Source organism: Biomphalaria glabrata, chromosome 13, assembly GCF_947242115.1.
Source record: "Biomphalaria glabrata chromosome 13, xgBioGlab47.1, whole genome shotgun sequence".
NCBI classification, from domain to species: Eukaryota; Metazoa; Mollusca; class Gastropoda; family Planorbidae; genus Biomphalaria; species Biomphalaria glabrata.
The window spans coordinates 30,429,866-30,536,229 of NC_074723.1; the positions used below are offsets into that span (position 1 = coordinate 30,429,866).

Genomic DNA, 106,364 nt, shown 5'->3' on the forward strand with positions numbered 1-106,364 from the left:
CATGACGTAGTCAAGGAATGTAGTATTTTAACATGTTAACTCACTACTCAAAGGTCAAGACAAATTGAAAAAAATGCCAGCCATTGCTGCTCTGTATGTAAAGCGCATTTATGATGTAAAGTTTCATCTCTATTTATATTAAGTTATTAACATGCCTTGTCTGTATAATAAATGATGTTTGGTGCATATTCATAATGGCTCTATTTTTAAGCACATTATTTTGTTTTCATATAAGCATTAATACATTCTATAACAGACAGTAATGGAAGGAGGTCCACTTTATGCATATTAAATAGGTGTATTTTTTACTATCCGGTAGTGATATCCGACCGGAGCCGAATAGCACCGGATAGTAAAAAATGCCGGATATTCGGCAGAAGCCGGAGGGACAATCCGGTGCACCCCTAATAAAAATTCAAACTCCCAGGATTTGAACCTAAGACCCCTCAGTTCATAAGCCAAATACCAACACACCTGCCTTTTACTTTGCATACATATTTATACGTTTGAAATTCAAATTTATGTAATGAATGTTCATTAAAAGCTAGTCTGTTTATTTGTTTCCTCTGAAAGTGTTTAAATAATTAGTAAGTGAAAAGAAAGGGGTCTAGGAAGTGTTGTAATCTCTGCCAGTAAGATTCTGGAATCAACCAAAATTTTCCTATGTTTTGAACTTCAGAAATTCCCTCTCCTGGCATCTACAATGCCCTTTTTCACAAATAAAGAAAAGCAAATATACATCAGCATATGTATCATGCTAACATTAATTTATGAGTTTATTCAACAAAGTTTGTAGATAGTTTACAAGCAGAGGTAATAAGAAAATAATTACAATATAATTTCTATAAAACTGAAAATAATTTATTTTATAATTATACATAAACACATTCTGTAACAGTCTTGGTCAATAGCTAGTTGAATTCCCACATGGATGTGGATATCGTGGGCTGGACTTCAAAACATTGAGCATCCTCTTGACACCTGTGGTTAGAAATATTTTATCCTATTGAATATACTTGTTCAACAAGAAAAACATTAAAAAATACTTTAAAAAAAAAAAAAAAAATCTTATAGGAAGTGAAATTGTATCAATTAGATTTGATCAGTCCTCTAATTAACTTTGTAATAGATCTAGACCAACAACAATAAATCTGTGTGATTAATAATTGGGGGGGGGGGGTAGAAAGGGATATCTAAGTGGATTTTATCAAAATTGGTTTTTAAAAGTTTTTTTAAAAAAAAAAAAAGGGAAAGGGGGAAAAACCTGAATTAGAAATTGTGGCTCATGCCTCCTCAAGCTGACTTGCTAACCCCTCTGCTAGTTACGTACTTATGACTAAAGATTGTATAGTTATATACTGTTTGTTTCAATTTAAAGCGGCAACACTTCAGTCAAGTAATATTTCTTTCCCTTGTTCAAGATAACAAACAAAATAATAAATTACCAATAGTTAATTAACTAATTGATTAATTAATTTTTTTATTGATTCTTGTGTTGTCATGTAAAAGAAATAATTTTGCAACATTTCAGCTTGACCCGATGAGATGGGTGTCGGAGAAATAACGCTTACAAACTTTTTACCAGACGGATAGAGTAAGTTATTATAAGCTTTGTAAAAAAAATAAAGATGCCTTACTATAAAAGACACAATTAAATCACTGCATGATAAGATACTAATAGTAGCAGTGCACAGATAGTTCATTTTAATCTCATTCTCATTTCAGATTTATTAAGCAACTCATATGAAAGTATTCTGACATATAGCCAAAAGAAAAGATTCTCAAAAACAAACTATAAAAAACTTCTTATTACTGGGTGCACTGAAAAACAAATAGAAATTGCAAACATAAGTCGTGTCAGAAGTTTTATTTTGGAATAAAGAATGGATTACAAAAAATATGAAATATATAAAAGCAGCACCAGAGTACCATTGTTGAGAAAGGAAGGTAATGAAAATACGGTGAGCCATATAAGCTCCTAGGTGGACTCAAACCACAGCAATGTATGCATTCGTCATCTCATAAATGTAACAAGTCTCTCTACTCTCCTCCACACAAAAATTAGGATTTTTTAAAAATTGAAATTTTCATTAATTAATAAGTCTTTTTACGGTGTGACTATACAAAATCTGCTAACATACGGAATAACTTGTTGGCAAGGCAACGCCTCATCTAAACTGTTGCGAAGTCTAGAAAACATCATAAAAAAAGCATCAAAAATTACACTCACAACATTACCACATTTAAAGGAACATTTTGAACAAAAGTGCCAAAGAAAATCGAAAAAATCTTGGAAGACAACGGCCACCCGCTCCATCAGAACTACACCAGGTTGTCGCGAAGTGGGCGACTACTGTCAATCAAAACAAGAACCTAGCGGTACAAAAACTCGTTCGTACCTTACTCGGTCAGACTCTATCACCACCACTCTTTGATCAGGGAACATGAAATGCACCAAGATACCTGTGTGTAGTCGCTGAATGAACCCCTAATGTTGTGTCTGTTGTATTTATGTGTATTTTTCTGTTGTGTTGTCTTTATATGAGAAAAGAGTCCTTGTAATCACAACAAATTTCCGTAAGGATCAATAAAGCAGTCTTAGTCTTATAACAAAATGAAAAATTTAAGAAAGTGTATCTTATAATATTTTTTAAATTGAAAAATGCACAAGGGAAAAGAAGTGAAACAAGTCTATGAGGTATATACATGATATACTACAAAACTAACACATCAGAATAGCATAATTAAAGCACTTGATCTAAGAAAAGTCAGACATATAATGAATGGTAAAAAAAAAAGTTAGGGCACGGTTCTTACTATAATCATTCTTTCAAACAATTAATTTATTTAATGTGCTAAACTAGATCTTCTAGGCCTAAATATAACTATCAGACAGGATATTAGTGAGATCAACAAAAAAAAATTTTTACTAAAAGGGGAGCTGTATTTTTTTAGTGCCAAAGTATATGTATCTGTTTCCATTAGATTCATAATCATTCTCTGTCAGATTGTGTCAAAATTTATCTTATCTTATATACTATAGACCTTACTTCAAAAAAAGAAGATAATTATGTCCAACGCATTTCATGTGTCAATCTAGTCATGCATGTTAATCAATGACTTAAACACTGCTAAGTTGTTGGTTTTCCTGGCTGATTCGATTCTCTAAGGGCATTAGGAATGAAGGAGCACTTGTACGAATTTTTTCTAGCATACTGAATAAGAAATGTGTCTCTATCCTTGTGATTTTCTTTAAAATTCTTTCTTAGGACAAACAAGACTGGCTTTACAACTCTTTTACACTAAGTACTGAAATTACAAAAAGTGGTAAGTTTAAGGCAATAGGCCTACATCCTAGCACATCTTAGCATTTATATTTTTTAATGAATTTGAATAAAAGGACCTTTTAGAAAATCAAGTCTGGATAGAGATAAGCATTTCAGGGTTTCTTCTGTTTTTTTTTTTTCAATTAGGTTTTTAGAGCACTCTTACCTTCCTCATTGATGTCCTCATCTAGTGTAAACACCATTCTAAACATACCAGGTGTTTTGTTGCACACCTGATAGCCAGGCTGTATAAATACTTTCTCAGCCAAGAACTTCAAAAACAAAGCATCTTCTGCTTCAAATGTTTGCTCTGGTAAAAGCTAAAATAAATTGTAAAAAAGATCATTGAATTTATTATTTTAAAAAAATAATTTTAAGTACGGTATAAAATGAAAATAAAAAAATAAATATAAATAAAAATAAACAAAATTCTTAACTAGGTATTGTTTTAAATTTCAACCAATTGAACCTTTAAACAGCTTATTACCAAAAAGTTAGTTTATTTCAGAATCACATCCTAATAAAATATAAAGATGCTGTTTCTTTAAAAACTTATGATAAAAGTAAATCAAATTATAAAGTTATTGATAAATCAAAAGCATTGACTCTATTGCTAAGTGTTAAACAATAAAATGTATAAATGGTCAACAATATTAACAAAAGTTATGTCATACACTTTTTCTCTGAATGTTTGAAAAAATTGAAGTAGGGCTAAAAATATTTTGTCAAAAAACCCTATGACACTAAAAAAACATCTTTTAACTTCACCAAAGTATTTTCAGGACATCTCTGAACACTATATTTAGATTGCAGAGTATATAAAAAAGGCTAAGAGAAGATTAATTTCAATATTTTCATTTATATGCTTCATACATAAAAAAAAACAACACTGAACAGCTTTTGTTAACCTCAATAACAACAGTAAGGAAACTGTTCTTCAATGGATTCCAGCACATATTGAAATAGAAGGCAATGAAAAAGCAGAGTTTCTGGCCAAAGGTGGGAGAATGAACAAACAAATGAAATTCCTCTTAACCAGAAAGGAAGAAAATTATAGAATACCAGGAAAATGATAAGCTCTCATCTCAATTTCTAGAAAAGTGATGCCTCTTACAAGTTGTCTCAATATGACCAACATATAATTTTGTGTCAAAGAACTGGACACAACAGAATGAGAATGCTGATCATGACCTACAAAGCTGCATACTTCGCCAAGAGGCCCAAACAAAACACTGGCCCTGAAACCCTCCTATAGAAAAAAACATATACAGAGAACTGCCTGATCTGGAAACCACTGCATGGTTCAGCTCAGATATAGAAGTACTGATTTGAACACGTCATCATGGAAAATGAGAACAAATAAGAAGAAAAGAGTTTTCCATTCTCTAAAAGTTGTTTACTATTTCACAGATCCCTGGGTTATGCATTGATGTTATGCTACTAGATTTACTTTTAGTGTTATTAATGGATAAGGAGGCATGGTGGTTGAGTGGTAAAGTGCTTAACTTCTGAACCAAGGATTTTTACTTTCAGGTTCTTAAGGGTGCCTCAGAGTCCACCCAGCTCTTTTGGGTACCTGACATTAATTGGGGAAAAGTAAAGGCTGTTGGTCATTGTGCTGGCCACATGACACCCTCATTAACTGTGGACCACTGAAATAGATGACCTTTACATCATCTGTCCCACAGATCACTAGGTGTGATAGGTCTGAAAGGGGAACTTTAATTTTTTTTTTTATTATTAATGGACGCTTGGTCATTTGGTATACGCTCAGGACTATCACTGTTAGAACTTTTTCTTTTACCTGTTTTGGTGAGTGAATGAATAAATACAGTTTAACTTAACTATTTCTAAACTTACACTCAAATGTTTTTACAGCATGCAACTAATATAAACAGATGCAAAATATTCATTTTTATACCAGCCATCAGCAGATGATGGCTAAGCGGATAACTGTTTATATTTCCTTGTCTTTACTTTGGACTGGTCTAAACATATTTTTAAGAGCAGTGTTTCCTAACTGTTCTACAGAACACTAGTGTTCCCTGAGGCCTAAATAAGGTGTTCCATGAACTACTGGAATAATTAACTAGTAGGCCACCACATGAATCAATCTCTCTATTAAATAAGAAAAATGTTCTGCTAAATACTCAGATTGTGTGAAGTGTTCCATATAGGGAAAAGTTTGAGAAACATTGGCTTGGAGAATTGAAGTTTTAAAACTCAACACTGTCCAAGTTATCCATAATGATTTTTCTTGGTTTGAATTGAAAGTTTCAAACGTTCCTATAGAAATGAAGACTATTTTGTTCTAGTTTGAGCCTTCTACAAGATGACAGGGGATGGAGTCCATGATTATCATGATGACAGTTCAGAGTGCATTTCTCAAAACTAAGCAGAGTTTTCCAGTTCAGATCCCAATTCACATCAATAGGCAGTTTCCCACTCTGATATAAAATTTTATATTACATTATAATCAAAAGATTCACCTCCGTAAGATCTATCCATATAAACATGGTGGCGGCAGAATTATGAACTTTGACCCCATGATCTTTCAAAAGTGTGCATATTTTATTGTAGCGCTCTAGCATGCGACAATGTTTTGTTGGCAGGAATACATTATTTAACCAGTCTGTGGTGTAGAGAGATGAAAACATAAATGAATTAAATTTGTATAGTCCTTCTGGGTAGAGAGGAAAAAAAAAAAGAAAACATTAATTTTGTCAGAACATTAAGGAACAATGTAAAATATACATATAGGTTATTGTTACATTTTATATTTTGTATATGTATTTACAGTGCTTTTTTGGTAAATAAATTAGGTGCCGGTACTCAGTGATGGATTGCCTAATTTTTTACTACTAATAAATTAATAATAAACGTTAATATACAAGAAAAGTAATCATTTTTCCCCCACATTGAAAAAGGTGCAGGTATGCTGTATCGGTGCATACCATCACAAAAAAAGCACTGTAATACCATCACAAAAAAAGCACTGTATATATATATATAAATAAAAAGCTGAAGGGAAAGAAATACACATTTACAACTATATATTTCAACAATAAAATGTAGAAGTTATTTCCCTTTTCCAATATCAAACAAAAAATTAATTTTCGATCCATGTTTTGTTAGGAACAATAAATAATTGTTTCAAGTTTCAACTAGATCCGAGAATGGATGAGAATGAATGCGGAAGAAATAAGGTGTACAATTATCAAAGGGGACTAACCCCCAAATATTTAGCCAAATCTCTGAATACTGAAGAATTAATTTCCCAGTATCAAACAAAAAATTAATTACCAGTAATTAATGACTAGTTGGTAATTTTTTTTTTTATTGATTCATGTATGATCTTTGCCAAGGAATAAGTGTGCAAAGTTTCAAGTTGATTAAAGAGTGGTTGTGCGAGAAATAACTTTTTACCAGAGACAGAGTGAGTTGATTTAAGCTTTGTAAATATAGTAAAATACTTTCAACAAATACTCATTGTAAATATACTCAATTATCCCAACACAAATAATTACCTGTATCATTAAGAATTTCTTTCAGTCTAAAACCAACAATTGAGGACACAGTGGTGAACACAGCTGATGACAGACAGTAGGCCAGCACTTTGGGGTTTCTAGTATACTGGATAGCAAACTTGTAACCAGCTAAACCTAGATCCTAAACATTAGCAAAGATAACTTTTGTATAACTGAAACAGTAGGAAGGATAGCTTTTGTATAACTGAAACATTAGGAAAGATAACTTTTGTATAACTGAAACATTAGGAAAGATAACTTTTGTATAACTGAAACATTAGAAAAGATAACTTTTGTATAACTGAAGCATTAGGAAAGATAACTTTTGTATAACTGAAACATTAGCAAAGATAACTTTTGTATAACTGAAACAGTAGGAAGGATAGCTTTTGTATAACTGAAACATTAGGAAAGATAACTTTTGTATAACTGAAACATTAGGAAAGATAACTTTTGTATAACTGAAACAGTAGGAAAGATAGCTTTTGTATAACTGAAACAGTAGGAAAGATAACTTAAGTGTAACTAAAACATTAGGAAAGATAGCTTTTGTGAGTAACTGACACATCAGGAAAGATAATTTTTGTTTTATACCTATGGATAAAATATTCAATAAAAAGTCAAATATAGTTTCAGTACAAAACATTATTTATATATGTTTACTTCAACAACTTTATAATTGAAGATTATAATTTATAAATATATTAATATACCACAGAATTTCTCAAATGATAGCCACAACGCAAAGCAATGTTAGTCCATAAATGTGGATCTATAAGCTCCCATTTGTACAGTTCCAGAAAAATCATTGCTAATTTTGTTTGCCTACCCCTGGCTTATACAATATATATTTTTACCTCCCAGCATGTTATATAGGCAGCACTTTAAGTGTAGACAACACTTACTTTACTGCAGCCCCAAGTCACATGCACCATGTTGGGGTCTGGATGTGGTACTGACAGAATACTGGTAAACTTCACTTCATGGTTGAAGACTGATAAAGCATAGATCTCATTGGAAATCACATGAAGTTTGTTTCTGTGTAGTGATATGAAATTCATTGAGATTATTTAAAGTGTTGATTTAAGCCAATGTTAATGAAATCCTAAGATTTGATTTCTATCTTTAGAGATTTGTAAATTACCAAGTAGTTTTCAGTTATCATAGAAATATTATGACTCTTAAAAAGAGTTAAAAAACAAATTACAACTCCATAACTTTTTAAAATTGCTGAGTAATTTTTTCTTAAAGCCATTATTATGAACTATCTTAAATTTATTCGATTGCCCTTTAAAAGTTTGTGTCTTAATAAAATGATATTTTTGATATTTTGGGTTTTTGGCACATCTGCACAATTTAGGTCATGTTTTGCCCATAAACCCTCAAGGGTTACTTCCCCTTTATGGCTCAAGAGCCAAATGTTATATAGCTAAGTTATTAAAAATAAGGTCTATTCGTAGTTCAAACAGTAAAAATAGTACAAATATGTACAATTTATTAAAAATCTGTTGTAAATATGTATATAATTACAATTACTTTATGCCAAATCTCAAACCAAATTTTCGTACTCAACCCCACCTTCCAAATAAAGCCAGTTATTTTCCCAGGGTAGACATAGCCAAACAGTGTTTTTAAGTTGTTTGCGCCAAAATATTTCCCTCTAATATCCTGTTATCTGGGGCAATCAAGTTCCACAGTGAGATAAGAGTCACAGTACTCACACAGTGGGAGCTCTTCTCTCTTTAGCACAAAGGAGTGTGTGATGTAGGTGTGGCCAATCCTAAGTCTGGACATGGTCATGCTTCCAAGCCTTGTCAATCCTTTAGATGTGGACTACCACCTGACATCCAACACAACTCGTCTAAGCTTGTTGTGGGTCTCAACTTCCCACCAATCCTGCTACTCTCAGAGGCTACAAGCTGTCTCAGATCCGAGCAGGGAATTTGGGTTCATAACACAGCTTGACACAATTTTCATTAATTTTAATATCTAAAGCACTGTGATGATCATATTTTTTTTTTCTCTTTATAGGCTAACATTTTCTTTTGGCTTTATAAAAAAATTTTGAAATATATATCATCAAACCAACAAAGCCGTACTTTAATAAAGTACCTCTATAGCTGTTGAGAAAATTATTTTTAAATTTTTTGTTTTTTTGGTAGCCATTCCACTTTTTTAGGCTTTTACTTTATTCTTGTGCTTTTACTGGAGACTTTTTATATTGATATCATTTTGTATTTCTTTAGCAATAGATACATGGTTGCATGAACTCACCTATATGCAAACTGTAATATATCCAGGAGCTGTTCTCTGCTAAAAACATCTCCGCTGGGATTGTTTGGGCTACTGAGAAGTATTGCTTTGACTATTTTGCCCTAAAAAGTATAAATGTCATCAATATAAATCGACAGTAATGTAGTAATAAATCTCTAAACTGAAACATATTACACATCTTAAAATCTAACTATATCAGCGGTTCTCAACCTTTTATGCTCGGCGACCCTTTTTACAATCCCCCACTCTGCAGCGACCAACCCACCCCACACACATACAGCAATAGAAGAGTAGACAACAACAGTCCATATTTTCGATGGTCTTAGGCGACCCCTGGCAAATCGTCAATTGACCTCCAAGGGGGTCACGACCCACAGGTTGAGAACCCCTGAACTATATTAATATCTAGTTTCAGTTCATTACAAAATATAATAAAAACAGGCATTTTAGTTGATTGTATTTATTTATTTGTTGTTTTTTTTGGTTCAGCTAATTAATTTATGCTTTTTTTTATATGTACTGTATCATTGAAATTCATCAGAAAGGCCTAACATACTGGCATTTTCCTGCTTATGTAAATTCAATAGTTTATTAAAACATTAAAACTAATAGAGAAAAATTATGCACAAAGGTGATCTCTCAGCTAATGGTATACTTTTCTTCTCACAAGCAAATTTATTCTTTGATAGCTTTTTACACATGCATGACTGTCAGTTAAGAGACAGGTCAAGGGTTTGTAACATTGTAACACAGGGAGGAGGAGGGGGATAAAGAAGACAGAGGTGATGACTTATACAACAAATATAAAGGGAGGACATCTAAAAGGAGGGAAGGGGGAAAGAATGGGAAGAGCAAAAGTAAAAATGTTAAGTCCCCCCTCAGACCATGCATTCTTTAGGGCAGTTAATGTAAAGGCCATCTGTTTCTGTGGCCCATGATTAACGAGTGTCATGTGGCCAGCATAAAGACCAAATTTACTTTTCCACATGCACCATCCATTATCCATTATATCCATTATATCTGGGTGGAATCCTAAAGATCTCAAAATTAAAAATCCCAGTCTTCACCAAGATTTGAACTTGGAAACCTCTGATTCCGCAGCCAATGACTTTACCACTAAGCAACTTCGCCTCCAAGTAATAAGAATGCTGAAAAATACTCATGTCATTCCTTAGTTCTCTGTGTAATCAAATCAGAGACGCAACTATGAAATTTCTATGTATTTATGTTGTTTATGTTTCTTTATGTATTTTTTCTTTATATTTTTAGTGTACTGATATAGTGCAGTCCTTTGATTAAGATATTGAATGAAAAATAAAAATAATCCAAACCTCCTTTTTGGCATTCTGAAAAGCTTCTTCCAACATTTCTGAACTAAATATACACTCTGATGGCAGACCATCATCCTGCAAAAATATCAAGCTTTCTAAGATTGTACCCACAAATCAAAACATTTCAAATTGAAGTTCTACTTTAATGAGATTAAAGTTGTTTTATTTTTTTTCATCCATTATTTTTCTTTTAAAGTAAAGAAATAACAATATGGCAGGGGATCACTTGTATGAATTCATTGCTGTTGATTTTGAAGACCGATATGATTCATGACAAGAAAGACATTAAAAAAAATACTTTGCAAAAAAAAAAAGCTTATATGAAGTGTAGTTGTGTCAATTAGTTTGGATCGGTCATTTAATTAAGTTAGTAACAGATCTAGACCAATAGCAATAAATTTGTATGATTAGATGTCCATTGGTCCTAAGAGATAGGGACAAAGTTTTGACTCAAAGAGTTTATTATATTAATAAATAAATAATATGGTGCACCCCATATTACATCTACACAGAGGTACATTTTGATTTAGTCTCATGTCAGAGTTTGATTGAGATCCAAGTTAAATACACAAAACAACAAGTGAGAACTGAACACTGACCTTGTATTGAAGAGGTACGCTCAACACATTCACCTCAGCCCTTTCTTTCACATCTTTCTCTATTCGAAAGTAGAAAGGGGAAGGCACTATGATGTACTCTGAAAGGGAGAGAAATAAAGTAAATGAAACAAACTATAAAATATCAAGCCTGCTATAGTAAAAACAATCCAGATAACATGGAGCTCATCAGTAGATTAAACACACAGATATAAAACTAGTCACAGTGAAATACCTGGACATTATTTTGTTTGCTCTACTTGTTTCGACTGTTTCTACACAATAAAAATTTATTACATCCTAGCTGGTGGAACACTGCAGTGCCTCAATGGTCCAACAAAAAATTTAAATAATTTTACAATAAGAATAACTAAAAACTAGAAAAATAAATCAAAGACTTTATGCAAGTGAAGTGAGACTAATGTGCTTTTGTGGTTAACAGTTTATTGTGCAATTATTATTATTTGATGTGTATAAAAAAAACAATGATAATAACAATGTGACATTGGGTAACACATCATGGCAGTGAGGATGCAAACCAGAATGTAATACTGTATGATATATATATATATATATATATATATATATATATATATATATATATATATATATATATAAATAAAATTTTAACCCTAAGAATTTTTATGCATTAGTTACTTGATGCCTTTCACAAGAGAGGAAGAAAGCCTTGAGATTGAAAAATCTACATACAGTGTTCCTCTTCAGAATTGATATGTTAAGTCAAAAAAAAAATTCTGTCTTATATTCCAGTGGACTATAAAGCATACACTATATCTTAATACAGTAGGAGTCAGTGGAGTCATCTATGAACCAACCCATTCCTTCCAACAATTTTCTTCTTTGAAACCAGTATAAGGGAAGCAACTCACACTACCATGTAGAGCATAAATCTAAATATTACCTCCCCTGTCAGCTACAGCATATGCAAGTGTCTCCAGTGATGCAGTGACTCCACTTACGATGACAACCTTGAACATTTAAAATACAATAGGTCTTTGTACAAAATTTAAACAACCCATAAAAAAGTTATATTAAGTATAAGTCTGTATAGAGATAAGCAATAACTACTTAAGATGAATTTGAGTAATGGGCCATAACAGTTACAAAATCTATGATATTAGTGTCTCTTTAGTATTATTATTTTAGGTTCATATTATTTCAGTGATTCTAACATTAAAGAGTATTTAAACCTACTGAAACATTAATCTAAATTTGATAATTATAAAAATAAGTCAAGTACTGGTATTCCTTTTTTTTTCTTGAAAAATTGGGAACAAGAAAAAAGAGGGAAAGAAGAAAGAGTGACAGCTTTCTTAAAGTAACAATGAAAGAGGAAGGTCATATGTCTTACAACATATTTCCTAAGACACACGTTTACAAACAGGTTGTCTGTCACTTTACAATGACACCTGGTAGAATGACGTTTTTCCTGGTCTTAGCAGGTATAATGGTCCATGGTGTGGGACTTGGACAGTATAACAAGGAAGACAAAGGTGGCCCCCCAGTGGGGTAAATCATGGCTCTGAAAGAGAAACATCTCTGATGTTTTGGTGTTGGGTTACAAGAAAGAAAGAAAGAGAAATAGAGAAGATAGTCTAAATGTATATCATGCCATTACTATGAGAACCTGTCAGAAAAGGAGCTCTTTGTACATGGCAGTACTCCCATAGAATTAGGAGGTCATATAATTAGAATATGAAAGAATTCTGCAGTGTGCACAGCTTTTGGCTGATTAAAACCAAAACCAAAGGTGACTGAGGGATGACACCTTCATAATGTTCTCAAACTAAAGCTGGAGAGAAGAGAGAGAGAGAAGAGTCTCTGCTTTTTTTCTGACCATCTGGAAAAAAAATCCTTCCATGGCTTATGTTAGACACCTTATTTATAGTTTAGTTATTTAGCGACGCACCATAGAAGACGCATATTGAACGGGACTAGTGACGTTTGGGATATGTTGGGTTAGAGACCGGAAAATCAGTTAGCGATATAATCCTTTAGGGTAAGGACGTGTTTAGTGACAGAGACTTTTACTGTGGCCTTTTCTCGGAATAAATACATGTTACATTGTTCTTCAGCGTTGACTACATCTCTTTACTTGTTAAAACCGATGTCTTGTTTTGTCTGGATTGTTGATCAACTACACGGAATACACCCGAACAATAATACCCAAACGCTTGCAGAGTAATTGGTTGAAATTCAACAGTCATCCATAGTTGACCTCAAGACAGCCTGAACAAGCAACATCACACTTAATAGCATAGGATGCAATCATCTTTTTTGAAGTAACGTCTGTATTTTATAAGACTTTAAACATCTGATGATCAAAATTTTCAAGTATATTTGTTCCTACAATGCTGTTAACAGCTTACATTTCCGGCATCAATGTCCTCAAGGGGGTCGAAGTAATTTTCCAAAAATTTCTTTCCTGTTTCCTTCAATCTTAAAAAAACAAAGAGAAACAAACATGTATTTAGATAACATGTTTTTAAAGTAAAGAAATAATTACAGATCAAAACTAGATGAACATACATAAAATATTTTTTAAATGTCATAATTTAATTTAAAGGAAATCGTTGAAAATCTAATAAGACTAAAAGAAAAGTAAGTTCTATTTCTTAACATTTAGTCAAGGAGATCTTAACATTTTTTAAGTTATAATTCAATAATAATTAATTCCATTTTCTTATGGATATTTTATTGAACATAGTATTAAACTAAAACCCAATGTAAAATGAATTTTCTCCTCAGGGCAGATAAAAGTATCATATCTTCTTATCCTAAATTTGTTTCATGATTAAAAAAAAATGTTTACAAACAAAATTTACTCTGCATTGCCACTATTCACATCATAGTAGAGCAGCTTTGAACTTTCATCTTTACCTTGTAAAGTTTTGATCTGTGGTGAATACAGTAGTCATCCAGCTAGTTAACATTAGGCTATTTACAGTAATATTAGGTTAATACAAAGACATAGTATATATACTTTATATACATTAGAGGAGCCATCTCATAAATGATTACACAATACATTGCCACTATTAAAATCATAGTAGAGCAGCTTTGAGCTTTCGTTTGATCTGTGGTGAATACAGTAAAAAAAAAAAAAAGTAAAAAGTAAAGTTCCCCTTTCAGACCTTGCAATCTATGGGGCAGATGATGTCAAATCATCTGTTTCTGTGGCCCACAGTTAACAAGGGTATTATCTGGCCAGCACAATGACCAGCTGCCTATACTTTTCCTAAACTAATGTCAGGTACCAATTAGAGCTGGGTGGACTCAGAGGCGCCCCGAAATAAAAAATCCCAGTCTTCACCAGGATTCAAGCCTACAACCAGTATTGGAAACCTCACGCTGTACCCCTCAGTCACCTTGTCTCCTGATTAATACAGAAGTCTGCTAGATAAAATTAGGTAATTCACAGTAATATTAGGTAAATGCAAAGACATAGTATAAATATACTTCATTTACATTAAATGAGCCATCTCATAAATGATTACACAATAAGAGTTTTGAAAGAGGTAGACATAGATAAACACAGTCAACATCCAAGTGCTATAGAGTAAAACATCTTGGATTGTATTGGAGATACATTATTTTAGTAGTATTTTGATATCAATGATTCATGTTTTGTGTACATCAATAAATAAATGTGTAAAGTTTCCACTTGATCCAAAAACAGGTGTAGGAGAAATAACATGTACAAACTTTTTACCAGACAGACAGAGAGAGATGATAGATATAAACTTTGTAAAAAGGAAAGGGTAGGGTGAAATGCTTGGGGTAACAAGAAATAGAGCAGTGGAGGGAGTTAGTTGGAAGATCTCTTGTGGTGCTCCAGTGGTTATCAGTTTTACCAATACTTAAGTAAAAAAAAATTAGAAGTCTAACCTTTGACATGATCAAATCTTCACAAATCTTATTTTCCGCAATCCCAAAATTGACAATGCCCTGAAAATGTAAATATTAGAAATCGCATGCAAAAATGTGTTAATTCCATGAATAAGTTATTAGAGAATAAGAGAAATGAGGTTGCTACATTATTAAAATGTAGAATTTGAATAGCCGATGGGATGTGTGGCTGAATTTCACTTGCCTAACTTGGGGATAGAGGGGAGTTAGTTTTAGTCATAATATCCCCACTTTTCAGATCTATAGGGCAGATTATGTAAAGGTCATCTAGTAGCTATTTCTGTGACTCATGGGTTTTGAGGGTGTCATGTGACCAGCACAATGACCAATCGCCTTTACGTTTCCTCAAATAATATAGACTAGGAATATTATTGTATATATCTAATTCAAATTGTATATCTAATCCAAATTGTATATCTAATCCAAACAAAAAATTTGACCAGATCTTAGCAATCATGAAACCAATTATAAGACGAATACTCCAACAGCTATAACGGAATGTAAACTTTATGATGTACCTACATTGGTATTATCAACTGGATCATAGGAGTCTCCTAAAACTTGTTGAACGTATTTGAAAAATGGTGTCGTTGACGAAAGAGTACATTGTGCTCGTTGAGAAATATTAAATTGTTCTTCACTTTGGGCATTTGCCATGATCTTGTAGCTTCAGTTAATTGTTTCTTTGTTTTTGTTAACCTGACTAGATTAACAACACAAATATTTGCAATTTATTTGAATAAATAGAAAAAGAGCCAATATGCCTATTAGTATAGAAAGCAAACATTATATAGTCAAATAAATCTACAACCAAATCAAGCCTCTATTATTCTTCCTATATAATACTAATAGTAACTTATAGTAATATAGACCTAGATACCTACTATAGCTAAAGGGCCTATTATAGAATTATTATATTATATATATAAAAAATAATACACTATATAGATCTATATAATATAATTATAATTATATACTTATAATTAAAGTCTATATATATTATATTTATAGATAGATCTAGATTCTAGATCTCTATCACTTATCAAAATCATAATTTTTTGTTGAGTAAGTATCACAGGAAACGCCTACGAGTTTGCGAGTAATATATATGGTAACTCCCTAGATCTAGAAATTTAGGCACACAAAGATCTAGATGTAGATTAGACCCAGGTGTGAGTGCTATGGTCAAGGCCAAAGCAGTGTTTTGGTCAAGTGAGTTTATCTTATACATTGTAAATACTAGCATACGTTCCTTCAAAACAGAAGATTTAATTAATTTTAAGGTGATATATGGCTATGCGGCTATGCGTGAATCTAGATCAGAGAATTTTGTAGTTTTATTTTTCTATATATCTTATCTTATATAATACAGATGTTACTTCAAAAAAGAAGATGATTACGTCCTACGCGTCGTGCATATTGACGTAGAATCTAGGTCTAGGATACGTCACAGCTTAAAAATAGTGGATTCCTTTCTTGGAACTTTCCCACCACTCAGAACTAAAAATTGTGTGGATGTAAATCCTGGTGACCCAACAAAAACAGCGCGGACAAAATAGCGCGAAATATCCCGACAAAATAGCGCAAGACAAAATAGCGCGGACTTAGATCTATATAGATGTGTATAAAAGCACCGGATTATTAGTTGGCCTACTTTTGTGTCCTGGACAGCATTTTTGTTGATGTCTCGGGTCTATCTTTTTCAATATTAATAGATCTAAAAGTATGCCATATTTGCAGAGAACGAGAGTACTTAAAATTGTATATCATTCCCCTTTTTCAACAATAATAAAAAGGCTAACTTGCTAAAAATAGGATTTTGAAATATGGGTTAGAGGTTAATCTCTCACTTCCTCGGAGAACACTGAGAACAAGATTCTGAGGTACAATGATGGAGAACGAAGTAAAGCTGCAAGCAAGACAAAGTAGGCATATACCTCCAACTTGACAGATGCCTTGCTGCTATATTGCAGATATACGAAAACAAGCCAGTGTTGGAATTTCTACATGCCATTTCCTACAATTTAACGTTGTGAAAGTTAGTGTGTATGTGTATACATCTGATAAGTATTTTTGCCTGATTTATAAGTACACTTTTGGAATGTCAATAAATGATATATTTTGAAATTATTCATTTTAGCTTATCATAACGTTTGCTTACTGTTTGCATGATATATTTATCGTTTATGATATCTAAAGTCTAAAGTGTTTCCTGCAAAATGACTGAAAAATAATGATAACATTAAAACAAAAAAAATATTGGCTCTATTCATATTTTACGATATAAAGTATTTCTTTCAAAATGATTAAAATAGGCCTATATGTCGGCGCTATTTTGTTCGCGCTATTTTGTCGGGGTATCGTAAATCCCCGGTACTCAAACTGGGTTGTATACAATTAAAATAACTTCTTCGCTAAAAGCCAGTTTATCCGAACTGATGACAAAAGCATCGAAGCCTTACTATGCGCGCTGGACTGTCGTTCGGATTTATCGATGGTCGAGGGTTCAAATCCTGCCCGCTCCCATCCCCCGTCGTCCTGCGGGAGGTTTGGACTAGGAAGTAAACTATCTTCAACTCTGAAGGAACATACGAAACATGTAAAACAAACATTTTTATCCTCTTCGATCATTATCATACGTTTGAAGGTTCAGACAAGTAGTCGCCTGCGACGATATGGTATGTGGTTTTCAGATTTAGCAGCTCATCATATATCATATATATATATGTTTTGTTTTGTTGGTTCTTAGACGAAATATTATATGTTGTTCATGTCGGGACAGCTTGTAATAGGCATTTTTTCTTGAACTTTGTGTGAAAGCTGGTTCATTTATCGTTTATTCAACTACTTTGTTTTTCATTTCTCCCGGGTAGAGAGGGACTTTGATTGAATTTAGTCATTCTTCCATCTTTGGCCAATATTTTTGTCTTCTCATTGTTTTCTAATTCAATGTGGCCTGTGATCCGTTGGAGGAATGTTACTTTGCTGTTGTAAAGATTTACAAGAACTATCTATCTATATATATAATTCTCTTCATGGCTCAAGAGTTTGGACGAGAAGAAGAAGAGGTAAAGGAAAGATCACTATTTTATTTCTGCGGATAGAGTTATCCCACGAAAAAAAAACAAGAGGGGGGAGAACAAGTAGTATTCACCCGTCACTATGGATGGCTGCCTGGTCGTGCTGTTTGCGCGCTGGATTGTCGTTTGGACTTATGAAACCCTGCCCGCTCCCATCCCCCCTTCGTCCTGCGGGAGGTTTGGACTAGGAAGTTAACTATCTTCAACTCTGAAGGAACATACACACACACAAACACATGTATGTGTGTGTGTGTGTGTGCGTATGCTCGCGCGCATATGAAGCTTTTTCACAAACGGGTCCGTAGTCTGTGGAAAGTTTTGACTATATAAAGGGGCCATGGGTCAAAAAAGTTTGCCGTAGCCCATGGTAAATCCTGTAGTATTCCTAAATGAGTAATATTTCAGTTCACCTCAGTGAATATATCGCGTTTTATCGCAACATTTCATTATAATTTAATTCACTGTTAGTTCATTCATTGTCAAGTTTAGCCTAGACAAGATTGTGTGATACTTATTATTTTATGTTGGCAACTTATACCGAATCTACCGTATCTTTCTATAATCTCCTAATTCAATACAGAAAAAAAAATGCTAATTTATGAACACCTCTATTTACACACAAAATTAAATTTTAAAGCATAGAAATTATTTATGTACCGGTAGATGCGGACCAGAATCGGGTCGACTACATATTTATTACAAATCTCTCTCTCCCTGTCTCTCTCTCTCTCTCTCTCTCTCTGTCTGTATGGTAAAAAGATTGTTTATTGAATAGAGAAATCGTAACATTGTTTTAACATTCACAGGTACATCACTATAGTTGTCAGAGAATAGAGGAATTCTTTATAACACAACACAACTAGATCTAATTTAAGCCTTCTAAATAAAATCTATGATTTCTCCATAAAAGTAGGACCGCCCCCCCCCACTCAAAGTGTTTAGGTGGGAAGGGCAGTAGAGGTATTCGCCCCCCTTAATCGACAAACAGGGAACGACATAATATAAAGATCAGTGAAAATATCAATAACAAGTTTTAATCATATAGATATTTAATGATTCTGTTAGCAAGCTGTGATTTCTAGAAATAAATTGGACCGCCCCCCCACTCGAAAGTGTATGGGGGGGGCGGGATTGATACCATCGCCTCTCCCGACCCCACCAAATCGGCCAACATACTAGAGGGGGGGGGCGAAATAATCTAAAAACAGGTTGAAATAAAAATAATTAGTATATATTATTAACATAAGTAATAAATTCGTATACAAATTGTGTGAATTCTATACTAAAATCCCCCCCCTTTTTGGGGGGTGGGGGTCGGCCGAGGGGGGGGCGATCGCCCCTACCGCCCCCCCCCCTGGATCCGCCAGTGCCTACATCGCTTACAGTCTTAACTTTAGAAATTTTGCGTCCATTAAATGTCATTATATATTGGCCTATCTAGAGTTTTGAACGCTTGATTTTATGAGGTTTCTCATACTGAAAAATAAATAGAATTAATTTGATACATGCATTTCCATAACCACATGGCCGGACTAGGTGTCAAAATCGCCCCGGGCATTTCTATACCATCCTGCCCATAAATGGTATATTATATGATGGACATCCAATTCTACGTGTACTTAACTGTCCTCAAAATGATTATGTTAAGTTTGATAATGAATCATCGACATTGACATTGACAATCGACACTGAACACTATATCTTTATAAGGAATACATGTCTTATGCTGCTGTTTAATCGCAAAGTGTGTAGACCCTAAAAGAATGAAGCCTATTGTAACACTGTCAACGGATGTAGGCTATTACATTAAATTGGGAAATTGTGTTAGATTAGATTAGTGGGCTCTAGAAGAGTCTGTAAAAGTTATTTGTTTTGTTTTTTTAAACACGTCGTTTAGAGAGCCCTTCTTATAAGAGAATACTATAAAACCTTAAACAATTTAATGCTGGCATCCATTCGGCCCTTATCTTTTAAATTACAGACATGACTTCTAATAAAAAAGAAGATGATTAGGCCTACTGTGGCATTAGCCCGAATGTCTATATAGCCAGTCCGCCCCTACATAGCCACACTGGCATATGGGTGGAATCTCATTATCTATGAATGGTATTAGTCACATTAATTCTTACTACACTTTCAATATCAAACGATTTACCGTCAACTAGTTTAACATCTCTTCTTTGGAATAAATATTACCAACACATTGAAGTGGATATAAATATAGTCTATACTTACTTCCTATCAAGCGAGACTAACCTGCAAAAGTTCAGTGAGAATGACTATGAACGGCTGTGGCATAATGTGACATAGGTCACGATTAATTCCAGAGTTCTTTGACCTTTTTAAATACTTCAAAACTAAGTTGAAGTTAATGTGTGGTCATCCTATGACATTCTACAGTATGTGCTACACTAAAATGACCTACATATGTTGCATGAATCATTATATATCATTATATATTTAAGGGCCGTCCCCCAAAAACGTTACACATAGCCTAATAAGCTAATATCCTAATATCCTAATATTTACCTAATCAACATCCACATTATAGAGGTAGGCTATTTGAATAATTGTTTTTACAAAGCTTATTTCAAATCACTCTGTCTGGTAACAATTTTGAATACGTTATTTCTCCCACTTCCCATTCTCGAATCAAGTTGAAACTTTACACAATTGTATATTGAATTCTATTGTACAAAACATGAAGAAATTAAAAAATAGTTAATTAATAACTGATAATTAATTATTTTGTTTGGTACCAACAAGGGAAATCAATCCTTCAGTATTAATAGCAGGGCCAGCCAGCCTTAGGCATAGGCAGACTCCGATTGATTGACGCCTCGTACATGACTCTAAAGGATTTTTTTTTTTGGAGCGATCTTGAGACTTTTGCCCGATGTTATTATTGAGGTATAATAGGTTTTAAATAAATGGACATCATTCACCAATCGTAAACAAACAACATTTTGCAAAGTGGTTCTCTATATCTTCTATACAAATTACGCAATCCATAAAGGCTGTCACGTGATACGTAATTTTCATTGTTTTATCAATATTATCACGTGACTAAATGTTGTTTGTTTACGATTGGTGAATGAGGTCCATTGCGTAATGTATTTTTTTTTGTGCTGTTTAATGTAGTTTCTCTTTTTCATTTTAGGCCACGAATTTCACATCGCCTAGGGCCTCCAATTATCTAAGGCCGGCCCTGTTATTGGACAGGAAGTGGACGAGTGGTAAAGCATTATAGCAAAAGGGGTAAATCCTGATGGATTTTTAATTTCGGGATTTTCGGACGACTCTGTCTCCACCCAGCTCTAATAGGTACCTGACATTATATGAGAAATATTAAAGGTCATTATGATGGCCACATGACTCCCTCGTTAACAAACAGTGTGCCACAGAAACAGATGACCGAAACATCATCTGCCTGATAACCGTCTGGTCAGGGCCAGTAGGCCTACTGCTTTTGGACGCCTCCAGGCGAGAGTTGGGCGGAATAAATCGCTCAGACTGCCTACAAAAAATCAATGTCTACCGAGCAGTGGTTCTCTCAACCCTTCTATATGGATCTGATATATGGGTATCATACTGAATTATACAGAAAGCAACTAAGACTACTTGAACGCTTTCACCAAAGGCAGTTACGCTGGATGAACGTATGCCAAAAGCAGTCTTTTTTGGTGAGCTGAAAGGTGGTCGACGTAACAGAGGTGCCCCACGGAAATGCTTTAAAGACCAGCTTAGCCAGGTGCCAACTGGCTTTTTAACTGACCTGGTTACAAGCGGCTTCAGAACGAGACAGCTAGAGGTCACAAATGTAGGCCGCTGGAAATACAAAAGAAAATCCGCTGCCGAGGACAGACGTAGACGGCGAAAAGAAAATAAAAATCGACCACCGGCCTATGCCTGTGCCCGGGGGTGGTAAAATATGTAGGCTAGGTCACAGCTGGGTCTGCGCATAGCCACGGGAAATACTGTATTTCTCATTTATCCTCGGACTCGAAGACAAGCGCGCTATTATTATTATGTTAGGATAAAAGCATGGACGAGCCTTATTATTATTAAGTTAGGATAAAAGCATGGACGGGCCTGCCACTGAAAGAGGTTTCTAAGGCAAAAGAGGAATGGAGAAAGACGGTCAAAAAATCTTGCGTGGTGCCCCAACGGTCCAACAGACGGGATAGGTAAAGGGTCGTTTCGTATTATTATTTTGTCCTTGTATTAAAGGGAAAGCACTATAATTGTTTTTTTTTTTTTTTATCGTGAAATAAATGTAGAGTAGAGTCCCATGTAGAAGTAATCCATGTCTTTATCAACTTATGATATATCACTGATCAGGATCTAGAATCTAGATAGAAGTTGATATAGACATTATAGATCTAGAATAGATTCTATATTATATATCTTCTAAACATAGGCTCTAGTTTAGATCTACTAGATTTATAATTTCAAACTTAAATGAGACAATTTTTTTCTTTCGCATTTATCTCGGCCTAGAATAGCCTAGAAATACATCTAAAAATAAAAATGTATAAATTTAATAATTTACATTAAGTCTCATAAATGATTTATAAGTCAATAACTAATTGAATAAGTGTAGTGTAGACGTAGTCATGTGATTATCTAAAATTAGTAGACTAGGTCTAGATCTAAATATAAATAATCTATTCTAATGAAATGATCTTTGGCAATTTGTGAAATTATGATCATATGATGTCAATTGTCATATAATGATATATGTAATCATTAAATGATTAAATCTAGTGACGTTATTTTTATTAATTATTAATAATAATTAATTAATTTTGATCATCTATGATCTATAATTTAAATTAATCAAATCATATTTTTTCAATCTAAGTTATCTAGATCAAGTCACATAGATTCTAGAATCTTGGAACTTGGAGTCTACAGAGACAGAGTCAAAGTTGATCTATTATTTTAATTTAGAATCTAGTATTTACATCTAGATTATAAATTATTCAGAATGAACAGTTCCGTGAATTTAAATCTATTGAATTCCATGCCTTTGTGCTTTTACTTTTCTGTCCTTGTGATTTCTGCCCTAATGTCAAAGTCATTAGCAACGTCCACAACAGATGATACAACAATTGGAAAATGTGGTTTCAAATCTTATTTAGACATTAAAAAGTTAAAAGAAGAACGAGAGCGTATCCTGCCTCTTGTTGATAAAAGGTAATAATAAAACACTTGGTAGACTGCTGCTCAAGCCATCAAGCAGAAGTTTTAACTTAAAATTAAACCTAGAGTGCTTAGACCTAGTCTACATTCTAGATTAATGAATTTTACTTTTGGAGTCAACTTTATCTGGATCTATTATCTATAGAGCAGGGGTTCTCAACCTGTGGGTCGTGACCCCCTTGGGTGTCTATCTACGATTTGCCAGGGGTCGCCAAAGACCATTGAAAAAATGGATTGTTATTGTCTATTCTTCAATTGCTGTGTGTGTGTGCGGGGGGAGGGAAGGTCGTGGCTAAGTGGGGCATTGTAAAAAGGGGTTGAGAACCGCTGCTCTTGAGTATGTACTCTCACAGGTGGCCATTTTGGATCTAAAAACACATTTGACATCAGAACAATTTCCTGTTCAGGTTCAGGTTTTACAAAACTGAAGTTAAGCATGTCCTAAGAAAAGACATTGCTTTATAACTGAGTGTTTTTATGACATTTTCTTGAGTTTATTCTAAAGATAAGAGGTTCCGCTAGCAGCATGTGGAAAAAAAATAATTTTTTCTCTTACTATGTCCAAAATATTTTAATAAAAAAAAATAGAAATTTTCAAATAACAAGGAAAAAAATATAGCTCACCGATACATTTTTTAACTGTACACTTAGAAAATTCATTCAGCTTTCCAGTGATACCAAATTTATTATTATTAAACGAGTCAACGACCCTTTAAAACTTAGCACACTTTTTTCAGGTACTAAAATTTCACTAAGGTCGGGATGACCTTTTACCAATGATACTCGTTTTTTACATTAGTAAAATAAAATTTGTGGTAACTAAAACATATAAAATTGAATGAATCACTTCTATATATACCAATATCATTGATAATTAACATAAAATATAATAAAGATCTATATGCTTGGGAGTTCTTTTGGACATCAATGTCGAGACACAAGAAGCTAAAATCTGTAAATTTAGGTATCTAAAATATTCTTTGAAAGAAATATACTTAAATGAATCTAAATCTTAAATCTAAAGATTCTTTTTCTAATCTACACTATTGTTCTATAACTAGATAGATCTAGATCAATTTAAAAGCTTATATTATAGTGTTAAAAACTTGACAACAGGGAGCATTTTTCTTTTTATTCAAAGAAAATTAGAAAAATTTTAGTTTTTCCTAATTTACTAATGATATTTTAAAATTTTAATTACATTTTGATTCGCCACTTATAAATTAATAGTCCTCCTTTGAAACTGTACAATTTGATATATATACTTTTATATATATGTATTCACAATAGTTTCCGAAATATTCACATTAAAAAGAAATTTGCTTAACTTTCTGTCCCTTTTAGATCTCGTAAACTAGAAAAAATAGTGAAAATCCGACATCATAATATTTTAGACCATTCAAAGTTCTGAGGCAATGGCCACTATTTTCTTTTCTGAAAGCAAAAAATCTAATTTTTTAAATCACTTATGCAAGCAGTTTTTTCATAAAAATGCACCACTTTTACAACTATTCACTATTAATAGTAATAAACATGGGAGGCTCTTTAGTAGGGAGAAGGCTGTGTACCGTATTTTCAACACATTTATGCAAATGGTTTTAGATTTTTTGTCTAAAAGATATTTTTTGTACATTTGTATTTCTAAGTTTCGTAAGTTCTGTCATACTAACTACTACATTTACACAAAAAAATGGTAACTTTTTTTTAAAGAGAAAAAATCTATTTAGTATGCATATAACTTGGAAATAATTTAAAACAAAAATCAATAAGTATTTTTTCATCATATTATCGCATGAACTGCAGTATTGCACTACAGCTATAGAATGCTTAACTAAAGGAATTTTTTTTTCTGAAGATTTGAATAAGAGATTGACCCTTTACAAAACAATTAGATCAATTAGATATTCATTATAAGACATCAGTTAGGCCAGGTTCACATCTAATTTCACATTCACTTTCACCTATCCTTTGGTCTGCTGGACCGCTGGGGTACCACACAAGATCAGTCAACTTCTTTCTCCATTCCTCTCTGTCATTTGTCTTTGATAGAATTTCATTCTGATGTTCTTTCTGAAAATATTGAAACCTGCCTGGGTGGACCACTTCAGGGGCTGATTTTGAGTTTTGTGTTTCACACAGTCTTTGTAACCTTGTCTAGTATAAAACTACAATAAATTTCAGACATAAACATATGAAAAATAAAGTTTTTAAAATGAATTTGATGGTATTCTATCCTTTTAGAGTATAAATTCTTGATAGAAGTCACTTTATTGGTAAGCTGAATTCAAATATCTGGTGTGGCATCAACCCTGTTTCTAGATTTTGACTTCATTTCAACGTAATAAGAAAATCCTGCAAAAATAGATTGTAGAGAATTTAAGTAAAGCAATGATATTTGTTTTGAAATACTGTGGTACTACTTAGACAAATTTGACCAGAAATCATTTAATGGTTGATCCTTGTTTCAGATTATTAGTCAGAATCTAGATAGTTCATAGTAATGTTTTTATAGTTGTTATTTTTTTTTTGTTTGTTAATAAAATCCATCTTTCTTGTATACATTTACTTATTAATAAAGTCACATGTTGGTCTACTAGTTAATTATTCTGTAAGTTTGTGAGGCACATATTCAGGCCTAGTGTCTGCAGAACATAGTTTGGGATACACTGATTTACATTACAGTATCATCCATTGGACCAGATGAGGTGATACTGGCTTTTTCTTTCTTTTTATGCTGTCTAAAAATATATTTGGCACAAAATCCTGTTTGATAGCTAAGTCATTTACGAGCTGCCGATTTCACTATGTTAAAAGATTTCAATGCTGAAATTTATCTGACTTTCTTTTTCCTTTGGAACCCCCTAGGTTTACAGCTAGAACCACTGGGAAAAATGAATCCTATGAATACACTGTTGGAATTTGTCGTTCTGCTAGTGATGAGAATACAGATGCTGCAGTGATTCAAAGGACATTAAATGAAAACAATATTCCTAATTCTGAGTTTCGTGTGACTGGGAAGTTATCTGAAACACACATGATGCTAGGAAGTGAGATTTTTAAAAAATATTTATTTCTATATATACAGATTATTATTATATTTATATATTTTCTCTTCAATTTTTATTTCTAATATATTATATATATATTATAACAAAGATTTTCACTTAAGAAATGTATTATGTTAGTAAGGCCTTGCCATTTAAAAAAAATACAAGCACTATCTTGGAACTTAATTATAATTTATTATAATTATTAAATAATATATTTATAATTTATGGAGAAAAAAATTTGTTGAATTTCTAAAAAGTTTCATTAAGTCCCTTTAAGTAAAACCCATTGGTGTTCAGCTTACTTTTTGAGCTGGGTCATATACATATTTGAAACTGTCACAGGCTGGGTCATGTAAAAAAATGTATAGTCAAGTGCAAAGTAACTCAGCTTCTGCTTCACTGTGCATATAAGCCAGAAATTTAAATGTACAGGAAAGCATTGCACCATGAGCCAGATATGTCTTGCAGTCCGTTGGTTGAGCATTAATTTTTAGTTATTTTTTTAGTTTTCAATTAGTTTTTAAATTAATTTTTAGTTCAAAACGCAAAAAAAAAAATAATTTCTAATTTGACTTAGTCTATTTTTTGGGTTGAAATAGAAATACTGGTACCATGACATATATTCTCTCTATATTTTTGTTTCAATTTGAAATCAGTTTTTTTTTGCAGAACCAAGTCCATTTTTTTTTCAAAATTGACATTATATGCACTTGCAATGTTTAGATTTACATCATAATCACACTTTTCACATCATCATAACTGATCTTTATGTCAAGTCCCTGCTGGAATGTCATTTATATTTGTAAAAATATAAATAATTTTTTTTTATAGATAAACGTTGTAGAAACATTAATGTAATCTTATTTGCACTCTGCAATAGTCAAATAATCTTATTTTAGCGTTAGAAAAAAAACAAATGTTTTTGAAAAAGCTTTTGATCAAAAAAGTTTTGAAACAAATTTTTTTTTTCATAAATTGCTTTTTATAAAGATTACTCATGAACTTTTATGAAACTTAGTCATTTTGCAAGGAAGCCTAGTGGCTAATCACTTGGCTTCCAGAGGGGTCCCTGGTTCAAACCTCAGTGAAGACTGGGATTTTTAATCTCTGGAAGTTTAGGATGCCCCTGAGCCCACTCAACTCACATGGGTACCTGATATTAGTTTATGAAAGTCAAGAGGGTTGGTCGTTGTGCTGGCCACATGACACCCTCATTTACAATCAGCCATAGAAACAGATGATCTTTAACATCATTTGCCCTAAAGATTACAAGGTCTGAAAGGGGAACTAAAATAAATAATAAATAATAATGATAATTTTAAAAAAAGGTAAAAAAAGTTCCCCTTTCAGACCTTGTGGTCTATAGGGCAGATGATGTAAAGGTCATCTGTTTATGTGGCCTACTGTTAACAAGGGTGTATGTGGCCAGCACAATGACCAACCACCTTTACTTTTCCCCAACTAATGTCAGGTAGCCATTAGAGCTGGATGGACTCAGAGGCGCCCGAAGATCTCGAAATTAAATATCCCAGGATTAGGACCCCGGTTTGGAAGCCAAGTGCTTTGCCGCTTAGCCACTGCGCCTCCTAATAAAGATAATAAATAAATTAAAATTTTAGAAACATAAATGTATACTTATTTGCCTTCTACAATAGTCAAATTAACAAAATTTTGTTTTACAAATGCATAAAAAGATACAATAATATTAGTAATTAGTAAATCTCTCTAGAGTTATCTATTGAATATGGATGGAATATTAACTAAAGTATAAATGTAGATCTAAGCATGGTATGTTTTATAACACTCACTTGACATTTCTTGCACTTTTAAACTAATGCTTTTGTGAAAGCTCAAATTTTTTAAAACAAAACAATTTGTTTCACAACCTGTTCTTTATATAGACTACTTGCTATATTTAATTTTTTATGAAACTTTACTTATTAGCTATGATATCTAAAACTTGTTACAATAATCAGGCTTTTTAAAAAATAGCTTCTTGTATGCATGCAAAAAAAAAAAGTGTTTAATAATTTGGTGACAAAGTAAATTTTTAGAATAACATTCTTCAATTGTTTTAATTTTTATAAAGTGTCTATCAAAATTACTGGTTTACATATTTTGAGCCATTATCCGATTTCTAAAATAACATTCTTCGATAGTTTTAATTTTTAAAAAGTGTCTTATCAAAATTACTGGTTCACATATTTTGAGCCATAATGTGATTTCTAAAAAAAACAATACTTTAAAGTAATCTGCAACCCCTTTACTTTATAGCAAAAAAAAACCAGAAACAATGCTTACCTAAACCTAAACAAAGTTTTTAATACTTTATGATGAGGCCATTCCTTCTGAATGCAATGCAAGCCAAATATAATGAACATTTAAAAAAAAAAAACAAAAAAAAAAACTATTATTCACTGGTAAATTGCTTTATAATTATAAAAATAATGTGGATATCTTCTTGATTAATAGTGATTAGTTAATGGAATAAAATGTGATTTTTAATTGGGTTATTTTTCTGAAATACATTTTTCTAGCTGACTGGATCTTGTTAGAGTATCAAGGTGGAGAAGGCTATGGCTCTCACTGTGGGAAAGAGGCAAGGCGCTCACTGATAATGATAACTTGTGATGAGGAAGCTGATGATGCAAGTATTTTAATCAAGCTTCTTATGCGCTTTCTTTGCCCCCCTGGATTAGCCAAAACGTCTTTATTCTTGTTACTAAGAGTGTTCTTGAAAATTTTTGCAGTTAAGTGTTTTTTCTGGTGGTTGCTCCATCTTAAAAGCTGGTCTACAAGCAGAATGAAAAGAACACACCTATAGCAGACTAATATTTCAAAAATTGAAGAAATTAAGCTTTGGGAAACATTATCAGGTTTAAAAATCTGTTGTTTGATTTGCCACAATGCTTGACTTAACTCAGTCCTTTTGACTCCCAGTGGAGCACATGGTGCAACATCATTTCACCATCGGGCTCTGTTCTGCTTTATTCCCCTTAGCTAGGTCCTTATCAATCCTTCAGTCTTTGCCTCTTGGTCTACTTATCTTCTCCATGTTTGCTTTGGTCTTCTGGCCTTTCTCTTCCCCTGTTGGTTCCAGTCTAAGGCCTGTTTTACAATACTTTCTGTTGTTTTTTGCAATGTATGCCCAATTCAACCTCATTTACATTTTTTATTTCTAGCTCTATCACTATTTGCTGTTATTCTGTTCCCACAGACTATGCAATGTTAACTTTCTGTCTTGTTAGATTTGTAATTGTTCTTATATCCATTTTACATTGTTTATTGTTTTTAAAAACGCCAGATGTTAATTTAGGGAAAAAATATTGGCCTTAATTATTAACAAATATTATATATATGTTTCAGCAATGTGTAAATGAATAACTCCTTGTGTTAGAACTAATGAACGTTTCTTAAAGATATGTATATGATACGTGACTACCTCATTTCTTGTAAACACTTATGGTGCAAAACTTGAAAATCCTTTTCAGATTACTTATGTGTGAACACATCCTTGTATGTATGATTTCCTTACGATAAGGTTGCATGGTGGCTGAGTGTTAAAGTGCTTGGGCTTCTGAACCAAAGGGTCGCGGGTTTAAAGCTCTGTGAAGACTGGGGTTTTAAAAATCTGGGTCTCTCTTATGCCCCTGAGTCTACCCAACTCTGATGCATTATAAATCACTAACTATGAAAGTTTTGGCTGTAATGCTTTCAGACTTCATGTTTCTTACATAAAAAAATGATTAAGCAATGGTGAAAGTACGATCCGGTAACAGTATATAATGTTGTTTTTATTTCAGAAATGTTTAGTGGTCTTATGATATTCAATTTTTTGTTTGTTTGTCTTTGTTAAATCTTCAAGAGCTCCCCTATGATGTTCTTAGAGGAAGAAAACTCAAAGAGCGACGACTGTTTCTACTTGTTTGAAATCAAGCACAAGACAGTGTGCCCTGTGCCAGCTGGGGGTTCAGGATTAAGTGTTGGATCAATACTGGTCATTGTGTAAGTTGTGTACTATAGCTCTTAATCTGGCAGTACCATTAAGACACTCTTGTTACTCTTGTTGGGCCTTGAAATTGCATACACAGAGCCTTTTGCTCTTGGCTCTAGCTTTATCATGTTACTTTTAATGTTTTATGCCCTCAGGTGACGCTACTCCATTGTCATGTATTTTCAATGTTTTTTTTAAAACCAATTTCAGGTTCTTCTCTGTCTTGTTTGTGTACATTGTAGTTGGCTTCCTGTACCAGAGATTTGTCCTCAGATCAAAGGGGATTGAACAGTTTCCTAATTATGAATTCTGGAAAGACTTTGGTAACCTACAAGCTGTGAGTGGGCTTATTAATTATGTACCTTCTCATCATCTTTCTTTTGTGTTCCTCATGGAACACAGGGCCCTCTCCTCAATCACTCTTGATTGTTTATAGGTCCTGTAAAATAGAAAAAGAAAAGACATACCTCCAAACTTATCAGATATGTATAAGTGCTCCTTCTTCCCTAGTGCCATTAGACCAGGTTACCTAATTCAGCCAGGAAAACCTTCTTCCCTAGTGTCATTAGAACAGGTAACCTGATTCAGCCAGGAAAACCTTCTTCCCTAGTGTCATTAGAACAGGTAACCTGATTCAGCCAGGAAAACCTTCTTCCCTAGTGTCATTAGAACAGGTAACCTGATTCAGCCAGGAAAACCTTCTTCCCTAGTGTCATTAGAACAGGTAACCTGATTCAGCAAGGAAAACCTTCTTCCCTAGTGTCATTAGAACAGGTAACCTGATTCAGCCAGGAAAACCTTCTTCCCTAGAGTCATTAGAACAGGTAACCTGATTCAGCCAGGAAAACCTTCTTCCCTAGTGTCATTAGAACAGGTTACCTGATTCAGCCAGGAAAACCTTCTTCCCTAGTGTCATTAGAACAGGTAACCTGATTCAGCCAGGAAAACCTTCTTCCCTAGTGCCATTAGAACAGGTTACCTGATTCAGCCAGGAAAACCTTCTTCCCTAGTGTCATTAGAACAGGTTACCTAATTCAGCCAGGAAAACCTTCTTCCCTAGTGTCATTAGAACAGGTTACCTAATTCAGCCAGGAAAACCTTCTTCCCTAGTGTCATTAGAACAGGTAACCTGATTCAGCCAGGAAAACCTTCTTCCCTAGTGTCATTAGAACAGGTTACCTGATTCAGCCAGGAAAACCTTCTTCCCTAGTGTCATTAGAACAGGTAACCTGATTCAGCCAGGAAAACCTTCTTCCCTAGTGCCATTAGAACAGGTTACCTGATTCAGCCAGGAAAACCTTCTTCCCTAGTGCCATTAGAACAGGTTACCTAATTCAGCCAGGAAAACCTTATTCCCTAGTGTCATTAGAACAGGTTACCTAATTCAGCCAGGAAAACCTTCTTCCCTAGTGTCATTAGAACAGGTAACCTTATTCAGCCAGGAAAACCTTCTTCCCTAGTGTCATTAGAACAGGTAACCTTATTCAGCCAGGAAAACCTTCTTCCCTATTGTTGTTAAAATTTTATTTAACTTTAACAACATAAACATATTTTTTAAAGGCATCATGTAAATACAGCCTAAGCATGAAAGTCATTCCAAGTTCCAAGATCAAGTACTGTTTTGTAAGATTTTTCCAGTTTGACTTTTTCAATTTTCAAAGTGCTAACCTTTAAATTTAATTCAAATTTTTTTGCAGGACGGTTGTGACCTGGTTTGCAGGACTAAGGACAGGCGCAGGCTAGAAGGATTTGGTGGCCTTGGAGATGACCAGCTTGACCCTACAGAAGAGATCCGAGATGAGAATTTGTTACCAATGTAGTATGACATGAATGGAGTTTTGTTGGTGGCAGTGATAGAGCGCTTTGTGCTGGTTTGAGTGTCGAATGTTTGCCATTTGATACAGTTTGGATTGTTTTCTTCTACTTTTTTCTTTCTAGAGGTATACAAATTGTAATTTGAATTTTTTATATGCTAAAATGTGTAAATATTTTTATATATTCTAAATTTGCCTTTGCTGTTTATCCTATTACACTGGCATATTACATCAGTTTTTTTGTTGTTTTTTTTTCTTTCTTTTTGGGTGATAAAATTTAAGTGATGCACTGGAAGTTGGCAAAGTATGTCATGGTAGGTTGTTAGTGTTTTCTGTATAAGATGCAACTTAAATAACTGAAAGCAAGTCTCAGATCTGGTCAAGACTTGTGTAGTTTTAGTTAGATTAGGTTACGTCATAGCCTCTGTTTTTTTAAATTTTAACAAAAAGCTTAAGCGTATACAAATACTTTTAAGTCCAATGAAACTCTTGCAACTTAAAATAGATATGTGGACATAACATATTTTTCATTAACCAACAAAAAAAATATAATTAAAACCGTATGTTTCTTTTTTCTCAATATCTGGCTTTAAAATTAGCTATGCCTACAATCACACTGTTATGTGGCCATTAAATCATTATTTTTTTGTTTTATAACCACTAATTAGACAGTTAAATGAAAACATTGCTGGAAAGATAAAAGGACATTTCAGTATGGAAGTATGGAAATCATTACTCCTGGCTTCTAAAGTCAGGTATGATTTAAGAGCTCAAGGTTTTTATTTTGAACCTTCGAGTATTCAAAAAAACAAATCTGATAAAAAGTTTGACTGCCTAATTTTTTGTATGTATTATAAGATTCCTTCCAAGCCTTTGTTTACTACAAATCCATTGTAGACTATAGATTACTATTAGGTGTTTACTAATTGAATACTATTCTGCTCTTTGTTATATTTTATTTATATATAATAGCAAAATTTAGTGTCAAATAGCAATGAAGTTTTGCTCATGAAGAACTGCATGATGTGGAAGCCACTCTGCAGTTGATCTCATACATAGATCTAGAGGTATGACCTTCTCAAGATGAGAGAAAAGAGGAACTGTATTTGTATAAGGTTATAAGCTCAGTATTGGGCTCACCTTTCTTTTCATCATTGGTTAACTTAATCCAAATTGTTTGTAAAACAATCACAAATGTCTGAAATTTATTTTGGTTTGGTGGTCTGTAAAATGAATGCCTTGTTAACATCAAGAAACCTAGTTAACATTATGGAAGCGTATCGTCTTGAATTAAATACATCAAGTTACTCATATAAATTTATTGATTAACCATTGAAGCTCTCTTACTGTTTGAATTAATGTTTTAAATGTTTTGCAATTTTATCATTCCAATGTAAAGTTGGTTTCAAGTCGAGGATATTACAACTTTTTTTTTTTTCATTTTTATTTTTACTTGCACTTGATGTAAAAGAAAATACTTGTGTGTGATGATAGCTTCTTGAAGCAGCATAGAAGTCAACAGAACAGACTTCAAGTTATAATCAAGATAAATTGATAATAAAAATTTTCCTCTAATGTTTTTGAGCTTTTTGACTTAAAGGCATCAAATTTTTTAATATAGAATTTAATTTATTTTAATGTAGATTTTTTTGTAAAGAAAAGCATAACTAGACAGTTTTTAGTTAGCATTTTTCAAAACTACCACTTAAGAATGTACTAGTGAACATCCTTTTACTTTATTTCTAAATTAAATCTAGTTTCAGGTAAATAGCATTGTTTAAAAAATATCACATTTTCCAAACTTACCATCTTTGTGTGGTCCACTATCACAAATAATTTAAGTAGATTTTTTTATTATTATTTTCTAATTACAATGAATAATGAGTTTAATTTGTATTGATTGAAAAATATTGAGCATAATTTCAAGATTGGTTATTGATGTGCGTGAGTTAAAGATTGGTTATTAATGTGCGTGAGTTACATCTGTGTTACATATCATTGTCTCTCTTACTCTTCCAGAAATTAGCAACCCTGCTATGTGCTTCTTAGTAGTTTGGGCTTTGAGTTAGAAGCAGAGTAGTGAAAGTATAAATATTACAAAACATTTCTAATGGTATCTCAACCTGGATTGACCATTATTTTAGAGGGGGAATATAATACATAGGACATTGTCCTAGGTTCTGAAGAATAAGGATAAGTGTGGTATTTGAAATGACCTTGCCAATCCAGTTGCGACTTTCAGATTTTGCTACACCTAATGCTGGGGGTCTATTTAAGTTTTCTTTTCATCTTCATGTAGGAGGCATTGTGGCTGAGCGGTAAAGCACTTGGTTTCCTAACCGAGGGGCCCGGGTTCAAATCCTGGTGAAAACTGATTTTTAATTTCGGTGTCTTTAGGGCACCTTTGAGTCCACACAGCTCTAATTTGTGCTTGACATTAGTTATGGAAAAGTAAAGGTGGTTGGTCATTGTGCTGGCCATATTGTGAACTGTGAATCACTGAAACATGTCCTTTACATCATCTGCCCTATAGATTGCAAGGTCTGAAAGGGGAACAACTTTTCATCTTCATCTGTTTTCTGCCATTTGTCAATTTAAGCTGGGTTTTTTTCATCTTTACCTGTCTTCAGCAAGGGTCCTTCTTTTGGTCTCAAATGTGTGTCCTTCAATGAATACCAACAAACCAAATAAAAAGTAGTTCGCAATTGCAATTTACATTTTTTTTTTTCTTTGGGTAGGTAGAGATGGTCCTATACTTGTGTGGTATGTTCTTTGGACAGTCAACACAATGTTTTGGTGTATAGAGTCCATGTCTCAAACATCTTTGAGCATATTTTCATTTCTAGACATGATGTACATCTTCAAGCACCTTTTTGTTGTCAGCAGTGAGAGCACTGTATCTCCTACCAAGTTTGTGTTTCTCTTTTTTGTCTGTTCAATCTTAGTCCTTTATAACTCTCCATCTCTCTCTCTCTCTCTCTCTCTCTCTTTCTGTCTCCCACTTCTTATTCTCTCTATATACTTATCTACTCCCTCCTCATGTCTCTCTTAGCCTCTTTCTTTCTTCTTAACTCTCTGTAGCATTACTTATACCATTGAATTGTTTTGTTAACAGTATTCATTTTGCATCTCTTCCTCTCAAAGGTTCTGAAGGCTTCTTTACTACGGTAACACTGAGGGGCTTTGCCTATGTTTCTTATTTAGATAGTAATTTTATGTATTTAAAAAGTCTTTTAAACTACTATAAAGTCATTTTTTCATTATCAATGGATGCCTTAACTTTATTAAAAATCTTTCAAGTAAAAATATTATGATGAATTATTTTTTTTGAACTTTTAAATTACATTATTTCATTTGTTTTTCTTGTGTCTGTCTTCATCTATTGCCATTATTTACTTATGTATGGATTCTGTGTACATACGAAACAGTTGTTTTTTTTTATATCTATAATTTTAGGGCTTATGTGCAGATTGCAACCTTCATTTTAGCGGCCCCCGAAAGGGGAAAAGACGCTATTAGTTATGTGTGGCCTGTCTGTCCGTCTGTCCTGTTTAGATTTTAGAAACTAGAAGAGAAAATGAAAATCGGACATCATGATATTTTAGACCATTCAAAGTTCTGATGCAACAGCTATTTTTTCTTTTCTGAAAGCGAAAAATCTAATTTTTTAAATCAATTATGCAAGCAGTTTTTTTTTCATAAAAATACACCATTTGTACAACTATTCTCTATTAATAGTAACAAATATTAGAGGCTTTTTAGTAAGGGAGATCACAAACACATTTATGCAAATGGTTTTTAATTTTTGGTCCAAAAATATTTTAATTTACAATTGTATTGCTAAGTTATGTAAGTTCTGTCATACTAAATACTACATTTACACAAAAAATGTTAACTTTTTTTAAAGAGAAAAAAATCTATTTACTCTAAGTTGGACATAATTTTAAACAACAATTAATAAGTAAATTAATAAAATATTTTCGCGTGAACTGCAGAGTACACATGTAATATCGGAACACAAAACTAAAGGAATATTTTCTTTATTTTTATTTACGGAAATGTTTTTTTTTAGGCTTTTAATAAGAGATTGACCCTTTACAAAACAATTAGATCAATTAGATACGCATTATAAGACATCAGTTAGGCCTGGTTCACATCTAACTTCACTTTCACCTATCCCTACGGTCTGCTTGACCTTTGGGGCACCACACAGGATCTGTCAACCTTCTTTCTCCATTCTTCTCTGTCATTTGCCTATGATAGAATATCATTGATTTTCTTTCTGAAAATATTGAAACCTGCCTGGGTGAACCACTTCTGATAGAATTTAATACCGATATTCTTCTGAAAATATTGAAACCTGCCTTTTCTTCCTGCCTGGGTGGACCACCTCGGGGGCCGATTTTTAGTTTGTGTTTCCACACAAACTGTCTTTGTAACCTTGTTTTTCAAGCTTTTATTTTTATTTTTTGTTTGTTCTTTCTAAGTTTACAGAAGATTTCTATGTTGATACACAATATCTTTAATGCTTGGAATAAATTGTTATAAATGACATCATCTTTGAACTATTGTATTTACATTTTGTTTCTCCGGTGTAATTCGTGTCAATGCATGCATGGGAAAGACAATGGATGGGGGGAGGGGGTGAGAAAAGAATTAGCCTTATTTTTCATTGATAAAGTGATACAGGGCTAGGCTAATGAACTGAGAGGTCTTGGGTTTAAATCTCGTTGAACATTGTAAAAAGTTTTTTAGGATACCCCTGAGTTCGCCCAACTCTAATGAGTATTTTACATTAATTAGGAAAACAGTCATTGGTCGTTATGCTGGCCCAAATGACACCCTCGTTACAAGTCGGATATAGAAAAATGAGCTTTACATTATCTGAAAGGTGGAATTTTAAATTAACTTTTTCCTACATAAATGCTCCATGAGAGCCTTCAACATGGACCCTGCCACTGGTAGACGAACGCCAATGTTAGATCATCATGGCGTCGTTGAAAACTGGCGTAAATATCGGTGAGGAAAACAGCCTTGGGTTAAGAAAAGCGCCAGAGAAGAAAGTCAAGGCCAACCGCACAGGCTTCAGCTGAAACAGCTTGCCGCAGTGTGCAAACCGATAATTTCGGGCCAAATAGGCCTCACAAGCAACACGAGAACGTTAAAAAATGCAATGCTAAATCCATGGGCCTAACCAGGATATTTTTTTGGGGGGGGTAAGGGGGGGGGATTTTTCTCACACACACACCCCACGCCAATATATATATATATATATATATATATATATATATATATATATATATATATATATATATATATATATATATATATATATGTGATTTGTACATACTTAATCTTTATAACATTGTGACCTTTCATTCTTTCGGAAAACGTTTATTGTACCATAGAATAGGTAATTCCTGGAGTTAGTGGGAAAATTGTAGACTCCCCGCCCTTGCCAGCAAGCCCCGCCGCCAAGCACTATTTCCGGTATTGAAAACCAACAAAATGCATATTCTGAGTTATCTACAGTGCATTATCCTGCTATTAAAAAGTGTTATTTCAAAAAAAAAATAATAATAATAATGCAAACGACAATCCCCAAATTCCAAGAGCATAGCTAAGGAAGATTTTGATTTTAAAACCCCCTCCGAAATCTACGATAAAAAAACTATCTTCAATATAAGACTATCCATACATCAGTCACCAGATTCTAGTCAAGAGGAATTTTGTGTTTAACCCCCTCCTCCAGCGGGGTTTGCAACTAAAAACTACCTCTTCGATATAAAAAAAAAATTATAAAAAAAGCAATTTACACCCTCAAAATTCTATGAGCGTAGCCAAATGGATTCTTTGGTTTAAATCCTCTTCAGCGGAGTTTGAAGCTAAAAAATATCTCATCAATATTAAAAAAATTGAAAATTACTCAAAATGCTATGATCGTAGCCGAAGGGGGTTTTGAGTTTAAACCCCCATCCAGCGGCGTTTGAAGCTTAAAATACCTCTTCAATATAAAAAAAAAGCAAATAACACCCTAAAAATTCTATGAGCGTAGCCAAAGCGATTCTTTAGTTTAAATACCCCTCTCTCTTCAATTTTTCTAAAGCAAACTACATGTGCAGTCACCAAATTCTATGAACGTAGCTAAGGGGGTTATGAATTTGTTTTAAATAAAGTGCAGTGAATAGTCATCTGCCGAAAAGAAAAAAAGACTAACTGTGGCTCAACAAAGATGGCTAAGACGGATTTTAGAAGTCAGTTATAGAGATCAGGTGTCAATCAAGGAAATCCTATGCCGAACTGGGAGTCGACCTCTTAGTAAGGTTGTGACAGTGTCGCATGATAGGTTTGCGGGACATGTTCTCCGACAAAATGAATTAGGCATAATAAGAGTTGCAATGACATGGAGGCCATTGCGAGAAAAGCGCAAACAGGGACATCCTAGTACAACTTGGCGCCACACTTTCATGTAGGTCCTCAGAGCAGGTGGGAAGAGGCTTCAAACATTGACAGTGACCGATTTGTATGGAAGCAGCTTACCGCTAAGGCAGTAAGCATAGCACATAAGGTTTTTTTTAAATAAAACTTTTAATAGCAGGATGATGCAGTGTAGATACCAAAAAATTTGCATTTTGTTGGCTTTAAATACCGGAAATAGTGTTTAGCTCCGCCCTGCGCTAGGGGAGCTCACAGCGCTCCCCCAACCCCTAATTGTTGACGATGACTGGGATTTTTCACTCCAGGAAAAACCTATTGTAAGGTGCAATAAACGTCTTCCGAAAAATGAAGGGTCAGAATGTAATAAAGATTAATTATATGTACACACCCACATACACACTTAAGCTTACACACACACACACATACACACACATACATACATACATACATATATACATACACATACACACACACACACACACACATAGGCCTATATATATATATATATATATATATATATATATATTTGCGGGGAGGGGGAGAAAAAATCCTGGCTACGCCCATGATATATATATATAGGCTATATATAGGCCTATATATCTATATATATCTATATATATTCTAGTCTAGACTGAGTCGGAAGATTACTGAGGAGTGCAGTATTTCACATGGATACGCAGTCCCAACTGCTACCTTCATATTTTGCCACCACCAGCAGACATAGCCGTTGTCAGTCGGTTCGATCCCTTTTCGCTGTCTGTTCTCGGCAGTGGAGTTTCCTTTTGTCTCGAATGTGTCTCCCGCGACCTTTATCAGAAACTATCAGCTATCTCGTTCGGAAGCCGCTTGCAACAAGATGTTCTCTTCTATCATGTTCTATGTCAGTTAAAACAAGTTGGCGCCTAAGATTCCGGAAGGGGGGCGGGACACTTCTGTTATGCCGACCCCCTTTCAGCTCAAGCAAAAAGGTTGCCGTTGGCATAGTCGTATACGGTCGTTCCGGGAGTACCTGCATGCCCAGCGTAGCAATCGAACTATAAGTAGGGATCTATATAACCAAGCAAACAATAATTTTCTATAGGCCTATATGCTACTCTGAGTGGATTTATAGGCTTACTTATCGCGTACATGGGGGCAACCAGGATTTTTTGTTTGAAAGGCGAAAAAAGGAAGGGGGGGGTGTGGAATCGAAGGCGTTTTTTTTTTTTCTTGTTGTTTTAACTATTTTCATTTATTAGTTATTAAGGACGAAATAATCACTCGAATCTTACAAAATGTATCAGCTTCATAAAAGAAATATTGATATGTTACTTCTTTAGCATCATGGATATCGCTGACCAAAGAGAGGCCTATAGGCCTATATATATAACAAAAACTCCAGGGGCAGATTCTGATTGAAGAAAACATTAGGCCTATATTATATTATCACGATTAATACGATATTGACACCCTCTCCTCATTTTTTCTCTATGTCAAGGATTTTGATCTGGAATCTAGACTATCTAAATCCAAATCTTGTCAAGACTATTTCATCTCGTGTTGCGAAAATCTATTTTTCTAAGAAATACCAAGATAGTCCGCCCACTGTCGGTCATGTATGCACCTTTTCACCCCTTATTAACAGCGCCATCTATTTGTTGTTATTTTGATCAGCTGCTATAACTCGTGATGATAAACAGAAATATACATTGACATCATGATGGATTAATCATTTGGCGATTTGTGTGTAGTTTAGATTTCAAACAAACAATGATAGTTGAATATATTGAAATAACATGAACACGTTTTGTAAGATTTGTAGAGCAGGATATTTATTTATACATGTACAGTCCATGATATGGCCAGACCTGCAGCTGACCGAATGAGGCTAAAAGATAAAATTATCGATAATATTTCGAAAGCGATCAAATCGGTAGGTCACAGACACACACAGTACTCACTGTACTGAGTAGGTATAGTTAAATAAACGACCAGTTCACCCAGGACCAGGCCTTTGGCCAATGCCAATATGGTGAATTCTCAGTTAAGTCAGTTATTGACAATTGAGTTTGTCAGTTATCACTAGGGCAGGGGTCTAGAACCTATACTATATTATACTAGATCTAGATTCTAGATCAAATGAGACTGAGTCTGAGACTATGAAGTGTAATTGTTCTATTACTTCTAGATAGATCTATTGAAGTCTATTCTATTTCTATTAGTAATTATTATACTATTATTAGTATTATTATTATTAAATAATTATAATCTAGATAGATCTATAGATCTAGTATTATAATCTAGAATCTACTTAACTTAGACTTTTTAAATTTTAGACTTAGTCGTCACTTAGAGTTAGAGTTAGAGTACTTAGACTTAGAGACTTAGACTAGTTAGACTGTCTGATAAAGTTGACTTAGACTTGAAATTTATGTCTGTTACTCTGTACCCTATAAAACTAAAAGTAGATCTAGAGTATCTAGAGACATAGAGTCTATATTTATAATTTGATCTTTAGAATATTAATAATGACTTTCTTCTTCTTCATTCTCATTTTACATAATTTCTCTATTTTACATAAATTCCTATAATATTTGAGATGAACTGTGCAGTGGTTTCCAAATCAAGCAGTTTTCCGTATTGTATAGTTTTTGTTCTTGTTCTTCTATAGGAATGTTTTGGGGCCATATATATAGTAATATAGACTATAGATATAGTATGCAGCTTTGAAGGACATGTTCAGCATTCTCTGGTGATGCTCCACATGGGCAGGTTTTCCTTGTCCCGACTTTAAGCTTCCGGAACATCTATAAATATATATGTTGTCTCATTCTCTTGTGTCCGGTTCTGAGTTAAAAAATTATGCATTGGTCATGTCGAGATAGCTTAATAATATTAGGCATCCTTTTTCTTGTAGTTGGGATGTGAGCTGGTCCAATTCTTATTTTAAATTCTACTCTCTATTGTTTTCATCATTTCTTCTGGTCAGAGAGGGTGTCAGTCTTGTGGATTTTGGATTTGAGTGCGTGCCTGTCTAAGGATTCTATTTTGGTGAATTGGGACAGGGTTATTTTTTCTCTTCATCCAGAGAGACCAGGGCAGCAATTTCCTCCATAGCTGTAATGTTTTTGTAATCCAAAGGCCTATATTTATAATGTCTAATGTAATACTATTTCTAGATCTAATCAATAGACTAGATCTATAGATAGATGTACAGTATGTAATGTACTAGATATTATATATAAATAATATAATTATAATATTATATATATATGTATATATATATATAATACCCATTAATATCTAGACCTATTATTAATTATAATATAGATCTAGTCTAGTACTAGAACTAGATATAATATCTAGTACTAATCATAATAAATAATCATACTTATCATAATATTATATAGAATCATTTAGAATCTAATATGAACCCTAGGCTTATGATGCAGGAAAATGCTTGGCGTTTTATTGCTCACCCAGACCACTTGCTGGCAGGAGGGGGAGCCTGCTAACTCTCTTTATTGAATAGTATGTTTAGATATAGTTTTTTCCTATATACAAAATGCAAAACACTTTTTCCAATTAAAAAAAGAAAGACTAACAGACTAGCTTTAATGAAATTTGGATTCCAAACATACATATATTTTATATTGTAATAAAAAATAAATCTTTAAGTTTCTTTTCTTTTGACCCCACTGTGAATACTGACTGCACTACCCCAGACCCCAGCTGGCCAGGAGGGGGGTGGCACCACTGGTAAAAGTTTGAAAAACACTGTTTTAGTTTCTTTAGTTTTACATCCTATTGCTCCTAACGGTACACGTCAGAGGGATATCATATAACAATTAGAATTTGTGAAGGTATATATCAACTATGTTTTCTCTTGTCTATAGCTCTATCCACTCTCACTGTGGTCATAGGTGCGCACTTCAAGCTGTCATCATTATGGTCCCAAGTTCTACCCTGCCGGCTGTCTGACACTATATTTATATATATATATATATCAACATTATAAATATATCCGAGGGGGCATGATTGTTGAGTGGTTAATCGCTCAGCTTCCGAACCTGGGGTCCTGGATTTGAATCTCAGTGAAGACTGGCATTTTGAATTTTAGGATTTTTAGGGTGTTCCTGAGTCCACTCAACACTAATGGGTGCCTAAATTTAGTTAGGAAAAATAAAGGTGGGTGGTTGTTGTGTTGGCCACATGACACCTTGCTCGTTAACTGTTGGCCACAGAAACAGATGACCTTAACATCATCTGCCCCATAGATCACAAGGTCTGAAAGGGAAACTATAAATATATCCAGATGTCCTTAGATAGCATGTAACTTTTTTCTTAGTCTGACGTTGTATACTTTAAAAATTCTTTACTCCTAGATCCAAGAGCTTCTTTACTACCAGTCTACCAACCCTGTTCTAAATGGCGGCTGTGTCACTGAAATAAGACTCACTCTCACAAATAGTGATCGTCAGTGTCATAAGCTGTGTGAGAACTTGGACCATGCACTGCTTCATGGGTAAGTCACTCATCAAATGAGTTTCCTAAACTAGCAATAACTCAATATTTTAGAATTTTCAATCTAATATTACCATGTCAATAATTCAATATCAGTTCTTAATAGCTAGTTGGCTAGGGCTTATTATCCTTTTTATTGGGTAGTATTAGCTAGCTAATATGCCTAACTATAAAAAAAAATAGAGAAAACTTTAACTGTCTCAATATTTATAATCAAAATTACTTTATAAATGCAAAATACAGGCACGACATGGCCTAAATTGTGCCGATGTGCCTAAAATCAAAATCAAATCAAACATAAATGCAAAATAAAACTCCATTTCATTTTTTTTTTAGAAGTGGCATAATCCGAGACCTTACTATTTCTTTTTTGTTTCCTTTTTGACATTTGTTGAATCAGATTAAAACATGTAACGCATGGCTACTGGCCGGTTGTAAAACAGCTGTCTCACAAAGGTCTTGTCAGGGACATTGAGATTCTGGTCAATGTAACAACTGACCTAGGACGAGGTAAGGAGATGCTCATTGTTTCACATCTGATCTTATTATTCAAGTTGGAATAACTAGAAAGTCCTGTTAGTTCTTTACGATTTATTTTCTGTTATATTTTCCATGATTTGAATATGACTTGTCTGCAATGGGAAGTTAGGATGCATCTTTCTATACACATTGACTTAGACTTAGATCCTCCTGCGTTGTTTGGCTATTTGGGCAGCTAGCTGTCTTTCTATACACTTTGACTTGGACTTAGATCCTCCTGCATTGTTTGGCTCATTGAGCAGCTAGCTGTCTTTCTATACACATTGACTTAGACTTAGATCCTCCTGTGTTGTTTGGCTCATTGGGCAGCTAGCTTTCTATATACTTTGACTTAGACTTAGATCCTCCTGCCTTGTTTGGCTCATTGGGCAGCTAGCTGTCTTTCTATACACATATATATATTTTTTTATATGAAATTTTTTTATTAATATTTTTATTTTTCCCTATTATAAATACTGAACTTTTAATCATCAAAAAAATTGTGACATTTGATTATAAATTTATCTTAATCTTAGATTCAATAACCTCGCATTTAGTCCTTGCTGGTTGTGGAAAGTGAACTTACTAAACTTGTTGTACAGTGTTTGATGTATTTTAAAAGAATACCCTTTGACTTTTATAATTATGAAAAGTGCCACAGTAATCAAATGCTCATTTATTAACTATGTCTAATTATCTTTGTCTGTTGCTATTACCTCAGGAAGAGCCTGGCTTTTTGCTATGCTCAATGAAGGACTGTTGGAGTGTTATATCAACCTTCTTGTACAAAATGAGAAACTTCTCAGGAAGTTCTATGCAAAAGATGCCTTACTGCTTGATGGAGATGTGAGTGATTGTCTTTCTCATTTCTTATGAAATATTGTGCAGAGGTTTAGTTTAACACACTTGTATGTCACTTAAGAATCTCATGTATGAAGAGTTTAATTTGGCTACATTCATCCTCAGTTAACACAGCTTTAGAGCTTGGGAAGTCATAGAATAAGGAACTTTATTTCTAAAATGCTATATTCTAAGTTCAAGCTCCCCTGATGGAGACTTTTAACCCCAGTCCACTCAGATTCTATTGTTATTTGACTAATGTAGTTAGTAAGTTGACCATGTCACATGCTTATTATTCATAAGTCATTGGAGCTGTTGAGCTTCACTTTGGCTTTGTTGAGTTCAAAGTACTAAAAAATCTTTATTTACTTCAAATTTGTTCATTTCTTTTTTGATTTCAGAGAATGACTCAACTTCAGACACTTACTTCTGGCCTGGAATTTGTTACATTCAAGTTTGAACTAGTAAGTAAATGACTTGGCACCTATACATTTTTTATGACAACCGTAACACATACTAATGTATTTTCTAAAAATAAAAAATAAAATTAAAAAAAAAAACAAAAAACAAGGTTACAAAGACACAAACTCAAAATCGGCCCACAAAGTTTTACACCCTGGCAGGTAAAAAGGCAGGTTTCAATATTTTCAGAAAGAACATCAGAATGAAATTCTATCAAATACAAATGACAGAAGAATGGACAAAGATGGTTGACTGATCTTGTGAGGTGTCCCATCGGTCCAGCAGACTAAAGGATAGGTGAAAGTGAATATGAAGCTAGATGTGAACCTGGCCTAACTGATTTCTTATAATGAATATCTAATTGATCTAATTGTTTTGTAAAGGGTCTATCTCTTCAAATCCTCAAGAAAAAAAAGCATTCCACTGCAGTTCACGCAATTATATGAAAAACTACTTATTAATTGTTGTTTTGAATTATGTCCAACTTATATGCATACTAAATAGATTTTGCCTATTTAAAAAAAAATATTTTTTTTTATGTAAATGTAGTAGTTAGTATAACAGAACTTACATAACTTAGCAATAGAAATGTAATAAAAAAAAATTTTTGACAAAAAAACTAAAATCATTTGCATAATTATGTTAAAATTATGGTAAATTGACATTCCCCCTTTTAAAGAGCCTCCTGTGTTTGTTACTATTAATAGTGAATAGTTGTAAAAGTGGTGTATTTTTATGAAAAACCGCTTGCATAACTAATTTAAAAAATTAGATTTTTCGCTTTCAGAAAAGAAAAAAGTAGTCCTTTACATCAGAACTTTCAAAAAAATATAAAAATATCTATTCATCAGCCCATTGTAAAATGAGCAAATATTGTTGTTTGAATGATTCTGAATGACTTACTTTCCAATGCAAAACATACTCATTAGCTAAACTGCATTTCTTCCCCAGGATCTGCCCTATTTAGATCTCAATGCCTATCCTCCGCGCAGCAGGACAGACGCCCAGTTGGTGGGCGATGTGCTGTCTACTTCACCCAGTTCTCTGGTGAATGGGAAATATTCTCGGAGTGCCAGTTTAATATCGGCACTGGAGGTAATGACAACACTATCTGAATGGCTGTATTATAATGTAGCTCAAAATGTTTCTAATTTTTCTTTTTGTGTGTGTGAAATTGAACAGTTTTTAGATTATTTTATAGACATTGAATTAGATATAAAGTGTAGTAAAGTTATGAAAGAAAAGTTTCCTTTTGAGACAGGTGATATATGTGGCAGGTATTTTAAAATCATGTCTCTCTGAAATCAAAGCTTATTCTATTGGTGGGAGTCAAAGAGACGCCAGGGATGAATTAATAACAGAATATAACTTTAATCAAAGTCATCAGGATAACTGTAGTTGTAGGCAACGCAGAAAATGTTAACTATCAAATATGCACAATTATGAAACTGACTTCTATATTACTTATACTATATGACTAGGCTCCAAAACTCAGGCCTCTGACAACAACAAATTTCAAGGGCTGTCACCCCACTTTACCTAATCAGCCAATGAAATAATAATAAATAAACATAGAATTCCTTAAATCTTACAACCAAAGTTCTATCAAGTGTTGTTTACGTTACTATATACAAACACAATCACCACAAGACCTATACATACACTGTAATGACTTAGGAATGTAAAAAATCAAATTCATGGTTAATTTTGTTTTAGTAAGTAAATGGACAGAACTTATAAACTTTACCTATTTTTGTGGCCAATTGTTAACCAGAGTATCATGTGGGTAGTACAACCATCAGATGTTATAACTGGATGGGCCAGGGGATACAATAAAATGGAGAATTTAAAATCCCAATCTTCACCAGGATTAGAACTAGAGACCTCTGACACCATTGCCTTACAGCTATGTCACCTATCTCGCACTTAGTACTATTAATTGCAGGCTATCAGGTTTAGAAAGATTGTTACTTATTGCCCTTCTGTAGGGTGAAGATAGTTCAAATCCAGACCATTAAGTCATCATAACAAAACATAAATATGACAACATAGCCATTCATTAGGGGGAAAAAACACACTATTCTACTTAATATGATGTAAATATTTAACAAAAGAAATTAATTAAATACATTTCATTTTTATTTAATTAATTTAAATTTAATTGAAATCAATCATGTGCTATGAACTGTTTTACTTAAAGCAAGACTGAAAATATGTGTTTTCTATGCATTACATTTTTAAATTTAAAATTCACTTCTTCTAATTGTTTAATTTTGTGGTATATGTTGGTATATGATGGGAAGCGTGGTCGAGAGGCTAATTGCGCTTGAACTTGGCTTGTCTTGGCTTACTAGAAGGGGGCTCGAGGTTCGACACCCGACTTGGGCAGAGTTGTGTTTACTGAGCGCCTATAGGCAGCATGGAAAACCGACTCCTAGATACCCCCTCCCCACCACTGGTCCACAAATGAGATTGGACCAAAGCGCTCTGAGCATGCTATAAGCATGAAAGTAGAGCTGTATAAAAGCTATAATAATAATAATAATAATATGTTTATTTACATGATAAAATGACTTTATTTCATCAGACCAGTTCTGGCTCACTGGAGTCAAGATCCATGTTACCCAGTGACTCTGACTCTCTCAGCACCACAAGCTCTGATGCACATACCCAGGCAGACCAAGGGCTTCAGATGAGACTTAGTACATACTCCACTGACTCTGGCTTTCCTGCAGACAGCCTTTTTAACAGCACAACAACATTGAAACAGCGCAGCGTGACGCCTCCAGATATTGTTGTGAACAGGAAGGCCAGAAGTGTCACTCCTAGTGACAACATATCTGTGGCATCCTTGGGGTCAACAGGGGAACAGGATCGGCACCAGAGGCTGGAAAACCTGAATCCTGCCACAGAAGAGGATGACAATGGCAAAAGCCAAGTATTAGAAGTCATCCGCATTACTAAAAAGACTGCAGTGGCTGGAAAACCTAAAAAGAAAAGAAACCTTTCTAATAAAAAAGAAACGAGTAATAAAAAATCTGTTGAAGCTGTACCAGCTGATACAAAATCAGACCAAAGAGTAGAAGTGGGAACAGCTGTAAATAAAGATATAGTCGACTCTCCTCTCGACTCTCATAACAATGAAATCCACAATAACTTGCCAGACCTCTGTGATGCTGCCGATTCCAAACTAGATATCATTCCTGGTGAAGTGTCTTGTTCCATCCCCAAGTATGACTCTGGTTTAGATATAGCTACTTTGACTCCGGATACAGAAAGGGGCTCAACTCCTGTTTCTCCCATAGACGCAGAGGACCTATGGATTCCCTCCGAACTTAAGAATGATCAGGTTAAAGTAAAAAATGTAAATTCTATGCCCGCAATGTCTTCAATGGCAACCATTAAAAGTAAAATCGACAGTCTTTGTGTTGGCAACAACAGTGACAGTTCTAGTCATATCGATCATTCGTTTTCACATTCAAATCATTTGAGTCAACCTCCAGAGTCACAGCACATGCATGACTCAAGCCACACACTTCATCCACATTTTTCATCATCAGATTCACCACCAACCAAAGCAGACACTAATAGCTTATTTACTGAAACCTGTATGAAGCCCACAAATGATGACCACGCAACGTCCAGGAACCCTTCTAATGATGTAAAGCTTCCCATTTTCAGTGAGGATGATTTTTATTCTTGTTATTCAGAGAAGGATAAATCTGATGTGCCTGCTCTACATTACCAGGAGAACAGTGTGTCCAGGGCCAAAGCTGCTTTGCAGTCCTCATCTCAGCTGAAGGTATGTTTCAATATCATATTCAATAGATTCAATACAAGAGATGTGTTTGTATAGCATTTGTTTTGCTTGTCTTTATTACTTTTTAATCTCATAATTTATACAATTGGATTGAATCTATATAAATCATATATTTTAGTCCTTTTTTTTTTGTTTGTTTATTTAAATAATGAATTACACTAGTAATGTTTGAATAAATCAGCATATGTAGTCACTAACTGTTTGGAATTTATCTGGGATATGTTGGAAGTTGCTTATGATAGAGATCTCTTTGAACCCCAATCTATGGAATAGGAATTAGTGAACTGAAAGTTCAATTCTTGAGCCCTGACTGAACATGCATTAAAAAAAAAAATGATCATGTTAACAATATACCCCCTTCTTCCCTCTCTGTTTCACAACTGGTCCAGACAAGGGATAGGATCATAGCGCATTGAGAAATTGATAGAATCATAGCGCATTGAGAAAGTTAAACGTTAAACAAAAACAATTGGTAAAAATATTTCTAATCGCATAGATTTACATGTCTAGGTCAATCATACATATACATGACTGATCCAAACAATTTGATACAATTACACTTTGGAAAAAGTTTGTTATATGTTTTTCTTGTTTTCTAAATCCATGTCCTGGTCTTTACAGGACCTCTCATCAGGTGTTTTTGGGCTTGTTTTTCTAACCATAAAAAATTGTCTTTGACCTAGTAATTTTCATAATTTTTTAAAACTCTGTGCTTCAGAAAATATTTAGCATTTAAATTTATATTGTAATTCTTGAGAATATCAAAATTTTTTTTTTAGATTTATGTGTGACAATCAACTTTCTTTTTTTTTTTTCTCTCTCTCTCTTGTTTTCTCCCATTTCCCTTATTAGCACTTTTTGTTTCTTCACTAGTTCAGGTCATCATTATTTCCATCTGATCTCTCATGACAATGTTGATCAAATTATTTTGATGAAAACATGCCACTGACAACCCTGTTTCATAAATCTTTTGACCTCTCTTGTTGGGTTATTAGTAGTTATGGTACATGCAGTAACTCAGAAAGACTTATATCTTCATTTCTTCCTCTTCTCTGTGTTTAAAGTGTTTTGTATGTTTATCATCAGGACTATATGGACTACATTTTAAAGTCAAATCAAAACCCATCGCCAAGCAATGCAAAAGGAGATAGGGAGAGACCACAAGATCAGGAGGACGATTTATCTGTCAGGTATGTATCTTATGTTTTTTTTTATCTGGGGGTCCAAAGCCTTTGTTTCAGTAGTCTTCTGGTATGAACACAGTGCTAGTTGGCATTAGGACACAGGATTTAAAAATTGCCTTAAAGGTTTAGTAGACTAAGGCCTTTAAACAATATGCAATGAATGCATTCATTTTTATTGTTGACATTTTCTGTGTTTTTGTCATTGAGCTGACTATAAAGCTGTCAACTGGCAAGCATTATAAAATTCTTTTGTATATTCTTAATAATACTTGGGAAAAATATGGTAATCAATGAGTTATGTCTTGTTGATAATACTTGTGGAAAAACATGGTAATGAATGAATTATGTCTTGTTGCTAATACTTGGGAAAAACATGGAAATGATTGAATTATGTCTTGTTGCTAATGATGCTCCACTACTTTCAGCCTGGACAACAATGCCAAGCTTCAAATCATGTTAGAGATACTGTCTCATGAAGATGAAAAGTTTTTAAAGGTAATTTACCTTACCTTTCCCTTAGTCTGCTGGACCGTTGGTACACCACGCAAGATTCATCGACCATCCTTCTCCATTCCTCTCTGTCCTTTGCCTTAGTTAACTATCTAAGGCAAAAATATACTTAATATGCAAAGTTCATACAATGTTCATAGGCTTTGTTATATGTTTTCTTTTTGGAGGGCTGGGGCAGCTCTTGAAGGGAAGAGTTGAAGTTTTGTTTGTGCTGTCTGTCTGTCATGTTTAGATGTAAAAAACAAAAAGTGCTATTGATTTCACTGTTTCCTTCCTCATGGGGAAAAACTGTAATGGCTACTTTTGGTGTTTAAGAAACATATCCCTTTGTTTTTAAAATCAAGTATGTATACATTTTTATGCACACACTTATAAACCTTTAATAAGAAAAAAAGGTGATAAAGACAACAGTTATTTTGAAAATTCAGTTTGCAATTTTGTTTACACAGTGTTCAAAATAGGTGCAACTGCTACTTATGGTTTACTGTGGCTTTACTTAAACATTTAGCTTGAAAAATAAATGAATGCTTGTTAGTAGATTCATGATCACTGGTGTGAATGGGAGTGGTTAGTTTACGTGAGACTAATGTGTGAGCACAATGAACCAGCGGGAGCATAACCTCCCTTGGTTATTTTTGTTATTAATGATTGAACCCTGTGTTGACTTCTGCTCAGACTTCCATGCAGAAGTTGAAAGAATAACAATTAGCATTTTCTATAACACAAAACAGCTGGCAGCTTTAATTCGGGTAATCCATATAATTACCAGCTTTAACATCACAATCACTCTGCAGTGCATTCTGGGGGAACATGGGCACAAATAAATTGTTAAAGGCAGAATCGTCAATGAAGAATCTTCAAAAAATTCATTATTAACCATAACACTTTAAAAGCTTTGTTGGAATATTAAGAATATTTTGAACATTAAGTAGTGTAACCGTATAGGCATAGACCATAAAATGTCTGAATGTTTGTCTTTAAAGATGTTTGTGTCAAGGGAGAATATGATGGAAGGGGATGCTGGAGTTATCTACCTTCTTGTGTCTGACCAGTGCCTGTACTTTCTTAAGTACAAGGAGTCCAGCCGGAAATTTGTTCTACGCTCCAGCGCCATGTTATCTGACCTCATTTTTATCAGTGTGAGTTAACCTATTTTTAGTGATTTTTTTTTAAGGCGCATGTTGACCTTTACCTTCTGAACCTTGGCACCTTTTTCAATATATGCATTTGTTAATAAAGTAAAAACAAAAAATGGCCTTTATTTGCATACTTAGAAATTGGTACCCTGGTTAACTACTTGGGATATATATTATATATGATAGTAGCATCTCAATTTGGGATCCTGATTAAATATACTGGCTTGAAGTACAGGATCAGCATACTGTATGTAGTTTACATACATTACATTACAAAGTTTCCAAATCTTTCAACAGTAATTTAGTTTATTTCCTCTACGGTGGCTGTAATCTTTGTTGCTTATTTACTTAAGATTACTATAAAGCAATAATACTTTATAACTAAAAAGTAATAATATTATATACATAATCAATAAGATACTTAAGATAACTATAAAGGAAACTCTTTAAGAAGTTTTGTGTTTATAGTTGTGCAACATTCTATCTGCAGACTGGCCTGAACGACCAGATGATCAGCATTGAGAGTCGTGGCCAAAACAAGCAGAAACAGAGGCTGTGGGTCACTCCAGGCCATCAGGCACTCACAAAGTAAGGAAGTCACTTTTCATAATCTGTTTCTGTTCAGACACGTCGGTCATTTATTTCCTTGGGTTTTAATTCAGGTCATGTAAGATTCTAGACATTTGTGGAGTGCATCAAATAGGCATTGTTTTACAAGTTTTCTTTTTTTCACAAATCACGTAAAGCATTAAAACTTGTGCCAAATTATATATTTTTTATTATGTTTGTTTAAAAAATGCCATAAAAGAAGTACTGGCATCATCGGTTTTTCCAAATCCATGAAAAAAAAAATTATGTAGACTTCAGTAAATGTTTAAAAACAACAGCAAAAGAATCGTTCTTTAACCTGGTGGTTAGTTAAATAGAGGATAGTTCTTATCTTTAGTCGCTACTTCAAAGTATTACTTAAGAGCCCTGACCTCCTTCCCAACTCTTCCATCATGCCTTTCTTCTTCCCTTTCTTTTTTTTTTCCTTCACATCATCTCCTTTGACTCAACTATCTTTACTTTCCTCCTTGCTTTTACCTCCTTCCTCCATAGCCTCACTCTTGAGCACAACCTCAATCTGAATGAATGTGTGAAGGACTTAGTTTTAATCAGATTATAATATGGAAATATATAACTCATAAAAGTAATCACTTTGTCCTTGTTATTTTTTTTTTTATCAAGATGTATTTTGGAACACCTGACTGTTGCAGTTAGAAAAGCCAATGAGCACTTTACGTCTGTGAGGCCAAGATTTAGTGTAGGGAGTGAAGTCCCCTTGCAGAAGATAGCCCTAAGGAAGTATATCTCCAAAGAGTTGAACTGTGAGGTGAGAAATATTACATTTCATCTTGACTTATCAAAATCATTAAGTCAGCATAGATTAAATGTTGGGATGTGTGGCTGTGTGTCCAAATCATTGGTGGGATGTGTGGCTGTGTGTGAAAAACTGCTGGTGGGATGTGTGGCTGTGTGTGAAAAACTGCTGGTGGGATGTGTGGCTGTGTGTGAAAAACTGCTGGTGGGATGTGTGGCTGTGTGTGAAAAACGGCTGCTGGGATGTGTGGCTGTGTGTGAAAAACCTCTGCTGGGATGTGTAGCTGCATCTCAAGGGTTCTTGAGTAAGAATGCCTAATTGAGCAGATTTGCATTGGTTGAATGCTTAAGTCAGCATGGACACCATCTCTCAGATATCCCCACTAGCCAACAAAAGATATTTGGCCATACTGTAATCATGAAAGTTGCGCATTACAAAAGCAATTAAAAAAACAACAACATTTGATTGGTTAAAAAGACAGGTTATTTAAAAAACAATTTCCAATGATTATTAAAAGTCATAGACATTTCCTCCTTAAAAAAAGACTAAAAAGTTTCTAAATTCTCAGAACTTTGAACCATCCACCAGACATAGCCTTAGACCCCCCCCCCCCCCCCCCCCCCCCCCCCGAAATAAAACCTTATTAGCATTGTGAGACAACACATTCACATTTATTACCAAAACAGAAATAGTTCTGAATTAGAAGATAATAAAGTTGTTGGCGGATGTACCTAGGTCTCAATTTCAAATCAGAATGGATGTCTTCATACTTAATGTAGTATTTGATATAGTCATGAATGAGTTCACTTAGATTTCACCAGACATTTTGTATGGGAAACTAAAGATATTGTATGTACGTTTTTTTTTTCATGTCTGTTCCTGTCTTTAGCCTGGACTTTTGTTTGATTCTTAAATGTGTACAGGAAGACTGCCAAGGCTTTAAAAAAAAATGTTATCACTGCAATTCACAAAATATTTCTGGAGCATGTTTAGAGTAAACTTAAAAAAACAGAACAATTAAGTACACCCACTTAATCCAGACCTGATGGATGAAATAACTCTGTGATACATTGTAACCACATAAACTATCATTACAGATCGTTTCCACATATAAACTCTCTTCTTAACCGGCCATCAGGTGGTGAAATGATTATTTACTAGTTCCTTGCTATGATGGACAATGGCTAAATGAACTTTGTCCAAGCTGAACTGAGTGGATGAAAGGAGTGGCTGAACTGTGAGTCACTTGTCAATTGAAACTTCACCAATGTAATTGTAGCAAGGAAAGGGGGTAAAAGGTATCTGAAAAAAAATGTCCCTGGTACGTGAACTTATTATGAATACTAAATGGTTAATATACAAACACATTTTGAAAATGTAAAAAAAAAGCAAAAAAAAAACATACTCAGTTACATATTCTCTAGATTTTTTATTTCTCTTTCCCACTAAAAGCAGTTCCATTTTTCTAAGTTTCATGATCACTATTGCAGGTTTCAATTAGCCAGTCCTTTGTCTGAGATGAACTGCACAGTGGCTTTCTGATCACACAACTAGTTTTGCAGTTTCTTTTTTAGAGGGGGGGGGGTATCCTTGGGCTATTCCTTCCTCTTGATACAGTGTGAAGGATGTGATCATCTTTCTCTAGTGACAGTCCTCAGGCTACATAAACCACACAGTGTTCATTGTCACAACATTGACATGTTATTTCTGCAGCCCTCAGATGTTGTGATCAATGATTACTCCCTGGTCTTTTGGGAAGACCCATCTTCGGCAAATAGAAAGCAAGATCAGGATGCACACAAAGAGGGCACGCTGCTCATGTGGACGCAGGATCCAATGAAGGGTTATATCTGGAAGCCAGTCTACGTAGTGTTAAAGTAAGGGAATTTTTTTTTTTATGAAGCTGCAATTTTGTGTATATTTACATTTTCTGGTCATATATTTAACAAAGTTATCATAACATTAACAAAAATAATTGGATCAACTTCTATGGAAATGACCAAAGGAAGGAAAACTTACAAACAATGTGACCTTAATCTTGTTTCAGTTTATATTTTGATCTAATCATCTTTACAAAGCTTATATCAACTCACTCTGTCTGTCTGTCTGTCTGGTAGAAAGTTTGTACACTTTATTTCCCCCACACCCAATCTCCTATCAAGCAGAAATTTTGCACACAAGAATCGATACAACAATTAACCTATTAGTTAATTAACTATTGATTAATTATTTTGTTTTGTATCTTGAATAAGGGAAAGAAATTGTACTTGACTGGAGTGGTGGTATAAGCTGAATTAGACCCCTTTATAGTTCACTGTCTTGAGTCTTAGAGAACAGAACATGGAAAAATAGGACAAAACTATAGAAACATTAGATAACTATACAATCTTCCATGTTCATAGGCAGAGTGGTTACTGTGTTGGCTTGAGAAGACTTGAGCCATGAGGTCGAAATCAGGTCATGAAAACCAATCTAATGCATGATGCAAAAGTCACAATCCTTTTGGCAGGTGCAGATTGAACTCAGTAAAAGGCTGAAGCCTTTTGAATAAATATGATAGTTTACCTTTGAAGGTGAAAAGCTTTAAACAAAGATATATTTAACATTGTATTCTTCAAGGAAGAAAAAATCTACAAAGTATTAAATTTGTTAATGGTTTATAGCTTTGGACTTGAAGACAAGCCTTACTATTATCATTGTTTTGTAGCAAACTTGTATGTTTATTTTTGTGCAATCTGTGTATCATTTTACATGTATTTCATGTAACCTTGTGGTATCTTTGTTACAAGACTAGACTCTGACAACTTCAAGCAATCTCGCTTAGACAAATGCAGTTTACTTAGTTGTTTAGTTTAGTATTAGCTTAGTGGTATGCCCAGTAAAAAAAAAATTTCTATAGTTTATAGCCATGTCATTTCTATAATAATATCCCAAAGTTTATTATTATTAATTTTCACTTTCTTCCCATTTTACAAAGCTTATATATCAACTCACTCTGTCTAACTGTCTGTCTTTTTAAAAAAATGCTTTTAAAACCCAGTTATGGTAAAATCCACCCTGCCCTTTCTTTCCCCATCCCTCACATTGTCCCCACTAGTCCAGATAAGTGATAGCTTATGGAGATAGCTAAAAGCATGAAATAGCACTAAAATAAAAGCATTTGGTAAAAATATTATTAATCACTCAGATTTATTGTTGTAGGTGTAGATCTATTACAAATGTAATGACATGACTGATCCAAACTCATTGATACAATGACACTTCGTATAGGCTTTTGTTTTTCAAAAAAAAGTTTTTTTTTAATGTTTTTCTTGTCATTTTCAAGAGATTCCATGCTGAGTGTGTCCAATCACAAGACAGACACAAGACCTCACTCTCTGCTGGGGCTAGGTGGGGACCAGTGTATTGGTTGCCGGCTGACCTCTGTGGGGGATCGTAACAACTGTGTGGAGCTGGTCACTGCTCGAGGTGGAAGCTGGTTCCTCTCAGCAGCTTCTGAAGTTGAAATAGCCCAGTGGAGGCATGCCCTGTGTTTGGCAGTATCCAAAGGAGTAGAGGTAAAAGAGGTTTTGATAATAACTTTTTAATTACATTTAGGTCGTTTTGTTTTGTCTTTACAAAGCTTATATCATCTCACTCTGTCTGTCTGTCTGTCTGGTAAAAAGTGTTTACATGTTATTTCTCCCACACCCTATTCTCTGATCAAGTTGAAACTTCGCAGAATTATTTATTGACATAGACTAAAAAAAAAACACTTTTTTAAAAAAGTAAGCGATAAGTTGATTAATCAATAAATAAAAAAGCTTTGTTTTTTTTTCTAAAAAAAAAAGATTTTTTATAATTTGCTTGTATATGTTTCGGATGTTCCTTCAGAATTGAAGATTATTACATCCTAGTACAAACTTCCCACTGGACAATGGGGGGTGGTGTCAGGCAGATTTCGAACCTGGAACCATCAAGATGACAGTCTTTCAATAGGCTTTTTAAAAAATATTGAAGTTATCATTCTATGTTTTACAATTAAACAAATTGGCCCAGAAATAAGTCATTTTAAAGTTTTATAGTCATAAGAAAGAAAGTCTAATTCTCTTATCTGCTTCTGGAAATCTGGTTTAGGGACTGAGGTCTGGTAGGGTTAATCCCAAGTTCTGTCATTAAGTATTGTTTAAAGATTTTGTTATTATTTTTTAAAAGGATTATAAATGTAACTAGGGAATTATATTTCTTTCTTTCCAAAGGATGACAGTTCATTGATCTCTTGTGTGCCATGTTGTGCTGTGCTTGCCTGCGGCACTGTCTTCCTTTGCCATGAGGATTTGCAGACAAAATTTTTCCGGACATTGGGCCGAGCCAAAGTAGAAGACCTGACAAGCCTTAGGACAGATGACTCAGATCCAACTTATTGCATTTTAGTAAGTCACAAGGTTGAACTGGTCAAAATTGTTGTTCTATTATGCACACTTTATGATATACTGAGATTATTGGATAATAGTCATAATGTTTCTATTTATTTTGCATACCAGTAACTGTATAAAAATTAATTTATATTTCTACAATTTAATGTGCATAGCACGCTCGAAAAATAAAAACAAAGGTGTGTCCATTTAAGACATTTAATTGTTTCTGTGGACTTTGTTTGGACAATTTAAGGTTGTGGCATATTTATAATAGCTGATGAATGGTCTAAATGAGTTCTAGAAATGTATCCTTGTTTAATAAGAAAAATGTTGAGAAAATCTGTCGCATAAAGAAAGACAGTCTTGAGGCCCATGGTGCGTAATGTAAATTTTGAGCAAATTATTATAAACAATGAGTCCTTGGTTGTTATTAGCCATATCCATCCATCTGAGTGGTGTTATGGCCCAGTGAGGGTTCTGGCCTGGCTAAGCGCATCCTTCCATTTAGACCTCTCTTGAGCCTATCTCCATGCCTAAAGTTGTAGAAATACCTCTACATCGTCAATACATTGTATCCATCGTTCGTTAGCTATATGATGTAGAAAATTGTTTTATATGTCTGCTAAATTTCCACAAGGGTTGAGAAATTTATTATTTTAAAGTTACCAGTATATTACTGCATTTAAATTGAAACTCCTTATTGTAATGTTAAACTACATTTTGTATTTTAACCCTGTAACTAATTTGATCTGTTTCTGATGATTTTCATTGTACCTGAAATTGATTTAAAAAGTTGGTTATGTTACTATCATATTTCCCTATCATTCTATGGGCTAGGATCACTATTAACAAATATACTACTAGTGATGACAAATGTGTAAATTTTACTGTTGTAATTAGTTATTATCGTCATTGCTTTACTGTTTTTCTGAAAGGAATTTGAGTCTCAGGAAGTTGGTGTCTCAAGTGTAAACTGGGTATTTTATTTCACTTCTGTTCAAGATCTTCAGAGATACCAGACAGCCATTGGTCAAGTCTGGAAGGAAAAATATCAGGTATAAATAAAATTTTTATTTTTGCATAGCTTCCCATCTCTCAATAAGCAGAAAGTTCATTCAGATTTGATGTACGGGATAAAGTACCATATTTTTGCCCATATAAGCCATGGGCTATACAAGTTTTTACAAGTGAAGGACAGCTGTGTGGGGTTTACCAAATTTATTCTGCTTATTAACATAGCATAATGGAAACAATAAAAATGTTGGTGGGCCTTTATACCTCCTATAGTTCACTGTGTGGTTGTGAATGTACATTGGAAAGCTTTATGAGCATCTCTTTATAATCCTCAAGAAAACAAATAGCACTGATGTGGCAGATAATATACCAGTAATCAATTGTCACAAATAAGTAAGCTACTAATTTGCCGATACCGGTAATGTCGAAACAATTACAATGCATGCAATGCAATGCACTAATGTCACTGCCATCGCTATAGTTAGTGAAGCCATTGAAACTTGTATCATATTCACTGTCTTCTTCCAATAAGCGTAGCATGTTGGCAGCAGTAGCTGGGTCATAAATCAACTCTTCACATGTGGGGTATATCTGCCGGTTGTAGGATTCTGTTTTAATTTATTTTGTAATTTGTGTGGAGTTATGCGAGAAAATACGGTATACAACATGTAGCAACATTGCACCTGGTGTACTATCCAAAGCAGGGCTTGAAAGTTACAGTTGCCAGTAAGAGATAACCTGTCCAGTAGTGCAGGACTAAAGCAAACACAAAGGAAAACTTTCAAATGGATAAGACAAACACAAACAAGAAATGAAGACATTTGTTGTTGGCTGAAATGTCCTTCAGAAGAAGACTTGTAGGATATGGGGCTGAGGGGCATAAACCACTTGTCTACCTATCAAGAGAGCTCAAGCTCAATTCCCTACTAGCTGAATTTTCTTTGCTGAGGGCCTTAAGGTAGCACTGAAACCTCCCAGATACCCTCTCCCCATAGATGTTCATGAATGATTTACCATAGTGCACAGAGAATGCTATAGCATGTGTTGTTTTGTTTGTATCCTACAGGTGGATGTCCCTGTTCTGTTGGTGGACAATGCAGGTCTACAGCGGAGCTGCCTCTCCCACTCTCAGCTGCTTCACCAGCAGCTGTGCTTTAGTTGACAGTACCACACCTCCACAGAAAGTTGTGCCAAAGCAACGGATCCTGGTTCGGTTTGTTAAGATCCTGCTAAGATTGCCCACGAGGGCATGTTTTGTCTTTCCAGTGGTTTTCATGTCATTCAAGTTTCCAGCCTTCTTCCAGAACTACACCTGGACAAGCACTCAAAATTACTGCAACAAATTTCTCTTGTTCAGTGGATTCATATTAAAACTCAGCTTGCAGCGTTTGTCATGGGTTTTATACTTAGATGGGGTTCCTTAACAGTGGACAGGATTCTTGATTCATCAAAAAAAAAGATAGATATATTTTGTATAATCCTGTTTGATAGGCAGTTTTTTTTTTAAATGTTTTCCATGTTAGATTATCTGAATTTTTCAGACACCTGCCATTACTTGTGTTTGGGGAAATATCTGTACCTGTATTTAACACATTCATGCAAAATGTGATATTTTAAGTTTATTTTTAATTTCACACCAATGGCTTTCTTGTGCTGCTCATGTAGCTTGAATGTTATGCTCTTGTTTATGTCTCTTGATCCATTTTGTATTCATTCATTCCCATTTATCTCTTTGTATAATCTGTGCTTCATTTATGCCCCATTCTTTTCTTGCTCCATTTATCCCCCCTGGGACAGCTCCCATATCCATTTGATCCTCTTGAATAAGTTTATTTGTAAGTTATCTCCCTATTCCTCATTGGGTATTCCATTCGTTGCGATGGTTGTTATGTGACATATTATTTATAGATTACATGATTGCTTGTTCACATCCATGTTTGTCGTCTTTCAGCTTTCCTAATTGTCTGATGTAGATATTTATAGTTTTGTTTATTTATCTGTTGATTTTTTTCAACATTCTCCCTCCAAGCAGACTCGCTTGTTCTCTTAAGGGGGGTCACATGAATATGTTTTTACTTTAAACCTGTGTATAAATGTTTTATGCTTTGAAAGTGTTTTTGTGCCATATCCAAATACTAGGCTCTTGACATGTTTTGGGATCTGAAATCCAATATGTTTGTAGTACATCACATGTAAGTGAGGGAGACAGGTTTTTTTTTTATATTCCATATGTTCCTTCAGAGTTGGAGGGAGGGGGAGGGTTCAAAACTGGGACCATGGAGACAGCAGTCTAGAGTGCATACCACACAACCAGGCAGCCAGATGAAGAGGTCAGTGCAAAGTATATCAAGTGGTGTAGATAGGGAAATAATGAGCCCAGCCAAAAAATAAAAACTTAGTATCATTTGGTTCAATAAAGAAAAAGTTTATTATTTTTCAAATTCAAAAACAGAAATAAAATGATTTAGAGTTGAATGTAACACATTCAATGGGAAATAGAATTAATTATAAAAGCTACTAACACAGGAAAAGTATACAAACTCATCCATAACTTGCAATGACATACAACAAAATAAATAATAGAAGATGATTAATAATAATAGTAGGACGTAATCATCTTTTTTGAAGTAATGTCTATATTATATAAGATAAGATAATAAAAACAGGATGAAAAAAGAAGATAATTTTTTATAAGGTAAATTTGTTTTTGCATTGACATCTCTATATGTATACAATCCATCTCTTATGGTGCATTGGCATTCGACAAAAAAAAATCACATTATTCATCTCTCTATATATGAACATAAATTGTGTAAACTCATTGTCTGCATTGTTTTGTTTCATTTCCAAAATGAATGCATTTCAGCTGATCATTGTTTTCGATGATCAAATTTTTCAATCTTTCATGTGACCTGTTTGTCTTTGAGTAGTACCTATGCTGTGCGTCATCCTTGATCTATTTACTCTTGCTAGCTGTGCAATTACAATGGGGATATTCTTGGTGGATCATCTGTTATGATTATTATTTTTTTTGCTCATTTGTGAAGGTGCAAAGGTTTTAAATGTTACCAGCAAGATAGCAGTTTTTGTATGGCCATTCTTGGTTTTGGCTGTAGATATGCTTAGTAACTCATATATTGTTTTTGTTTTTTTCTTATCTAATTTAGTGCAATCAAAGAGTGTATGCTGGTTCTGGGTAAAAATATAAGAACTAGTAAGGAAATTTCCAGAACTTAATTGTGCCATCTTGTTGGACAAGTTGTTTTTTTTACCTAGTTTCATGCCAATTAAATAAATCAAAGTGAAAAAAAAACAAAAACTTGTGACAATGAAAATCAATTCGTCAGCCATCATTGTCAAGCCACTTGATGAAACTATTGAATTGGTTACAAAATTTATTTGTAAATAAAAATAAAGGGGCTACATTTGTGACAGGAGTGGGTACGATTGTGACAAATGGGGTACATTTGTGACTGAAGAGGTACATTTGTGACTGAATGGCCTCTATTTGTGACAGAAGGGGTACATTTGTGACTGAATGGCCTCTATTTGTGACAGAAGGGGTACATTTGTGACTGAATGGCCTCTATTTGTGACAGAAGGGGTACATTTGACACTTAATGGCCTCTATTAGTGACAGAAGGGGTACATTTGTGACTTAATGGCCTCTATTAGTGACAGAAGGGGTACATTTGTTACTTAATGGCCTCTATTAGTGACAGAAGGGGTACATTTGTGACTGAATGGCCTCTATTTGTGACAGAAGGGGTACATTTGTCACTTAATGGCCTCTATTAGTGACAGAAGGGGTACATTTGTCACTTAATGGGCTCTATTAGTGACAGAAGGGGTACATTTGTCACTTAATGGCCTCTATTAGTGACAGAAGGGGTACATTTGTCACTTAATGGCCTCTGTTAGTGACAGAAGGGGTACATTTGTGACTTAATGGCCTCTATTAGTGACAGAAGGGGTACATTTGTCACTTAATGGCCTCTATTAGTGACAGAAGGGGTACATTTGTGACTTAATGGCCTCTGTTAGTGATAGAAGGGGTACATTTGTGACTTAATGGCCTCTATTAGTGATAGAAGGGTGGTACATTTGTGACTTAATGGCCTCTATTAGTGACAAAAGGGTGGCACGTTTGGTTGAATAAATTATTGCCTGATTATTCTTCTGTGATCTCATTATTGGTATAATTATATTTTGTTTTGTATATTAAGTTGTTGACATTTACATTTTTAAAAGGTAGACTTATCATTCATACTAAATTTATTTGCAGTAAAACATGGAAATGTGAGACGGGGACTGTTGTGTGCTGGGCTGGGAGGAAGCCACTTGTTGAAGAAAATGGTGCAGCTTGGTCTAACTTAATGTCAAGGATAAATCATAAAATTAGCGAGATCTAGAAAGGTTAAAATCCTCTCTTTTACATGCCCTGAATAAAAACTCTTTGCTTGTGTGTAGTGGATATATGTTCCCTACAAGTCAAGGGCAAATGACTTTTCCCTAACTTTTTAATATGCTAGTCTGGGACAAGCACAAAAAAAAACAAGATTTGATTGTTTGCAGAACTATCCTAAGTAGGAACATACAGGGCTATTGGCTATATAGCTTGCTCAGGCCTGATTAGACTCCAACACATGAGAGCTCTCTCTGTGTCCCTTTTGTGCACCAATATTCTTTGGGCTGCTTAGAATGCGCCACATCTTTAAAACACTTTTTTTTTCCAGCTTTTGAGAGTTACTCAGGCATGCTAGAGGAAATTAAATGGAAACATGTAACCATTCAGAGATCATTTTGTAGACTTTGAAACCAAAGTGTTAATATCATTCATTAATAATGCCTTCTTGATTCTAGTTTATACATTCTCCTTACCAACTTGTCACCTTGTTGTTTTACCTCATCATGGCTTACCTAAAAGTCTGCCAGACCAATCCATTTCAGAAACTCCTATTTTGAAGTGTTATTCTTTTGTTGAGTTCTATATCTATATGTATACACAAAGTTAGCCATTATTTAGGTCAGACTTGTGTCTGTTTAGATAGGAAACAAAATGGAGTAAATCCAGTGCTACTCGTGACCCAGTTGTAGTGGAGTTAATTTGTTTGAATGTAATCAGTTTTGCAGCTGAAGAACAGAACATGTGGTTGTGTGCATCTCAATAGCTAATGGTTGCATGTATTTGTCCATAAAATTAAGCCATTTTCACATCTGTATTTATTGCCCAGGATCTTCAATATTTTCAATCCTTTAATTCTTAGAATTGTTTTGTTTCTAATTAGTTTTACTCACACCCACTTACCCCTAAAATTTCAGAATTCTCTTGTGGACATTTGGACTTTTGGGAAACATAATTCATGAATGTTACACATCTTAGGTCTTGTTGCTTAGATTTTATTTATTATAGTTTTCATTTCTACTTTGGCCATATAGAATGGTAATAGTGTACTATACACTTGATATGAGCTTTATCTGTTGACCTTTATAGATCATACACTTACACTTTGTATGGCATTTTGTTTGGTAGAGTCATTCTGTATTTATTTAATACTTGTCTTGAAATAAAACATATTTATTTGTATTGAAGTCCCTGCTACTCTAGTCCATTGTATGTGACATGATTTTTTCTCCCCACGAGTGTTTACATATTAACAAATAACTGAAATGAGCATGACAGTTGATCTGGTTCATTGTGGGATCTCACAGCAGACCTTTTTGTACTCCCCTTTGCCTTGAAATGAGGCTCAGCAGAACAATGGTTGGTTCAAAATTGATTGTCTCTAGTTCAAATCTTTTGTTGTTAGAGCATGACTTCTTATGTCAACTCAGGATTTGTAGACTTTGTCTAAACCCACCTGTTTTGAAGAGATACTGACATTACTTAGGGAAAGTGGTGATCATGTAGACTTTGTCTAAACCCACCTGTTTTGTAGAGATACTGACATTACTTAGGGAAAGTGGTGATTATGTAGACTTTGTCTAAAGCCACCTGTTTTGAAGAGATACTGACATTACTTAGGGAAAGTGATTATTCATTGACAAGTGACTTGTGTCAACTAATTGAAGTACATGTGTATTGAAAGATGAATGTGTTTATACGATAAGATTATTTTGCTCCCCTGGGACTGCAGTGTAAGTAAGCTATGCTCTAGAAGTCTCTAAGTCAACCTAAAGGCTGCTGGTCATGCTATTTGTTTCTTTGTTTGTTCAGCTGTACCATTGACCAGGGTCAAAGATCTAGTCTGAACTGTTTGGTGGTTTCCATATGAGAAGATTCTCTTTGAGAGACATGTCTTGAGGGGGTAGTGAGTTGACCAGACCTGTTGGTAGAGTAGACAAGCTTCAAGAATAGTTTCTCGCCCCACTCTCAAAGGCTCTATCTCACTAGTTTTGGTTTATAGAATTTATTGAGTTATACTGCTTGTGTACAGACCGCAAGTGACCATTTCTTCAAGTGAACACAGTTCTTCCTGGTAGAATTGAAGTAATCTTTCTTTACGTTGGTCAATAGAACTTATCTTTTTTGTTTTTGTGATCTATTGAAGGAATTTTTCAATGCTAGACCTAGTCTAGAGTGCAATAGTGTAGAACCTATACATAATTAATTAGCATCACCCAATTGTTTTAAATAGACCGTGTCTGGTGTGCATTGCTTTATTTATGTATGCCACATCAATGACATCATAGATAGACACGGCGTTGTCAACTAGCTAGTTTATTAGAGACACGTTGTCAACCAGCTAGTTTATTAGAGGCCCTGCATCGCAAAGCGACAAGCCACATTAATTACGTCATCGAAACCATCAGATGTTCTTGGTGATTTTACTGCATTACGGGCCAACTAAGAGATCGTTTTTTGTTGCTGTTTTTTTTTGTTTTTTTTTTGTTTTGTTAATTGAGGATTACTTCCCATATCTAAGCTTATCTCCCATTTGTCGCTCTCTGTGATATGTGATCAATTGCTTGTCTCTGTTTTGTCAGCACAATGTGATCAATGTCATGCTTGTTCCTTGACGCTCATTCTACTAGTGACTGATGTTTAGATTTCATCAACTCTTTGTCAGTTTTAACATCAGCGCTTTGGTTTCAAATAAATGTATCATGTATTTTTTTTTTAACAATCTGAATGTTTTTGTGGTTTTTTTTTACAAAGCTTGTATTAACTCACTCTGTCTGTCTGGTAAAAAAAATAGTAGGCCTAAATCTCAGATCAAGTTGAAATTTCCCACAATCATTTCTTTTACCGGACAACACTGGATCAATAATAAAAAGAAATTAACCAATTAATTAATTAACTATTGGTTATTTTGTTTGGTATATCGAACAAGGAAAAGAAATTGTACTTGACTGAAGTGGTGGTATAAGCTGAATCAGTCCCCTTTTATGGGTCGCCTCTATAAAATAAGTTTGTAACATCAATAGATATCTATAAAATCTTCTATTTTCATAGGCACCTCACTAGCAGAGTGGTCAGTGTGTTCCATGAGTTCCAGTTCAGGCCGCCCCCCCCTTTTTTTTAATAAATGCTTTTAAAAAGCGAATACGGTGAAAATTCACCCAGCTATCCCTTTCTCTCTCCCCGTCCCCCCTAATTTTTTCAACTGGTCCTGATAAGTGATAGGATCATAGCGTATTGAGAAAGCCAAAAGTATGAAATACATGTAAACAAAAACATTTGGTAAAAATATTTCTAATCGCACAGATTTATTGTTGTTAATATATATCTATTACAAATTTAATGACGTGACTGATCCAAACTAATTAATACAATTACAGTTCGTCTAAGATTTTTTAAAAATGTTTTTCTTATTAGTGCCCAAACGTTGTGTCACATTAAAGTAGGAAGTCTCGCAATGAGACCTAGTCAACGACCCCCCCCCCCAGCTAATTTCACACTTTATCGTTAAAATTTGTTCGGATATGTGGTTGAGAGGCTTAAACTGCTTGGCTATATCAAGGGGGGCCCGAGTTCGAAACTTGATTCGAGATGAGTTGTGTTTGCTGAGACAACCTTGTCCTTCATTGACAGGTCCACAGTAGAGATTGATAAAGAGCGCACGGAGCATGCTAGACTCTATTAAAAAAAATTAATATCAGATATACATATAACGGATATACATAAACCAAGATAGATGAAGATACAGTTTGAGAATATGTCGTGTGAAGAAAGTGTTTATTGAAACAATGTGCACTAACAAATAACCTTCGAGTAGGCTACAATACATTCTTCAAGTAACAAAAACATGTGCAAATAGTGTAAATTGATTCAATGGCATCAGTGTATTGAACATGCACTGGACATGCAGGTAACTCAAGTCATTGAAACTACAAAGGACTTCTAAATGAGGCTGTCATTTGGTACCATTCTGTTGCAGTATCACTCATGAATAGTCTTAGGAAGGTTGAAAACAAATCACTACCTTCACCTTCTTAGTTTGATGAACCGTTTGGTTAGGTTGGGTTAGTTATATTTTAACGATGTGTATATATATATATATATATATACATATATATATATATATATATAATCTTATTTATCCGTGAGGAAATTCGTTTTACAATTGTGCATTACAAAACAAAACACATACGTGATGCATTGCGTTATTTTTGTATGCCACATCATAGTGTTGATAGACTTAGTTCATGTCTGATGTACACAGTTCTATACCAATTTGTTTTCAGAAAACATGTTGTTTTTTTTCACATAAAATTATCTTTAAAACATTTGAGCAGTCAATACAATGCTAGATTAGGTCGAGCACAACTCCACCCTCTACCACCGTACCCTCGCCTAATTTATACATAAATACGTAGACATTGTGAAATCATTTAACAATACATGTACATTAAAATCCTGTGGAATGTGGAAAAAAAAACAATAACTGTACATCATTTGAGAAACAAGATCCGTGTGGCTAACCACATGTAAATAGGCCTGTGTGTATATAGTATGAATACTGTGATGTGTCAGCCTCTTAAGCCTCCATGTCCGGAGTTCCGGCTATTTGATAACCCACCATCTTTTAACGGCATCCTTAACATTACAAAAATAAACATAGATATATACACTAAATGAATTACCGCAATTACCCTCTTCCAAACGCGCATTCACTTGAAAATAAGTAGAGAAATATACAGTCCACTTTGTATAGAGGTTAAACACACACGATGTTAAAATTTTGTCTAACTCAATATTATTATATTAACTCAATCCTTTTTTATTCAGTCTGGGTGGATTTACTTTTTTTTAAACAAGTTCTGTACTCCCAATTCCCATTCTCGGATTAAATTGAAACTTTGCACTTTGCCCATGACTACACACGAACGACAAATAAAAACACAAACAATTAGATAATTTTAGTGGTAATTATTAAATTAGTTTTTGTTTTTATAAAGAAAAAGGGAGATGAATAATACATTATTCAACGATATGGCAGTAATTGAGCAGTTCTTTCCCTTGTATTAGCTTTAAAAAAAAATATGCTTCGTAAAATTTTTGCTTTGTAGTTTGTAGGCCTACTAATGCTTGCTTCATACACGCCATTTTGTTTGTTTGTGAACGAGAGAGTAACGTTGAAGAGAAATATAATCTCATCTATCTATCTATCTATCTATCTATCTATCTATCTATCTATCTATCTATCTATCTATTCTATCTATCTATCTTATCTATCTTATCTATCTATCTATCTATCTATCTATCTATCTTATCTATCTATCTATCTATCTATCTATCTATCTATCTATCTATCTATCTTATCTTATCTATCGATCTATCTATCTATCTATCTATCTATCTATCTATCTATCTTATCTATCTATCTATCTATCTATCTATCTATCTTATCTATCTATCTATCTATCTATCTATCTATCTATCTATCGATCTATCTATCTATCTATCTTATCTATCTGTCTGTCTGTCTGTCTGTCTATCTATCTTATGTTGTGCAATACTAGATCTACTAACTATTGAGTAAGCGTACACTTGACAAATGGACTGTAATTTCGAGCTCAGGAAAAAATCTGCTCCAGTGTGCGCGATCAATTGTTTGGTGTTTCATTGGCGGACTCACGGGTAGGGCCTATACTTCTGCTCCACGGCCCACATGGCGCTCAGCTCCTTCCAGCTGGAGCTGCCCTCTCCGTGGATCGGGTGGATCGGGTACCTGAGGCGCATCTGCCCGCCCCCGTCGATTTGTCGCAGCATGAACGTCGTGCCGCTGGCGGTGACGTTGACAACTTTGCCCTGAAAAATAAAACGGTGTACACGTCATCAATGAACATCTAGTCCAGTGGCGTAGATAGGGATTTTGGAGCTCGGGGGAGGGGGGGTGGCCTCTTAAGGGGCCCCAGCACTTTGACATTCGACATCATGACATGAGATAATGGCGTAATATTTAATGTAAAAAAAAATTTCGGACACTGATTTGGGGGCCTCTCAAGTGGCGGGAATTTTTTTTCAAATTTGGACTCCCCCCTTTCCCCCACTTTAAATACGCCAGTGATTTAGCCTATTGGGAATGTTTACAATACATGACGCTAAATGAAATTGTCTAAGTTGCAAACTCTATACAAGAAAGCTGAGCTAAGAAAGGAAAAGCTCAGACAATTTGATTCTGCAGTGTTAATAAGGCCACAAAATAACTGTACAAAACATGAACACTTCTAACAGAAATAGGGGGATATAAAGTAACCTAATGTAAAAATTAAATTAACACAGTGGCGTAGCTAGAGTGTATGATGCCCTGCGGGGCCTAATTCAATGAATGCTTGTGAGGCCCCCTAATCTAATTTTTTTTTTTTTTACAATAACAACTATCAATTAGATCATCACGCCAACATTTGCTATACAACATGCATAGGAAGTAGAGGCGGATTTTGCAGAGCGCGGGGCCCTGGGCGAGTGTCATATGCGAGCCCTGAGTCTACATATACCGTACCACATCACGCTGACGTGTTCATCCGCCTCTATCATTGCAGGTCTTAGTTTTGCTACTAAACATAGTACCTTAAGTAGGTACTGTAGGCTACTATTGGCCGTTTACTAATTACGTACTGTACATACACACGCAAGAGGAACTTCAGTCATTAATGTCCCGCTTCTCTCAGGCCTGTAAAGAATATGGCTTGACTATTAGCACGAAGAAAACAAATGTTATGGGACCACCTGCTACAGCACCACCCTCCATCCTCATAGACGATAACAAGCTGGACGCGTAAACGAATTCTGCTATCTGGGATCCACAATTAAAGATGACCTGTCTCTAGAAGAGGAGATAAAAAAAAAAACGCATAGGGAAGGCTGCCTCGACCTTCGCTAGACTCAGGCCAAGAGTTTGGGAAAATCATAAACTAACTACGGTGACCAAAATGGAAGTCTACAAGGCATGCGTTATGAGTACACTACTGTATGGCAGTGAATCATGGACCACCTACGCAAAGCAAGAGAGAAAACTGAACTCATTCCATTTGAGATGTCTCCGTAGGATCTTGAATGTCACATGGAAAGAAAAAGTGTGCAATACTGAGATCCTTGCGCGATCAGGTATTCCCAGCATCTTTACAGCCCTCAGACAACGCCGTTTGCGCTGGCTTGGACATGTTCGCCGGATGGAGGACAAGCGCATCCCGAAAGTCTTCCTCTATGGTCAACTCGCGACTGGCACAAGAAAAACTGGTCGCCCCCACCTCCGTTACATAGATGTAATAAAACGTGACCTCAAATCAGTGAACATCAATACTGACTATTGGGAAGACATAGCTCTGGACCGCAACAGATGGAGAGAGACAGTGGCCAAGAAAGCTATGGACAGTTATTTTTTTTTTAAACACTGGTTTTCTCACTGCATTGATAGAAAGCAACTCAAACGCAATAGGTGCCAGTGGGTTAATTAACGTTATGTCATTCTACTGTAGGCCTACGCTAAATATGTTAACCCTTTAAGACCTACATCTTTAACAAGTCTTTGACAAGATCCATGACTGATAGTGATCTGCTTTATGCAAAATGCGGCGCCCCTGCCAGGTGCAGCACCCAATTGGAACAATTGTTTACATCGGCTTATACGCCCCCAGTTTAGAAAAAAATGGGGAAAAAAAGAATCTAGAATTCTAGATTATAGAGAAGACGATAAGACAAGTATAAATAGAAAAAAAAATTGTTTAGTCGGGGGGTCCTAAAACTCCTTTGACCACTAGTAATAAAAGTATAAGTGTTTTGTGGTTAAAAGTTTGTACACGTTTGGCTATTTCTACAACATTCATTCTAGGATCAAATTGAAACTTTGCACATTTATTCGTTGGCGAAGACAATACATGAATCAATAAAAAAAAAGTCAGTTAGTAAATTAGCTACTGGTAATCAATTACTTTATTGATACCAACAAGGGACAGAAATCCTTCAGTATTCACAGATAAATATGTAGGGTTTGTCCCCTTAGATAATTGTAAAAGTTCTTTCTCCCACGCCTATTCTGGAATCAAGTTAAAACTTTAAGCAATTGTTTAGTGTACCTAAGAAACACATACCTAAGATTGTACCTAAGAAACACATACCTAAGATTGTACCTAACAAACACATACCTAAGATTGTACCTAACAAACACATACCTAAGATTGCACCTAACAAACACATACCTAAGATTGTACCTAACAAACATATACCTAATATTGTACCTAACAAACACATACCTAAGATTGTACCCAACAAACACATACCTAAGATTGTACCTAACAAACACATGCCTAAGATTGTACCTAACAAACACATACCTAAGATTGTACCTAACAAACACATACCTAAGATTGTACCCACAAAACACATACCTAAGATTGTACCTAACAAACACATACCTAAGATTGTACCCAACAAACACATACCTAAGATTGTACCTAACAAACACATGCCTAAGATTGTACCTAACAAACACATACCTAAGATTGTACCTAACAAACACATACCTAAGTGTCACGAGTCAAGTCTGTGACCTATTTCGACCAGTTTCTAGAAGCTCGAGTTCAAACCAGTGCAAGTGTCCAGCGTAAACAAGTTAATTTTAGGTATCCAATCAAAGAAAGAGGTTAAGGGAAAAATAGCACACGTCAGCTTCTAGAAGGTCAAAGTTACTAAAATAATTATCTGAGAAGGTTCCATGATTCTGGAATGTACGATCAAAGAAAGTATAAATAAGGGGAAAGTCAGTTAGTCGAGGTCCTCGCTCAGTTCTTGATTAGTAATAAGTTTTGTGATATTAGCGGGTCCATTAAGTAAAGTTTTAGTAGTTGAAGTTGAAGTTATACTAAGTGAAGTTTTATGTATCTTTAAGTTTTATTTATGAAGTGTCAAGTTGTTATTGAATTAAGAAGTTTATTTGATGTGAAAGTTGAAGAAGTTATTAAAGAAGTTTGAAGAGAATACAGAGAGATGTTTCTTTCTTCATTTCATTGAATTGTCAAGTTTAATCATATAATCCCCGGCAAGTGTGATCGTCATTTCATATGAATTCATCAACTTATTAATACAATCCTTTCGGCCAGTTCATCACACTAAGATTAGACCCAACAAACAAAATCAATAAAAAAATAAATAAGTTAGTCAATTAATTATTGGTATTTAATTATATTGTTTGAGAGCTATAGTTGTTAGTAAGGAGTTCTTACACTTATATAACCTTTTTTTTAAAGTACTTATACATTTCACTTGTTTAATGACTTCGTTGACCTAGTTAGCTTACCTGAAGATTCTTCACTTTGACAACTGCTTTGGGTGTGTCGGCGTCGTCTGGCTCTAAAACAGGCCCGCTGAAAAATTTGGAAGGTGTCCTGTAATAGTGATTGAAGTCAACACCGTCGTATGCTGTCTCTTCTGTGTTACCGTCTCGACCTCCAGCGGTGGCCTTTGTTGGATCCTGAAGTGAAATAACAGAAGAGTAAGTCCTTCTATCAACCAGGTTATATTGTGTGGAGTTAAATTTGAACATCTCACGGACAAGGAATAATCCAATAAGCACATACAGCATACTAGAGCCATGAACGGTGGACATGGTTTTCATTATATATATTTAACATTAACTACTGGTGGAAGCGTACATACGTCATTGTAGGCGATACTGTAAGGGTTCCAAGACAGTAGGGGTGTCAGGTAGACAATCTCCATGGGGATGGCGTAGGAGACCCTGCTGCTGTACTTGGTGCACACTCCCTTCTTACAATCCTCCATGGCCATGGGGACGATCCTATTCTGGGTGTTGATGGCCACGAACATGTACTGGTCTGAGAATCCTCTGTGGGCCAGCTAGAGGGAAAATAAAGCGAAAAAGATTAATTTTGGAAAAGGAGGGCATGTACATTTGAACAGATTAATTGTACATTTCTTCTTCTTCTTCTTCGTTCTCATTTTTATGTTGGAGCGTTCAGATGACTAGACCAATATATAAGATGAACTGCGCAGTGGTTTCCGAATCAGGGAGCTCTCCATATAGTTTTCTTTCTATTGGGGTGTTTTGGGGCCATTGTCTTATACGGGCCTCTTGGTAAAGAGAGCAGTTTTGGAGGACGTGGTCGGCATTCTCTGGTGATACTCCACATGGGCAGATTTCACTGGTTCCAATTTTGAGCTTCCGGTACATGTGTTGTCGCATTCTGTTGTGCCCGGTCCTGAGTCGAAAGATTAGACGTTGGTCTTGTCGGGATAGCTTATAGTAAGCGTCATCTTTCTTGTGATTTGGATGAGAGCTCGTCCATTTCTCATTTATTTTATCTACAATTAATTTCTTCAATTCTTCTGGATAGAGTGTAGAGTTTATTTGTGAGTTAGTTCTCCCACTCTTGGCGAGTGTGTCAGCCTTCTCATTTCCTTCTAGTTGTATATGTGCTGGTAATTGTACATGAGAATGAGGGAATTGATTGAGTCTTATCCCGTATACTAACAGGTCGATATAGAATATGATACATCTAGCCAATGAAGTCAATTCAATAAAACAAAGCTTTTGATCATTGAGATCCAGAAGGGCCTCTTCTTCGAAGTGTCCGAAAATGTTCGAGATAAGTCCTTTTATGAACCTTTGCCTCAGGAAAGGATTTTATCCCGTGGCAAGAATGTAGGGTTGGCTCTTCACCGACCCGTTTGAAGGCCTCCATCAATTAGATGATCATTTAATCACGTCCGTTTGCTCATGGGTCAAGGTCCCTTTAGCCAATACAATAAAGTAAAGTTCACTTTTCAGACCTTGTGGTCTATAGGGCAGATGATGTTAAGGTCATTTGTTTCTGCGGCATACAGTTAACGAGGGTGTCGTGTGGCCAACACAACGACCAACCGCTTTTACTTTTACCCAATTAATGCTAGGTACTAATTAGAGCTGGGTGGACTCAGAGGCGCCCAAAGATCCCGAGATTAAAAAGACCAGTGTTCAACAGGATTTGAACCCGGAACCTCCGGTTTACCGCTCAGCCACCGCGCCTCCATGCCAATATAATGGATTACGCATATTCCATGAAAGGCCGGAGACCGAGCCCACGATGGGACAGGGTTAGCAAGCCTTTCTTCCATCCTCACCATGTGCAGGTACGCTCGCTAGAGCATAACTGTACTAGCCTTCTGGAGGCTATTATCGCTCTTGTCCTTGGCCTTTCCGCGGACGTTTCCAAGGAGGCGCCGCGCCTTCTTGAATATGACAATATCCAATTTTTACACTATCTGGAGGAGATGTTGATTCTCTGTAAGCCTATCAATGTCCACCTCACGAAGCTGTTCATAGGGCTGCTTCATTGCAAACGCACAAACATTCCTTAATTTCCATATGAATCAACCAACGTCCTCAAAATATTAAAATCCTCCCCACCCCCAATGAATCAACGTTCACCAAATAATAACAGCCCCCTAAAATCAAGGTCCCCCATATATTAACATCCCCTACCCATAAATGAACGTCCCCCAAATATTGACACCCCCCATGAATCAACGAACACAAAAATATTCAACTAAGTATCATTGTTTACCCAAAATATCAATATTTACACACGTATCAATGTCCACCCATGTATCGATGCTGACATAAACATCGATATCAAACCTAGCACAAAATATCGTAATTAAGTATCAGTATCCCGTTAAATACACAGAACAACCCAAGAATCAAAAACTCTCGAGAAAAAGCATTCCACCAAATATCTACAGGACTATTTGATAACTTTAAGGGAAAAAAACAAACAAGTAACAATATAAAAAAAACAACAACAAAAAACAGACTAACAAAACAAAACACGAAGCTCTTACGTCGGATCCCATAGCTCCAGCTTGGTCCCATCTCTCGTAACGGTGGTAATATCCTTGTTTCAGTGGTATACTTGGATCCTCTACCGAGCCAAATCTTCCACCGTAGCCTTCGATCAGGTTTGGGTCTGGAACATTGTCCATTCCAGGGATGGACTGAAAGATTTTATCTAGGATTGTGTACGTAGTAAACCTGTGAAGAAATGTTGATCCTTGAGTATCACGTACGGCAGTAGCGTAGCTAAGGTGGGGGAAATGGGGAGATGGGGGGACAATTTGTAGATCCCCCCGGGCCCCCACTTGAGGGGGGCCCCCAAATGGGTGTCCGAAATTTGTTTGTAAATACATAAATTAATATATTTGATTGACAAATAGTGTCAACGGGTGTCTTTTTTTTTCAACATTTATGGATTTACACCATTGGTGTGTTGCTAGGATCACTACACTACATCATTGCGTCTGTCCCGGGGGAAAGATCACTACTGCGTTTGTACTTTCATTGATTCTTTTCTAACTCGTGTGTCCCTGAAGGTAAATCTAACTAAATAAGCTATATACGATACGATGTTAATTAGAGATAAAAGTCAATCCTATATATGCACACACACACACACACACGCACATAATTATGAGTTTGAAGTACAGATGAGTCAGTGGACACATGTACTGTTGGAAAATCTGTAAAATTTGAAACATCCAAATCAAACAGAAAATAAAAAGGTTTTCTTTCTTCTTTGCAAAACAAAAAACTAAAAAAAAAAAAAAAAAAACTCTCTCTGAAAAACTGTTATGTTGGAGAGTGTAATAAAAAAAAGGACGAGTGATCTCCCCAGCAAGTCATAATTTTTTATTTTTTTTACAATTTCTTTTAAAGTAATGGTGGTTATTTAGGATGGTTGTTATTATTTCATTCAATTATAATATGCTCACAAAAATCATGAACTACTTAGTATTTATATTTTGCAAATAACACAGAGTGTAAAAGTTGGAGAGAAGACTACGTAAAAGATATAGTTTTTGAAATGATGTTCATAATGTGCATACTTGTATATATGTTAATTTATTTGTATAACTACGTCTTATGAATACCAAAAGTAGCCAAAGCACATACCCAGAGCACTGTTTTTTTTTTAATAGTGCTTTTTAATTTAATTGCTTGTCTAAAGAACAACATACAGACGGACAGACAGCACAAATACAAAAGCGCTTGCTTTGTTCGAAAAATCAAAAATCAAAAAAAATATTCTTTAGGAAATAAGTAATTTTAACATAAAAAAAAAAGCTGTCACAAAACGGAACAAATAATTCCCTCGATCTCCTATGGAAATAACAGAGCATGTAGATAGGACTTAGAAGGATCATTTCATTTTTTATTTATGGAAACAAAGAGACAAATAGCAGGCTTTTTTTGTTGCTGTTTTTGTTGGACATGTTTACCAATGTTTGAGACCCTCCGCAAGGGACGGGGGGATGTCAGCTGTATGGGTATGAACCCGGCACCATAGAGACGACCAAACGACAGTCCAGGTCTTTTGGTGTATCAGTCTTACAGTATACGGAAGTATGAAATAGTTTTTGAGCACTTTTTATAACTGTAGAATTAAAATTTTGACGTTGCTCCATTAAACACACAAGTATCTAAAATAGACCACTTGGTGGGAGAATGGGTATGCTTTGCCCTGGATGTGGCAAAATATGTAAGGCACAGCTGGGGCTGCGACCAACAGGAAAAATACTGCATTCCTCTTTAATCTTCGGACTCGAAGGTAGGCCTTATTGGTATCTCATATATAGACTATTATAGACCCTAAAGCAGAAAGTAAGGCGTATGTAGGTATGTTTGTATGTCACGAATAAAAATCAAAACCTTTTGACCAATCTTGATAAAACTTGGCATAAAGGTTACTTAGATCATGGCAGAGACAGTATAATCTCTTTAATGCCCCCCCCCCACCAGTGGCGTAGCAAAGGGGGGATGGGGGGGAGGAGAATTTGAAGATCCCCTCGGGACCCCACTTGAGGGGGGCCCCCTAATGGGTGTCCGAAATTTGTTTTTAAATACATAAATTAATATATTTGATTGACAAATATTGTAAACCAGTAATACAATCACCAATAGACATATTGCGGAAACAGGCTTCATATGGTAATTACGTGTGCTCAAACCGCTAACTCAGGCCGCTTCCATTACGTCATGTGAGAGATCATTCTCAAGCTCAAGTTCATCAAAAGCTATCTCAGGAGCACAATGACGCAAGAAAGGCTTATCATGGCTTTGATGTCAGTGAAGTCACAAATACTATAGATTTGTTATAGAATGCACGACGTGAAACGATATGAATTGAGATTTGTCACTTGTGCACTATTTAGCTAATAAACAACGGTATTATTCATTAAAAGAGTCTTAATGATTATTTTTTGTTAAGTTTACTGACATACTGAACCAATTTGATTTGGGCTTATATATTTTTTGCGTACATTATCTCATGTCAAATGTCGAATGTCAAAATGCAAGGGGCCCCCAAAGAGGTCAATCCCCCGGGCCCCCAAAGAGGTCCATCCCCCGGGCCCCCAAATCCCTAGCTACGCCCCTGCACGTACGTTTTTTAAAATTTCATTTAGCATGTTTGAATGATATTTTATCAAAAACCACACATTTTATTATTTGGTTTAAGACAGTGATGCCCAACCAAATTTGTCCTGCGGGCTATTTCAATTTCCGACAGCCGTGTCGCGGGCCACAAGACCAAAAAGATACAAAACCTAATGAAATTGACTTGAAACTATAAGAAACCCGTAGATCTAGTACTTACATTAATTATTGAGAAATTTGAAGTATATTGTTTTTACGCTTAGGAAAATGGCTTCATTACTCTACCTACAATGCGAGCAACATTATAGCCAGCTTTACCAGCGACACATATTCGTCTCTTGGTTGGTTAATATTCTCATAAATCCACCAATCACTAGACGTAGTTTAACAATCTTTTATTCGCAGCTCAAACCAAGAATGTCGCCTTATTTGTTTGATAAAGACGTTTAATGTGTTTCTTAAACAGTCAGACTTTCTTTATAAAACAAAAACGTTAATGGACCTCATTCACCAATCGTAAACAAACAACATTTAGCCATGTGATTCTCTATCTCTTCTATACAAATTACGTAAAACACAATGGCTATCACCTGACAGTTTTTTTTTAGTTGTTTTACCAATATTATTACGTCCATTGCTTATTACCATGTTCCACAACTAATGTAAAGGTCCGTTCACTTTAGATTCTACAGAGTTTCATATCGTAAACGCACAAATGTTAAAGGTCATGGTACAAATCCATCAGAGAGTTAGTGAGATCCTAACATAGGGAAATATATATTTTTCAACTCCTTTTTAAAAAAAAAATATTTTTGTGGGCAATTTTCTACACATTGGGAAGACGTTTCGGCGGGCCGAATGGAATCACTTTACAGGCCGGATGTGGCCCTCGGGCCGTATTTTGGGCATCACTGGTTTATGACAATAAAATTATAGTATTTATGGTGACGAGGCTTATAATATTGGACCTACATCGAAATCATTAGGTGTCTAAAATTGTAAAAGAATTAATGAAATGTAATTAAATTTGAAATTGTTGCAAAGGGTATCCCACACTTCATATTTTATAATTCAAAATGTATGGATATTTCTACATATCAAATAATTTCATTTTTATTTTGCATTGTTAAGCTGCGTTAAATAGCTTTCAAAATGTGTAGTTCACAATATTCAAATATTATTTGTCATAGCTTGAAGAAGGAAAAATAGGAAATTCTCTTGACATGACCCTTGTCTTATCTTGTGACAGTGAAAATTAAAAAAAAAATGTATTACGTTTATAAAAGAATATGGTATCTTCTTATTGAAGAGAATTTATAACGGAATTCATTTCAAAATTGCGAAACTTTTCACGTTCATTTTTTAGTCACATTATTTCTTGATAAATAGATTATTGTTATTGTTTGAATCTAGGCCTATTGGCCCATAAACTCACTGTTCGTCATCGTCGTCTGCGTTGAGAGAAAATCTGGCAGCTCTGGTCTCGTCCTTGACCTCCTTCAAGGTTAGATTTCTTGGGTATCGCCAAGAAAGGTCTTCCCTCTAAGAAAAATGAGTTATGCAACTTGATTGATGTATGCATTGGAATTACAATATACAAAGGGAAACAATCAAAACTGCTCCACAATTTAGCATATGATTGTGTCTAAAAAAATCGTAGCAATTAACATCGAGACTATTTGCCTCTTAAAATGTGGCATTTGAGCAAGACTCTTCATTGTTCGATAACTATTTGTAATTCTGTATAAAATGATTCAACAAATTAAAGTTAATTAAATCAACAGTCAAGGAATCTCAACCCTCTTTTAAGCATTTTACCACGTATTCCTACCATGTACCATCACTTCTGATAAATCGCCTACAGCTCAGCATCACACACACACACACACACAAGCTGGATAGAAGAAGAAGAATGTACCACCCATGAAGTCCCTCCTGTAGGATGATGGATTGAATATTAATTGAGGATTTTTATATGTCTGTTTCAATTCAATACATATAATGTTATTGCATGTGGTTCCCCCATGGAGGAGTCATGATCATTTTTCCTTTATGTTTTCTTAATGGAGGTATCCAAAAAATGTCTAGTTATGCTATAGCAAAAACCATGTCAGAATCTCAGTAATCTAATGCAAGCAGACTTTAAAGTAATTTGTTTTCGATACTTTTCAATCAAATTATTGATTGTCAAACATTTCAAAATTTATTTATTTAACTCTTTTTTTTCTTTGCCTTTCAAAATATATATGTAAATATGTATTCTATTTGTATGTTCCGGAAACATGTATGTGTTACCTGCTTCAGGTACTTGAAAGGTATATCAAAGTCTATTGGATGACACAAAATCCTGTAGTTCCACTGGGCGTATGATGGGATCCCGGTCACGGGGTCAACAGACATGATCTTGCGTGGGAGAAATCCAAGGTTTTCAAAGTTATCCTTGTTTCCGGTGTAGGACATGTACTTGACCTGTGAACCCAGTGGAGATTTTATTTATAGATTAATAGAAAAAAAAACGGATGTGAAAATGTTTTTACAAATAATGCTTTTTGTATAACTCTGAAATGTCTGTAGATATTTTGGACAAATGCTTTTACTTGGGAGATTTTGGTACTTGGATTGATCTTGGTATTTAAAGGTGTATTGATAATTAAAAGGATATCGATACTAAGGTAAATTACGATATTTGTGCGATGTTGATGTTTATGTTAGCATCGATACTTGGGTGGACATTGATACTTGTGTAATTATTGATATTTTGGGTAAACAATGATACTTTAGTTGAATATTTTTGTGTTAGTTGATTCATGGGGGGCTGTTAATATTTGGGGGACGTTCATTCAAGGGGGGGGGGTGCTAATATTTGGAGGACGTTGGTTGATTCATAGGGATGTTAATATTTGGTGAACGTTCTGTCATGGTGGATGTTAATATTTGGTGAACGTTAAGTCATGGTGGATGTTAATTTTTGTGGGACGTTATGTCATGGTGGATGTTGATATTTGGGGGACGTTATGTCATGATGGATGTTAATTTTTGGGGGACGTTATGTCATGATGGATGTTAATATTTGGGGGACGTTATGTCATGATGGATGTTAATATTTGGGGGACGTTATGTCTTGATGGATGTTAATATTTGGGGGACGTTATGTCATGATGGATGTTAATTTTTGGGGGACGTTATGTCATGATGGATGTTAATTTTTGGGGGACGTTATGTCATGATGGATGTTAATTTTTGGGGGACGTTATGTCATGATGGATGTTAATATTTGGGGGACGTTGAGACATGGTGGATGTTAATATTTGGGGGACGTTGAGACATGGTGGATGTTAATATTTGGGGGATGTTATGTCATGGTGGATGTTAATATTTGGAAGACGTTGAGTCATGATGGATGTTAATATTTGGGGGATGTTATGTCATGGTGGATGTTAATATTTGGGGGACGTTATGTCATGGGGGATGTTAATATTTGGGGGACGTTATGTCATGGTGGATGTTAATATTTGGGGGACGTTGAGACATGATGGATGTTAAAATTCGGTGAACGATACGTGATAGTGGATGTTAACATTTGGAGAATGTTGAGTCATGGTGGATGTTAATATTTGGGGGACGTTGAGTCATGGGGGATGTTAATATTTGGTGAACGTTAAGTCATGGGAGATGTTAATATTTGGTGAATGTTAAGTCATGGGGGATGTTAATATTTTGGAAACGTTGAGTCATGGGGGATGTTAATATTTTGGAGACGTTGAGTCATGGGGGATGTTAATATTTTGGTGAATGTTGATTCATGGGCGGGATGTTGATATTTGGGGGACGTTAATATTTGGGATTATTGATATTTGAGAAAATGTTAGTACTTATGTTGATGCAGGGAGAAGGGTTCCAAAGGATAATTGTGAATATCTGAGTAGAAATATTAGTTAAGATTTTTTTCTTTGAATAGCACATTAATATCCTTATGAATTTAAAAGTGCATATGCTTATAACTTGGGGCTTCCTGTTTAATTGACCTTCAAAGTATACAAAGCACTCGCCTATGAAAATTACCTTGCTCATCAGGTCATCCCAGCTTCTAGCATCTAGGTGGTGTCTGTCACTGTAATAAGGCTCAGTTAGTTCTGTGTCTGCGTCTGGACGAATTCAGAAACAATAAAATAAATAATTATCAAATTTATTAAACACGTTTAAATTTTGGATAGAGTGTGGGGCGTGACAAAATATTTAAACCAATAACATATAACAAGACATGTTCAATTTTGTGGCTAAACCTATTAATGCTTTGGTCATCATAAACAAATTTGTACAGTTATGTTTAAAGTACAATGATTTGTTGTTTGTTAGTGTTTTTCAACTCAAACAAGCAGGAAAGTTCCATCATAAATAAGATACTTGTATTAAAGCTTAGTATGGTCTACTAATTCCAAATAAAACATATATTGGCTTACGTTCAAATCGAATGACATACAGTATGCCACGCTACTCGTCAAACTGTGTTTACTGTCACTTTTCAACATCTATTACTGCCACAACAGCAGACCTACCCGTGGTCCACACAACACAACCATCTATTACTGTCACAACAGCAGACCTACCCGTGGTTCACATAACACAAACATCTATTACTGTCACAACACAAGACCTACCCGTGGTCCACACAACACAAACATCTATTACTGTCACAACAGCAAACCTACCCGTGGTCCACACAACACAAGACCTACCCGTGGTCCACACAACACAAGACCTACCCGTGGTCCACACAACACAAGACCTACCCGTGGTCCACACAACACAAACATCTATTACAGCTACAACAGCAGACCTACCCGTGGTCCACATAACACAAACATCTATTACTGTCACAACACAGGACCTACCCGTGGTCCACATAACACAAACATCTATTACTGTCACAACAGCAGACCTACCCGTGGTCCACATAACACAAACATCTATTACTGTCACAACACAAGACCTACCCGTGGTCCACATAATATAAACATCTATTACTGTCACAACACAGGACCTACCCGTGGTCCACACAACACAAACATCTATTACTGTCACAACACAAGACCTACCCGTGGTCCACATAACACAAACATCTATTACTGTCACAACAGCAGACCTACCCGTGGTCCACATAACACAAACATCTATTACTGTCACAACACAGGACCTACCCGTGGTCCACACAACACAAACATCTATTACTGTCACAACAGCAGACCTACCCGTGGTCCACATAACACAAACATCTATTACTGTCACAACACAGGACCTACCCGTGGTCCACACAACACAAACATCTATTACTGTCACAGCCAAGACCTACCCGTGGTCCACATAACACAAACATCTATTACTGTCACAACACAGGACCTACACGTAGTCCACATAACACAAACATCTATTACTGTCACAACACAAGACCTACCCGTGGTCCACATAACACAAACATCTATTACTTTCACAACACAAGACCTACCCGTGGTCCACACAACACAAGACCTACCCGTGGTCCACATAACACAAACATCTATTACTGTCACAACAGCAGACCTACCCGTGGTCCACATAACACAAACATCTATTACTGCTACAATAGCAGACCTACCCGTGGTCCACATAACACAAACATCTATTACTGTCACAACACAAGACCTACCCGTGGTCCACACAACACAAACATCTATTACAGCTACAACAGCAGACCTACCCGTGGTCCACATAACACAAACATCTATTACTGTCACAACACAGGACCTACCCGTTGTCCACATAACACAAACATCTATTACTGTCACAACACAAGACCTACCCGTGGTCCACACAACACAAGACCTACCCTTGGTCCACATAACACAAACATCTATTACTGTCACAACAGCAGACCTACCCGTGGTCCACATAACACAAACATCTATTACTGTCACAACACAACACCTACCCGTGGTCCACACAACACAAACATCTATTACTGCTACAACAGCAGACCTACCCGTGGTCCACATAACACAAACATCTATTACTGTCACAACACAAGACCTACCCGTGGTCCACACAACACAAACATCTATTACTGCTACAACAGCAGACCTACCCGTGGTCCACATAACACAAACATCTATTACTGTCACAACACAAGATCTACCCGTGGTCCACACAACACAAACATCTATTACTGTCACAACAGCAGACCTACCCGTGGTCCACACAACACAAACATCTATTACAGCTACAACAGCAGACCTACCCGTGGTCCACATAACACAAACATCTATTACTGTCACAACACAAGACCTACCCGTGGTCCACACAACACAAGACCTACCCGTGGTCCACACAACACAAGACCTACCCATGGTCCACACAACACAAGACCTACCCGTGGTCCACACAACACAAACATCTATTACTGCTACAACAGCAGACCTACCCGTGGTCCACACAACACAAGACCTACCCGTGGTCCACACAACACAAACATCTATTACTGTCACAACACAGGACCTACCCGTGGTCCACATAACACAAACATCTATTACTGTCACAACACAAGACCTACCCGTGGTCCACATAACACAAACATCTATTACTGTCACAACAGAAGACCTACCCGTGGTCCACACAACACAAACATCTATTACTGCTACAACAGCAGACCTACCCGTGGTCCACATAACACAAACATCTATTACTGTCACAACAGCAGACCTACCCGTGGTCCACACAACACAAACATCTATTACTGCTACAACAGCAGACCTACCCGTGGTCCACATAACACAAACATCTATTACTGTCACAACACAAGACCTACCCGTGGTCCACATAACACAAACATCTATTACTGTCACAACACAAGACCTACCCGTGGTCCACATAACACAAACATCTATTACTGTCACAACAGAAGACCTACCCGTGGTCCACACAACACAAACATCTATTACTGCTACAACAGCAGACCTACCCGTGGTCCACATAACACAAACATCTATTACTGTCACAACAGCAGACCTACCCGTGGTCCACACAACACAAACATCTATTACTGCTACAACAGCAGACCTACCCGTGGTCCACATAACACAAACATCTATTACTGTCACAACACAAGACCTACCCGTGGTCCACATAACACAAACATCTATTACTGTCACAACACAAGACCTACCCGTGGTCCACACAACACAAGACCTACCCGTGGTCCACACAACACAAAACCTACCCATGGTCCACACAACACAAGACCTACCCGTGGTCCACACAACACAAACATCTATTACTGCTACAACAGCAGACCTACCCGTGGTCCACACAACACAAGACCTACCCGTGGTCCACACAACACAAACATCTATTACTGTCACAACACAGGACCTACCCGTGGTCCACATAACACAAACATCTATTACTGTCACAACACAAGACCTACCCGTGGTCCACATAACACAAACATCTATTACTGTCACAACACAAGACCTACCCGTGGTCCACATAACACAAACATCTATTACTGTCACAACACAAGACCTACCCGTGGTCCACATAACACAAACATCTATTACTGTCACAACAGAAGACCTACCCGTGGTCCACACAACACAAACATCTATTACTGCTACAACAGCAGATCTACTCGTGGTCCACATAACACAAACATCTATTACTGTCACAACAGCAGACCTACCCGTGGTCCACACAACACAAACATCTATTACTGCTACAACAGTAGACCTACCCGTGGTCCACATAACACAAACATCTATTACAGCTACAACAGCAGACCTACCCGTGGTCCACATAACACAAACATCTATTACTGTCACAACACAAGACCTACCCGTGGTCCACACAACACAAGACCTACCCGTGGTCCACACAACACAAGACCTACCCGTGGTCCACACAACACAAGACCTACCCGTGGTCCACACAACACAAACATCTATTACTGCTACAACAGCAGACCTACCCGTGGTCCACACAACACAAGACCTACCCGTGGTCCACACAACACAAACATCTATTACTGTCACAACACAAGACCTACCCGTGGTCCACATAACACAAACATCTATTACTGTCACAACACAAGACCTACCCGTGGTCCACATAACACAAACATCTATTACTGTCACAACACAAGACCTACCCGTGGTCCACATAACACAAACATCTATTACTGTCACAACACAAGACCTACCCGTGGTCCACACAACACAACCATCTATTACTGCTACAACAGCAGACCTACCCGTGGTCCACACAACACAAACATCTATTACTGCTACAACAGCAGACCTACCCGTGGTCCACATAACACAAACATCTATTACTGTCACAACAGCAGACCTACCCGTGGTCCACACAACACAAACATCTATTACTGCTACAACAGCAGACCTACCCGTGGTCCACATAACACAAACATCTATTACTGTCACAACACAAGACCTACCCGTGGTCCACATAACACAAACATCTATTACTGTCACAACAGCAGACCTACCCGTGGTCCACACAACACAAACATCTATTACTGCTACAACAGCAGACCTACCCGTGGTCCACACAACACAAACATCTATTACTGTCACAGCCAAGACATACCCGTGGTCCCCATAACACAAACATCTATTACTGTCATAACACAAGACCTACCCATGGTCCACACAACACAAGACCTACCCGTGGTCCACACAACACAAGACCTACCCATGGTCCACACAACACAAGACCTACCCGTGGTCCACACAACACAAACATCTATTACTGCTACAACAGCAGACCTACCCGTGGTCCACACAACACAAACATCTATTACTGTCACAACAGCAGACCTACCCGTGGTCCACATAACACAAACATCTATTACTGTCACAGCCAAGACCTACCCGTGGTCCACATAACACAAACATCTATTACTGTCACAACACAAGACCTACCCGTGGTCCACATAACACAAACATCTATTACTGTTACAACAGCAGACCTACCCGTGGTCCACATAACACAAACATCTATTACTGTCACAACACAAGACCTACCCGTGGTCCACATAACACAAACATCTATTACTGTCTCAACACAGGACATTCCCGTGGTCCACATAACACAACCATCTAATACTGTCACAACAGCAGACCTACCCGTGGTCCACACAACACAAACATCTATTACTGTCACAACAGCAGACCTACCCGTGGTCCACATAACACAAACATCTATTACTGTCACAACAAAAGACCTACCCGTGGTCCACATAACACAAACATCTATTACTGTCACAACACAAGACCTACCCGTGGTCCACATAACACAAACATCTATTACTGTCACAACACAAGACCTACCCGTGGTCCACACAACACAAGACCTACCCATGGTCCACACAACACACACATCTATTACTGTCACAACACAGGACCTACCCGTGGTCCACATAACACAAACATCTATTACTGTCACAACACAAGACCTACCCGTGGTCCACATAATACAAACATCTATTACTGTCACAACACAAGACCTACCCGTGGTCTACACAACACAAGACCTACCCGTGGTCCACACAACACAAACATCTACTACTGTCACAACACAAGACCTACCCGTGGTCCACACAACACAAGACCTACCCGTGGTCCACATAACACAAACATCTATTACTGTCATAACACAAGACCTACCCGTGGTCCACATAACACAAACATCTATTACTGTCACAACGCAAGACCTACCCGTGGTCCACATAACACAAACATCTATTACTGTCACAACAGCAGACCTACCCGTGGTCCACATAACACAAACATCTATTACTGTCACAGCCAAGACCTACCCGTGGTCCACATAACACAAACATCTATTACTGTCACAACACAAGACCTACAAATGGTCCACACAACACAAGACCTACCCGTGGTCCACACAACACAAGACCTACACATGGTCCACACAACACAAGACCTACCCGTGGTCCACACAACACAAACATCTATTACTGCTACAACAGCAGACCTACCCGTGGTCCACACAACACAAACATCTATTACTGTCACAACAGCAGACCTACCCGTGGTCCACATAACACATACATCTATTACTGCTACAACAGCAGACCTACCCGTGGTCCACATAACACAAACATCTATTACTGTCACAACACAGGACCTACCCGTGGTCCACACAACACAAGACCTACCCGTGGTCCACACAACACAAGACCTACCCGTGGTCCACACAACACAAGACCTACCCATGGTCCACACAACACAAGACCTACCCGTGGTCCACACAACACAAACATCTATTACTGCTACAACAGCAGACCTACCCGTGGTCCACACAACACAAACATCTATTACTGCTACAACAGCAGACCTACCCGTGGTCCACATAACACAAACATCTATTACTGTCACACAACACAAGACCTACCCGTGGTCCACATAACACAAACATCTATTACTGTCACAACACAAGACCTACCCATGGTCCACACAACACAAGACCTACCCGTGGTCCACATAACACAAACATCTATTACTGTCACAACAGCAGACCTACCCGTGGTCCACATAACACAAACATCTATTACTGTCACAACACAAGACCTACCCGTGGTCCACACAACACAAACATCTATTACTGTCACAACACAAGACCTACCCGTGGTCCACATAACACAAACATCTATTACTGTCACAACACAAGACCTACCCGTGGTCCACACAACACAAACATCTATTACTGTCACAACACAAGACCTTCCCGTGGTCCACATAACACAAACATCTATTACTGTCACAACAGCAGACCTACCCGTGGTCCACACAACACAAACATCTATTACTGTCACAACACAAGACCTACCCGTGGTCCACATAACACAAACATCTATTACTGTCACAACACAAGACCTACCCGTGGTCCACACAACACAAGACCTACCCGTGGTCCACACAACACAAGACCTACCCGTGGTCCACACAACACAAGACCTACGCCTGGTCCACACAACACAAGACCTACCCGTGGTCCACACAACACAAGACCTACGCGTGGTCCACACAACACAAGACCTACCCGTGGTCCACACAACACAAGACCTACCCGTGGTCCACATTGCTTCCATGTAGCTCAAGACAGGTTTGAAATAGTCCGTGTAGTTTCTGTGGGTAGCATTCTGGGTAGACCAGGCCACGAAATATTGCTTCATTTCTTCAATTTGATCCTAAAGTTAAAAAAAAAAACATTTTGAAGACAATTTAAAGAAACGACGCAAACAAATTTGATAATAAAATATAACGTGATCGGAAAATTAATATTGTTTTGAATATAAATAATTAAAATCAATGCTGAGGTGTCACAAGTATTATTATACCATTTTCCATGAAGTCATAATAAAAGTAGAATAGATTCTCAAAACAAAAGATTACATTTTTGGTGTATGAAAAGCGAGTGTATATTTAGATAGCATGCCGACACGAACAATTGAAAATATAGTCTCTTAATATCCCTGTGATTGTGTGGCAGGGTCATTACTAATCAATCAGATGAACTTACATCAGGGTTCTCCAAATTCAAAACTGAGGGAGGCACAGGTGGAAAAGGGATGTCCTCAACTGCTAAGAATGACGTGTTGGTTGAGGATTTCTTGACCAGCCTGTAGTCGTTGTGACGGGTACGAAATTCCACTCCATTGATGACCGCTGAAACCTAAAAACAATAAAGACTATTGATGACCTCGACAACATAAAACAATAAAGATATTTGCTCTATTGATGAGTGTTAAAACATAAAACAATAAAGATATTTGCTCTATTGATGACTGTTAAAACATAAAACAATAAAGATATTTGCTCTATTGATGACTGTTAAAACATAAAACAATAAGATATTTGCTCTATTGATGACTGTTAAAACATAAAACCATAAAGATATTTGCTCTATTAATGACTGTTAAAACATAAAACAATAAAGATATTTGCTCTATTGATGACTGTTAAAACATAAAACCATAAAGATATTTGCTCTATTGATGACTGTTAAAACATAAAACAATAAAGATATTTGCTCTATTGATGACTGTTAAAACATAAAACAATAAAGATATATGCTCTATTGATGACTGTTAAAACATAAAACAATAAAGATATTTGCTCTATTGATGACTGTTAAAACATAAAACCATAAAGATATTTGCTCTATTGATGACTGTTAAAACATAAAACCATAAAGATATTTGCTCTATTGATGACTGTTAAAACATAAAACAATAAAGATATTTGCTCTATTGATGACTGTTAAAACATAAAACAATACAGATATTTGCTCTATTGATGACTGTTAAAACATAAAACCATAAAGATATTTGCTCTATTGATGACTGTTAAAACATAAAACAATAAAGATATTTGCTCTATTGATGACTGTTAAAACATAAAACAATAAAGATATTTGCTCTATTGATGACTGTTAAAACATAAAACAATAAAGATATTTGCTCTATTGATGACTGTTAAAACATAAAACAATAAGATATTTGCTCTATTGATGACTGTTAAAACATAAAACCATAAAGATATTTGCTCTATTGATGACTGTTAAAACATAAAACCATAAAGATATTTGCTCTATTGATGACTGTTAAAACATAAAACAATAAAGATATTTGCTCTATTGATGACTGTTAAAACATAAAACCATAAAGATATTTGCTCTCTTGATGACTGTTAAAACATAAAACAATAAAGATATTTGCTCTATTGATGACTGTTAAAACATAAAACAATAAAGATATTTGCTCTATTGATGACTGTTAAAACATAAAAAATAAAGATATTTGCTCTATTGATGACTGTTAAAACATAAAACAATAAAGATATTTGCTCTATTGATGACTGTTAAAACATAAAACAATAAAGATATTTGCTCTATTGATGACTGTTAAAACATAAAACCATAAAGATATTTGCTCTATTGATGACTGTTAAAACATAAAACAATAAAGATATTTGCTCTATTGATGACTGTTAAAACATAAAACAATAAAGATATTTGCTCTATTGATGACTGTTAAAACATAAAACAATAAAGATATTTGCTCTATTGATGACTGTTAAAACATAAAACAATAAAGATATATGCTCTATCGAAGACTGCTTTATAATCAGAATGATGACACAAAGGCTATTGACTAAGTGGGAATCACCGCAGAGACTTTATGTGCCCTGTGATAAGTACTTAGACAAAATGAGTAGACAAAATGTGAATCTAGTAAGATAACAGCCATTTTAAGAATGATTCATCTCTAAGTAAATGTAGAAATATCTCTACTTCCAGTACTTCTATTCTATTTTAATTCTGCTAACCATCATAAAGTATACTAAATAACATTAAAGAAAGAACCAACATTAAACACCCAGACAGACAGACATACAGAGTGAGTTGATAGAAGCTTGGAAAAAAAAATAAATGAAGAGGCTCCTTAAAGGGTGGGGTGCTGGGCGTCGCACGGTCTCCGATTGTACTAAATGCTAAGCATATTTAAAATAGTTATTTAGCATCAACAATTAGTTAATTGCGTCATGACATAAAAAATGTATAATAATAATAATAATAATCATAATAAAATAATAATTAGGCTTGTCTTCGAGTCGGAAGATTAATGAGGAACGCAGTATCTTTCGTGGCTTCGCAGCCCCAGCTGCAACCTACATATTTTGCCACAAACAGCGCAGGCATAAACAATTGTTTAATGATTAAGTGTAAAATGCAGATGTAAAGAAATCTTTCCTATCAAATATACGTCGTCTTCAATCACTGTAAACATGAAGGCATACTACATACATGTCTTGGAAGAAATACGAACACAGAGTTAAAAAGAAAATTGACAATTAAGACTTATAGCCTCCCTATATATATATATATATATATATATGTATACTCAGCTTTAATGGGTACCAGATATTAGTTAGAAAAAAAGTAAAGACGGTTGTTAGAAGTGCTGGCCAGATGACATCCTCGTTAACCGTGGGCCACAGACACATCATCTGACCCATAGATCGCAAGGTGTGAAAGGAAAACTTTACTTTTTTAAAAATGTATATTGTTAGTGTTGAGTATATCTTAACGTTAAAATATACACAGAAAGTAGTTAAAGGACCAAAAGCAATTGAAAAAGGAATACTTTATCAAAACAAAGCTTATCTAAGGGAAAGAACCGCTACCTACTGACATTTATCTAAAAAGTACAGGGTTTAGCTCCCTTTCTGCTATATAAATTAGTACTAAATGATTAACTGGTTGGTTAATGTTTGGATGGATTCGTGTATTGTTATCGACTGTGAATAATTATGTAAAATTTTAACTTGATTCGAGAGTGTAAAAGGGAGAAAGACGTGTCAAAACATAATAAGTGGACTAAATCTATTTATCTATCTATTTATCTATCTATCTATCTATCTATCTATCTATCTATCTATCTGTCTGTCTGTCTGTCTGTCTGTCTGTCTGGCTATCTATCTATCTATCTATCTATCTATCTATCTATCTATCTATCTGTCTGTCTGTCTGTCTGTCTGTCTGTCTGTCTGTCTGTCTGTCTGCCTGCCTGCCCGTCCGTCCGTCCGTCCGTCCGTCCGTCCCTCCGTCCGTCCATCCATCCATCCATCCATCCATCCATCCATCCATCCATCTATCTATCTATCTATCTATCTATCTATCTATCTATCTATCTATCTATCTATCTATCTATCTATCTATCTATCTATCTATCTATCTATCTATGTAATAATTTATATTGCGGGTGTGCGTTTATGCATAGGGGTAAGGGATACTGGGAGTTAAGGTTAGGGAAAAAATCACTCCCCTCTTTTCATGACCTCTGGTACCGCTAGTAGCATCTAGACACCCTCGCTTATTCGCTTATTAATAATGGCTTGGCCAAAATGAAATCCTTCGTCCAATTTAAACTTCAAGTTCTTGACAAACTTTTCAAAGATTAGAATAAAGCGTCATTGTGAACTGAATAAGCTCATTTCTGAATCTATGATAATAATAATTACATCTTTTATATAGCGCTACTTTCATGCTTATAGCATGCTCAGAGCGCTATAGTCCAATCTCATTTGTGGATCAGTGGGAGGAGAGGGGTATCAGGGAGAAGCTTTTCCGTGCTGCCTTTAGGCACTCAGTAAACAAAACTCTGCACGAGTCGGTTGTTGAACCTCGAGCCCCCTTCATAGGTAGCCATCTATAAGGATCTACTCTGCTCACCTCTCCCATGCCAAGCAGACGGATGTAGTCGCTGTGGTCATGAACGCCAGCAACACCGGTGTCGATATGTGTGGAGCCGTGGTAGTTCTTAGTACCCTCAGTGTCATGGCGAACTTGTTTGATACCAGACTGACCTCCAGTGCGAGTTCTAGAGAGAAAAAAAAAGAACAATAATAGGAAGGCATTACCTTTCTGTGGTTTTTAAAACTTTAATCTGTCTATTATATATTTGCGCTTATTAAATATTCGCGACATGCCATTCATTCATCTATCAAGAGATCTCTGGAAAGGCCGAACGGATTTGTATACAATTTTTACAGATGCTCCTTTTACCTATTAAGTACTCGCTAAGAAATGGTTTTGATAGAATCACAACCTGAGCGCAAAAATATGCGAAGAAAATTACAAACACGTCTTTTTCTTTCTTATCGTGTTCGAGGGTTCAGATAAGAAGTTTGGATGGATTCGTGTATTGTTATCGACTGTGAATAATTATGTAAAATTTTAACTTGATTCGAGAATGTAAAAGGGAGAAAGACGTGTCAAAACATAATAAGTGGACTAAATCTATCTATCTATCTATCTATCTATCTATCTATCTATCTATCTATCTATCTATCTATCTATCTATCTATCTATCTGTCTGTCTGTCTGTCTGTCTGTCTGTCTGTCTGTCTGTCTGTCTGTCTGTCTATCTATCTATCAATCTATCTATCTATCTATCTATCTATCTATCTATCTATCTATCTATCTATCTATCTATCTATCTATCTATCTATCTATCTATCTATCTATCTATCTATGAAGATAAACTGCACAGTGCTTTTTAAATCATGCAACTTTCCTTACAATTTTTCTTTTAAAAGGGTGATGTGGGACTAGTATAGTGTTCGTGCATCTCAATAAGGTACGCAGCTTTATAGGACATCATAAACTAAATATGTAATGGCAATTATACTCACAAGCTGTGGCGTATCAGATTCAGGAACTATGCGTATTTGTGTACCAACAAAAATGCGTGTAAAATCTTTAATTTGTTCTTGCTACCCAATCTGCGGGTTTCCTTGGTAGAGTAAGCTAATGCTTTCAAATACATTGTTTCCATTCTTAACTTATGTTTCTATACGGTAGAAAAGAGTGGTAAATGTAAAGTTCTCTTGCAAGGACATTGCAATCCATTTTTTTTTAGCAGACTGTTAACGAGAGTGTTATATGGCCATCACAACGACCACCCGTCTTTACTTTCCCCAACCAATGACAAGAATCCGTTACAGTTGGATAGACTCAGGGGCGTCAAACAATTTTAAAGTTGGAGTTAACAGACTTCCCCGGGTTTTCGAAATCGAGACATCTCGATTCAGTAGCAAAGAACTTTATATAACTTGGCCATCATCTTCCATGCTATCCAGATTAGGCGACAGAAAGTAAACCCTTAAATATTTTTTGTTTTCGCGCATGATGGAATTAAAATTTGTTTTTAATTTCATTGAAACAAGCCTTGTTTAAAGTAGTGTTTTCTGTTTGATAATGTGGTCATTTCAAATTGTTACAATGTTCATACCTTTCTTCTACAGATTCTTGCAGTATCATTGTTTGTTTGGCTAGGGCCTTGACAGTATCAGTCAGAGCCTGAAGCTTGGCCTGCAGTTCCGGACTAATCCCACAGTTCTCTTTCGCTTTCTCCTTCGTTTTGGAGCTGGGTCTGTAGTCCTCCCAGTCCTTGTCGTAGCTTCGTCTCCTGTGTCTGTCCTCGGCGAACTCCCGCTCAAAATAGTCGTATAAACTTGCGCCGCTCATCACCCCCAACGCCAGTGTCAGCAGCCACAGAGAAATAATCTGTAAAGAAGTGGAAAGAAATAAAAATTGTTCTGGAAAGTACCGAGTTAATTTGTACAAAATACAGCTCAACCCAGAGAAATGGTACATTTGAATATTTGTTTTGAGTAATCGAAATTTCAAAAGATTTTTTTTTTTAAATTATCCTGGGAACAAGGCTCGAGTAGTCATCAATACCATTCTGAACAATACCATCCTGAACAATACCATCCTGAACAATACTTTTATTGTAATGAAATGAAGGAAGACACGAGTATGTTTTGAAAACAAAAAAAACTCAAAAAAAAAACAACAACAAAACATGCTTATATTAAGCTTAGGTGTATCAATCAGTTTGGATCATTCATGTGGCCTAATTTAATCTGTAATAGATCTAGACTAAAAATAATAAACCTGCGCAATTAGAAATATTTTTACAAATAGTTTTAGTCTGGTGCAAATTTAATTCTTTAGGGCAGAGAATTCTCAATAAGCTATGATCCTGTAAGTTATTTGAACCTGTTGGGAAAGGGGTATGCGAGAATATAGAATCTAAGAATGAAATGGGTTGCCTAAATCAACAATGAATACCAACGACTTAGCATAGTTTAAGTTATTGATTAACATGCATGACTAGATTGACATATGAATTTTTTAGGACTCATTATCTTCTTTTTAAAGTAACGTCTGTAATATATAAGATAAGAATATTACCGCTATCGCTTTTTAAATTCTTTTATTAATTTTTTTTTTAAAGTTGAACGACCTAAATTCGAAATTGAGGGCTCTAGCCTCCTCAAACCAATACATTAACCACTGTACTAGAGAAGTACTTAGGAAATTAGAATGTTTTATAGTTGTCTTCTCTTAGTTTCAAACTTTAAAGAAAAGTATAAAGGGGCTTATTCAACGTATAACCACCGTAACAGTCTAGTACTATTTCTTTCCCTTGTTCAATACCAAACAAAATAAATAAATAATAATAATTTTTTTATATTAATTCTTGTGTTGTCAGGTAAAAGAGATACATGTGCGGAATTTCAATTTGATTAGAGATTGGGTGTTAGAACTAGCATGTACAAACTTTTTTTACCAGACAGAGTCAGTTAATATAGACCAAGCTTTGTAATAAATGAGTATGAGTAATAATAAAATATACAGAAATTAAGTTTACATTCAAGTTTAAATTTACCTCCCCCACCCCGGGCGCTCCAATTCTGTAACTATCCGTGTCTTTAAAAAAAAAAACAACTTGCTGTTTATATAGTGACAAACTATTGAGTTTATTAATTATTTGTTTCGTCATTTAAACAGAAATTAAAACAAAAATTGGACTTACCAAAATCCTCATGTCTATCCCAATCGTTTTCAATAGACTCCCAAACTGATGTCGCGTTTACCTAACTAAAGTGTGAATAATGTTTAAGTCACCTTTCCCCAGCTGAAAAAAATGGAACCCAACCAACGTTTAAATATTTATTTCCTTCCTTTCCAAAAAAGACTCCAGGTAGGCAAACATTCACCTCCTTTATATATCAAGTGTAAGGAGAGAGAGCTAATATAAGGGATTATAAGTCGGGAAATATATAAGTAACTCAATTCTTTAAAAAAAAAAATAATAACCCACCCTACCCTTACTCTATTGCGCTAGGCGTGTGCACACACACACACACACACTTCGTATTGGTGTCACGAATGTATTACAAAGTGTGGGGAGTGTCGGAAACAGGGTAGTAGCGAGTTAGGTGAAATGAAAAACTTATTCAACATTCGGTGTGGGCACCCTGCTGGCAAAATTATTTCCTTTATTCAAAGGATATTAAATAGAGCGCAGGGTGCTAAGGGGCGCTGGGTCATAGACAGAACCTTTTGCAACAAGGCACAACATAGATCTAGCATATATATATATATATATATATATATATATATATATTGCAGATATGCAGTATTCCTAAATAGTATAACTATGTGTGAAGTAAGGGCCTTGGCCTGCATTAAAACCACACATAGCTCTTCATCTCGAAGTTGTAGATCTGTATCTTAATCGGCGAACCTGTATTTCAGTGTTTCTCAAACCTGTGACGCTCTCCTATATCAAAAAAAAAAAAATTACATTCGCGCCCCCGCCTCCTGCTCTCTGCTCTCAACCCACACTCCGATTAGTCAGATATTATTACAGCGCATTATTTCTCCTAGTAAGAACTTGGCTAGAACGTAATACTTGTTAAAATCAAGATAATACAATTGTGCTTCGATGTCTGCCTAGTCGAATGGTTTGATCTCTGGACTGTCATTCGGTGGTCTCGATCAGGGGCGTAGCTAGGAATTTTCCATCGTTTGGGGGCCCGGGGGCTTGACCTCTTTGGAGGCCTCTGCATTTTGCGTAATATTTAATTTTCAATGTAAAAAACACTCATTTGGGGGCCCCTCTCAAGTGGGGGCCCGGGGGGGGGATTTTAAAATTCTCCCCCTGCTCCCCACACCCTAGCTACGCCACTGGTCACGATGGTCACGGGATGAAACCCTGCCCTTTCCCAGTCTTCCTACGAGAGGCTTTGGCTAGGGTTTAATTCTCTTCTGAATCTGAAGGCACATCTTTAAACATGTAATGCAAACAAGCAATCTATCTGTTGATAATTCTTTTAGTGTTTAAGGACACTAAGGAATACTGCCATAATGGTCTTTCAAAACATGAATATACATCTACTACAGAGACGTAGTTAGCAAAACGTGCGCTCGGGGCAAGGAAGGTACTTTATTGCCCCCCCCCCCCAATTTTCCATAAACATCACATAGAAATATAGGATAAGGGTGGCGCTAGTTGCATCGTGCCCCCCTAGCCCTCTCCCCTCTCATTACGCCTCTGACTCCTGTGATAGTAAATGTGATTGTTTTGTCAGTCCCGAGCTGTTATTGTAACCCACTAACCGACATTGATGGCATGTCGAAAGAATGTGCTAATTAACGGATAGAACGGACGATGAGTGTGAAGACTGCGATATCAGCATGTCTTTTCATACACTGAATTGCATTTAAAAAAACAACAACTATTACATGGTGTCAGATGGACCGACTCCACCCGCCACAACCGCTGGAATTTAATGGAAATGTTGCAGAAAACTGGAGAAGTTTTAATAAGTCGTTTCAAATTTACACAATAGCAAGTGGATTTAATACTAAAAGTAAACTAGTACAGTCACATGGGCGTAGCCGGGGGGGGGTTCTTGGGGTTCAAATCCCTCCCGAAATGAAATCCCCCCCGGGGAACGGAATTAAGTGACTGATTTTTGCTTTCTTTTTGTTTATTTTAGGTGAGATTTTAATACTAAATCATCACTTACCACAGCACAGCCGAGGGGGTTTTGAGTTAAAAACCCTGTACCAGGGTTTTTTTAGTTTAAACCCCCCTACCAGGGGGTTTTGATATTTAAAAAAACCCTATCAGGGGGTTTTGAGATACAAATCCCTCTACCAGGGGGGTTTTGAGTTTAAAACCCCCTACCAGGAGCTTTGAGTTTAAACCCCCCTACAGGGGGTTTTGAGTTTTAAACCCCCTACCAGAGGTTTCTGCAGTTAAATCCCCCTCTTCTATAAAACAAAAAAAAAATGCAAACAGCAATCCCCAAATTCCAACAGCACAGTTAAGGAATATTTTGATTTCAAAATTTACGATAAACCCCTCTTCAATATAAAAAAGCAAATTACACATTCAAAATTTTATGAGCGTAGCCAAAGGGGTTTTGAGTTTAAAACCCTCCCCCCTCCAGTTGGGGTTTGAAACTAAAAAGTACCTCTTCAATAAAAAAAAAGCATTTTACACACTATAAAATCTATGAGAGTAGTCAAAGGGGTTTTGAGTTTAAATCCCCACCTCCAGATGGCTTTTTCTTTAAAGTTAAAAACCCCTCCAGATGGTTTTGAGTTTAAAATTCCCCTAAAGAGCGTTTAGAGTTGAAAACCTCTCTCTTCAATATTATTTTAAAGCAAACTACAGTCACCAAATTCTATAATCGTAGCTAAATGGGGTTTTGAATTAAAAAAAAAAAAAAAAACTCCAGAGATTTTTTAGTTTAAAACCCCTCAACAGATGATTTGACGAAAAAACTTTCCTTTTCGATATAAAATCTAAAGCGAAATACAGGCATGTAATTCCAAAAGCGTAGTCAAGAAAGGTTACAAATTTCTACCAGTGGCTTGGGCTCCATTAATAAAGTGTGAAGTCTTCTGCCGAAATTGAAAAACATTAAATGTGGCTCAACAAAGATGGCTAAGACAGATTTTAGGAGTCAGTCATAGAGATCGGGTCTAAATCAAAGAAATCATATGCCGAACTGGGAGTCGAATCCTTAGTAAGGTTGTGACAGAGCGTCGCATGAGGTTTTGCGGGACATGTTCTCCGAAAAAATGAATTACGCAAAATAAGAGTTGCGGAAACAGCTTGCCGGAAAATGCGCCGAACGGCGCGAGAGGGTCTAAGTCAGTAAGAATAGCACATTAGCTTTTTGAAATAAAACTTTTTAATAGCCAGATAATGCACTGTAGATACCTCAGAATATGCATTTTGTTGGCTTTCAATACCAGAAATAGTGCTCGGAGGCGGGGCTTTGCCCCGCGCTGGGGGAGCGCTGCGAGCTCCCCCAGACCCCCTTGCTATCTGCCTTGAACACAGAAGCTCTAAACTTGGGAGGAAATCGTTCTTTTCTCTCTAATGTAAACATCCGTCCTAGTCTAGTCACTAATAGCGCGCACCTTCTGCACTATTTTGGATGGCGATGTGCTTGGCCGGGTTATAACATTACTTTTACAAGTCAACATTCTGGCTGACTACAATACCGTGAAGAGACGAAAGCTGAGCTGGTTCGGCCGTATCGTAAGACATCTCACTGTCAAAAGTTATCCTTCAAGGTACAGTGGAGGGAGCACGAAGAAAGGGTCATCCAAAGAAAAGCTGGCTGGACAATGCCAAAGAATGGACCGGCCTCTCTCTTGATATCCTACTAAGAACAGCTGCTGACCGGGAAAAGTGGAGGGATTTGGTTAGACGAACTGTCACATTTAAAGACCGCATCACAAACGAAGAGATTACAGACAGCGTCACTGCAGCGATTGGACCCCACGATGACCTGCTAACTAGTGTAAAAAAAAAACAACAACCCGCAAACTTAAAACTCTAAGGCCATATTACAAGGTCTTCGGGACTCGGAAAGACCTTCTTTAGGGGAACAGTACCAAGAAAAAGAAGAAAAGACAGACAGAGAAAGTGATGAAAAGACAGCATGAAAGAATGGGCGGGCCTGTCAATGAAAGAAGTTCTATCCGAGGGAAAAGACAGAGAGGAATGGAGAAAGACGGTTGACAGATCTTGCGAGGTGCCCCAACGGTCCAACAGATAGGTGAAGGAGGTGAAGGTGAACTGTCACAGCAACAAGGAACTCACTATAGATACAACATTTTTGGTTTCCCAATCTTTTAGGTTATTACGTACAAGTCTATATGAAAACTCCGCAAGTAGGAGATCATCCATTTATGACGTCCCTAAGAATGTTTCATTTCTCTATTTCTTTACTGGAAGCCTGGTAGTTGGCTGTCGAAGCTTTGAGCTTACGAACCGAGAGATCTTGAGTTAGAATCCCTGAGATTTTGAAGTTCGCGATTTTTAGGACGCCCATATGTCCACCTAACCATAAAGGGCGCCGACAATTAGTTGGAGAAAGTAAAATTGGTTGGTCATTGTGCTGGCCTGGTTAACAGTAAGCCACTGTGACCTATGAGCTTTACATCATTCCCCCCCCCCCCCATAGCATAATAAAATAAAAGCGAATAGCTCTCAAATAAAAAAAAAATATTTAGAAAGCCAGTAAGCTATTAAACAGATACAAATTTCGGTCCAAACTGCGACACTTATGTTAACGCAATCACCTACAATATGTTATGTGCACTGAGCTGCAATACGTGACTTGGAAAGTGCGTTGACTCTGGTATTAGAACATGTCAGATTCGCTTCACCTAGCATGGCCTATAACAATGTCGTAGAGATAAGGATAGGCTGGGTGGGGCTAGGGAGGGGGAGACTATTAAACATTCACCCGATGTAGTCACATTCTGTTTTCTTTTTACAAAGCTTACAACTGTCTGTCTGTTTTGGTAAAAAGTGTGTACACGTTATTTCTCCCACACCCATTCTCGGATCAAACTTCATACAATTACTCATTAACGTCGACAAGACAAGAATCAATAAAAAAAAGAGCAACCAATTGGACAATTATTACTGGTAATTCATTATTTTGTTTAATAGAAACATGGGAAACTAATACTTCAGTTTTAACAGATATGGCTAAATTTGTTGGGTTTATCCCCCTTTAATAATTGTTAACGCTATTACTCCCTCGCGCATTCTCCGATCAAGTTGATATTTAAAACTTTAAACAATTATTTATTGTATCTAACAAAACAAGATAAAATTAACAAAAATACTCAATTATTCAATTAGGCTAATTATTGTTAATTAATTATTTTGTTTGATATCGAATATGGAAAATAACTTGTACATTATTGGTGTCCGCCAAGGTTTTTTTTCACCCTGAAGGTCTTAGGTTTGAATTTCCTCAAAGGTACGATTTGCATAATTTTATTTTTTAAAAAGTCTTAGCCTATACATTTAATTTTAACAACAAAACGGTTCGCTTTCAGAAGATGAAATGACGCCGTTGCCCCAGAACTAAGCTGAAGATCTAATATATAAAGCAGAAAGTAAGGTGTATGTAGGCCTATGTATATATTTACGTATGTATGTCCCGCATAGAAATCAAAACCGTTTGACCAATCTTGACAAAAATTGGCAGAAATGTTCCATATATTGTGGCGGAGACCACAGTGTGTGGTTCGTGTCCCTACCACTACTGGAGAGGCCTAAAAATAGACAAAAGTGCCAGATTGTATCTGTAATTTAAAAAAAAACGGGTAAACCCGTTTTCACATTATTCGATATGAATATGTCAACTGAACGGGTGTACCCATTTTTACACCCTACTCTCATTTTCGTGGCCCGCGGGCCGCTGGTCATATCCGGCTAGTATTGTAATAAATCTAAGGCAAGCACTTAACGAAAGGGATGAATAATTACACAAGTTTATTTATTAACTAAAAGAATAAGGCAAATAGAGACCAACATCAAACGGGACACATAGATCTCTTATATTTGCCTTCCACACAAACAATGGGTCGGATGTCTCTCCTAGCTAGTCTAAACATCCAGTCTTCATCAAGTGCAGTGCTGAAGAGAGCGCTGGTGCGCACCATAAGCGTCTGCGCAGGAGCAAATTTATTATAATAATATCAAGTCGGATTTTCAATATATTTTTTAGTTTTTGGAATCTAAACGGGGCCGGGAAAGACGGACAGACTACACAAAAGTAATAGCGGATTTTTCCTTTTTCGGGGGCCCCTCAAAAAAATAGATTAAAATATCAAATGAGGAAAAAAAATGTTTAATCTTGCGGTCCTCGGTGGGCAATTCTAAAGCGCATATTTTTCCAACCATATTATTCATAACCCAACCCTCCCGATCCTTATTATTATTATTATTTTTGCTGTATTTTTTTTAACTTGTAAAACTTGTTTACGTTGCTCCTAGACATTAATATTAATAACACTTCAGCAGTGAAAAGTAGCTGGCCTTAGAAGAGGAGGTATTATACAGGTTGGAAAAGGGAGGGGGGCGGGGTTCCTTCAACATTTCTCAAACTATGCGGTTTAACCCTTACTGGTTGCTTTTGTATAGTGGCCAAAAGCTGAAGATGTAGATGTAGTTACTGTATAAAAATACATCTAAATCCTACCTATTTACTACTATAAAAAAAGCCAACTTACAAAAACAAACAAAAAACTAAAACATAATTTGTTTCCATTCGGACATTTATGGGGCTATTTTTTAAGACCTATCAATACAATAATATTTTGTGTCAGTATTTTAGTTTAAACGTGCGGTGTCTATGTTTGAGAGAGAGGGAGAGAGAGAGAGAGAGAGAGAGTGTGAGAGAGAGAGGACGGTGGTTGCTTCGCTGAACACACAGGAATACACATTCTAATAAATATTATTATCCTGAGCTAGATCATCTTACGTATTACAGTGGCGTACCTGGTTAGACACTATTCAGAAAAATACTACTGCATAGAAGAAAAAAAAAGCCCTTCTAAAAAAAAAAAAAAACTTTCTCAGAGTGGATTCACTATTGTCTGTGCTACACCCTCCACGTACAGCTTTGTGTCTGTCCCTTCCCCTCCCCGTCAGCTCTTTTTCTTACCACCTTTCTAGACACGAACTCCAAAAACTTGTTCAGGTCGTCTGTCAACTATTTTAAATGTTGAGGCTACCCTGCGCACTTTTGCGAATCTATACTGTATTTTAGACAAGAGTAACCTCTCTTAAAAAATTAAAAAAAAACTGCGGCTGTTGGCCTAACCGAAACAAATAAAAAAAAAAAAGGCGGGGGAAGGGGGGATTCATTTTGTGTCACGTGTCAATGGATTTGCTCAGTTATTGGTCTCTGTATGCACTGAGGTCAGAAAGTATACCAAATTTAAACACAGTCACGATCAAAAGAAAAAAGACACCAACATCCGTCTTGACATTGGTCGCTTTTCAAGACAGTATATATTTAGGATATCAGCACATGTTTAGAAAGATGATACAGCGTTTCTCAAACTTTCATCTTTGACGCCTCGCCCCCTAATAAAAAATGTTGTGTTCCCCCTTTTTATCCAGCTCTGGAGAAGCGCTGCAAGGGGTACAGGGCGGAGTCCCTGCGTCACACGTTTTCTTTAATTCTGCAACAGTGCATTCTCATCGCGTCTGGAACGCATTATTCCTTATCTTTAAAACTATTTTATTCTATTCGCAAACAAGCATTCAAATTAATTCAAAGAAAGAAGGAGGCATAATTGGCTTATACTGAACTGCAAGTGATCTTCGAGGTACATATAGTGCATACATGTCTGTAATTCGCGTGATCGTCTAAGATCATTTTAAGACATCTTATGGACTTATATTATAGAGGACCTGTTTGTTGCTGTTTTTGTCACAAGCAAATTAAAAAAAATCTTTAAAAAAAAAAGAAATAAAGAGTACCTAAGGAGAAGTACCGCAAAATCATTGCCTATATATTAAGTATTACAGAATTCAGCTCTCTTTTTACTATAAAAAACCAAAATCAATTACCATTGATTATCTAAAAGGATATATAATTATTTTATTCATGTATCGTCATCGACTATAAACAATTATGCAAAAATTTTAACTTGATCCAAGATTAGGAAGTGGGAGAAAAAAAGACCAAACGTAAAAGTGAAAAAAAAACTCTACATATACAGCCGCATTTCTCAATAAGTAGCATATATTTCCCTTTTTTTCGATACCAAACATAATTAATTACCAATAATTAATTAACTACTTGAATACTTATTTTACAATACCTCTATTCAAGTCAATGCTTCATGGAACCTTCAGGAACCTACATGGACGCTGATCTGAAAAAAAAACGGCTCTATTTTTAACAATTGATGTTTATTGCTGAGAAAAGAATCACTGGCTCGTTGTCTACATGGGGGAAAACTCTAGTTTGAATGTTATAATTTAAAAAAAAAAAGTAAATTTGGCTTGAGCACTAGACCTAGATCTAGAGCCAACACCGGTTTTGAAAGGACTATCGAGTTCTTGAAAGGACTATGGCGTTCGGGAATTTCCGAATGTAAGGCATTATTCAAGAGTTTAATAAATTAATACTCAGGAGAATTTTGCTCATCGTCTTCTAAGTCTTCCTGAATCTCTCGCAAGATGGACGAATCTGTTTGACTACAGAATATTACCGGTAAGTTCAGTGGCGTAGGTAGGAAGTTGCTATCATTTGGGGGTCCGGGGGCTTGACCTCTTTGGGGGCCCTTGCATTTTGCGTAATATTTAATATGTAATGTAAAAAACAAATATCGAACCCTTATTTAGGGGCACCCCCTCAAGTGGGGGCCCGGGGGGATTTTCAAATTCTCCCCCCTCCTCCCCACTCTAGCTACGCCACTGGGTAAGTTACACCAGTGCTTCGTGAATAAAACTTCGGTGAAGAGCGGACGCTGAAATGATGCGGCGCCTTCGATACGGGGTCACGGAGGTCAAGAATGATGAGGGTTAGTGCAAACGACCCCATTACTTGAGATCTGTGTCTTGTTTTTTTTTTTTTTTTAAAGCTCATTGGTCTGTGTAGATAAACACTTTAAACCCAGGACTGTTGGGCTACAGAAGCAAATTGTGTACGATAAAATGAATATTGTGTATATTGTTTGCTTGCAAAATCCATCCTTCAGGGAACAGTACCAGAAAAAAAAAGATGAAGAAGACAGAGAAAGCGATGAGAAGACAATATTAAAGGGATGGACGGGCCTGTCAATGAAAGAGATGCTATCAAAGGCAAAAGACAGAGAGGAATGGAGAAAGACTGTCAACTGATCTTGTGTGGTGCCCCAACGGTCCAACAGAGTAAAGGTGAGGTGAAAGCGATATTGGTTGCATCTTATTCCATCTACGTGTATCCATCTACGGCGAAACGAAAACAAACTATAAATAGCTTTTTGTGTGTGTATATTCGGTGTAGGCCTACAGAATAAGAGTTTTTGATAGGCTATGTCGTTTTTAAAGGTATATGATTATTACTGAATGTCAGAGAACAGAGGAGCGAACATTGGAGATGGAGGCCTAAGACTTAAAAGTAAAGTAGCAATTATACATAAAACACTGAACCATAATTTTCAAATACAAAAAACAAAATTTAATAAAAGACACAAAGATAAAGGCACATTCCTCGTCCCATATGCTAGGACAAATTTGTACAAATTCTCCTTCTTCCCTAGTGCTATTAGAGCATGGAATGGGTTGCCTGAGATAGCCAGGAAAAACCAGTGACTTGGCAAAATTTAGGTCATTGGTTAATATGCATGACTAAATGCATGACGCGTATGACATAATTATCTTCTTTTTTAAAAGTAACGTCTGTATTATATAAGATACAACTGTTTGGGGTTCGGCATCGAGACGAAAGGCTCAGCAGAGATCTGAATGGAGTTATGGCGCCACTGGGATGGATGAATATGATATTTTCTGTTCTCTTTTCAGAACGTTAGAACCTAACGTTAGAACCTAACGTTCTGAAAAGAGAACAGAAAATATCATATTCATTCATCCATCCCAGTGGCGCTATAACTCTATCGCTGTAGCACAAAATAATTGTAATATCGATGTATTAAATTTGGTTCCGGGTTCATACCCTGCCCACTGCCATCCCACGTCGTCCTGCGAGAGGTTTGGACTAGGATCTAGATCTAGATTATCTTCAACTCTGAAGGAATATCCGACACGTAACAAAACAAGTAAGTTTAAGGCTTTATCTGATCTTATTTATTACAGACGTTACTTCAAAAAAAAGAAGATAATTACGCCCAGCGCGTTTCATGTGTCAATAGAGTCATGCATGCTAATCAATGACTTAAACTTTGCTAAGTTGATGGTTTTCCTGGCTGATTCAGGCAACCCATTCCATTTGTCTAATGGCACTAGGGAAGAAGGAACACTTGAACGACTTTGTTCTAGCGTGTACGGACTAAGAGATGTGTGGGAAGCGTGGTCGAGAGGCTAAGTGCGCATGAACTTGGCTTGGCTACCTATGAAGGGGGCTTGAGGTTCGACACCCGACTCGGGCAGAGTTGTGTTTACTGAGCGCCTGAAGGCAGCACGGAAAAACCTTCTCCTAGATACCCCCTCCCACACTGAGATTGGACCAAAACGCTTTGAGCATGAAAGTAGCTCTATATAAAAGCCATAATTTATTTATTTATTAATGTGTCTCTAATATTGAATGTTAATGTTTTATATTTAACTGCATTATTTTTGTTTTACCTTTAATTTTGAAAGATTGTGCTGTTGTAAGTAGCCATATGGATGCTTTCTCAACATACTTAACGTCAAGAAATTATTTGTTCAAAGTTGGTATTATTTTGCTTTTACCTACATCTT

The 106,364-nt window shown here is 35.8% G+C and overlaps 4 protein-coding genes across 10 annotated transcripts; 2 read left to right on the forward strand and 2 right to left on the reverse strand.

The window, feature by feature from the left end:
* Positions 1-736: 736 nt before the first annotated feature.
* Positions 737-20,383, reverse strand: LOC106052677 (1-aminocyclopropane-1-carboxylate synthase-like protein 1). Of its 6 annotated transcripts, none has more exons than XM_056009145.1 (14): positions 20,321-20,383; positions 15,507-15,687; positions 14,964-15,023; positions 13,901-13,971; positions 13,445-13,514; positions 11,977-12,043; positions 11,058-11,155; positions 10,459-10,533; positions 9,128-9,228; positions 7,759-7,891; positions 6,854-6,995; positions 5,816-5,958; positions 3,493-3,646; positions 737-981 (listed from the first exon to the last, which is right to left on the reverse strand). In XM_056009145.1, exons 2-14 carry the CDS (start codon positions 15,639-15,641, stop codon positions 905-907), a joined length of 1,326 nt encoding a protein of 441 aa, XP_055865120.1. In that variant the 5' UTR covers positions 15,642-15,687; positions 20,321-20,383; the 3' UTR covers positions 737-904. The 6 variants fall into 6 exon arrangements, with proteins under 6 accessions (XP_055865120.1, XP_055865117.1, XP_055865121.1 ...); XM_056009142.1 differs by having other exon boundaries at positions 20,300-20,351; XM_056009146.1 differs by lacking the exon at positions 20,321-20,383 and adding an exon at positions 20,220-20,238.
* Positions 20,384-22,341: 1,958 nt separating this feature from the next.
* Positions 22,342-36,679, forward strand: LOC106052676 (cation-dependent mannose-6-phosphate receptor-like). Of its 2 annotated transcripts, none has more exons than XM_013208104.2 (7): positions 22,342-22,425; positions 22,929-23,263; positions 26,135-26,316; positions 28,857-28,966; positions 30,185-30,324; positions 30,524-30,650; positions 32,011-36,679. In XM_013208104.2, exons 2-7 carry the CDS (start codon positions 23,055-23,057, stop codon positions 32,131-32,133), a joined length of 891 nt encoding a protein of 296 aa, XP_013063558.2. In that variant the 5' UTR covers positions 22,342-22,425; positions 22,929-23,054; the 3' UTR covers positions 32,134-36,679. The 2 variants fall into 2 exon arrangements, with proteins under 2 accessions (XP_013063558.2, XP_055864047.1); XM_056008072.1 differs by lacking the exon at positions 22,342-22,425 and adding an exon at positions 22,487-22,596.
* A 3,548-nt stretch (positions 36,680-40,227) lies between these two features.
* LOC106071087 (pleckstrin homology domain-containing family M member 2-like) lies at positions 40,228-65,440 on the forward strand. Its single transcript, XM_056007560.1, has 17 exons — positions 40,228-40,477; positions 42,930-43,069; positions 43,469-43,578; positions 44,309-44,433; positions 44,829-44,891; positions 45,841-45,984; positions 47,477-48,691; positions 49,796-49,899; positions 50,319-50,388; positions 51,387-51,542; positions 52,030-52,127; positions 52,770-52,914; positions 54,616-54,779; positions 56,228-56,459; positions 57,141-57,314; positions 58,235-58,354; positions 59,380-65,440. The coding sequence occupies exons 1-17, from the start codon at positions 40,403-40,405 to the stop codon at positions 59,473-59,475; spliced, it is 3,231 nt and encodes a 1,076-aa protein (XP_055863535.1). The 5' UTR covers positions 40,228-40,402; the 3' UTR covers positions 59,476-65,440.
* A 1,035-nt stretch (positions 65,441-66,475) lies between these two features.
* Positions 66,476-95,864, reverse strand: LOC106062022 (uncharacterized). The gene is made up of 12 exons (XM_056007561.1): positions 95,649-95,864; positions 94,056-94,330; positions 92,495-92,642; positions 88,781-88,933; positions 88,328-88,448; positions 81,251-81,333; positions 79,484-79,657; positions 78,624-78,730; positions 74,599-74,788; positions 72,415-72,615; positions 72,056-72,229; positions 66,476-68,568 (listed from the first exon to the last, which is right to left on the reverse strand). The coding sequence occupies exons 1-12, from the start codon at positions 95,658-95,660 to the stop codon at positions 68,392-68,394; spliced, it is 1,815 nt and encodes a 604-aa protein (XP_055863536.1). The 5' UTR covers positions 95,661-95,864; the 3' UTR covers positions 66,476-68,391.
* Between the last annotated feature and the right edge of the window lie 10,500 nt (positions 95,865-106,364).

Excerpts from the sequence above, each read along its gene's own strand:
- LOC106052677 (XM_056009145.1), bottom strand. The coding sequence starts at position 15,641 with ATGGCAAATGCCCAAAGTGAAGAACAATTTAATATTTCTCAACGAGCA. Across the intron at positions 11,156-11,976 it reads TGCTGTAGCTGACAGGGGAG|AGTACATCATAGTGCCTTCC; the intron begins GTAATATTTAGA and ends TCTCCCTTTCAG. Across the intron at positions 9,229-10,458 it reads TTCAGAATGCCAAAAAGGAG|GGCAAAATAGTCAAAGCAAT; the intron begins GTTTGGATTATT and ends TATACTTTTTAG.
- LOC106052676 (XM_013208104.2), top strand. The coding sequence starts at position 23,055 with ATGAACAGTTCCGTGAATTTAAATCTATTGAATTCCATGCCTTTGTGC. Across the intron at positions 28,967-30,184 it reads GTGATGAGGAAGCTGATGAT|AGCTCCCCTATGATGTTCTT; the intron begins GCAAGTATTTTA and ends TAAATCTTCAAG. Across the intron at positions 30,651-32,010 it reads ACTTTGGTAACCTACAAGCT|GACGGTTGTGACCTGGTTTG; the intron begins GTGAGTGGGCTT and ends ATTTTTTTGCAG.
- LOC106071087 (XM_056007560.1), top strand. The coding sequence starts at position 40,403 with ATGGCCAGACCTGCAGCTGACCGAATGAGGCTAAAAGATAAAATTATC. Across the intron at positions 50,389-51,386 it reads AAGATGAAAAGTTTTTAAAG|ATGTTTGTGTCAAGGGAGAA; the intron begins GTAATTTACCTT and ends TTGTCTTTAAAG. Across the intron at positions 56,460-57,140 it reads CAGTATCCAAAGGAGTAGAG|GATGACAGTTCATTGATCTC; the intron begins GTAAAAGAGGTT and ends TTCTTTCCAAAG.
- LOC106062022 (XM_056007561.1), bottom strand. Across the intron at positions 92,643-94,055 it reads CAAGAATCTGTAGAAGAAAG|AACTCGCACTGGAGGTCAGT; the intron begins GTATGAACATTG and ends TTTTCTCTCTAG. Across the intron at positions 74,789-78,623 it reads GCAGACGACGATGACGAACA|GTTTACTACGTACACAATCC; the intron begins GTGAGTTTATGG and ends ATTTCTTCACAG.